General features: G+C 38.8%; 1 protein-coding gene across 4 annotated transcripts; it reads right to left on the bottom strand.

The window, feature by feature from the left end:
• Window positions 1-27,315: 27,315 nt before the first annotated feature.
• GPBP1 (GC-rich promoter binding protein 1) lies at window positions 27,316-98,670 on the bottom strand. Of its 4 annotated transcripts, XM_089908879.1 has the most exons (14): window positions 98,392-98,670; window positions 96,191-97,154; window positions 66,133-66,284; window positions 65,137-65,256; window positions 52,993-53,116; window positions 52,633-52,856; window positions 50,836-50,902; window positions 49,707-49,766; window positions 41,972-42,156; window positions 41,213-41,353; window positions 39,516-39,683; window positions 38,856-39,043; window positions 34,546-34,648; window positions 27,316-27,803 (listed from the first exon to the last, which is right to left on the bottom strand). In XM_089908879.1, exons 4-14 carry the CDS (start codon window positions 65,197-65,199, stop codon window positions 27,645-27,647), a joined length of 1,482 nt encoding a protein of 493 aa, XP_089765005.1. In that variant the 5' UTR covers window positions 65,200-65,256; window positions 66,133-66,284; window positions 96,191-97,154; window positions 98,392-98,670; the 3' UTR covers window positions 27,316-27,644. The 4 variants fall into 4 exon arrangements, with proteins under 4 accessions (XP_089765005.1, XP_022452918.1, XP_089765004.1 ...); XM_022597210.3 differs by lacking the exon at window positions 66,133-66,284 and having other exon boundaries at window positions 98,392-98,669; XM_089908878.1 differs by lacking the exons at window positions 66,133-66,284; window positions 98,392-98,670 and adding an exon at window positions 97,715-98,049.
• Between the last annotated feature and the right edge of the window lie 45,509 nt (window positions 98,671-144,179).

The raw sequence follows: 144,179 nt of genomic DNA, 5'->3' as shown, positions 1-144,179 counted from the left end.
AGATCTCCATCTCAACACCAACACCCAGCTTCACTCAACGACCAGCAAGCTACAGTGCTGGACATCCTATGTCAAACAACTACCAAGACAGGAACACAACCCTACCCATTAACAGAGAGGCTGCCTAAAATCATAATAAGTCCACACACACCCCAAAACACACCACCAGATGTGGACCTGCCCACCAGAAACACAAGATCCACCCTCATCCACCAGAACACAGGCACTAGTCCCCTCCACCAGGAAGCCTACACAACCCACTGAACCAACCTTAGCCACTGGGGACAGACACCAAAAACAACGGGAACTACGAACCTGCAGCCTGCAAAAAGGAGACCCCAAACACAGTAAGATAAGCAAAATGAGAAGACAGAAAAAACACACAGCAGATGAAAGAGCAAGATAAAAACCCACCAGACCTAACAAATGAAGACGAAATAGGCAGTCTACCTGAAGAAGAATTCAGAATAATGATAATAAAGATGATCCAAAATCTTGGAAATAGAATAGACACAATGCAAGAAACACTTAACAGGACCTAGAAGAACTAAAGATGAAGCAAACAACGATGAACAACACAATAAATGAAATTAAAAATACTCTAGATGGGATCAATAGCAGAATAACTGAAGCAGAAGAACAGATAAGTGGCCTGGAAGATAAAATAGTGGAAACAACTACTGAAGAGCAGAATAAAGAAAAAAGAATGAAAAGAACTGAGGACAATCTCAGAGACCTCTGGGACAACATTAAACAAACCAGCATTCAAATTATAGGGGTTCCAGAAGAAGAAGAGAAAACGAAAGGGACTGAGAAAATATTTGAAGAGATTATAGTTGGAAACTTCCCTAATATGGGAAAGGAAATAGTTAATAAAGTCCAGGAAGCACAGAGAGTCCCATACAAGATAAATCCAAGGAGAAATACACCAAGACACATATTAATCAAACTGTCAAAAATTAAATACAAAGAAAACATATTAAAAGCAGCAAGGGAAAAACAACAAATAACACACAAGGGAATCCTCATAAGGTTAACAGCTGATCTTTCAGCAGAAACTCTGCAAGCCAGAAGGGAGTGGCATGACATATTTAAAGTGATGAAGGAGAAAAACCTGCAACCAAGATTACTCTAACCAGCAAGGATCTCATTCAGATTTGATGGAGAAATTAAAACCTTTACAGACAAGCAAAAGCTGAGAGAGTTCAGCACCACCAAACCAGCTTTACAACAAATGCTAAAGGAACTTCTCTAGGCAAGAAACACAGGAGAAGGAAAAGACCTACAATAACGAACCCAAAACAATTAAGATAATGGGAATAGGAACATACATATCGATAATTACCTTAAATGTAAATGGACTAAATGCTCCCACCAAAAGACCCAGATTGGCTGAATGGATACAAAAACAAGACCCATATATTTCCTGTCTACAAGAGACCCACTTCAGACCTAGAGACACATACAGACTGAAAGTAAGGGGATGGAAAAAGATATTTCACACAAATGGACACCAAAACAAAGCTGGAGTAGCAATTCTCATATCAGACAAAATAGACTTTAAAATAAAGACTATTGGAAGAGACAAAGAAAGACACTACATAATGATCAAGGGATCGATCCAAGAAGAAGATATAACAATTGTAAATATTTATGCACCCAACATAGGATCACCTCAATACATAAGGCAAATACGAACAGCCATAAAAGGGGAAATCGACAGTAACACATTCATAGTAGCAGACTTTAACACCCCACTTTCACCAATGGACAGATCATCCAAAATGAAAATAAATAAGGAAACACAAGCTTTAAATGATACATTAAACAAGATGGACTTAATTGATATTTATAGGACATTCCATCCAAAAACAACAGAATACACATTTTTCTTAAGTGCTCATGGAACATTCTCCAGGATAGATCATATCTTGGGTCACAAATCAAGCCTTGGGAAATTTAAGAAAATTGAAATTGTATCAAGTATCTTTTCTGACCACAACACCATGAGACTAGATATCAATTACAGGAAAAGATCTGTAAAAAATACAAACACATGGAGGCTAAACAATATACTACTTAATAACGAAGTGATCACTGAAGAAATCAAAGAGGAAATCAAAAAATACCTAGAAACAAATGACAATGGAGACACGACGACTGAAAATCTATGGGATGCAGCAAAAGCAGTTTGAAGAGGGAAGTTTATAGCAATACAATCCTACCTTAAGAAACAGGAAACATCTCGAATAAACAACCTAACCTTGCACCTAAAGCAATTAGAGAAAGAAGAACAAAAAAACCCCAAAGTTAGCAGAAGGAAAGAAATCATAAAAATCAGATCAGAAATAAATGAAAAAGAAATGAAGGAAACGATAGCAAAGATCAGTAAAACTAAAAGCTGGTTCTTTGAAAGGATAAACAAAATTGATAAACCATTAGCCAGACTCATCAAGAAAAAAACGGAGAAGACTCAAATCAATAGAATTAGAAATGAAAAAGGAGAAGTAACAACTGACACTGCAGAAATACAAAAGATCATGAGACATTACTACAAGCAACTCTATGCCAATAAAATGGACAACCTGGAAGAAATGGACAAATTCTGAGAAATGCACAACCTGCCAAGACTGAATCAGGAAGAAATAGAAAATAGGAGCAGACCAATCACAAGCACTGAAATTGAAACTGTGATTAAAAATCTTCCAATAAACAAAAGCCCAGGACCAGATGGCTTCACAGGCGAATTCTATCAAACATTTACAGAAGAGCTAACACCTATTCTTCTCAAACTCTTCCAAAATATAGCAGAGGGAGGAACACTCCCAAACTCATTCTACGAGGCCACCATCACCCTGATACCAAAACCAGACAAGGATGTCACAAAGAAAGAAAACTACAGGCCAATATCACTGATGAACATAGATGCAAAAATCTTCAACAAAATACTACCAAACAGAATCCAACAGCACATTAAACGGATCATACACCATGATCAAGTGGGGTTTATTCCAGGAATGCAAGGATTCTTCAATATATCCAAATCGATCACCGTGATACACCATATTAACAAATTGAAGGAGAAAAACCATATGATAATCTCAATAGATGCTGAAAAAGCTTTTGACAAAATTCAACACCCGTTTATGATAAGAACCCTGCAGAAAGTAGGCATAGAGGGAACTTTCCTCAACATAATAAAGGCCATATATGACAAACCCACAGCCAACATCATCCTCAATGGTGAAAACCTGAAAGCATTTCCACTAAGATCAGGAACAAGACAAGGTTGCCCACTCTCACTACTCTTATTCAACATAGTTTTCGAAGTTTTAGCCACAGCAATCAGAGAAGAAAAGGATATAAAAGGAATCCAAATCGGAAAAGAAGAAGTAAAGCTGTCACTGTTTGCAGATGACATAATACTATACATAGAGAATCCTAATGATGCTACCAGAAAACTACTAGAGCTAATCAATGAATCTGGTAAAGTAGCAGGATACAAAATTAATGCACAGAAATCTCTGGCATTCCTATACACTAATGATGAAAAATCTGAAAGTGAAATCAAGAAAACACTGCCATTTACCATTGCAACAAAAAGAATAAAATATCTAGGAATAAACCTACCTAAGGAGACAAAAGACCTGCATGCAGAAAATTATAAGACACTGATGAAAGAAATTAAAGATGATACAAATAGATGGAGAGATATACCATGTTCTTGGATTGGAAGAATCAACATTGTAAAAATGACTCTACTACCCAAAGCAATCTACAGATTCAATGCAATCCCTATCAAACTACCATTGGCATTTTTCACAGAACTAGAACAAAAAATTTCACAATTTGTGTGGAAACACAAAAGACCCCGAATAGCCAAAGCTATTTTGAGAACGAAAAACGGAGCTGGAGGAATCAGGCTTCCTGACTTCAGACTATACTACAAAGCTACAGTAATCAAGACAGTATGGTACTGGCACAAAAACAGAAAGATAGATCAATGGAACAGGATAGAAGGCCCAGAGATAAACCCACGCACATATGGTCACCTTATCTTTGATAAAGGAGGCAGAATGTACAGTGGAGAAAGGACAGCGTCTTCAGTAAGTGGTGCTGGGAAAACTGGACAGGTACCTGTAAAAGTATGAGATTAGATCACTCCCTAACACCATACACAAAAATAAGCTCAAAATGGATTAAAGACCTAAATGTAAGGCCAGAAACTATCAAACTCTTAGAGGAAAAGAACAGAGGCAGAACACCCTATGACGTAAATCACAGCAAGATCCTTTTTGACCCACCTCCTAGAGAAATGGAAATAAAAACAAAAATAAACAAATGGGACCTAATGAAACTTCAAAGCTTTTGCACAGCAAAGGAAACCATAAACAAGACCAAAAGACAACCCTCAGAATGGGAGAAAATATTTGCAAATGAAGCAACTGACCAAGGATTAATCTCCAAAATTTATAAGCAGCTCATGCAGCTTAATAACAGAAAAACAACCCAATCCAAAAATGGGCAGAAGACCTAAATAGACATTTCTCCAAAGAAGATATACAGACTGCCAACAAACACATGAAAGAATGCTCAACATCACTAATCATTAGAGAAATGCAAATCAAAACTACAATGACATACCATCTCACACCAGTCAGAATGGCCATCATCAAAAAATGTAGAAACAATAAATGCTGGGGAGGGCGTGCAGAAAAGGGAACAGTCTTGCACTGCTGGTGGGAATGTCAATTGATACACCCACTGTGGAGAACAGTATGGAGGTTTCTTAAAAAACTACAAATAGAACTACCATATGACCCAGCAATCCCACTACTGGGCATATACCCTGAGAAAACCATAATTCAAAAAGAGTCATGTACCAAAATGTTCATTGCAGCTCTATTTACAATAGCTCTGAGATGGAAACAACCTAAGTGTCCATCATCGGATGAATGGATAAAGAAGATGTGGCACATATATACAACGGAATATTACTCAGCCATAAAAAGAAACGAAATTGAGCTATTTGTAATGAGGTGGATAGACCTAGAGTCTGTCATACAGAGTGAAGTAAGTCAGAAAGATAGAGACAAATACCGTACGCTAACACATATATATGGAATTTAAGGAAAAAAAATGTCATGAGGAACCTAGGGGTAAGACAGGAATAAAGACACAGACCTACTAGAGAATGGACTTGAGGATATGGGGAGGGGGAAGGGTAAGCTGTGACAAAGCGAGAGAGAGGCATGGACATATATACACTACCAAACGTAAGGTAGATAGCTATTGGGAAGCAGCCGCATAGCACAGGGAGATCAGCTGGGTGCTTTGTGACCGCTAGAGGGGTGGGATAGGGAGGGTGGGAGGGAGGGAGACGCAAGAGGGAAGAGATATGGGAACATATGTATATATATATATAACTGATTCATTTTGTTTTAAAGCAGAAACTAACACACCATTGTAAAGCAATTATACTCCAATAAAGGTGTTAAAAAATAATAAGAAATAAATAAATATAATATGGCAGCAAAAATACAGATGTATATATAGAAATATAAACTCATATGAAATAGAAAAAGAAAGAACCAGAACTATTTATCTCTGCACCCTGGCACTCACACACCCACCAGCAATACACGAGGGTTCCCATTTCCCCCACATATGCTCACCAGTTTAGATGTTATCAATCTACTACCAAATACAAGATTTGGAAGAGCATCTAAGCAAGATCATCTACTACAACCTCCTTGCTTTACAAGTGCAGAAGCTACGATCTAAAGCCATTAAATTATTTACCCAAATCACACAGCACCTAAATAAATGAACTGGAAACTAGATCCCAAGTCACTTGCCTGGCATCCACTCCCCCTTCACCTAGTAACAGCTCCCTGATCTGGCAGAGGGTGGTGGGCAGAATATTACCCACCCCGCCGCCACCAAAGATATTCATGTTCTAATACCCAAAACCATGAATGTGTTACCTCACATGGCAAAGGGACTTTTCTGGTGTGATTAAGTTAAGGATTTTGAGATGGGGAGATGATCCTGGATTTATCTGGGCTGGAGTGATATGAATGCTGCCTTTAAAGATAGAAAAGGGCCATGAGCCAAGGAATGCATGTGGCCTCTAGAAGCTGGAAAAGGCAAGAAATGGATTCTCCCCTAGAACCTCTGGAAGGAATGCAGCCCTGCTGATACCCTGATTTTAGCTCAGTGAAACCGATTTCATAATTCAGACCTCCAGAACTGTAAGATAATAAATTGGTGTTGTTTTAAGCCACTTCATTTACGCTCATTTGTTACAGCAGCAAAAGAAACTAGTATGGGGAAAGCACCGGCTTCCTACTCTGTAGTTTGGATGGAGAATACAGAAAAATCAGCCAAGGGCATATGACCCAGGCTTGGGTAGTCAGCATATGCCATGCCCCAGGCCTATGTGACCCATGGATCGGCAGGTCAACAATACTGGCCTATGAAAGTCAGACCCAAAATTTGTATTGGAACTGTTTGCTAAACAGAATTTCTATTTTTCACTGGACTTTACCTGAAAGCATAGAAGTCTGGCATTTCCCAGGGCTACCATGAGGGGAAAGCTAGCCTGAGAACAGAATAACACAGAGATGGACAGAGCTAAGATATGGAAATAAACAGCTCCCTCCTCAATGCTGTTTACACACTTGATCAATCTGAGTCTGAAGGCAATTTCAGTCTGTTTTTCATCATTCGTAGCCTAAAACAAATTCTGCCTAATTCACCAAATTCCCAGTCATATGCTTTTGTCATTATGGTTCTTTCTGAAGATAATTTTAAGTTATTTTTTAACGCAACTGATATACTAGAAAACTATACAAAACCATAGAGCTAATTAAAGCACAAGATTAATAATTACCTGATAAATCATTAGCCAAGATCCCAGGTTAGTGGGTTCCCTTCCTTAAGTACAATAAGGAGCAACACGTTTCAGTTAAAAGCAGAATGAATTTAAGTTTGACATGGAAATAAAAGACCTTATGGCCTTCATAGGTTGTAAGATATAAACATATTCTAAGGGACTTTCCTGGTGGTGCAGTGGTTGAGAGTCCCGCCTGCCAATGCAGGGGACACAGGTTTGATCCCTGGTCCGGGAAGATCCCACATGCCACGGAGCAACTAAGCCCATGCGCCACAACTACTGAGCCTGTGCTCTACAGCCCACGAGCCACAACTACTGAGCCTGTGCTCTACAGCCCGCAAGCCACAACTACTGAAGCCCACACGCCTAGAGCCCATGCTCCACAACAAGAGAAGCCACTGCAATGAGAAGCCCACGCACCACAATGAAGAGCAGCCCCCACTCGCCGCAACTAGAGAAAGCCCGTGCACAGCAATGAAGACCTAATGCAGCCAAAAATAAATAAAATAATTTTTTTTAAAAAGAGTATATTACTAATATTAAAATATATATATTCTAAAATTACAGTGTTTTCCAGAAATCTTTGGGAATATGCAAGCCACTTGGGGACAAATACCAGGAGGAATAGTAAGTACCTCTGGCCCTTTGCTCTGACCCTTGGAAAGAAAGTGCATGTTCTGTTGGTTGCAGATATAAGTCTAGTTGTCTAGAGCAAGGGAAGCCACTTGGTTTTGTAAATAAAATTTTACTGGAAAATATCCACACTCACTTGTTTACATATTGTCTATGGCTGCTTTCCCACTACAAAAGTAGAGTTGAGTAGCTGCCCACAAAGCCAAAAACATTTACATTTCTCTGGACCTGCAGAGAAAACATTTGCCAACCTTTGAACCAGAGAGTTGCCTTATTCTGGGTCAGGCTGGGGAATAATGGCTCCACGAGAAGCATGGTTAAAGGTATGAAAGCAACCTAAGTGTCCATCAAAAGATGAATGAATAAAGAAGCTGTGGTATGTATATACAATGGAATACTACTCAGCCAGAAAAAAGAATGGAATTTTGCTCTTTGCAACAGCACGGATGGACATGGAGGGTATTATGCTAAGTAAAATAAGTCAGAGAAAGACAAATACTGTATGCTATCACTTATATATGGAACCTAAATTATAAAACAAATTAATGAATATAACAAAATAAAAGAAGAAGAAGGATTAAACCAGTCTACCAGGAGGGTTAGATTTCACATCAAACCAAACACTCCCTAATGCAGTAGTGCCTGTTATGTGCAGGCACTGGGCTAGGTGCTGGGAGTATAAAGATGAGGCGCATCCAGGCCCTGACCTCTAGGAGCTTTCTGTCTCTGGAGAAACAGATACATAAACAGAGCACAGCACATATGGGATTTGTGCATTTAAACAAAGGTGCATTTAAACAAAACAATAAGCAGAGAATGCTTGGCACAGTGCCTAATACATAGTAAGCAATTAATAGATGTAGCTCTTAACTCTTAACAATTTTTATTATAATTCCCCAAGTGCTTTGAGAGCCACCTAACCCTAGCGGAGGTCAGAGGTATTTCACCAGATTAGGCACTGAAGCAATGGAGCAAGAAGGAACAGCATGACTCCAGGCATGCGGGATTAGGCTGTGAGTGTGAAAAATATTTATTTTGTCAGAGTGCAGTGAGTAATTTCGAAGTCTTGGGCTTAGCAACTGCAGAAGGGAAGAATCTCTTAAAGCATCTGAGACTCAATCATGAAAGATTCCTCATGTTACTAACATATAAATAGCAAAAAGAAGAAGAGAAAGACAGGTCAAGGAAGAGTTTGTTTTAGGATAAAGAAGCACTAAAAGGCTTGTAGGCACAGCGGAGGGAAAAGAAGGGAGGGAAAAGGAGACCAAAATCCCAGGCCTTGGGAAGTAGGTGTGTTCCTTGGAGAAAGCAAAGAAGAAGGGTGTTGCTTGGAAAACTAGCCCCGTACACTGAGGGTAAGGAGAGACGGGCCCCTCATTCCAGATGGGCAGGTGGCAGGTTTAATAAGCAGGGAACTTACATACTAGGCTTGTCTTGGGTGCCACAAGATGGAGCAGACCTCCACACAGGCCACCAGAACCTTAAAATGTATATAAAGACTTTAATGGGGTTCAGTCACATATACGGACCATCCAGATGGTCTCAGCCACCCGTCGTACTCTCAAGGCTGTGCCCTTGGGGCAGCTCCTAGTGTGGGGAAGGCAAGCGGATGCATATTCCAAGGACAGGGAGAACGGAGGGGCCTCCAGCTGCCCTGGTCCAGCGCAAGGGTCAACCTGCAGTCACATCCTCTCCATGACCTCCTCCAAAACTCCACCCCTCAGACAGGCTCTTACAACCTTACACCCGCCCTCTTCCATAACAATCGATCCTTCAGCAGGGGGTCCATCTGCATGGAGGCAGCTCTCAGGCTACACTGGAGGCAGATCCCACAGCAGCAATAGAGGCACATGCAAGAGAAAACAGATCAAGATAACGATTTTCAAATAAGTAATTTTTTCCACCAAGAGCTCCATGATCTGAACTACTGATCACTTAGTCCACAGGGCTGGGGGTCAGATCAACCAGGGCACTCACTTGTGTCCTCATGTGATTGAATAAAGATGATACATTAGCAGACTCATCAGGTATGAACACATAACACTTCATGTGGATAATGGCACAGGTGTCTCTTTGTGAGGCTGTCATAGTGTCCGAGGCCATTCTATTTTGAAGGACAGCTTTTCTCATTAGAGATATTTCAGCGTTCAGTAAAAACAGGCTTTGATAGCTATAATTTAAGACTTGCTGCGAGAGTTTAGTAAGAGCTTCTGTGTGTGCTTTCACGTCCTCCAGGCCAATGGAGCAGCCAAATGATGGAACCAGTGGAAAACAGACCACCTGGCCTTAAGGAGAGGGAGGCTGGAGGCGTTAGGGATCTGATCTGGTTGTGTGGATCATACGTGCTGGCCGAAGGAAGAGGCAGTGTCTGACGTGAGATATGCTGGGGGCGGGCTGGGTTAGGGTTCAAAGCAAAGCTTTCCCAACTCTAGTGTTAATTACCTTACCATTTCCCATAATGTTCTTCAAGTGGTTAGCAATCATCTCCGGCCTTTGACACTTTAACCCAAAACATGGTCTTCTCTCTTCGGCCACTTGCCAGCATTTGACGTCATCGTCCACCTCCCTCCCCAGCTCCAGTATACCCTTCTAGTCTTCTTGCCTTCCTGCCCTGCCTGTTCACTCGCTTCATGTCCCCTGCACCTGGCCTTCCTCTGCTGGGCTGCACCTCTGCACATGCTCCTCTCCCAGCTCAGTCCTGTCGACACAGATCCTTGTTAATTTCTTGCTGATTTTAAACGAAATACTGACTTAAAGAAAATATATAATTTACATGTCATTATGACAAGAAAAATGACAACAACCTGGTTTATAAGTGTCACCATTTTAAAGATTAAGATTAGCCACTGGGACTTCCCTGGCAGTCCAGTGGTTAAGACTCCACACTTCCACTGCAGAGGGCACAGGTTCGATCCCTGGTCAGGGAACTAAGATTCTGCATGCCAAGCAGTGCACCAAAAAAAAAAAAGATTAGGCACTGAACGAGAAAAATCGAAATGCCTAAAACCTAACAGTTCTCTGTGTGAAATGTGTGAAACACATTTGATAGAGGTTTTCTCCAATTAACAATTCTAAAAATGTGTAAGTTATGAAACTAAAAGAAACTTTTCTAAATGATCAATAATAAAAGATAAATTTCAGTTAATGACATTAGGGGGAAGAGTGGATTCTCTTTCTATTCCACTTTAAAAAATAAGAAAATTGGGGCTTCCCTGGTGGCGCAGCGGTTGGGGGTCCGCCTACCGATGCAGGGGACACAGGTTCGTGCCCCAGTCCAGGAGGATCCCACATGCCGCAGAGCGGCTGGGCCCGTGAGCCATGGTCGCTGGGCCTGTGTGTCCGGAGCCTGTGCTCCGCAGCGGGAGAGACCACAGCAGTGAGAGGCCTGCGTACCGCAAAAAAAAAAAAATAAGAAAATTGTGTCATATGAAAAAGAGATCAGAGAAAATGCATCCAAAAACTGTACTGGAAAAAAGTATTATAGAAGTACGTCTGTGAACTAACTTTATTTTATTTTTTAACGTTTTTATTGGAGTATAATTGCTTTACAATGGTGTGTTGGTTTCTGCTTTATAACGAAATGAATCAGTTATACATATACATATATCCCCATATCTCTTCCCTCTTGCGTCTCCCTCCCTCCCACCCTCCCAATCCCACCCTTCTAGTTGGTCACAAAGCACCGAGCTGATGTCCCTGTGCTATGCAACTGCTTCCCACTAGCAATCTATTTTACATTTGGTAGTGTATATATGTCCATATATATTCACTACCACTCTCTCACTTTGTTCCAGCTTACCCTTCCCCCTCCCCGTGTCCTCAAGTCCATTTTCTACTAGGTCTGCGTCTTTATTCCCGTCTTGCCCCTAGGTTCTTCATGACCATTTTTTTCTTTTTTTTCTTTTTTTTTTTAGATTCCATACATATGTGTTAGCATACAGTATTTGTTTTTCTCTTTCTAACTTACTTCACTCTGTATGACAGACTCTAGGTCCATCCACCTCACTACAAATAACTCAATTTCGTTCCTTTTTATGGCTGAGTAATATTCCATTGTATATATGTGCCACATCTTTTTTATCCATTAATCTGTCGATGGACACTAAGATTGCTTCCATGTCCTGGCTATTGTAAATAGAGCTGCAATGAACATTGTGGTACATGACTCTTTTTGAATTATGGTTTTCTCAGGGTATATGCCCAGTAGTGGGATTGCTGGGCTGTATGGTAGTTCTCTTTATACTTTTTTAAGGAACCTCCATACTGTTCTCCATAGTGGCTGTATCAATTTACATTCCCACCAACAGTGCAAGAGGGTTCCCTTTTTCCCACACCCTCTCTAGCATTTATTGTTTGTAGATTTTTTGATGATGGCCATTATGACTGGTATGAGGTGATACCTCATTGTAATTTTGGTTTGCATTTCTCTAATGATTAGTGATGTTGAGCATCCTTTTGTTTGTTGGCAATCTTTATATCTTCTTTGGAGAAATGTCTATTTAGGTCTTCTGCCCATTTTGGGATTGGGTTATTTGTTTTTTTGATATTGAGCTGCATGAACTGCTTGTAAATTTTGGAGATTAATCCTTTGTCAGTTGCTTCATCTGCAAATATTTTCTCCCAGTCTGAGGGTTGTCTTTTCGTCTTGTTTATAGTTTCCTTTGCTGTGCAAAAGCTTTTAAGTTTCATTAGGTACCATTTGTTTATTTTTGTTTTTATTTCCATTTCTCAAGGAGGTGGGTCAAAAAGGATCTTGCTGTGATCTATGTCATAGAGTGTTCTGCCTATGTTTTCCTCTAAGAGTTTTATAGTGTCTGGCCTTACATTTAGGTCTTTAATCCATTTTGAGTTTATTTTTGTGTATGGTGTTAGGGAGTGTTCTAATTTCATTCTTTTACATGTAGCTGTCCAGTTTTCCCAGCACCGCTTATTGAAGAGGTTGTCTCTTCTCCATTGTATATTCTTGCCTCCTTTGTCAAAGATGAGGTGACCATATGTGCGTGGGTTTATCTCTGGGCTTTCTATCCTGTTCCATTGATCTATATTTCTTCTTTTGTGCCAATACCATACTGCCTTGATTACTGTAGCTTTGTAGTATAGTCTGAAGTCAGGAAGCCTGATTCCTCCAGCTCCGTTTTTCTTTCTCAAGATTGCTTTGGCTACTCGGGGTCTTTTGTGTTTCCATACAAATTGTGAAATTTTTTGTTCTAGTTCTATGAAAAATGCCAGTGGTAGTTTGAAAGGGATTGCATTGAATCTGTAGATTGCTTTGGGTAGTATAGTCATTTTGTGAACTAATTTTAAAATGCTATTTTTCTGGATTTTGTGAGTTTGTAGCACTTGTTATCTTTTTAAAATTTATAATTTGTTGTGATTTGTTCTCATTCTAAATAGTCTCTTCTGTAGTTTTTAATTTTTCTTAAAGGAAGTCTCCCAAACTGCATAAGTTTTAGATTCCACAAAACCTGAATCACCCCAACTAAGCTGCGATGGTATATTAGTTTATACAGGCAAATTACCACACACTTAGAGGCTTAAACAACACAAATTTATTACCTTACAATTGTGTAGATCAGAAGTCCGACATGGGTCTCACTGGGCTAAAATCAGTAGCAGGGCTGTATTCCTTCTGGAGGCTCTAGGGGAGAATCTGTTTCCTTGCCTTTTCCAGCTTCTGAAGGCTGTCTGCCATGCTTGGCTTGTGAGCCCTTCCTCCATCTTGAAAGCCAGTAATGATGGTCAAGTCCTTCTCACGTCCCATCACTCTGACCTTCAGTATTCACAGCGCCCTGACTTACTCTCCTGCCTCCCTCTTCCACTTTTAAGGACCTCTGTGACTCTACTGGGCCAACCTGGATAATCCAAGACAGTCTCGCTATTTTAAGGTCAGTTGATTAACAATTGTAACTTCATTCACAGTCTTAATTCCTTGTTGGTATGTAAGGTAACAAATTCACAGGTTCCTGGTCTCAGGACATGGGCATCTTTGGGAGTTATTCTTCTGCCTTCCACAGAGGGTGTAAGCCTGGACCACTGTGAACCGGGCTTCTCCACACCCATACCCACACCCAAAGGCTGAAGCTATCAACAGAAGGGAGAATAAGGGTAAACCTCAGGAGACAGGCAAGGTGTGTACTGAAGAGAGGAAGGAGAGGAGATAGGGAGAGAAAGAGAGGGAGGGAACACTCACAAGCCCTGGTAACACCGAGTTCCTGACTCCACCCCCTGTTCTTCCTTGCCCTTCTGCTTGAGCAAGCTAGAGTTCAGTTTCTGTCACTTGCCACCAGCAGAATCCTGATTCTGTCGGTCATTTATTGAGAGTATACTATATGACAAGCACTGCAAAACACTTCACATGTACTTGGGCTTTTTTAATCCTCAGAACCACCCTGCAAAATATTAGTTTTTTTGCATTTTAAATATGAATAAGCTAAGGCTCTATGAGCTGAAGTTCCTTGCCCCAGGTCACACACCAAGGCTCAAACCTCAGTCTGTCCAAAGATTTAAACAGACTTTATAGATAGAATTTGGAGCTCCTCTTCTGTGGGTCTTTTCCTTCTGAAATTCCCCCCTAACTTTCTGTCCTGTGGTTATTCAGCCAGAAAAACTACAGGTTTTCTATTGGGGTTTTAGCTGTTCCCTAACTAGGGCCTGACTCAAGACAGAAGCCATGAAAACAGGAAACTCAGACAGTGCCATTCATTTCTCCAGAGTCAAACTCCCTCCAGATTTTGCTGGCTGGTCTCTCTCCAGTGCCCCTCTTCTGCCTTCCAAATCTGTATGACTAGACATTGCCATTTGAACATCTCAAATCCAGCATCCAAGGCTGAACTCTTATTCCCAAGGTACAATGTTCCTTCTGTATTTCTTATCTTAATGGCTGACACAACCTTCTAAGCCAAACACAAGGCAGGTATCTTTGACTTCTTCACTCCCTTACCTACCAAATCCTATTGACTCTCACTCCTTAACACTTCAATTTCATTCCCATTGAATTGAATTGCCTGGGCTCACTTCTTTTCCGTTCTTTGCCAGTATTATTGTAACATCCCAAACTCACTCCCTATTCTTCAGTTTACCCCCTTCCTGTCCTTTCTTTACACTGTGGCCAAAGTGATCTTTCTGAAATATATGTATCTGCTCATATGACTCCTCTGCTTAAAACCCTTTAGCAGTTCATTGCCTCCAGGAAAACATGCCAGACATTTAGGTGGATTGTCAAGATCTCTGCCTGCCACTTTAGCCTCCTTCACACGCAGTCCTCCGATACTGTCCACACACTAACCCCTCTGTTGAAACACCCTTTCCTCCACCATCCAGCTAACACCTAATTATTCCTCAAAAAAGGATCAGAATTTTACCTCTGCAGAGAATTTTCTGACACGCCTTTATGAAGAGCTTCATGAAGGATGAGACTCCCTTTTCAATATCTGTGTTCCCAGAGCCTAGGCCAATGGCTGATATGTATTCGATTCTCCATAAATATTTGTTGAACAAAAAATGAAACAAAATGTTTAAATAATAGAAGGTAGTCATATTGTAAATATACTTTGTGGATGCTTCTACCCTAGACTTTTCCCTGTCTAGATAAAGAATTTTAGTTCTTCCAACCTTTCCTTTTAACACTTTGGTGAACCTCCACCAAAAAAAAAAAAAAAATCTCCAGCTTCATCATACTGCATTCAACCTGAAGTGAACATCCCTAAAGCAAGTGTATTACTCTTGGTTCTTTCCACTACACTGACCATCAGTGTGATTGAGTGACCTATAAATTTTTTAATAATTTGGGTAGCAAAAGGAACTCAATACACCTAAGGCATGTCATCAGAATTGCCAAATTTCTTAATAATAACTGGGAAGAGCACCCACATTTTCCATTTACGTAAGAGCTCCCTGTGAATGTAGTCACCCTCGCTCTTTTGGTTAGAAGTATGCTAGTGAGAAACTATTCAGTAATGAATATTATCATTTCAACCTGTATCGACATGAAATGGCACGTAGGAATGGAATACATGCAAAGAATTTGTTTGACATTAGCAAGATAATTTGGAGTAGAAGAAAAGTCTTATTAATACAGAGAAGCAGCAACCCAAACACAAATTGGGCTCAAGATTAAAGAATAATGCATGCAGTATTTTTCCTAAGCTGCTTTGTAGTATTATGCCACTTGAGGGCACCAAAGATTTTTAAATATTTTCACGTTTTCTGATGAAATAAAAAGTTCTCAAATGTTTTCAATGAACATTTATTGAATTTACTGTTAATATATTTTATGGACAAGGAGCCGTAATAACAATACAAAGATAAACAAAACATGATCACTGGCCTTGGTGAGCGAGCTCAAGGTCTGGTGGGAGTGGCCTTAGCACTACAATGGAGAATGTAATTTTTTGAATTAATTATTGGCATTAGGTATAAGCATATCTAATCTATCCTTGACAGTGGTTCTCTAAGTAGGGTCCAGACTCCTGAGACTCATCTGAGTCTCTTTCGGGGTTTAGGGAGGTCAGAAATACTTTCATTATAATACTAAGATGTTTTTTCTTTTGTAATTTTCATTTTCTGGTGCATGTACGGTGGAGTTTTCCAGAAGCTAAGTGACATGTGATAATCTGCTAACTAATGGAATGTGTGTTCGTATATTGTAATTTTTTTTTTTTTTTTTTTTTTAGAAATCGCTAAGGTGTAGTTGGTTTAGGGTATGAATTCATGCATTTTCTGAGATTAAGTTTGTTCTCTATTCTCCTACTGGGCTCTTGCTAACTATCTTCAGTTATACTTGCTATGATCTCTGCAAACTCATTATCCAATAAATCATGGTTTTGAAGCCCACAAGTTTTTCTTGTACCTCTATGGAAACACTACTACTAAGTATACCTTGATATTTTTATATTCTTTAATATTGAATATAAAATTCAATATTTTTAAGTTCTTGAAACTTTTAGATTTTTTTTACCTAAAATATTATTTCATAACAATATTTTTATATGAAAATTAACTATATGTTATGTTTCTTATGTTTAAGAATAGATGGCTTAAAATAGGGAGATTGAAAGACTGGTTTTTTTCAGTGCACAGTTGTGCCAGGGAGGCTCAAGAGGGAGGGGATATGTGGATATATGCATGCATAAGGCTGATTCACTTTGTTGTACAACAGAAACTAACACAGTATTGTGAAGCAATTAGACTCCAATAAAGATCTATTCAAAAAAAAAAAAAAAAGATGTTGAAAGAGCTGAAACCGACACCCAAATGTTTTCTATCTCATTGAAGGGAGGAATCTACTTCAAAGAAACTGGGCAGGGATTTCCCTGGTGGCACAGTGGTTAAGAATCCGCCTCCCAATGCAGGGGACACGGGTTCAAGCCCTAGGCAGGGAAGATCCCACATGCTGCAGAGCAACTAAGCCCATGTGCCAGAACTACTGAGCCTGCGCTCTAGAGCCCGCGAGCCACAACTACTGAGCCCGTGTGCCACAACTACTGAAGCCCGTGCACCCTAGAGCCTGTGCTCTGCAACGAGAAGCCACCACAATGAGAAGCCCACGCACCACAACGAAAAGTAGCCCCCGTTCGCTGCAACTAGAGAAAGCCCATGTGCAGCAACGAAGACCCAACACAGCCAAAAATAAATAAGAAAGTATGAGGCAAATAAATTATACAGAACATCTAAGGGAGAAGCAGTTTAAGTTATTTATGACCTTGTAATAAGTCACAATGAAAGATAACACTTTAAAAAGCATGAGTTAACAAATTTCATCTATGTAAGAGCATACAATCTAAGTCAAAAGAGCCATTTCAGTTATCTAGGTCAAGATTTTCCCAAATACAAAAAGTCCTTCATAATATCTATCAAAATTGGTCACCCAGCTCCTGCTTGACTACTGCCACTGCTCACACCCTCTCAAGCAAACCACTTTGTAAGAACTCTAATCGCACGATTTTTCATTCAGTGAGCTGAAATCTCCATCGTTCCTCCAACATTCTTTGCTTGGCCCTTAAGGTAGCCTGACATAGTGGAAAGCACACTAAATTAGGAAATTAGAAGACCCCATTCATAATTTCCACTGTACCCACATGCTAGCAGGGTGACTTTGGGCAAATTACTAACCTCCTAGGATTTCAGCTTGTAAAAATAAAAAGTACTAATCCTTTCAACTACACTCCAGTCACACTGGTGCAAGGATCAGTGAATAATATATTTAAAACTACTTGGTAAACATAAAAATGTTTATTCATGTGACACATTTATTTAGAAAAATTCCTTGTTAGATTTCTCTCCACTATGCTGCACAGAAGAAAAATAATAACAAAAGCTAATATTTCTGATTGTTGACTACATGCCAAGCTCTCAAAATGGGCTTTACATGTTTTGGGGTTTTTATTGGTCTTCCCCAAAATTTTATGAGACAGCTCCAAATAGTATCCCATTTTATACCTAAGGAAATTGAGGCACACAAGTTAGGTAACTTAGCCAACATCACACAAAAACCACCTAATTAATCCCTCTTTTTCTAATAGTACTGCAAATACTTAAAGCCAGCTTCAGCTTTCCTACCTGCTCTCTAGTTGCCTTATCTTTGGGGGACCCTCGCACATACATTTATCTTTTGCTCAGAATAGCCTGGAGTCAAAGCAATTGATAGATGGACCTTCTGAGGCCCAAGAATGCCTGTGCTAATTAGATTCAACAAGACGAATACCCATGAAGAGCCACCCAGCCTGCATTGAGAGATAATGCTAGGAAAATCTAACCTCTCTTCATAATTATCTCCAAGTCAAAAAGAACAGCTTGAAACTTTGCCAAAGTGAGCAACTGCAATTTCAGCAAAATTCCTGTCTACCAAATCAATAGCTAAAACTCAAGGCAAACAACCAGTATTACTCTAGAAATTTTTCATTACATCTTATAAAACAAAGAAATGTGATTTTTATTTTTTAACACACTGGAACTGGAGCATCCAAATGACTATTGTCCTAGAGTAGTCACATTCGTAGGCTCTGTACTTCATAAGACTCATCAGAGTGCTGGGCACATAGAAACTGTTAAGTGTGTGAATAATTTTGGTGATGCTGCCATTACTTTACGGACAGGTTCGAGCCCTGGTCCGGGGAGATCCCACATGCCGCGGAGTAACTAAACCCGTGCACCACAACTACTGAGCCTGTGCTCTAGAGCCCATGTGCCACACCTACTGAAGCCCGCTAGCCTAGAGCCCGTGCTCCGCAACAAGAGAAGCCACCACAATGAGAAGCCCGCACGCTGCAATGAGAAGCCCGCGCACTGCAATGAGAAGCCCGCACACTGCAATGAAGAGTAGCCCCCGCTCGCTGCAACTAGAGAAAACCCACAGGCAGCAACAAAGACCCAACGCAGCCAAAAATAAATAAATTAAAATTTTAAAAGACGTGTTTATTTTAAATAATCTTTGATAGTAGCACTTCTTGGCCTTAGAGGACACTGCATAGCAAGTTGTGAAATGCTTCCTTCCTCTCAAATGTGAAACAAACCACGGAAAAGTACATACAACATATGAACAATTTGAACATGCTTTAAATGTAAATTCAATGTATTTTTGGAAATACCTAAAGCACCTATTCAAAGAGATTTTTTTTTAAACAAATTTTCAGGTACTAAGAATGGACCTAGGTATCTATACAAAGAGTCTAAGACTTACGTACCCTGGACTTAGTTATATATACAGATATTTAGGTAAAAAGGTCATGTCTCTTGAGGAAGGGTCACGTCTTTATATGCTGAGCCTCCTCATTCATTAACACTACATTTTGTTTATGGTAATTGCCAAATAATTATTCAATTACTTGCTTTTTAGTACGAGTTACTTTGGACAAGAGAAAAAAGGTTTATTTATTAAAAGAGAAAAATTACTTATTAGAACCTCATTTTTGTGGGGTCATTACCTAACAAGGTATTATTGATGGACTGCCTTGGGGAACTTCTCTTGTGCAGGCCAGATCCTTGTTCAACCTAACCCCCAACATGCCAGTTATAGTTTCCTCTTCTATTGCTAACATGTACCCCTCAACCTAGATGACTCTTTACCTACTCACACCTGCATGAGGCATTTGCAAGTCTTCCCTCCTACCTGTAAGAAATCATACATACGAACCTTGATGTTAAAGGATTTTTAAAGCTCCAGCTTATACTAAACCCCATAAGGTTTCCTGAACTCTTAGCCTACACAGGCTTAAATTTGCCTATAATTCCCTTCTGTCTTCTGTATGCCTTATTATTCGTTAAAACTGAGCTACGACATCCTCTGGAAAACCTCCCCTGAACCCTCTTACCCTGCCCTTAAGTAACCCTACACACTGCACATACTTGAAAACTCATTTGCAATATGTTTATCCTACAGAGCTGTGATCAATTTCAGCACAGGGGTTATCTTTATTCTTTGTATTTTCAGTACAGGGCCTGGCCTAGCAGGCCCTCATTTTACTGACTTTACTATTTGTTTTAACTTGGGAGGTTGCAGATGTAATAAATATTTACTACTAAAGAAGTCACTGATCAAATATAAATGCAAACTAACAGAGTTTGTACCTCCACACTTTTTCACTCTCCATTCTGGATCAGATCCCTTCTTATCTAGGTTGGATGACAGATCAGATTAACTGAACCTGGAGCCAGTAGACTGTTTAGCCCTGCCTCTAGTGAGGTATGGTAAGGTTCTCAGTCCTTGCTGCAGCAACTTATTCCTTATTCTTTTCTATGGATTTAGAGCCCATGTGGTACCTGTGGAATGGCTTAACTACATCGTTTTGCAGCTTCACTAGCTGAGGAAGTTTCCTATCTCTAGTTTCTGGGTTCAGATTCAATACACTAATTTTACTTTTTTCCCCCATCATGAGACCTTTCCTTCACTCCAACCTCAGGAATAATTTTGGTACTGTCCTCTGTGCCAAATTGTTGGCCTGAATATGCACTACTGAGAGATTATCTGAGCTATTATCTGGGCAGTCTTACAAGCATCCATCCACCAGACTTCAAATGCAGGCACCAAAAATCTGATGGGAACCTGATGTCTTGTAATAGTAACTTCCAATACCAAACACTGGACCCTGACTTGTTTCAAAGCTCTTGTCCCAATTTATTTCCTGTTGCTGGTACAGAGTTGCTTCTGATTCTTGACTCATGTTTAACAAAAAGGATAACATACTCTTCACCACAAACTCCCCCATCGCTTCAGAGAAAAGTTCTAGTTTCTACCAAAGGCTTTGCCTAAAGGCTCTTCCTTTAAAATAACTGAATCATATTACTGTTGACAAAATCAAGAATGGAAAAGACATTTTTTTATGTTTGTAAACACACGAAGTACAGAATGCTGGCAGAGTAACGAAGTCAAGAAAGAAATTACTGCACTTTTAGGGGATAAAAAAGTTTGTCCTAAAACTCTCCATGTTTTACTAAAGTTTTCCCATTTTCTCAGTAGAAGTCTCTATTTGTATTGCATTGATAAATCTGCATTTCTTTCAGTGTGATTCAGGATTCAATGTATTTTATCCTGGATAAATACTACAATCATCTTTACAAAAACAGGAAAAATATTTTCTTAAAAGTATTTTGCAAGACTGAAAAATCATCCAGGTAATGGTGCAAAGATCAAATACCACAACCCAACTTTTACTTGTTTCCAAAGTTCTGGTCCTTAAGACTTGGAAGAGGGATCAGCAAACTACTGTCCCTAGATAGCTAGTTTTATTGAAACAGAACACATCCAATCATTTACATATTGTCTACGGTTGCTTTCATGCTATAATGGCAGATTTGACTAGCTGCAACAGATTATATAGCCTTAATATTTACCATATGCCCTTTATAGAAAGTCTGCCAACACCCAATTTTAAAAAAATCTCCCAGAAGGAAATTACAGACATCTTAATAGGTGGCATGAAGCCTCTATGCCTCTCTTTGGGCATAAAGATTGGTCCCTATATGCCTTACTTCTCAGTACCCAAGTTTTATCCATTCTGCCAAATGACTCACTCTACAACTCACTTCACCAAAATAATAAATGCTAAACATTGTCAGGACATTAAGTTCAAATTTGAGGGGAAATACTAACTCCAAATAAAATACTTTTTCACCTCACCAAATTAACTTCTTATAAAGCAACTACTACTATTACAGTATCCAGACTAACCGAAGAAAAGTATCAGTTAATTGCTAGTTTGCCCATTTCTCCAGTCTTTAAAGAAAACCACATTAAAGATGCATTAAGGCTGAATTTGACAACAAATTCCTTACTGAAAAGGCACTCTCATATCTAAAATGTCATTACAAGGGAACCATCCTACACTGCTGGTGGGAATGTCAATCGGTACAACCACTATGGAGTACAGTATGGAGGTTCCTTAAAAAACTAGAGTTACCACATGATCCAGGAATCCCACTCCTGGGCATATATCCAAAGAATACCGTAATTCAAAAAGATACATGTACCCCAATGTTCATTGCAGCACTATTTACAATAGCCAGGACACAGAAGCAACCTAAAAGATGTGGTAGGGACTTCCCTGGTGGTGCAGCAGATAAGAATCCGCCTGCCAATGCAGGGAACATGGGTTCGATACCTGGTGCGGGAAGATCCCACACGCCGCAGAGCAACTAAGCCCGAGCGCCACAACTACTGAAGCCCACAAACCTAGAGCCTGTACTCCACAACGAGAAGCCACTGCATGGAGAAGTCCGCACACCGCAATGAAAAGTAGCCCCTGCTTGCCGCAACTAGAGAAAGCCCACGTGCAGCAACTAAGACCCAACACAGCCAAAAATAAATAAAAAATTAAATCTTAAAGAAAAAAAAAGATGTTGTATATATATACAATGGAATTATTACTCAGCCATAAAAAAGGATGAAATAATGCCATCTGCAGCAACATGGATGGACCTAGAGATTGTCATACTGAGTTAAGTAAAAAATATGATACTGCTTATATGTGGAATCTAAAAAAATGGTGCAAATGAACCCATTTGCAAAACAGAAATAGTCACAGATGTAGAAAACTTATGGTTACCAAGGGGGGGGGCTGTTGGGAGGGATAAACTGGGAGATTGGGATTGACATATACACACTATATATAAAATAGATAATAAAAACCTACTGTATATGTATAGCACAGGGAACTCTACTCAATACTCTGTAATAACCTATATTGGAATAGAATCTAAAGAACAGTAGATATACGTATAACTGATTCACTTTGCTATACAGCAGAAACACAACATTGTTAACAATACTCCAATAAAAATTAATTTAAAAAACAAAATGTCATTACAGAATCACAAACCTCTTAACACAAAAGTTGATACCTAAATCTAATTTTCTCAAGTCATCAATGTCACCCAGACCTAATGAGCTTATTCCATGATCTAGTGTCCATTTAAGAAGGGTAAACAGCTTTTAAAAAGTCATATTCCTCTCATCACGATCTCCAGCCCATTATCTGTTCATCTTTAGCATCCCAGAAAAAGGAAGAAACCTTAAGAGAAATGGAGTTAGCAAGTCAAACCCCAGCTTTGAATTATTTCCACAAATCACATGAAATGATGTCATTGTTGGAGGCAAATCTATTTTTAAAAGTTTGAAAGCACTGAAGCCCATCTTTATAATTAGTTCACAAGAATATGATTTACCACTAAAGTTTGATGATTACATTTCAGAAAACTGATTTTACTTTATCTATAAGGTGAGGTTTACCAAATTATCAAGCTTAGTTCGTAACTGAGCATAATGTCAAATAAATGAAGCGGAGATTAAACAGTTCAGTTATAGTTCACTGTGAGAACTCAACCAGATGTTTCACACCATACACAATCATTTAGAACAGTTTCTGCCTGTTTAATCTAACATAATTTTTTAAAATATGTACTACATGCTACTGGGAGTTCCTGTTGAATAACATGGTGTTAACAGTAGTGATTAAACAGCTAAAATTTATGGAACACCTACTATGTACTCAGGATATACACCAAGTGTTAGTGATTCTCTTCATCCTTACAGTAACTGTACGGAATAAACATCCCAAGAAGCTGACTCTCTGGATTAAGATCACAGCTCACATAAAAGGCAAAACCAGAATTCAAATCCAGGTGTAACTACTTTCACCACACTGCATGTCAATACATTAGAATCGGGCTTCCCTGCTGGCACAGTGGCTGAGAATCCGCCTGCCAATGCAGGGGACACAGGTTCGAGCCCTGGTCCGGGAAGATCCCACATGCCGCAGAGCAACTAAGCCCGTGCGCCACAACTACTAAGCCTGTGCTCTAGAGCCCATGAGCCACAACTACTGAGCCTGCGTGCTGCAACTACTGAAGCCCACGCGCCAAGAGCCCGTGCTCCGCAACAGTAAGTCACAGCAATGAGAAGCCCACGCACCACAACGAAGAGTAGCCGTCTCTCTCCACAACTAGCGAAAGCCCACGCGCAGCAACGAAGACCCAACACGGCCAAAAATAAATAAAATAAATAAATTTATAAAAAAATACATTAGAATCACCATTTTTTTAAGCTAATGACATCAATGTGCAAATTTGGAAACTACTACAACATAGAGTCTTATGTATACCAAGAGTTAGGACATTGCTGCATTAAACATGCTACAGTAATGTCCTAACACACCTAATGATTTGACACAAATTTCAATCACTGTTTCAGATTAGGTTTCTACAAAACAAATATTACAAATGGATAAGGTAGAGTGAAACGTACAGGATAAGTTAAATGTCAGCAAATGATTAACTGCACAAGTTATGCCTCACAAGTATACAAGAGAACTTCAATTACAAAACCTTTTAAAGTAGGTGATGACTCAATTACACATATTCTCAAGCCCTTAACTACTAACTTTTCAGGTCCATGTGTTAGATAGCACCCAGAATTATATATTAAAATAATTAAAGCTCTCTTGGGAGCGCCATCATTTTTCTAAATTCTAGCATTCAGCCCTAAGGCAGGAAATTAACATTAAATAACAAAGTAGGATCAAAACTTCTCTGCAGCACTTGGAGGTTTTAGGGATTTTACTATTGTTTGAAATGCCCTGCTCACTCATTCATCAACAGCGAAGGATTATAACCTCCAGAAACACGACTGTGCAAAAGAAAAGTCACAATATCCACCTCTCACAATTGGTGATACTCTATTATTTAAAAGCCTAGCAATATATCCCTAAGTTTATAAGCCAAAATAAAAATCTCACTTCGAAGAAAAATTTCACAAGTGCCTTTTCTAATCCAAGTATCTGAATTCTAATAAAAGCACATTTTAATAAAACATCTTTCACAAACTTTTGGAGTAAAAGATTATGGATCATCCCAGTAGAATCTGATGTCAGGTTAAGGTCAATTATATTTTGGGGAGGGTCAATAAGTTATTTAAGACATTATTATTATTTAAACTTATTCCTAAATAAGTTTAAAATGTTTATATAATCATGTTCTAACATCACTACATATAAACACTAGCAAAAGGAACTAAAAATGTTTAGATACCAAGCCCTTCAACATACTGAATTGTAATTAAGGTAAATCTAATATTATCAAGTCGATCTGATTATTTTTAGATTAACACTTCTACATTTTAACTTTAATAAAAATATATTTATGGAAATAAAAGTTATTCTAACCCTTAATATAAAACAAGATGCAATTTTGGAAATGCTATTTTAAACCCATTACCATAAGAATTTTGCTCATTAAAAAAAAAAAAAAAGGCTGGGAAGACAGGAGAGTAGTAAAAAGGAAGGATCACAAAGGAGGAAACACTAAAAAGCTTTTCAGCCTGACATATATTCACTACCCTTAATTGCAGCAATGGTTTCACAAGTCAAAGGTTATCAAATTATATGCTTTAAATATGTAGTTTATGCCAATTTATACCACAATAAAGTGGTTGTAAAAAAGAATTTGCTGCAGAGAAACTGAGTTTGAAGCAATTAAAAGTAGTAAATTTTTTTTTCAGGCCTCTATGTCCTGGGTTTGGCAATTTCACACTAGATGTACAATGTAACTAGTTTCTATACTACTTGTGGGCTCCCTTTCAAACAATACAGTTCAAACTCTACCAGCTGCCCGTATTTCAACAGCAACTTAAAATTATGCTAAGCTTTAACCATTCTATCAAAATACATTTGTATGCCTCCACCCACTCAGTAGCTAAACTAGTTAAGGCTATAATGTAACACATAATCACACTGTCGTGTCCTGCCACACTAAACACATTCAATGACAATGTGTGAATGCACAGTAAACAATAACTGCTGATAAAGAGTTAAGGCAAAAAAGAAAAATATTATCTGAATAGAAAGCAGAAAATGCCAAAAAATTAAAAATTCCAGAATCTTTTCTGAAAGCTATTTAGAAAACACATTAAATTAGATTTCAAATGTAAACCACTTTTCTCAGATCCCTTCTAGCTTGTGTTAGCAAATACAATTTGCATCTGATAGATTTTATTAACCCATAAACGAAACAGTGAAATCTAAGAGTCCCCAAAACATTCAATATATGATACTGACAGCGCTTTGTGAAAGCATACTTTCAGGTTCTCTTGTGGCTAATGCTACATTTTACTTTAAGTGACTGGACTGACTTGCAGCATATTATATAATAAAAGCTGATTTTAAATGATAACTTTAAGATATATTTAATACTTTGTTACCACTCTAAGCCACCCTCCATAAGTTTTGTGGGGTTGAAATTGTGTTTTATTTAAATTTCCCCAACACCACCAGTCTCAGTGTAAACCAAAAAAATCTGGCTTCTGGTGGAAGCTGGGAAACGTGGGTAGGATTACTGAAGGGGAAACAGCAAAAACACTGAAGCCTTCTGAGAAAACACAATTTAAAAATCTTGAGGATTACCTCAATCACACATAAAAGCGAAAACATTTTTGCTCTAAGATTATGCTCTTTACAATCAGAATATATTTAAACATGGGAGTGGGATGGAGGAAGCTAAAGTAAATGTGGATAAACAAAATCAGAAAAATCAAAAATACAAGAAAAAAAGCAAAATTACTCTTCCAGTGAGCAGTAAACAGAAATGATTCTAAAATTAATGTGCAAATGAAAAATAAAGTGGTTAACATTCATTTAATAAACTTATTAAGCAGTTGATAATAAAAAAGCTATTTTCCATAGCTTGCTTTCTCTGAACTCAAAAGGTAATCACCATCTTTAATAAAGTTTAACTTTGTTTTAATAAGTGAATAAACCACATTATGTTTACAGACCAATACCTTTAACACTACAGAGAACGACAATATTCTGAAAATCCAGTTTATTTTTCATGTTGTGGACAGATCCAGTCAGTGTGATCAGTTTTTCTGCATGTGTAATAATTTATCAAAATAAGTTTTCCCACAAGACTCTTTTCCATCAACTCTGAAAATCCTGGTCTGACAACATACCCAAATAAAGCTCTTGAAAATCACCTCTTAAAATTTGGAAGAAAATGTGGCAAGTCTTTGCTGTAACATTTACTGAACTACATATGGCTAAAGAGCAATTTATGTTTTAAAAGGTGACTAGTACAATAGTTGAGTTCAGGAAATTAATGTTTTAGTGCACTTTGCTCCAGTTTTAGCCAACATGCTACATTGTCCTTTTTTTGCAGGGGAGAGGGGTGAGGGTGGGGGGAGCCGCACAAAGTGGACTTGAGGATTTCCACTGTACGAAAAAGATATGACTCTGCAAGCAAAACAGTGTAAGCTGCCTTTTTTCTTAAGACCTGGACATTTTAAGACAGAAGCTTTGCAAAACATTACACAATTTTTTTATTATTAAATGAGAAAATCTCATTTGTTACATCGTCACATTGCTAGTCAGAGAAATGCTGCAGTGATGAAGAAAGTCAATGTTGGATCAACCAAAGTCCTCATTTCTACAACATTCATTTAACAAAGAAATAATGTTCAACACAGCCCAACACAACATTCTTGGTTTTCTTCATATTGAAGTTCCCCAAAAAAATCATCTTCTAATGGGGTATTTTACTACATAAATTATAGTTCTTCATTTTTACAATTCACCCCAAACTGTATGAGAGATGTATCACACTAAAATTTCTAAAGCTGTTAGGAAATCCTTCACACATCGTCGTCATCTGATGTGTCACTGCTACTTGTCTCTGTGTCATCATTCTCAATAGTGGGTTTGAAAGTGCTGTTTTTCCAGGGTCCAAACTTGAAGTCACAGATCAGGCCATTTTTCAAAATACCATTTTTCCTCAGACCGTTCTTCTGTAACTAAAATGTCAACAAAAATAAATGGAATAAATAAACTATCCTCCAAGAGTTACTACAAATTAAGAATGCTCTAATAATCAAATGTACCCATGAATGCAATAAAGGTAATAAAACTCCATAGATTATGATATCATTTTTGAAAAACTAGTTAGATATAGGTAATTGATCCAACCAATATAACAAAGTATTTCCTATGAATAAATCACTACCTTTGGGAGAACTGCATTTATAACTTACCAAACCACTATTAAAAATATATATATATATGTATGTGTATATGTATATATGTATATGGTATATAGTACTAGTCTAGTGAAAAGATTTTGGATCCAGACAGGGTAGGTGTGAATTCTAAGTCTGTCACTTGTTAAGGAATTAACCTTCCCAAATTTTCATTTCCTTAATGAGAACTGTAATAAGTATCTTCAGGTGCTGCCTACAATATAATCAGCAACCATTAAGCTACAGCTGTTATTTTTATTATTCTGACCTAACTAGGCTATTAACATACCCCACAATCCGCTTTACTCACACTCTGCAGAGTAACCAGAATACAAAGTACTCCAGTAAGTAAGGAGTATTCAAATAAGGTAAGTACAAGGTAACAAAATCAAACAGAGGCCTTTGCTTAACCACAGAGATTAAGATATTGAAAAAACTAATAAGTTATTTCTGAAAATCAGAACTGAAGGGTTAGTATTGTAAGTATGGTATAAGTAAGAAAAATGTCTGAGACTCTGGTAAGTTTTATCAAAATGAAAAATACAAATTTCTGTAAGACCAAATCCAGTTATATAATAAGTTAATATTTGGAACTATCTATAGGTATCATAGTCTAGAGGGCTTTTTTAAGTCATAAGGATTAGGGTAAGATCCAAACCCAAAGGGCAACTTACATCACAGCTAATTTTGCTACAGACCTTGATAACTAGAAATACCAAGTCTAGAGTCTTATTAGCTCTCAATTTTCCTTTTTCCCTCCCTATTTAGCTACCTCCCTTTACTTTGAACAAATGACCTCACCACCAACTTTACTAAGAAAAACAAAAGCCATGTTCTCAGTGTTCTCAGTCTCTGGCGTTCTCAGCCACTGTGATGGTTACAAATACGCCTCATCTCTCTTTTAAAGGTACACCTTTCTAATCCCTCAAAGTTCTATCCTTGCTTCACATGATTTATCACCCAGTGCCACCTAATCTTTCCACAGCTTAAAATCAACTGTGGACAATTATGATAAAAACCAAATCTGATCTTTATCTCTGATTTCTCTAAATGCCTGCACCCTGCCCCCACCCCCGGGGGGGGGTGCGTGGGGGGGGGAATACACACACACGTCTATTTTACATATACATGTATTTATGTAAAATGCATAGAATTACACATATACATAAATATGTGTGTATATATATACAGTCTCCTAAAACCAGCTCCTCCTCCTCCATTCCTGTCTATAATAATGATATAATTATCAGTTCATAGGTTGAAATTTCAAAATCCTGCTGATTCTATTTCAGATCTCAGTCTCATCAAGACCACGTTTTACTGTCATTTTTCTACTTCAGGCCCTCATTTACCCCTTCCCTAATTATTACAATATATTCCCAACTAACCATCCTGATCCTAGTCTTCACAATTACACTTCCAATATACACCTTACACTATACCTGTACTTCCACATGTACAAATGGTTTCACATACCTAAAAATACCTCAAAAGGTTTCCTATAATAAAACACAATCTATACTCCTGACATGGCATACAAAAACCTTAATATGACCACAATGTGTTTTTTCAACCTTATATCACAGTTATAGGCACAGGCTATGAAGTCAGCCAGACTTGGGCTCAACTTCCAACTCCACTAATGATATACACTGTACAGACCTAGAGAAAGTTACCCAACCACTATGAGCCAATTAAGTTTTGTCATCTACACAGCAGGACTAATGATATTACCAACTTCATACAAATACTACAAAAATGCACTCAGCACAATTACCTAGAGGGCATTAAGAGCTCACATGACGTTACTCACAATTAGGGAGGCCACGTTAATTTATCATTCAAACTAGGGCACTTTTGAGAATGAGTAAACATGTGCCATTAATAAATACAGTGGGATTAACATGCATAAACTGGGACCCTCCAAGGCAAACTAGGACTTAGACTCACCCTACTTATTACTGTTATCAAGATCTTTCATTAAAATCTTTCTACCCAATGCTCCAGCCACGCTGAACCCCAGCATACCCTGAACTCTTACTTTTGCCTTTGTTCACTCCCTACACCAGGCATGTCATTCCCTCATCTTACCTGACAAAGGCCAATTCAAACCCAACTCAATTATGCTTTTCCAGATCACTGCAACTGGCGTTGACCTCTATATTAATTAATTAATGTAAATTCTATGTGGGCAAAAATTTTTGTTTTCCCAGCACTCTAGAATAGGACCTCAAGAAACATTTGATGAATTTGCATGACACACTCACTCTCTCCTGTCACCTTAAATATTTTGAAAATTGCTACCACATTCTGCTTTATATGGGAATCTACCTATCTTCATTAAACTGCAGCACTATGAAGGAGCTCATCTCTATAAACTCTAAAATCTTGGGCATAGTGAACACTTAAATGTTTGCAGAATTTGAAGAGGAGTTTAAACTCAGATTCTCAACTGTTACCAGATACAATATGAATACTTTTATAAACAGCATCAGGCCCTAATGGTTTTTTAGGCATCTAAATGTCAAATGACATGTCATCATTAACATAAATATACCCATGTCTTTATCTTTAGTTTTTTAAAAAATGGACATTATACTTACAGGCCATTGCTCTCCAACCCACAGTATGCACAAATTTTTTATATCAGTTAATTATTTTATTATCAATAGGGTTTGGGTTTTATCTACCTGCCCCAGTCATAACAGGGTTTTAAAGCCAATTATCTTGGTCAGGCAATATTATGTTTTCCTTGACTACTACCTTATGGTAATGATATTAAGTGGTTTTTCTTGATGCCTTTCTTCAGATTCAAAACAAATCCTTCAAAGAGATACACAAAATGGCAAACCCACACAATGGACTACTACTCACCAAACATGGGTGAGTTTCAAAAGCATGAAAGCAACCAGATCCAGGACTATAACAATATATGGTTCAATTAGTAAAACACTGTGTAACTTGGGAGATTGGGATTGACATATACACACTACTATATATAAAATAGATAACTAATAATGACCTACTGTATAGCACAGGGAACTCTTCTCAATATTCTGTAATGACCTATATGGGAAAAGAATCTAAAAAAGAGTGGATATATGTGTATGTATAGCTGATTCACTTTGCTGTACAGCAGAAACTAACACAACATTGCAAATCAACTATACTCAAATAAAAATTAATGTAAAAAAAAAGGTATCCAGGAAAAAAAATTGTGGAAAGGCAAAACTATAGGGACAGAAAGCAAATAATCAGTGTCTGCCAGGGGCTGGAGCTGGGAGTGAAAGAACTAAATGCTAAGAGGGACAATGTGGAACTTTTGGGGATCATAGTCATACAGCTATATACATTTGTCAAAACTCACCCAACTGTACACCTAACGTGAATTTCTTGTTTGTAAATTGGACAATATAATAAACATAACAAAAAAAATCCTTCAGAAGTATTACCCATCATCAGCTTGTGAAAAATAACATGGTTCACTAACTTCTGAATAAAAAATTTACATTAACTGGGAAGGAAGAAATATGAAAGTGGAAAAGAAGTAAAATTATCTGTTTACAGACAACATGATCTTATATGTAAAAAACCTAAAAATTCTATTTAAAAACCTGTGAGAACTAACACACGTAGCAAAGTTGCAGGACATAAAACCAACACATAAAAATCAGCTGCATTTCTGTAACAATGAACAATCCAAAAAGTAAATTAAGAAAACAATTCTTAAAAAAAGAAAACAATTTTATTTATAATAGCATTAAAAAGAAAAAATACTTATCCTTAATTATAAGGAATGAACTTTAACCAAGGAGGTAAAAGACTTCTACACTGACAACTACAAAACACTGCTAAAAGAAATTTAAAATACATTAACAAACATCCCATACTCACGGATTAGAAGACTTAGCGTTGTTAAGATGCAAATATTACCACAAACAATCTACAGATTCAATGTAATCCCTATCAAATCTCACGGGTATTTTTTTGCGGAAACAGAAAAACCCATCCTAAAACTCTTCTAAAAGCTCAAGGGATTCAAGAATAGCCAAAACACTCTTTTGAAAAGAAGAGCAAAGTTGGAAGTTTCATACTTGCTGATTTCAAAACATATTACAGAACTTCCCTGGTGGCACAGTGGTTAAGAATCCGCCTGCCAATGCAGGGAACACGGGTTCGAGCCCTGGTCTGGGAAGATCCCACATGCCGCAAAGCAACTAAGCCCGTGCGCCACAACTACTGAGCCTGCGCTCTAGAGCCTGCAAGCCACAACTGCTGAACCCACACACCACAACTACTGAAGCCAGCACACCTAGAGCCCGTGCTCCACAACAAAAGAAGCCACCGCAGTGAGAAGCCAGCGCACCCCACCAAAGAGTAGCCCCCTCTAGCCACAACTAGAGAAAGCCCACGCACAGCAACAAGACCCAATGCAGGCAAAAATAAATAAATTTATTTTAAAAAAAAAAAAAGAAAAAGGTCCTGGCTTTCCCAGGGTCCTGAATTTAGCTGAACTCAACACTAAACATAGCCTCCTCCATCCTTTAAAACAAAAAACAAACCCAAAAAAACCATATTACAGAGCTGCAGCAATCCAAACAATGTGGCACTGGCATAAAAACAGAACTGAAGGGACTTCCCTGGTGGCACAGTGGTTGAGAATCTGCCTGCCAATGCAGGGGACACGGGTTCGAGCCCTGGTCAGGAAAGATCCCACGTGCCATGGAGCAACTAAACTTGTGCACCGCAACTACTGAGCCTGTGCTCTAGAGCCAGTGAGCCACAACTACTGAGCCCATGTGCTGCAACTACTGAAGTCCGCACGCCTAGAACCCGTGCTCCACAAGAGAAGCCACCGCAATGAGAAGCCCGTGTACCGCAACAAAGAGTAACCCCGCTCACTGAAACTAGAGAAAGCCCATGCGGAGCAACGAAGACCCAACACAGCCAAAATTAAAAATAAATAAATAAATTTATAGGAAAAAAAAAAAAACCCACAAAAACAGAACTGAAGACCAATGAATAGCAAGCCCAGAAACAAACCCCTGCATATACAAATGATTTTTAACAAGGGTGCCAAGACCATTCAATACAGAAAGCACAGTCTTTTTCAACAAATGGTGTTGGGAGAAAAATATGAGAAATGAGAGGGAAGAGAGCACCACTGGTGGGGATGTAAAATGGTGTGGCTACTACAGAAAAACAGTAGGACAGCTTTTCAAAAAGTTAATAATAGATAACCATATGATGCAGCAATTCTACTTCTGGGAAAATACCTGAAAGAATTAAAAAACAGGGACTCTACAGATATTGATAGAGTCTACAGCTATCTATAGACTATCTATCTATAGATATAAATGCTGCTGTGAACATGGGTGTATAGGTATCTATCTATAGATAGATAGATACAGATACCTATACACCCATGTTCACAGCAGCATTTATATGGTGGATGCAATCCAAATGTCCATCAATGAATGAATAAACAAAATGTGGTACATACACATATAATGGATTATTGTGTCTTAAAAAAAGGATATTCTGATTGACCCATGCTACAACATGGATGAATCTCAAAGACATTCTGCTAAGTGAAATAAGCCAATCACAAAAGGACAAATACGGCATGATTCCACTTATATGAGGAACCCAGACAAATTCACAGAGACAGAAAGTAGAGTGGTGGTTTCCCAGGGTTGGGGGAGCAGAGAATGAAGTTATGGTTTAATGGGTACAGAGTTTCAGTTTTACAAAATGAAAAGAGCTCTGGAGGTGAGTGGTGGTAATGGCTGCATAAAAATGTCAATGTACCTAATGCCACAAAACTGTACACTTAAAAATGGCTGAAATCGTAAATTTTACATTATGCGTATTTTGCCACAAATTTTTAATTAGGACGATGAAGTCTATTTTATTATGAAGTAAATGTAACTAATTTCCTCAAAGATTTCATTCAAAACATTTAAGAAGTGTTTTGAAGATTATAATATAAATTATAATATCTCCGTATAGAAAATCACTTCTGCATGACCAGAACTATTTTAAAAAACCATAATGGATTTGAAAAAAATCTCAACTCCCTGACACTCTACTGTACATTTTCTAAGGAATACTCTTTCAAAACGGCAACTATTAAGACATTAAAAAAAAGATGTTCTAGAATATAAAATATTCCTGTACGAAGAAAAGGATAAAAAAATGAAGCTACATTTGGCAAAGCTACTGCTGTTTTCTACTTCTTATCCCCAAGTCATTTTTTAAATACCTGAAAAGTGACAAATCAGACATATTCTTTACACTAATTCCTAAGCACTGCAGATCCATGGATTTAAAGAAGTCAGCATTGCAGACCTATTTAAAAGAAAGGCAAATCTGACCTACAGTGTGATGTTTAACAAATTCCTAAATAAAACTATAAAACTTTCTTTCTCCCCACCACCCAAAAATGCTTAGTTATATGCTGTTCTGATTAAGGAAGGGCAATTTTTAAAGTGAACTTATATGATTCAGCTCTTCTTACCTGTTCACTAATAACCTGGAATTCTCTCATTTCATCCTCAGTTAAGGGAGCACACGTTTCATCATTTTCACTGTCTTCTTGCCAGCCCATCTCCTTTAACAATCTGGAAAGGGGGGAAAGAATAAATTTAATTTAGAACTTAACCCAAGTAAGATAATTCCTTTTACACTGTGAGCAAGAAAACATGATCCATTTTATTGGGTTAGCCAAAAGGTTCGTTCAGTTTTCTTTCTGTAAGATGGCTCTAGTAGCGCTTAGTTGTCTTTAACTTCTTTTGAAACAATTTTGTTAAACTGTATTGTAACAGCTGTCATATTCAACATGCATTTTAAAAAAAGTTTATCAAAATTGGTGAATTTTTGTGTAGCCATTTTAACAGTGAAGATGGAACAAAGAACATGTTTGGCATATTATGCTGTATTATTTCACGAAAGATAAAAACGCAACTGAAAAGCACAAAAAGATTTGTGCAGTGTATGGAGAAGGTGCTGTGACTGATCAAACGTGTCAAAAGAGGTTTGTGAAGTGTCGTGCTGGAGATTTCTCGCTGGACGATGCTCCATGGTGAGGTAGACCAATTGAAGTCAATAGCGATCAAATCGACACACTGAGAACAATCAACGTTATACCATGCGGGAGATAGCCAACATACTCAAAATATCTAAATCAAGCGCTGGAAATCATTTGCACCAGCGTGGTTATGTTACTCGCTTTGATGTTTGGGTTCCACGTAAGTTAAGCAGAAGAAAAAAAACCCTCTTGACCATATTTCTGCATGCGATTCTCTACTTAATAATTAACAACGAAAACATTCCGTTTTTAAAACAAATTGTGACGGGCGATGAAAAGTAGATACCGTACAGCAATGTGTAATGGAAGAGATCGGACAAGCAAAATGAACCACCACCAACCACACCAAACGCCAGTCTTCATCCAAAGAAGGTGATGTGTATTTGGTGGGATCGGAAGGGCGTCCTCTATTATGAGCTCCTTCCGAAAAACAAACGATTAATTCCAACAAGTACTGCTCCCAATTAGACCAACTGAAAACGGCACTCGACAAAAAGCATCCAGAATTAGTCAACAGAAAATGCATAATCTTCCATCAGGATAACGTAAGACCACGTGTTTCTTTGCTGACCAGGCAAAAACTGTTACCGCTTGGCTGGGAAGTTCTGATTCATCAGCCATATTCACCAGACATTGCAGCTTCAGATTTCCATTTATTTTGGTCTTTACAAAATTCTCTTAACGGAAAAAACTTCAACTCCCTGGAAGACTATAAAAAGCACCTGAAACAGTTCTTCGCTCAAAAGATTAAAAGTTTTGCGAAGACGGACTTCCCTGGTGGCGCAGTGGTTAAGAATCCGCCTGCCAATGCAGGGGACACGGGTTCGAGCCCTGGTCCCGGGAGATCCAACATGCCGCGGAGCAACTAAGCTGGTGCACCACAACTACTGAGCCCACGCGCCGCAACTACTGAAGCCCGTGCACCTAGAGCCCGTGCTCCGCAACAAGAGAAGCCACCGCAATGAGAAGCCCACGCACCGCAATGAAGAGTAGCCCCCACTCGCCGCAACTAGAGAAAAGCCCGCATGCAGCAACAAAGACCCAATGCAGGCAAAAATTAATTAATTTTAAAAAAGAATAAACAACAAGGTCCTACTGTATAGCACAGGGAACTATATTCAGTATCCTCTAATAAACTGTAATGAAAAAGAATCTGCATCAGTTTGCTGTACACCAAAAACTAACACATTGTAAATCAACTATACTTCAGTTAAAAAAAAAAAGATTAACAGGGAATCAACCACTTTCTCTAGATGGGCAAACAAGAATACTGTAGCCATGACTGCTGCATTTGACTTAGAGCCTTTAAAGCTTCTGTTTCTTATATGGCCACATATCTTGTACTAGTCTGATTATACTGTTTGTTTTTTTTTTAAACATCTTTATTGGAGTATAATTGCTTTACATTGTTGTGTTAGCTTCTGCTGTATAACAAAGTGAAACAGCTGTACATATACATATATCTCCAAATCCCCTCCCTCTTGCGTCTCCCTCCCACCCTCCCTATCCCACCCCTCTAGGTGGTCACAAAGCACGAAGCTGGTCTCCCTGTGCTTTGCGGTTGCTTCCCACTAGCTATCTATTTCACATTTGGTAGTGTATATATGTCAGTGCCACTCTCTCACTTCGTCCCAGCTTATCCTTCTCCCTCCCTGTGTCCTCAAATCAATCCTCTACGTCTTCCTCTTTATTCCTGTCCTGCCCCTATGTTCTTCAGAACCATATTTTTTTTAAGATTCCATAATTACGTCCCTTAAACATACTCCTTTTTACACCTAACTCATCTTTCAAATTGAACCTGTCACACATTGGCTACTTTGTAGCCTTTGCACATTTTCAAACAATCTCATAAAAGTGCTCACAGACTGGAAATAAAATGTAACACTATACCCATATTTTACAGACGAAGAACCAGGATCTCTTAAGTAAAAACAATTTGCCTACTTGACAGCAAACAAAGGAGCAGAATTCTGGTTTTTTGCCTCCTAAGTTAGTATACATTGCACCAAACTCTGCTGCCTCTGGACTAAAATGTAGTCACCATCACTGTTAATTACTATTTCTCACATTTCTTTTAATCATTTAATGCTTTGTCTTCACTGTAACCTAGATGGCCTCCCTGTGGAATGGCACTTCCATTCTCAATGCCACCCAGTCCAGAGTCTACAGATCTAGACTGGTAAAAACAATCTCACACCTTTCACTAGATCCTTACTTTTACTTGTTTCACTTTTAAAAACTGAATCATAACTAAATAATAATGCAGATGGAACAAATTATTTCAAATTTTATGAAAAACAAGTATTCCTAACTGTCCATTCTCTCCTCTTTCCACTTCCCTCCAAGGGCTGTAACTGCTAACTGTTTCTAGAATAGCTTTCAAAACAAAAACTCTGTATTTCCCTATTCCCCACAATTAGGAATACACCACAACAGTGATCTGCACTTTGCCTTTTCATTAGCATTTCTTCCCATTCTCTTTCAAATTATTACCAAATCACCCTGATACCATTTTCACAATTACCACCCTCCACTAAATATTTTCAATGGCTTCCCACTTCCTAAAGAACAAACTCCTTAACCTTAACACCATGACCACAAATTCAAATTCCTTACATTAGAAAAAGCACAGGACTAGAAGTAGAAGACCTGGGTCACAAATCCTACTCTCCACAAACCAGGTATAAGACACAGGCTAATTTGTTCACTTCCCTGAGCTATTTCTTCATCTGAAGCATTGAAAGAGCTTGAATAGATCTCTAAGGCCCTGCCTTTTCAATTTATCTCTAATTCCATTAAGGACTCCACACTCCTGTCAAGATATTCTATTCACTAACCCTAAAACAAACTAGGTATGTGTTCAACTCTAAATATCCTTTCATGCCCCTTTTTATTCCAAAATGACTACCCAGTACCCTTGCCCGTACTGTCTCACCCTTTAAGATTTAATTTAGGTCCCAATTAAAACTCTGACTGGTACTCAAGCCATAATGCTATCTACCCCAAAACTCCCTTGAATTTCTCTGGCACTCATTTCTATTAATTCATTTGGTGCTTAGACAAGGTAACAACTACCCCTCTGATGTTGAAGCTATCCTCAATACCTTGACGACATACTGAAACTTGATAATAATAGTAATATATGTGCCTATTTCATATTTTATATTTTTTAACAAAAAAATTGTCATCCTTGAGAACTGTATCACTGATGCCTAAGTTGTTAAATCAAGCAATATGAGTACTTAAATGTGTATGTAACTTAAGAATCAAAGTTTACAGGGAGTTCACTGGTGGCCTAATGGTTAGGATTCAGGCTTTCACTACTGTGGCCCAGGTTCGATCCCTGGTTTGGGAACCGAGATCCCGCAATCAAAAAAAAAAAAAAAATTACAGAAAATTTGAAGCCATGGAAAAGAAATATCACTCAATTTTCAGAGAAACACATGCTATACCATGGATGAACCTTGATAAAGTATTACTGAAAGCAGACTGGTGGTTACCTAAGGACAGAGAGTAACTATGAGGAGTAACTGTAAATGAGCACAGGGTTTCTTTTTGGAGTGAAAGAAATGTTCTAAAATTAGACTGTGGTGACAGTTACACAAATACGCCAAAAATTAGTGAATTGAGTAAAAAATTTATAGTATATAAATTATATCTCAATGAAGCTGTTAAAAAATAAATCAACTTTCTATAATAAAATCAAAATTCTGGGTAGAGACAAACGCAAAAATACTAACCTGTGTTCTGCTTCAAGTGAACTAGAAAGAACATCAGTTTGTGGGAAGGTTGAAGACCGAATGATCTGTTGGGAAATTACCGAGGCATTGCCATTCTCTTGTGGAATTTCATTTTCATCAAAGTTTCGGTTTATATCCCTTTCTTGGTGAGTACTATTGCTGTTATGCAAATTAAATGAGTCGTCATCCTGATTTTTGAAGGGTTAAAAAAAATGAGTTAGAGAATAGAATTGTTTAAAAAAAAAACTTTAATAGATCCTGGTTAGATTTTCATTGATAAAACAACTGTAATGATTATATAATCATTTAGGAGACAGTTTCATAAGATGTAAAACTAAGTTGTGAAGGGTACCAACAGCTTTCTGACTCTATGTAGTCACATCTATTCAATAAAGACAAAACTAACAGGATAAATAAAGGTAGGTAAGATGGGGAAAACACAAACATGAACAGGAATTTTTTTTAATTTCATTTTTGCACAGGGACTACAGAGTAAGAAAAATCTATTTTAGAAATGAATTCATTATTTATGCAAATAGCTAGCTAGCCTTGCTTTCAGAAATATGAAAATATTCAAAGGTCCTAAATAAATAATATTGGCCCACCTATTCCAATGACATGCTAATGTCAAACCAAGAATTACACTGCAAGTTCAATTACCTTTTCTGAGCCCGCATGGCTTTCATCTTCATGTTCCTCTTCTACTCTGTCCCTTTTCAATGCTTTCAAAAATTCACTCTTCTTATCAGTGCGCATACGTGTCAGTTTGGTTAGACGAGGCTGCTGATTAAGTTTGTCAACAGGTGAAGAGGAATTTGAGCGATTACACTAAGAAAAAAATCAAAAATGTTGATAAATGTAGACAGAGAACTAATATCAATATAAAGTTTACAACTACCATGACTTTCTATTTCACCTTCTTCCCAATACAAAATTGATTTTAAATTCTATTTTAAACTCTGTTTTCCACTCTGACTCCCATTTTTATCTATCCCACTGAATGAGTAAACATAAAAATTTTATCCCCAAAACAATTAAGGTCTGATAATACCAAGAACTATGATTCTAAATTAGGACTTTAAATACTATTTTATAAAATGAATCCTGAAATTGCTTAAACATTTCTATAATTCAAAAAAAAAGCAGTTTTTAAAATTGTGCTCCACAGAGTTCTAAGGTTCTAAGGTTCGTAACAGCTTCCCATACGACTATTATAATTCTTTACACACAGGTACACATTGAGTTTATCAGATAGGGTTTTACGAGGGAAAATTTTTGTGGAAGAGCAGGAGGGGACAGTAACAGAACATGTACTGGAGTCCATTTTGACAGTGGAGTACAAAAGAAAAGAGAATGTTAGAATTCTGTGTCACAGGTATTTTAAGCCATGGGAATAAACCAAAATGCTTAACTGTTGGCAATAACGTCTACAGAATTTAAGCCACAACCGACCAGCTGAGAATGCTTGTCCTTCCATCAGAGCTCTAAAATTCTATGATTGAGAACTAGTATGTGAGGGGTTATAATGTTCCACTATAGTACCCAGACCAATCTCAGTTATAACAATACAGTCACAAGTGTCTTTTGACCCTGAACTGGGCAGGGAAGTCCCTGATCTAGAAGTTTCAGAAAGCTGGCCAAATGAGAAAGAAACACGTAAGCTACTTCAAGGTCAGTAAAATAATAATATGCACCTTTCCCTCTTCTTCCTCCTCTCTGCCCTCTCTTAGTGTCCATCGTCCCCAAAAGATTATATAATAAAAATCCTTATTTTTAGTCAAGGTTCAATCAGACAGCATAGCATAACTCTGTGGCAAAAGTCAAAATACCCGTTTTCATAATTCTTCTCTTAAAAATTACTCTTTCTGGTTGATAAGTATATGGGTGTTTCACTGTATGATTTTCTCTACATTTCAGAATATTTGGAAATTTTGTTAGAAATTTTAAAAATTATCCCTACTTAAACTGCAAAAAAAGTTAGCAAACGGAGGGAAGTATCTGAATCAAGTTTTCTGAAAGAACTAAAATATCTCATTTTAATGCATTCATTTAATGCATCTATGCCTTTTGTTCACTGTTAATTAAATTACCATGATTAAGATACATTTAGCTCCTCGGGAGTAATTTTTTTTTTTTTGCGGTACGCGGGCCTCTCACTGTTGTGGCCTCTCCCGTTGCGGAGCACAAGCTCCGGACGCGCAGGCCCAGCGGCCATGGCTCACGGGCCCAGGCGCTCCGCGGCATGTGGGATCTTCCCGGACCGGGGCACGAACCCGTGTCCCCTGCATCGGCAGGCGGACTCTCAATCACTGCGCCACCAGGGAAGCCCGACTCAGGAGTAATTTTAAATGCCATACCTCTTTCACTGAAGTTGTTGATGGACTAAAATTCTTGGCAGTTGATTTAAAAGTATTAAAGTTTCCGACACCATATGTAGACTCATGAGGGAAAGAAGTCCCAACTTTATTTTCTTTAGTTTGGCTTTTCCACTGTGTAGGCTAAAGAAAAACACACAAACGTTAACGTGTATCTAAAACAGAGTATACAGAAGAGAGAGAAAACAAACTGAACACATAAAAAACAAACTGAACACTAAATGTGGCTCATAAAAACAATTATTTTTGTATTATACCTTAATCATTTCTACATGGTTCTCTTCCATCTTTTTTTTACAAATAAAATCAAAACCTGGTATTCAGATAAAACATCTAACTACATTGCTGTTTTTTCAAAATTTTATAAACCTTAAGTTAGGTTTCTTTTGCCTAATACCAAGAAAACACAAGTGACCGAGTTTCAAAAACCTAAAACTGAACACAAAGGACAGAGCATTTTATACATTATTAAGCAAATATATCACAGATACATCTTGCAAAACAAGTATTTATAGATTTCATTTACTACTGACTACTAAAATAATAAAACATACATGGACAAGCACACAAGCCACTTATAAGACAATTAAAATCAATGACACACAGTGGGCCAACAACGCTTTCCACTTAGAAATCAGCAGCCCGCCAATACCCCCACACTTCAACGTGAAATTTTTTTTGTCAAAGTAATTTAATTGATAATCAACTTAAAACTTGCATGTTTAACAACTTAGAACTTACTTTTGTAGGTGGAGCAGCAGGTTTAGGGACTAAGCCTTTATAAACACTTGGACCAGTCCCATTCTTAACTGGCTGTGACTGAAGATTTCCTACTACTGGGAATCCAGATAGCTGTAAGTCTTTTGTATTACCTTTCTTAATGACCAGCATCCTTTGAGTTCTAGATTTAGGATTCGGGGGATATTCTGCATAAATAAAGCACGAGCAATAGTTACACAGTTTAAATTTTAGCATAAAATTAAACCACCAAAAGAATCGTATATTCCAAACTTGATTATATTTAAAAATAACAGCTGCTTCCTGACTAAAATAATTATGAACTATATTCCTGCTTGAGAAATAAAGCTAAAACAATCAAACAAATCATAGCAAGAATTGAGCAATGTCAAGTAACAAAGATGAATTCAGCTAGTTTCCTAGAATGGTTAACTATGACCCAGCCAAAATTAACTACGTTCTAGCATACTTTTCATTAATTTTTTTAAATTACAAATTTCATCCTAATGGCTCTTAAGACTTGAAATATAAAATATATTTTCCTCTTCTCCATTTTGAAAAGAGAATTTTCCTAATTCCTTCATTCTTTTTATCTCACTCATAAAGTTATTACTAATTAGAAAGAAACTTCAGTCCCTCTATTTCTAAATTCCTACTTAAGTTATGACTAATGAAAAGGGGAATTGTTTTCACAATACCAATTCATTCAAGTATTTACTGGCCATCCAAACTACACAGAGGGCATTGTGCAAGTCGCAGGGGATCCAACTCAGTCCTGGCTTCTGAAGATAGTACTAGAAATAATATTTGCTAACTGAAAGCTTTTCTCAGTACACCCACAGTTGCTAAAATATGAAAAATTACTCCTAGAGTTTAATCAGTCAATGTGTAATCAAACAGATGTTACAGTGAGCATATTCACAATTATGGCAGAGACGTATGTCTTTCTTCCCTTAGAAAAACTCTGAAAGCATCAGTTTCACAGTTGGAGAGTTTAGAAGAAAAGAATTAACTCAAAGAAAGAAATCGCAGAAAAACTAAATTAAAATTAGCTTAAGATACGACTCTGTTAGATGGTGAGTAGCACAGATATATATGATGATGCCCTGTGTCAAACAAACCAAACTTCCTACTGCATTATCTCAAAAACTAAACTAAACAAGGACTCCTAGGGACATGGAGGGACTCTCAAAGTCCATCTGGAACTTTGAACTCTTCAAACTATCGACCTTATATGGTATGTCATTTACTGTAATGCTAAAGGATTAAAGAACAAGGACCTGGCAATTCCTTGGCAGTCCAGTGGTTAGGACTCAGCACTTTCACTGCCAAGGCCCAAGTTCAATCCCTGGTCAGGGAACTAAGATACCGCAAGCCGTGTGGTACGGCCAAAAAAAACAAACCAACACAACAAGAACCTAAAGCAAACTGAGAAAAGATTCATCTTTCTGAAAGTTAAACACTGAATGTTTATCTACTAGGGCAAACATTCCAACTGCTCAGCTGCCTACAAAGGCCCAAGATATTAAGGCTAAGAAAGATATTTTCAGGCACATAAGGACACAAATTACATCACCAATATATAGTTTTTCTGAAAAACAAAATGAAGTCAAAATGAAAATGTAGAATAATGATCTCAAACAGAGGCCAATGAAGAACGCTAGAAATAGTGCTAAACAGTTTAAGTTACAATTACTTCTGCTAAATAGATGGTTACAGCATAACTAAAATTCTTGAAATTAGCAATTCTTTAAATTAAAATATAAGATAAAATCTTAACAGTCTGGTACTCAAAATCTAAATTAAATGAAGCTCAGGAATCTGAAGAATGATTGACTCATGCTGGGAAATGCAAAAGGTAGTAAGAGCCTGCAAGGTCTGATCTCAGAGGAATTCAAGTATTAAAGCAGGGGGTGTTTCTTTCAGTACAGCACAATTAAGTAAGTTCAAACATGACTGATGAAGACTTCTATTCCCAATATTACGAACTAAGCACACAAGTTTATCTTCTTTCTCTTCTAGATCCTTATGTTAGAATTACTATAAGGGAGGAAAACAAATACAACAGTAAAGAAGAGGAGAAGGGGACTTCCCTGGTGGTGCAGTGGTTAAGAAGCCACCTGCCAATGCAGGGGACACAGGTTCGATCCCTGTTCCGGGAAGATCCCACATGCCTCGGAGCAACTAAGCTCATGTGCTGCAACTACTGAAGCCCACACGCCTAGAGCCCATGCTCTGCAACGAGAAGCCACCACAATGAGAAACCCGTGCACCGCAACGAAGAGTAGCCCCCGCTCGCCGCAACTAGAGAAAGCCCGTGCACAGCAACGAAGACCCAACGCAACCAAAAATAAATAAATAAATTTATTTAAAAAAGAAGAAAGAACAGGAGAAGGTTCATCAGCAATGGATGACCTCAACACATATTTCCAGAGAGTGAAGTAAAGGAAAAAACTTCAGCTTAGAGTGTGTGCACAAAGGAACCCAACAGCTGAGGAGGGGATTAATCTGCCCTGTAGAATCCTAGATTGTAGAACTGGGACTTAGAAGTGCCATATAAGGCAAAAGACAGAAATGAAATCTTTTCAGACAAAAATCAATCTCAATCACCAAGAAAAGATCTTTACTAAAGTAAATCCTAAACAACGTAGTGATACTTTAGGCAGAAGTAAAATGATCCCACACTGAAGGCAGAAGGTACAAGAAGAAAAAAATATTTTTATACGTAAATCATCATTGATCAAAACTAGAAGACAGAAGAGGAGAACAGATAAGCAAGCAGGCATTGTTTAAGCTTCAATATAATTCCTGACTACAAAGTTCACCTTTCCTAAAACAGGTTTTCTAGACACCTAAGAGCAAGAAATATTCTGACAGTTTCCTCAAAGAGGTCTTCAGTGCAAAGAATGAGAGAATATCCTATAAAGAAGAGGGTGAAGCTGAAGAAATCAGTCATAGAAGAGAGGTAGTAAAGTAAAAGATGATAAAGGTACCTAAAAGATGATGACAGGGATTGGGAGGAAAGAGAAGCAGACATAGTGCTGATGTACTTACGAAGTATTCACAGTCAAATAGTACAGAGGTTAAGACCATGTGTTTTTGTGCCAGATTTACAGAATTTTAATACTTGCTCTAACCTCACTAGTTAATCTCTCATCTGTAAAATGAAAAACAGTTCCTGTCTCAGAGTCGCAGTAAAATGTTTTCTTTAAACCAAATACTAGAAAAAATGTCCAGAAGTCATATACAATCTCCACCATAATAGGTTTCCAATTGTATTTCAAATTAAAGGTGTCCTTTTTCAAGAATTTTAAACCTAAAATTGAAACCTAAAATCCACGAGAGTATGGAAGATGAGAAAAATTATAAAAGAAATAAACACCTTTAATAAAGACTAACCTATATCCTATATAACTATGCTGAACATACTACATAAACCTGCCTGTTTAAGAACAAGAAAAGTGTTCTTAGTCTAATGGGCCAGAATGGCGGCCACCAGCAGTGGTGTTCACGCGGTAGAGTGTTCCCAAGTGTGTGTGCCACCAGTGTGTCTATGTCCCCAGGGTAAGCTGCAGCCTCTCCAGAGAGACTCTCCAAGACCAGCAGCTGCTGGTTATTGAAGTGCTGGTATCATGAGACTGACTGACCAAAATCGAGGACTTGGACTACAGAGACCCTGCTTTTGATCGGGAGACACCCTGAGAGCCTGAATTAATAAGAATGTGTTAAATATCAATACAAGAACAAACAAGCCAAGAAGAACGAATGGGGGCAGAGGGAGGAGGGGAGGAAGGAGGGGAGGGAGGGAAAGTTAGTTCTTGATGGTAATTATCACATATAAGTAATGGAAAAGGTGATAGCAGCACTAGTAACTTAAATTTGCCTCATTTATATTACTTATAAACTGGCTCATCTATTCATAGATTATCTCTACAAATTCTCCTCACACAAACCTTCTGAGTTAAAGTGTTGAATCTGTTGGATTCAAACAGTATCCAATGACGACTCCTACACTTTCTCCATTTACTTTATCAACTGGTAAACTACATGAAAAAGACCCAAATTGTTCATTTTTTTAAAGAGAAAATTTACGTACTGATGAAAGACTTTAACACTTATAAACAAGAATTAGAAAGTAAGTGACTTTGGTGACTTCCTTCTATAAGTCGTATGTGCTTATTATCAAGCTCATATAAACAGTTACTATTATTCAAATTGCCTTCAAAATATCTAAAGGCAAATGTTTTGGATTTTCATATCATTATTTCCCTCTATCCTCACACACAACTGTGATCTGATAATAACTGACTTTAAATATCCTTTTATTATCTTGTTATTTCATGCTCTCCCAGTATCTTTGAATGTTATAATTAGTTTTGTTCCTTTATATCCAAAGCCAATGGTGGAGGGGAAAGGCTCAAGCCTTTGAAGAAAGATTAGAATTAAAATACTGCCATGTATAATATTGATACAAAGTAAGCTGGGCAGACATAAGTCAGAGCTGACATCTCAATTCCTCATGCTCTTTTCTGTCTTTAACTATACTCTCCATATAGTTGCCTTATACATACATATATACATTCTGATTCAATCAGTTTTTACTTTTGTTTTTCAATCTATCACTTAGGACACTCTTTTTTGCCTTTTATTAAATGTACCAGAATCTCCCTCACTTATTGGATTTCAACATAATTAACATGTATTAAACACCTGTGACATGACCAAGGATGTGACACAGTAGACAATTTAATATTAACAGTGCCTTTTTTCCATTAGTGTTAGTTCAGTGATCCTCCTCATTTCACAGACAAGAAAATTCACTCAGAGATTAAGTAGTCTTCCCAAAGCCTAAATAATAAATAAGTAAAAGACCTAACATTAGGGTCCAGACCTATCTGATTCCAAAACCAATGCAGTTAACCACTATATTATACTACTGGAGAAAATGGAAATTAAAGTATTGCTAGGTCAGATACTTCAAAATGTATACTATCTCCAACTAAAATACTAATAACAAGTCTGTACCGAATGGTCAAAATTAAGAGGCTTGTGTTTACTACTAAGTCAGAGGTCCGCCCTTTCCCTCACCATCACAGTGATGCCAGTTAATAATTTAATTTGCTCATCTTGACATAAGAGGCAACTTTAATGTGTGAATAAAAGCATACAGCCAAGGGAAGGATAAACAGTATTTTAATTAAATTTTCACACTAATCTGAAGAGGAAACTTAACCACGTAAGATACAATAACATACAAATATCAAAAGCAAACAATCAGTACCACAGCAATTAAATCCAGTTGAACACTAATTTTAAAACAGAAAAATATTTTAAGATTTTTATACAGATTGATGTTGTTTGAATTTTGCTGGCTTTGAATTTTTAATTTAATGTACAAATCTTTTGTTTTATAGTAATATGAGAGTTTTAATCAAGTGAGTTTCACTAACATAATTTATGTCAAAGCAGGAGTATGCTATTCTTTCCTTTAACAAGGTCCCCATGTTACTCGTATGAAAAAAGAGTGGGCTTAAGTAAATATATTTCTAAAACGAAAACTTAAATGATGAACGCTACGTGTAACTCTGACCAAATAAAATTTACTTGTGTCAAGTTGTCTAATCAAACTATTAATTTTTCCTTCTCAACCTTGAACATGTGTTGCATTACCTTTTTCTTCTTGTTATAATGTTAACAATTGTTTTCATATAAGAAAGACATTGAAGGAAAGTGTAGTCATATCAATATATAAACAATCTACTAACAGAATGCTTTCATACAAAGAAATTTGATAAAGATTACTCCCTTCTCTTAATCCTTTTACAAGGTCACTTTAAAAACTTCACTTGTTTTCATGACCTAAACGCATTTAGTGCAATCATGTCACTCAACCTGTATGCTAGTGGTTAATACCATTAGAATTCTCTAGAAAACAGCTCACCTTTAAGAACTGGTCACCAGGGACTTCCCTGGTAGCACAGTGGTTAAGAATCCGCCTGCCAATGCAGGGGACACGAGTTCGATCCCTGGTCAGGGAAGATCCCACATGCCACGGAGCAACTAAGCCCGTGCACCACAACTACTGAGCCTGAGCTTTAGACTCCATGAGCCACAACTACTGAGCCTGTGCACCACAACTACTGGAGCCAGTGCGCCTAGAGCCCGTACAAGAGAAGCCACCGCAATGAGAAGCCCACTCACCACAATGAAGAATAGCTCCCGCTTGACGCAACTAGAGAAAACTAGTGTGCAGCAACAAAGACCCAACACAGCCAAAAAAAAAAAAAAAAGAGCTGGTCACCAATTTGCTTTGATTTAGAACTTTGATTTAGAAGGCTAAAAAAATGAATACTGTTCTTAAAGATGAGCCTTGATGCTCTTAAGTACTGTACCAAATATGAGAAAAACTCAGGAATAAATTCATCAAATTCTCAAGGAATAAACACAAATATATACGCTGAGCTGAAACAAGACTATGCTTAAGTTAATTACTAGTGACTGAAGTTTTTCATTATTTAGTATCTTAAGCACAAAATGTTAGGCTCTGCTAGTGGTATGTTCCTGACATATTACACCAACACAAATAGCCAGCAGGACTTCTAAAAACACACAAATCAATTTGATAGTCACTAATGTCTCAAATTGCATACAGACACACAAACACATCATTTTCTCTCTCTCTTTCTCACTACCCAAATCAGTCACCCAGGTAAATTATTTTAAAATTCTCACAGGCACACTGAAGTGCCTTAAATTTTTGTTTAGTTTTAAATTATTAGGTATATGAGATAAATTAATTAGTAAATATTAATCTTACGGATCAAGCAACAGTGATCCTGGTTAAGATCAAAACACTACAGAAGTTACAGATATAAACTGTAGGGTGTTTCCAATAAAGCTAATTAAGATCTAAATAGAATTAAACTTATATTTAACTATAGTTTAAATAGCTTGACTACTTTCACTCAAAGTATTTTTTATTTGGGATATTATGTTTAGACTCTTGCAATTTTTGATCTACAAAAGGACAGTTTCAGGGACAAACTGCTGGTGGTTGCTTTTTAATACATATTACATTTCCGTTATTAAATTTTGACTTACCTGGAAGGAAGTAGCACTAGAAAAGTTCTACTGAAGTCCTTCCTAAAATTCTCTCATGTCTTCCTCAGGAACATAGCTATTTTAAATGTTGCAATGGGGAAAACAATATTTGGGAACCCAGGGGGTAAAGTAAGAAAGGAATAGTGAAGTGTGATACAATGAAAGTTTCATTGTATTCCTATGGGAAGTACTGGGAATTTAACAATCAAGCCACAATTAACCATTTTCTTTTTTCTAATGCAGACACACTTTTTAGTTTACCTAAGACACAGTAAAGAGTACATCCTCCTTTTAAACATCTTTTCAACTAGTGCCCAAAATCCTTTGACCAACCCTGAAACAGGAGAACCAAAATCTTTATATTAATACATTTTATTCTCAATATTTTCAAAGATGTATTTGCCTTTAAATCATTTCTAAAATTATTATATTAACCAAGGATCAGTACCAATAGTATCGATAGGTAGTTTTATATGACAAATGCTCACTAACATTCTTGATTTTTTATTTACTTTCATTTTAATCAAATCCAAATTATTCCTAATTTCTTAGAGATTTTATTTAACACCTTCCAGGTGGTTCTATATTCTTATGCAATCAGCTGTTCCCAGAAAAACTGAATAATAAGGAAACATACCTAAGAGAGGAGCTTGGGAGATTTTTTTGGTTGGGTATGTGTGTGTCTGGGCGTGTAGGCCTGGGGAGAGTGGCAGAAATACTAATTTGCAATACAGAAAAAACAATGCCATTCACATGGTTCTAACAAAAGTGTCTGACCACCCCCACCCCCACCCGCAAGAAGCCCTTAAATTGGGAGATCAAAAGAAACAAAATAATTCCCCCAGCGTATCACCCCATAAATACAATAAAGAACAGCACAGGAAGTGGCAAAGTTTAAAATAATGCCTTTACTGTTAGGACTAGTATGCTGTCATAAGCCACAATCCTTTTGTTTTGTTAAGTTGTTGATTTTCAATAGAAAACACAAATGAACATGTGTACAAGTTCCAAAGTGGACACATCACCTCTGAATTTGGTATCAAATAATTAAATTTATTTTTCAGATATCAAATCTTCATATTTTAAGTTTTTTCCATTATTTTAAACTTCACTTGAATCTCTAAAAAGCTAACTAAGTTGTACTATATGTGCAGTTTAATCTTCTGTAAGATGCTATCAAATTAAACTCTCAGCAGTTTTAAAGAAAAGGGAGTTATTACCAGAAAAACTCATTAAGATCTGACAATCAAAAAGGCAAATAATTTCAAACAGACTAGTTCGGTAGACAAAATTTATACAATTATTTTTTAATACTGTCTATGTATAACCATTTTCATAAGTAAAAAAATTAATTTTTTATATCATACTATGATTGATTAAAAGTACTTATCTTTCCAGTTAAGTTTTCAACTTTGAAAAACTACAAATTAAGTTAAACTAAATTTTTTTGTTTCGTTAGATTATCAGGCTGCTCTCAAAATGACTTTAATTCATTACATTAACTTAGGACCATTTTTTTCAAAATGCATATTTGAGTGTACTTAATGGTACTAACGTGTAAATCAACTATCCAAATCAAGATCTTCTCCTATCTGCAATATCTTGGTTTTTAAAAGCTAAGTGCTACCTTTTTTGTAGCTTAGCACATCAAAAACAGGTATTTAAAAGAGAAAGTTTAATTCTAGCTTATTTATTTTAAACAACACAAAAGTGAAACCTAAAAATAACATTTTATATCCCTCAAAGATAGATCAAGAATTACTTACCCCATACACCTGCAGCTAAAGATTTATTCTGATTTGGTTCTCTCTCATACTCAGGATTTAAAGATGGCTGAAAAAAAGTTGGAATAAAAAGAATACAATAAATGTTTAAACTGCTCACGTTTAAGAAAAAAATCCTTTTAAAAGTAATCTCAGGGACTTCCCTGGTGGTCCAGTGGCTAAGACTCCATGCTCCCAACGCAGGGGCCCAGGGTTTGATCCCTGGTCAGGGAACTAGATCCCACATGCTGCAACTAAAGATTCCGTGTGCCACCACTAAGACACGGCGCAGCGAAATAAATAAATATTTTTAAACTAAATAAATAAAGGTAATCTCAAAACTACACGGAAAAATATGACATAATATAATGAACTCTTAACTACTAAACACTAATTATTCATGAATCTTACGTTCTGCTTATTCTGCTAACAATTAAAATGGTTACTATCTACACTCACTCCAAGTCGAAGAAAACAAAGGAAGGGTCTTTAAATATTCTCCTCATCCCCAACTACGTGAGGAAAAAGTATGAATTTTTTTTTAAAAAAAGCAAATGTTAAGAGAATGTAGTCTTTGCATCAATATGAGAAATCATCCTTTCTTAGCATAAGGTCAAGAGCAGGGAAGAGGAAAATCAGACAATTAATTCCTCAACTCTTCTGTTAGGTTTGCATCACTGAATGTTTAAACATTCTCATTTTCAAAGCAAAGTACAAATTTATATTTCAAAAAGTGATGCTCAGGGTATTAAAAAGAAAACTGAGGTGAAACGCAATTGAGCTATTTGTAATGAGGTGGATAGACCTAGAGTCTGTAATACAGAGTGAAGTAAGTCAGAAAGAGAAAGACAAATACCGTATGCTAACACATATATATGGAATTTAAGAGAAAAAAAATGTCATGAAGAACCTAGGGGTAAGACAGGAATAAAGACACAGACCTACTGGAGAACGGACTTGAGGATATGGGGAGTGGGAAGGGTAAGCTGTGACAAAGCGAGAGAGAGGCGTGGACATATATACACTACCAAACGTAAGGTAGATAGCTAGTGGGAAGCAGCCGCATAGCACAGGGAGATCAGCTCGGTTCTTTGTGACCGCCTGGAGGGGTGAGATAGGGAGGGTGGGAGGGAGGGAGACGCAAGAGGGAAGAGATATGGGAACATATGTATATGTATAACTGATTCACTTTGTTATAAAGCAGAAATTAACACACCATTGTAAAGCAATTATACCCCAATAAAGATGTTAAAAAAAAAAAAGTGAGGTGAGCCCTGAATGTGTACTCTAAAGCTAATCTTATTAGATGTTTACTCTCTAGAAAAGGGAAATTGTTTAAACTGCTATGAAGAATAAAATGACATAAATTTATCCAAAGTTTTAAAAAACCACACGGTGAGACACAGGAATATAAGTAGGAGGGAAGAAGGAAGAAGACTGGGGAAGGGGAGAGTTATGTACAAAAAGCCTCACAAAATGTAAGGATTAAAAATAATTGAGGGACTTCCCTAGCGGTCCAGTGATTAGGACTCCGAGCTCCCAATGCAGGGGGCCTGGGTTTGATCCCTGGTCAGGGAACTAGAGCCTGCATGCCGCAACTAAAGATCTCATGTGCTGCAACTTAGACCCAGTGCAGCCAAATAAATAAATAAATATTTTATAAATAAATAAGTAAATAATTGAACCTGTCAAGTGTGATCTCTGTAGAAAATGAGCTGTGCTGATAAAATCTGAGAGAGACTTGATGCTTACATAGCACTTACAGAAACCTCATTTGTATTAAAATTATAAGAAACTTACAAAATCCTCAGCCTCAAACTGTTTGCGTTCTCTCTTGTCTTCTTTCCTCCCCGTTTCACTGTCAGGTATGCTGTTTTCATGTAGGCCCTGGCTTTTTCCAGAATGAAAAATACTGCTACGAGAACGGGAACTTCCACCATGGTATCCCCCTCGATGATTTATGTTTTCAGTACCATTTCTTCCATGTGTACGCCATCCATTTTTTTCTTTCCTTCCAAAGTTACCTTTATTTAATAATGGTAAAGTATTATAAATTCAAAGAAGATGGTTATGCTTAAAGATTTAATCACCATCAAAACATTCTTATAAGAATGTGAAGAAAATTATTCTTAAACTCTACTGTTCCTTAGCAAATTTTACCTCCATTAGGACGTCCAATTCCAGAATCAAAGCCATCTGAAGAGTTGTGTCGTCGACGATTCACATCATAACGATTTTCTGTCCATGAAAAGTTTTCAGAATGCTTTTCAAAATTCAGTGACGACTGAAACAGATTATAAGCATACAGGTAAACATACATATACAACTTAACTATAACTTGAAAAACTAGTAATACTCCGGTTTAATTTATTTCCAAGAATTTTAAATGGTTAAGAAGAACATTTTATAGTTATTTTCAATGTGTTTGGTAACTGGTAACTTATGAGTTCCATTGTTCATCTATTTTTTTCTACCTAACATAAACAACAGCACCACTCTGAGCTCAACAACTATATTCATCCAAAAACTTTAAAGGTAAAAGACCACTGTAAGGAAATCAAAGCAAATATAGTACCCTTCTTTTATAACAAAATGTAATATTGTGTATCACACACTATTTGATTTAAATAGCGCAAGGTTTTCTTCAACATCAGAAAATTATGGCAAATGAAGCTAGTTCTATTTTAAGTTCTGTAGATTTATTTCCAAACTCCTCTTCTCCAAAGCAAATGTTTTAAGAAAAAGTTATCAAAGGAAGAATGCGTAAAAATGATTTTAAAGAATTAGAAATGTATAAAAACATAAAAACTCACAACGATTCATAAAGGTTGCTGTTTTTCCCCAGTATTAATCCACTAATCTGGTAAAATCACAATCAGAACTCCAGAACTTTTTTGTTTTAATGCCCTGACCATTCCTCTGGATTGTACTAGTATTACAATTCTCTCCAGAACAAAGAGTAGGGTTCCTGTTACAATACAAACCCACTGCACATACCCATTTCATCCAACATGGCTGCTGTGGGACTTAACTGATGCAAGTTCCCCTACTGCCCCTGGCTTCATCCTCATGCTGCTTCTGTGCATGGCAGGTAAAGCCTTTGATTATCTGTCTTCTGCCAGCATCCATGAAACAACAGAAACAGGCTAGCTTGCTAAGCTTTTAAGTAGGGTAAAAACCCAAGCCCTTCACAGACCCTAACAATTTTGGTGATGAGGATGTCACGCTCTCAGAGTTAAAACCTTCTGGAAAAAGAAAAACAAGGGTATGGTCTCTTGGGCCAGACTGGGGCATAGGAGAAGACTCTCCAGGATCTGGCAGCAATTGCTCTCACCCAAGTGATGGGTGGAAGTAAGGGTTCCTCACTGTTTAGCAACCAAGTGGCAAGGGGCAGGACTGAAATAAGGTGTCCATACAGTGCTCTGATAGTTGCAAATCTCCTCTGAGTAGAAGGAAGGGATGTATTGTCATGAGATGGGGTCCCACCTGAAAGGCAACATGGCTGGGGCAGCCGAAGTCAAGAGGTCTCCAAAGCAGAACAGCAATGAATATAGAGAGTTTTGGAAAGACTAAAAACATTAGAAGTAAGTTTTTTAAGGCTGAACTGCTGCTAGTACTGGAAACAAAGAAAAGGCAGAGTGGAAGTATTCTGTGCTCTTCGTACTCCCTGATCCCTTCCTTCCCCACATCAAACTCGGCTGCTTTAACAAGAAAGTCAACTGTGCAAGAACTTAAGGAAAGAAAGAGACAAGCTCTTTTAGTTCTGTTGCACACAGGTACCCAAGACACCATCCTAACCACTCCCATGGAGGGGAGACAGTACTAAGCATAAGAGTGGCTGAAAGTTTTTAGTATGGGGCAAGCCATGGCAGTATGGCACATGGGGGCATGAAAGGTCCCAGCCTGAGTGTTTGCTGGGGCCAGGAGGTACACAAGAGAGAAGGCAACACCAATCCTGGCTTCAGAAGCCAGAATAGCAAAAGCCTCCAAGCCACCCATGCAATTTCCCAAAGGGGTAGTAGTCTTTCTCTCCACCCTGTACTTTCCCACATTCCAAGCTAAGGAAATCATGTAATCTCCTGAAAGCTTAGACTGTAACTCTGATATGCATGTACTAAACTCCTTAGTCTGTGTCCCCATAGTGGGAAAAGGCACCCCAGTGCCCCAACGTGGCCAATAGTCTGGAAAAAACTCAGCAGTAGGAGAGAGAAATTAAAAGCAATCTTGCAGGGCTTCCCTGGTGGCGCAGTGGTTGAGAGTCCACCTGCCGATGCAGGGGACACGGGTTCATGCCCTGGTCCGGGAAGATCCCACATGCCACGGAGCGGCTGGGCCCGTGAGCCATGGCTGCTGAGCCTGTGCGTCCAGAGCCTGGGCTCTGCAACGGGAGAGGCCACAACAGTGAGAGGCCTGCGTACCGAAAAAAAAAAAAAAAGGCAATCTTGCAGGTGGGGCTATTAGGCCAACTCAATGTACTGTTGTGTTTTACAGTTAGTGCTAATGTTACATGCTTGTACTGAAAATGCTCAAGATTCTCCCATTCAGGAAATGTCACAGGTTGACAGGTGATTCCCATCCCCTTCCAAGTGGTCTAATAAAAAGCACAGCTCCCAGAAGGAAAGAAAAGAACATCAGATTATGTGGCTGAAGACTTGACGGCTCTGGAGTATTCAGAGAGGCTATTTCCCAGTACCACAGTGCCATCTGCCTGACACATGCACCAAGTACACTCCTTTTTAAAATGGAATGCAGGGACTTTCCTGGTGGTCTAGTGGTTAGGATTCCAGGCTTTCACTGCTGTGGCCCAGGTTCAATGTTCAACCCCTGGTCGGAGAACTAAGATCCCAGAAGCTGCACAGCCAAAAGAAAAAAAAGAAAAAGTGGCTCTTGCCCGAATGCTGAGCTCATATTGAAAGCAAACAACTCAAACTAAAGACTCACCAATAAAGTCGTACACCAATAAAGAGCCCAAGAGGGCTCCTGACAAAATGGAAATCGTGTGTTCAACAGCACAGCTGGCCTAGCCCTAGAAGTGGCAACTACACTTTGGAGTAAACTTTATTCCTCCGCCTGTCACCTGTAACAAGCCACTATTTCAATAAGGCTCTCAAATCAGAAAAGTTCCCTTAAACGCCTGAACCTGGCTCACTGATGCTTCAACCAAGTTAAAAGATGATGGTGCACACAGCAGCCATCCAGCCCCAACAACTCTGGAAAACCAAATGGGTTAAGTGCTAATCAGCTACACAGAATAAAATAAAAGCTACGACCCTCGCCTTAGATAATATTCTTAAGGACAAGACTTTTATATTTTTCTAACTCTTGGACTGTTGCCAATGGCCTAGTCATCTCGTCTGTCACCTGAAAAACTATAGACTAGCAGATTAAAAACATCTCTTTGGGGTCACACACTGTGGGAAATTGCAGCTGTTGCTGAAGCAATCTGAGTCACTCATGTTGATTCAGTAAGGCTTGCTGTCTGATGAGAGTGAATGGCACTGAGAACGACTGAAATTACAATGCTGATCAAGTCTTTGGCATACCACCTAGATCCATCATCACACCAGACATGAAACACACCCACTATCATAGACTGGCTACAAAATAAAGGACTTTATCTTTCTGATGCAGAAGCCACCACTGCATGCCAACTTGTGACTCCTGCCAAAAGTTGGTCCGTTTGTATCACTGTGAAGAAGACCGTATCACATGAGAACTACATCAAACCTTTGAATACTTCATGGAGCTCTCAATGAAGAGAGCTCTCACTACCAGTGAAACTTTTTCAGGCTACACTGTTACTGCTGCAGTCTGATGGGCTAACTCTGGTCACACTACTGTGGCTCTTGAAATTAATTCATGTAATGTTTTTGGCATATTCCAGACCACTAACAGTCCACTAACAGTACATCTTCTGTCAAAAAGGTCATCCCTGCAATGAGCCAATATTCAAAGTACTCAATGAACATTCTATATTCCCCATCCACAAGTACTGACAAGCATTTTAACACATCCCTCATCTCTTCTCACATCTTAGTAGGACAGTCTGGTCAATGAATGCAGCATAGCCAAAAAAGGATCATCTCCTCTTAGCCACTTCCCGGGTAATAATCAGGATGAAATAAGTGGTGAGTTATGAGATTATACAGACCTATATTAAAAATTCAAGATTCTGCCCGGATTATCTTGACATGATGTTTCTTTCTTTCCCCTAAGAACAACTGCAGGCCAAGCCACCCCTCAGGCTGATGGCCAACCAAAAAGGAATTCAAACAATCTGGTTTGGCCACCTGGATTCTCTTGTTGAACTGGCATGGTCCTACACATACAATGACCATTTGCTTGTGTACACTTCTCACCAAGTCCCCACTACAATGTCCAATGTAGACCAAGGTGAGGGTGAGACACCTTTATAATGGGTCTCTGAAAATCATTTTAAAATGCCCCTCTCCCAGTCACGTCCAGTTCCTCTAGATAAAAAAATCTGGGTGCAGGCTTTCCTGGTGGCGCAGTGGTTGAGAGTCCGCCTGCCGATGCAGGGGACGCGGGTTCGTGCCCCGGTCCGGGAAGATCCCACATGCCGTGGAGCGGCTGGGCCCGTGAGCCATGGCCACTGAGCCTGGGCGTCCGGAGCCTGTGCTCCGCAGCGGGAGAGGCCACAACAGTGAGAGGCCCGCGTACTGCAAAAAAAAAAAAAAAAAAAAAAAAAAGATAACCTTGCCATGGGCCAAATATTCAAAGTACTCAATGGACATTCCATATTCCCTACCTGTACAACCTGTTTCATTCTAATAAAAATTCATATGATTCTCTTAACACTTAAGTGGTCTTAGGTTATGCCATGTATGGCAACTGAGGTTGCAACTAATGATGACACTGTCCATGTTTCTTAACCAAACCAGTGAAATAGTAATCCAAATCAAGTTTAACAACAAATTGGAGTGATCTGTGTCCCTTTGGACAAAATGGAGTGATCTGTGTCCCTTTGGGTGGTATGTTTGTAAAAGGGGCGGGGGGGGAGGATAAGCCACAGAATGTCTTCTATTGAGGATAAGTGTTGCTTTTTGGCCCATCTTATTGCCCCTATAACTGTAGGTAATAACACCAAACCTAAGGTCAGTTTCCCTTGAGTGGATTTGGGGGGTGTGGGGGGCGCATGCTGCACAGCATGCAGGATCTTAGTTCCCTGACTGGGGATGGAACCTGCACCCCCTGCAGTGGAAGCGTGGAGTCTTACCTTAACCACTGGACTGCCAGGGAAGTCTCTCCCTTGAATGGATTTTAATGGATATAACAGAGTGGTCTTAGACCATATACTGGTTGGCTGAAATAAATCATTTACTGGTTCCCCCCCCCCGCAAGTTATTCACAGTTGGCTAAATCCTGGTCTCACTCACTGTGCTGTTTGGGACACTGGTAGTAGCCTTCATTAAATGCTGTGTAAAACAAATTAAATGGATTTGGTTCTAGCCTCTGTTTGTCAGATTAATCAGAGTAGCTGAGTGAGTGGTACAACCATGTGAAAATTCAAGTTTGGCCAAAAACATGTATGGCTGATGGGTGGACTATTGGGACAGGCAACCCATCATAGGCCCTGAGCATCCCTGCATGTTCTTATTGTATGCCAAGAATGCAATGCCTTGACAGCTCTTTGTATGGCTCATTTCTCAGGGTTATGTTCTCAGAGAACATGGAGGAACAGGTAACGTCCTACTCTGAGACAAAGAGCAGGCTTATTATAAATGCGGTAGATTTCCCTCAGTGCAAGAACAGCATCCACCTGGGCCCCCTCCATGTCAACTCCCAGAGGTTTTAAGGGACATGAAGAACCAGTGCCACAATCATGCTGTACTGCTTGTTGTGCTAAGAGTAATAAGGCTCTCTGGGACTTCCCTGTAGCGCAGTGGTTAAGAATACACCTACCGAGCTTCCCTGGTGGCGCAGTGGTTGAGAGTCCGCCTGCCGATGCAGGGGACACGCGTTCGTGCCCTGGTCCGGGAAGATCCCACATGCCGCAGAGCGGCTGGGCCCGTGAGCCATGGCTGCTGAGCCTGCGCGTCCGGAGCCTGTACTCCGCAACAGGAGAGGCCACAACAGTGAGAGGCCCGTGTACCGCAAAAAAAAAAAAAAAAAAAAAAGAATACGCCTACCAATGCAGGGAACATGGGTTCGAGCCCTGGTCCAGGAAGACCCCACACGCCACGGAGCAACTAAGCCTGTGTGCCACAACTACTGAGCCTGCACTCTAGAGTCTGCGAGCCATAACTACTGAGCCTGCACTCTAGAGCCCACGAGCCACAACTACTGAGCCCGTGTGCCACAACTATTAAAGTTGTGGCACTATACACACCCTAGAGCCCATACTCTGCAACAAGAGAAGCCACCGCAACAAGAAGCCCGCACACCACAACGAAGAGTAGGCCCCACTCGCCACAACTACAGAAAGCCCACACGCGGCAACGAAAACCCAATGCAACCAAAAATAAATAAATAAATATAAATAAATTAAAAATAAAGCTCTTTGTCTCTGACCCGGAAGTCTCATGTCTTTTGCCAGCATCCATGAAACAGTAACAGGCTACCTTGTTATAGTTACCTTGAAAGTAGGATAAAATTTCAGACCCTTCACAGACTCTGACATATAGCCAGCACAATAAAATATGAATAAGAAACACAAGTAAGAGGACTGAAAATGCAGAGAAAACTGATATTATTTGTGAATGAACGTTTTTCCACATTAAAAAATCCAAAAGACATTAGAGTAAAAACTACTGAAGTTTGCTAGAAACAATACTGACACAAGAGACAATATATCTGCAACAAAGACAATATGAAAGCTTTTTAAAACAGCATTTAAAATAGCAACAAGTACTATAAAGTACTTGAACATATATCTAGTGAAATACATGGGAGACAAAACAAGAACTATGTGACTTTACTTAAAACATTAAAGATCACACACACACACACACACACACTTCCAAAACCAATCCCCCCCGCAAAAGGCAACCCAAAAGTAAACAAAGGATGTGAACAAGCAATTCAAAGAAATATAAGCCAATATCCAAGAAACAGTGAAAATACATTTCACAACAAAGACTGGCAAAAATGTTAACTGATAATCTGACAAAGTTTTGGCAAGAGTACAAAGTAAAGACAATAGTTATGCACAGCATACAGGGGTATATATCTGCATACCACATGGAAGAGGAATTTAGCAATATAGAACTAAATTCCGGCAATTTTTCTTTTAACTATAGGTTAGAGCCTTGCTATTCAAAGTGTGGTCCACAGACGAGCAGAATCAACAGCATTTTAAGACTGTTAGGACTAGGACCCCATTAGAGACCTACCGAAATTAGAATCTGCATTTTAACAAAATTCCCAGGTTATTTTCATAGGCATTAATGTTTGAGAAGCAGAGGCCAAAAGAATTCTTATCCAGGACTTCCCTGGTGGCACAGTGGTTAAGAATCCACCTGCCAATGCAGGGGACACGGGTTCAAGCCCTGGTCCAGGAAGATCCCACATGCTGTGGAGCAACTAAGCCCGTGCACCGCAACTACTGAGCCTGCGAGTCACAACTACTGAAGCCCGCGTGCCTAGAGCCCATGCTCCGCAACAAGAGAAGCCACCGGAGAAGCCCGTGCACTGAAACAGAGTAGCCCTCGCTCGACAACTAGGGAAAGCCCGTGCACAGCAATGAAGAGCCAATGCAACAAACAAACAAACAAATAAAAGAATTCTCATCCATGTATACAAGGAGACAGTACATGAATAGTCAATACAGTTCTCTCTAAAGTAGCCAAAAAATATAAACAATCTCAAATTAATGAGACAAATGAAATGTGATACAGAGGCACAAAACAGAATACTGTACAGAGTTTTAAGATAATTACAGCATATCTGCAGATATCAACAGGGGAAAAAAATCTCAGATATAATGAATAGAAAAACAAGGTGTAGACATAAATGATAATCATTTATATAAATGTTTTTAAACATACAGAATAATACTATTTATTGATATTCACATACTTAGTAATAATATAAGAACATGCATCGAGAATACCTCTGGGGAAAAAATGAAGACAGAAAAAGGACTGTGATGAAGCATACAGCAGACTTCAATTGTTTATTTCTAGAAGAGATACAGAACTAACATGACAAAATGTTAAGATGTGACTCTTGGATGGTTAAGAGTTCGTTTAATTATTCTTTATGCTTCTTTGCATGTTTAAATATTTTATTAGAACCATCCACGTGGTTCTTTTAGAATTATCAAGACAAACACACTGGAGGGAAATATCTGCAGAATATATAGCAAACAAACCCCTCAATATGAAAAGAGCTATCACAAATAAGTCACTAAGAAATAAATTACATGAATAAGCAAGTTCTTAGAAACAGTTCCTAACACAAAAATATGCTCAACCATAATAATGCAAATCAAAACAATGAAGTGCCATTTTTCATCCAATTTCACAAAGATGAGAAAAATGGAATAACATCCAGTGTTGCCAAAACTGAAAAAACTGCCCCCCCCTTATAAAATTTTTATAGGATTATAAGTTGGTACAACCTTTTTGGAGAGCAATTAGGCACTATCTACCAAGATGTATAAATCTTCCAATTTGCTGATTCTGCTGCTAGGAATTTCCCCTACAAATATATAATCAAGAGATGTCCAGGCATTCCTGCAGCTTAATCCATTAATAAGTAACCAATTAATCTCTGTAAATTCACCCAATAGAAGATTACAGTTGACAGCTGAACAATACAGGGGGTTGGGGTACCGACCCTCTGTGCAGTCAAAAATCCATGTATAACTTTACAGTCGGCCCTCTGTATCCACAGATCACACAGTACTACAGTACATATTTATTGGAAAAAAATCCACATACATGAACACAAATAAGTCAAACCCATATTGTTCAAGGGTCAACTGTACATAGCCACTGAAGAGTTAGATACCCATGTACTAAGTATAGAAATATAGTGGAGATGCTATCCTTGAAGGAAAAAAAAAAAAGCAATTTCATTTGTTTATCCAAACCAGGATAAAAATATATTCTGGTGTATGCATAAAAATGTCCTGGTATTTCACTTCTAAAAATTGGTCTACTTAATAATCAAGAAAAGAAAGTTATTAAGCTGATTAATCCTTAAAGTCAGGCACACATGGGCTCCTATCCTAATTCTAGCATTTTGGGTCAGGTTACTTATCTCGCTCAACCTCAGTTTCCTCATATGTAAGTCAGTGGAAGAAAACAGTACTTTACCTCTTACGATTTTTGTTAGCCTTCTTATAAAGTGTTTTACACAGTGATTGGTATGCAGTAATGACTCAAGAAAACACTAGTTATTACATTTTAAATCTTTTTCTGAATTCTTTTTCAAAATATAGCACAATTTTCTGATTCTCAGAATACCTAAATCAAAAGTTAACAGAAACTACATAGTAAACAAGAAGTTTCAATGAACTCAACTACAAGTCTGACTACATTTTCTCATCCTCTCTTAGCCTAAAGCACACATTTTCAAGACAAACCAACACTGCTTACATTATTGAAGGAAAGTAATTACAATGCTACTTTTCAAACTGCAGGTCAGGGCCCATTATAAAGGACATGAAATTAGTAGCAATTTGCATTTTTTATTGGAATAAAAAAGACCAAAAGAGAAAGAAGAACACAGGTAAATGACTTTTGTTTTAGTTATATCAATGTGCATTTAAAAACATTATGTAAAATTTCTTACTGGGTCCCAATCAACTGTTCAAAAGCCAATGCCCCACTTCATAGACATAAACAACCACATGCAGTTTAAAATTTCACCACATGATGGGGCTAAACTTCTGCATACCTCAGAAAACTGCTCAGGTGCAGTGCTGAAAACACTGCTACCCTTAACTCAAGTGCTCCTATCATTCCTTCAAATAACAAAGAAAAGACTTAACACTGAATTGAGGTGGGGCGGTGGTGGGATGAATTGGGAGATTGGGATTGACATATATACACTAATATGTATAAAATAGATAAGTAATAAGAACCTGCTGTATAAAAAAAATAAAATAAAATTCAGAAAAAAACCCCGCTAAGTTGAAATAGAGAACCCAACAGTAATTTAAGTCTATTCTATTTATTCAAGATAAGATTAAAAGGGCTCTGGCAGAAAACAAGAGGTTAATTATAACTGAGAATCCATGAATAGTGATTTTGAGCGATACAAACAGTATAAGAAGTCATTACTAAAAGTGTATACTTGTTTATGTTCGTCAAAACCACTTTGGGTAAGGTCTAAGGAGATAGTTTCAAATACTGCTAGTTAAGAGTTCAAACTGATACTACTTTCTGTAGGCAATTTAAAATAAATTAGAATAATTGATCATTTAGAACAGGCAATCCCAAGTCTCAAAATCATCACCTTCATTCATGATCTATATAGCCAGATCAAGAGTCTGGTTCTAGAAAGCAAGAAGGATTCAAGAGTCTAGTTCTAGGGCTTCTCTGGTGGCACAGTGGTTAAGAATCCGCCTGCCAACGCAGGGGACACGGGTTCAAGCCCTGGTCTGGGAAGATCCCACATGCCGCGGAGCAACTAAGCCCATGCACCACAACTACTGAGCATGCACTCTAGAGCCCCTGAGCCACAACTACTGAGCCCATGTGCCACAACCACTGAGCCCACGCGCCTGGAGCCCCTGCTCTGAAACAAGAGAAGCCACCACAATGAGAAGCCCACGCACCACAATGGAGTAGCTCCCGCTCGCCACAACTAGAGAAAGCCCGCGTGCAGCAACTAAGACCCAACGCAGCCATAAATAAATAAATAAATAGATAAATAAATAAATCAGGCAAAGTACATAAATAGACAAAAAAATGAAAACAAGTCTTATACTCATTTCAGAGAAAATGAACTAAAGAGAATAAGGAAACAAAGGGAGGAGCAAGAAACTCATATGTATCCAGGCTCTGAAGTAGGCCTGGAAAAAAAATGAACCCAGGAAAAGCATAACTGAGAGCAGCCTGGGGGGTGGGGGGTGGGGGGTGGACACAAACAACAGCAGCAACAGCGAAGCAAATTCCAGAGACCTAAACAGAAGAGGAAAGGGGGCAGAGTCTGTAACTAAGAAGTGATCTCAGTTACTTCTCAGTAATAGTCTACATCTCCTAACAACTATGATCCATTTTATGTCTATGAAATGAAATGTTTAATCATTTTACGAAATTCCAAAATGAGTCCTATGGAAATATTACAGAATAGAAAATGCATCCTAGATTCTAGTCTAGGCTCACACTAATTACATGAAAACAGGCCAATTAACCTTCCAGAGAACCATCTGTATAAAATAAAGTCAGTTCACATGATCATTAAAAGCCATCTTCAAACTTTAAAATTCCCCTGTCTAGGAGAATTTTCTCTCTCCAATGCAGCTTCTTCAATATATTATGATCTGACAAGTCCTTACTGGGGAACAACTTTCCAAATTGTAAAACTGTTCCTATAAGAGCTGTTTCAGTAAACTCTTCTATAAGAACTGCCTGTACCCCCAAAAGGTCCTAGATGAATGCCTTAGCATGGCAGAGCTTGATTAACAGGCAAGCAGATGATCAAGACCCCCTCTTGATTCCTTTGCACTATGGAAAAAACAAAGTGGAAGACAGCTTTTGAGCCAGACAGATTGATTCTAATCAATTTCAAGGTCCCTCTTAGCATGCCTTGTAAGTGGATGACAATTTCAATGTCAAGCAAGTCTTATACAAACTATGTTCTGTTTTGGTTATGTAAAATGAACATTTTTAAATTAGTGAGTCACCTTATACGTAACAACACTGCAAAGTTCTCAGAACCCCTAAAATTTGAGTAATATGCCATTCACAGTCTCATTTATTTGAAAAAGAAGTCTTCCGGTTATAAGAAAAGACTTCAAAAACTTCTGATTTTTTAAAAAAACATTATCTATAAGAAAGTAAGTAAAGCCAGTTATCAGAAGAATAGTATAGGAAAAGGTAAGATGCAAAAGTAATGTGCAATGTACTTACCTGGTTTGAATTTTAAAATGCAGAGCTTTCAAAAGACAACTTTTGAAGTAAATGGTTTAGTATGTTGATGGTATATTGAAAATTGACTTCTTAAATAATAAAAACCAACAGATTAAATATAAAATAACTTAGAAAATAATATAAAAAGTATTTTACGACAAAAACATTAAGCTTTAGTTTAACTACATCTGTGTAGAACATGAACTAAACAGAGGCAGACAGAAAGACAAAAAGAAAAGAGAGATGCAAGAAAAAACACCTTTGTTGATGATGGTGGGGTAGGAAAATTAAGCCAGGCTGGAGCAAAGTCATGCTGCGCCATTTAGGTCCAGTCTCTCCAACTCAGCGAAACAAGGCTTCAACACCTCATGGCAAGTCCCTGTCGTATAAAAATAGAAGGTATTAGATCTATACAGCTCCTGGCCAAAATTATCTTCTTATACGTCCTTTAAATTACAATGATTTGACTACTACAAGATTTCAATTATAATGAAATTCTAGAAAAGGCAAAAATATAGTGACAGAAACTAGATCAGCAGAGTGCAGGTGAAGGGCCTGGGGAGGACGGCAATGACTACAAAGGGAAGGAAGAAGTTTTCAAGGGTAATTGAGTATTTATCCTAATTGTGGTGATGATTGTACAAACTATACACTTGTTAAAACTCATCAAATTGTGCATTTAAAACTGGAAAATTTTATTATAAACTATCTCAATGATGCTTATTTTTTTTAATTACAATAGTCTTATCACAAATAGATGAGTTATCAAGTGTCTCCTGATGTGACACAGCAGGATGTATGCAGCACTATCTATGTACACAGCACAAGTTATTCTTGCCGCCAACCCTTACAGAATCTGAAATCTGATTTAACTAACAATTTGCAGGAAATTCAACATAGAGAAACAAATTAAAGGACAAATGAAGGAAGTAATCCACCAAACGCAGATCACACGATGAGTCAAATGATCTGGTTTCTTCAACAAATAAATCGCTTTCATAGGCAGAGCAATCAAATACAACATGTGGCCCTTATATAAATCCTTACTCAACCAAGTTTAAAAAGTGAAAATTATGAGTCAAAAATCTGAACATGAGCTGAATATAAATGACTTTAAGAAATTACTAATCACTTTAGATGTGATGACTGTTAGTGCAATGCTGGTACAGTAGACCCTTAAAGAACAAGGTTTAGAACTGTGAGGGTCCACTTATACATGGATTTTTCTTTTTTTTTTTTTCCACTAAATACATACTGTAGCACTTCACGACCTGAGGTTGGTTGGATCCAAGGATGTGGAGCATCGGGTGTGGAGGGCCAACTGTAAAGATTTTCTGACTTTTCAAGTCAGACTTTTCAACTGCATGGATGGACGGCACCCCAACCCCCACCCTGCTCAAGGGTCATCTGTAATAAAAGGACATATACAGAAGTCTTCGCAATTAAATCAATAAATCTGGAATTTGCTTCTTTAAAAAAAAAGGGAACGCTGAATACAGGTGTCACTGAAACAAGGTTGTCCATATGTTTATAAATGTTAGTAGAAGTAGGTGTATAGTCTCTCTACTTACACGTTTGAAAATTTCCATAATTAAAAGGTTTTTTAAAATTACAGTCATCACAATGGGTATCCACTGCTCTTGCATTCTAAACTTAACTTTTTGGAAGCCTCTCTCAATTGCATCAATAAAAATTTCAAGTTGCCAGCCCAATCTAAACACAGTAAACTCAGTTTTTTAAAATGAGGGAGAAGCCAACTGGGCAACTGTACTCATTTCAATATAGAGCTTACATATTAGTCAATGAAGAAATCAAATTTTCTGAACATTAATGTCTAAGTTTACTAATAGATGTTTCATATTTACAACTACATAATAATCTCAAAAGTGGAACTTTAAAAAGCAAAATGATCAATACCATTGTTAGTCTTCCTTTTTCAAAATTCTTTCAAATATAAGTAAGTGCCATGGCAGAATTTGTCATACCAATTTCTTAAAATACTTTAAAAATTGTCAAGATACTACAGAAACATTCTACTTCTACCCCAAACTGTACTGGTTCATTACAAGAAAGGTTAAGGAAAAAAAAAAACAAAAAAAACCCTGATACAATTTACCAATACCAATAAAACACTTAAGAAACAAATGCAATATTTTAAGACTGTACCTAAATCAAAATGAACTACACAAAAATTTGGACATTTTAAGCTCTAATTCTACCACCACCATACATTATATTTTAAAGTCTTCTGAAATAAAAATTAAAACTCAAGTGTTTTAGGATATATAAAAATTTTTATTATCTATTTTGACATGAAGCTAAATACTGTTTTGAGGTGTCTGTGATAGGATGTTACTTTTCCAACAACATTTTAGAAAATTTTTGTTGGAAACTCTTAAAATTATAAGTCCAATAACTCAATGAGAATGAAAAATTATTTTTATAGCTTGTTCCAAATAAAAATTCACAAAGACTCCAAAGGACCTAAATAAAACAAACAATAATTTAAAGCTTTTTCATTTTATACAGGGTCTCATCCCAAATGATGGTTAAATAAGAAGTTATATTCTAAAACTTATCCCTAGGAGGCAAACTACTACTACTGTCTCTATTTCTGCAATGTCTTTATGAATTCTAATTTAAATCGAGTTCTTACAGAATAAAGCATGGATAGCTAATGGCATAGGTTTTCCTGTTCTGAAAAAAGGTAAAGAGCAATACTAGCTAATACTAGGACATTTATACAAGTGTGTGAAAGGATCAGGATATGCTATCCCCAAAATATGCCACTTTGACATAAGAAAAATTTTGAGCTGAAGGCATGTGAGTTCCTGAAATCCCTTACCTACCTCAAAGCAGAGCCTCCCAAAAGAATTTATTAATCCCGTCCCCTGGAGTAACTCTAATCTTCTCCTTTTGGGAAACAAACAAACAAAATCCAGCACCACCACACGCAGACATTGCCACAAACCCCTAAGGACCCAGTTATCTATCTCTTCTCAAAAGTCATGTGCTTTTTCTGTTAAGTATCCTTTTTCCCTGTGAAGTTAGGTATAGAGATCCCAAATTCTACTCATCTCTTTGAGTTACTCATCTCTAAGTACTGCCAGGTGTGAGGACACGCTAATAAACTTCTGTTTGTTTTCTCTTGTTAATCTGTCTTTCCTCAGTCTAATTTACAGGGCCCCAGCCAGAGAACCTAGAAGGTAGAGAAGAAATTTTACCCCCTACACATATAAAAGCAAATTAACGTTTAAAAGCTCCACCCTATCCATTTTCTTTTTTTTCCTTTGAATTTTATTTTTTATACAGCAGGTTCTTATCAGTTATCTATTTTATACACATTACTGTATATATGTCAATCCCAATCTCCCAATTCATCCCACCACCACCATCCCCGCCTCTTTCCCCCTCCATTTTCTTTTAACTGTGCTTTATGCCATCTGATTTCATTCCATCTTCCTCTCCCTGTATGTTATAGGCTGAACTGTGTCCATTCCCCAGCCCCCCTGCCCAAAATTTCATCATATTGAAACCTAACGTACCTCAGAATGTAGAAAGAAAGGAGGAAAGAGAGAGAAAGAGGGAGGGAGGGAAAAATGCTGCCAGTATGAAAATCCTAATTTCTCATCTCACCCAATTTACAACTTGTTCACCACTGATAATAAAAATCCACCAGGGGAACACTGGTTCTGAAATAACCCAAATCGAAACTCTATACGTTCTAAGTGTACATGCCTGACTTTAAAAAAAAAAAAATAAAAGACCACTAACTACTTAGAAGTCCCAAATATAGTTCTTTGAATTGAAAACTAATATACTTTGGCAAGAAATACACAAATAGATGGGACTTTCCTATTTCTGGTAATGTTTTACTTCTGAATCCACAAAATTTGTGCCAAAGAATGAGCATCAAACTTACATCTTTATAATGGTTTATATTTCAGATAAATAAGCTTTAAAAGTCACGAAGCCTATCAAAAACACCCCAAATCAACCAATGGCTAAAGCATTCTAACTAGAGGCAGAATACAGATTACTGTTAAAAAAAGAACATGGGGGGACTTCCCTGGTGGTCCAGTGGTTAAGAATCTGCCTTCCAATGCAGGGGGACTCGGGTTTGATCCCTGGTCGTGGAACTAAGATCCCACATGCTGCGGGGCAACTAAGCCCGCACACCGCAACTACTGAGCCTGTACCAGAACCAGAGAGCCCACATATCACAACAAAAGATCCCACATGCCACAATTAAGACCTGACGCAGCCAAAAATAAATATTTTTTAAAAAAAGAAAAATAGAACATGGGCTTCAGAGTCCAACAGGCCTGGATTCAAATCAGCTCAACCAGTTACTAGGCTGAGTCTCAGTTTCCTCTCTTCATTAAAATTAAGATAACTACTACTTACTTAACTTATAAAATTCATCCAGAAACATTTAAAGTTATTTAAAAAAAGAAAAAAGAAAAAAAACTAGTACCCTTCACCACCATAATGGTTTTATAACAATCCTTGAGTAAGGTTAAGTTTTTCCATCATTAAACAGCTAACATTCCTTCATTAGGAAGGCAAGAACCAGAAGACCACTATTCATAGTCATCTTTAGTTCTCTTATTGGTAAACCTGTGGAATACTCCTTTAGTAAGCTTAGTTTAATACATTAACAGATTTCCTTTAAAAAGTAGTCTTCTTCCCAATTCAGGCCTAAAGCCATTATACAGGGCAGAGCAAAGGAGCCAAGGGTCTAAAACTAAGTGTTAGAGCCAGAGTAGGGATGAGAGGGTATCAACACATGGAACTGGCCCAGCACAGGACGTCAGCATCAAAGCAGAGCAACAAAGGACATCCATGAAAGGACAACCAGGGATGGGGCAATGAGCCCAAAAAGAGTGAGGAAGGCATCCATGCAGTAGAAAGGAAGCAGCTAGAATAAGGAGTTATAAGACTAAGCAGGGAGAGAAGGGTATCCACATGGAAGTGGCAGCTGGGGCTACAATAAAAAATTGGTTATACACAAGGAAAACCATCAAATAAATATATTTAGAATGATGAAAGCTAATAAGTTTCATACTGTTAAAGACGGTAACTAATAATGGAAAGGATGAAAACTAGAGTGAATGATGTGTTGTTGTATGATTAACACAAGTCACATATTAATAAATACTAATATTCATATATATCATAAAGATAAATATTTCTGGTTTTGTGTGTGTGTGTGTGTATGTGTGTGTGTGTGTGTGTGTATCCTTCCTCTCCCCCAGCTCTGCCCACTGAACAGGCCAGGCCTGAGCATAGTGACACTCCAATAGCAACAAGCATACTTAACATCCAGGTCTTGTCTTCTAAAAACCATTTTCCAATAAAAGAAACCAGGGCTTTTTTGAGAAATGAACAGCTGATTCCAGGGCTAGGAAAAGATGACAAAGTAAGTCTGGAATATTTTGTTGTGGCAAAAACCAAGGAAGTGTCCAAATAATGACTGGGAAATATCAAAAGGACACAGAAACCAGCTTGAGTGAGCTCCCACTGGTCAAATCAGAGACAATTTGAGCATTAAAAATGAGAAAATATATGGGAAGGACATCAACACAAATGGTGAAATACAGAACTCCAAGAGCCTACCCCTCCACACAAACACCAAAAAATCAAGCAAAATCTGTCAGAACCAACTTTATCAGAACTCTGAAAAAGTCAAAGGTTTACAACAATTAGGGCAGCACTGAATCAAGAAAATGGAAACTTTAAAATGATAGTAAAGCTTTATGGCATTTTCACTTGCCCTTGACTCACATCTTCTCCGGGGCACAATGGAGGTTTTGAAGACCCAGTGTAGGGCTCTGGTCTCTGGTTCCAGAGTGAGCAGAGTAGACCTTATTCTCACAGAATTACGTTTGTCTGTGTAAACCTGTCTGGGGGCTACGTGAGGACCGAGAGGCACTTGCCTTTGTTTTGCCTAACAGGGAAGGAAAATTGTCAAGCAGAGAGCAATCCTCCAAAACACTGTAAGGCAAATGCAGAGCCCCCTACCAAGGACAGAGGTTTACAATTCAGTGAACAATAGCACACCCAAAGCCTGGGAGAAAAGGCTGAGAGGGAATTGGGTGGAGGGTGGGGGAGAGTTATGGCATTGCAACAAACTCCCTCATGCCCTATAAGGGAAATGAGAAAACCACACCAACGCTCAGAGCAAGATGCATGCTCAGAAAAAAAAACACCTGAGAAGGTCCTAAGCTTTCACCCCTGGCTGATCATTAGGTTCAGCAAAACCAGTACATGAAGGCTAAGACAGTTATAAACAGTGTGTAAAGAAATGCCCTAACACAGATCCAATAAGAAAAAAGTGGAAGAGTTCTTATTTTTTTCCTTTCCCTTTATTTTTATTCCCTTTTGGCTCCAGGCATGCATCTGCAACAAAACACTAGCTGACAAGGTAAAGATGGCTCTTGTTTGAAGAGCTCGGAGAACAGCAGTATCCATGGACAGCTGAAATAAAACTGCTATTGTATTGCACTGAAACTACTTTTTGTAACCACTGAACCTTTAGAAAAGCCTTACTAAAGGCTGCAACCTGTCTCAGATGTGTTGTGAGCACCAAGATGGTTTCTGGCTTGGTCCATATGTGAAGGATTTGCAACCTTGAGACAAGATACTATACTGACCCTGATAACTTTTATATTTTGTTCATCATGGATTTTTTGCATTAATTTAAATTTCACTAAAATGTTATTTATCTCAAACAACAACAAAACACTAGGTGATCGCAATCTAAGAGACAGAGACTTCAGAAACTAACCAACACAAAGAATACAGACTTTCAGAAATAGTTTAGAAAAGTCACTAAATGAACACAAAACCAAACCCACAGCAAGCAACCCCCAAGGATGGGGAGAAAAAACATTTGATTCCTAAAGTCTCCAAATTACAATATTCAAACTGTTCGATTTTCTAACAAAAATTACAAAGCATGCAAAGAAACAATAAAGTATGGCCCACTGTGGGGGGGGGGACGTGGAGGGGAGGTTGTGATATTAGCAGACACTGTCCCTGATGATGAACAGACATCAATTGTCTTAAATACAAAGAGCTAAAGGAAACCAGGAGAACAATGTCTCAACAAATAGAATATCAATAAAGAGACAGGAATTACAGCAAAGAACCAAACAAATTCTGGAGCCAAAAAGTACAATAACTGAAATGAAAATTTCACTAGACAGTTTCAACAGCAGATCTGAGCTGGCAGAAAGAAGAATCAGAGAACTTGAAGGGGTCAATTAAAATAATCAGTCTAAGGAGCTGGAAGAAAAAAAAGAAAACTGAACAAAGCCAAAAAGACCTGTGGGACACCATCAGGCATACCAACATACAGATAATGAAAGTTTCAGAAGCAGAGAAAAGGAGGGGGGTAGAAAGAGTCTCTGAAGAAATAATGCCTAAACACTTATCAAATTAACTAAAGACACAGAATATACATATCCAAGAAGCTAACCAAACTCCAAGAAAGATAAACACAAAAAGATTCACACCAAGACACATAACCAAACTGTCAAAAGCAGAGAATCTGCAAAGCAGGGAGCCAAAGGCCAAAGCCAACTGGTGGCATAAAAGGGATCCTCGGGTTTCCCTGGTGGCGCAGTGGTTGAGAGTCCGCCTGCCGATACAAGGGACACGGGTTCGTGCCCCGGTCCGGGAAGATCCCACATGCCACGGAGCGGCTGGGCCCCTGAGCCAAGGCCGCTGAGCCTGCGCGTCCAGAGCCTGTGCTCCGCAATGGGAGAGGGCACAACAGTGAGAGGCCCGCGTATCGCAAAAAAAAAAAAAAAAGGGATCCTCAATCAATAATAGGCCACATTGTAATGAACAAAGACCTACTATATAGCACAGGGAACTATACTCAATATTTTGTAATAACCTATAAGGGAAAGAATCTGAAAAGGGATATTTATATGTATGTATACTGAATCACTATGCTGTACACCTGAAACTAACATGACACTATATCAACTGTACTTCCATTTTTTAAAATTTTTAAATAATAATAATATGCCACATTAACAAAATGAAGGAAAAATACCATATGATCATCTCAGCTGCTGCAGACAGGCACTGGACACAATCTAACAACCTTTCATTATAAAAACACTCAACCTGATAAAGAACATCTATGAAAAAACCAGAGCTAACATACTCAACACAACTTGTGTATGTATTCAATGGAAAAAGACACATTCTGTTAGGATTAACCATGAAAACATGCTAAGAAAAAGAAGCCAGACACATCCAGAAGCCAGATCACGTGTTGCAAAATCCCAGTTTTTATGAACTATCCAGGATAGACAAATCCATAGAGACAAGAAGCAGAGACAACCAGGGACTGTTGGGAGGGAGGAACGAACGGGTACTGGTTGCTAAATGGATACAGATTTTTCTTTTGGGGTGATGAAAATGTTCTGGAACTTGGTGAAGCTGGTGGTTTCACATCATTGTGAATGTACTAAATGTCAGTGAATTATACGTTTTAAAATGGTCAATTTCATGTAATGTGACTTTTGCCTCAATAAAAATAAATAAAAGTGCTGTATTACAACCCCTTGAATAAAACATATGAATCCAGAGAGATGAATACATACACTGAAAAATTTTAGGAGGAAGAGGTTATTTATACAATTTCTAAGAACCTCAAAAAAGAAAAGTTACTACAGTTTTGCAGTGAAATGGCCTGGCAAATAGCCTGGGAAATCCTTAATCAACAGATCAAAGTGAATCATCAGTAACAGAACAAACAGAAATTGCGTGCCAATGAGCAAAACAGAGCACCACTTCACTTTTATAATATCCTAACCAAAGATAAAGCAGCACAGCCTGTCTCAACAGGAGAAAAGCTAACCTGAGAGACATTACATGTACTAAAACAACTGGCCCATAATCTTCAAGAATCAGGTTATACAAGTCAAGAAAAATCATTTTTTATAAATGATGACGCTGTAACATGTTTATAATTTTATGAGTCATGTTTTTAACTTTTGAAAAGTATACTTAGACATTTTATTCCATTCAGTTTTGTTTGCTTCACTACTGCAATACCATTAATAAAGTTTTATTAATATTTAGTAAGCACTAGGTAATTTCCAGACTTCGCTAATAAAAAGTAAGAGGCCCCTCCCCTATGGAGTCTGATTCAACAGGTCTTAAGCAAGGCCTAGAATTCTGTCCTTAAACAAGCACTTAAAGTAATGATAATCAGGAAAAGATGGTAAATACTGTAATAAATATTTACCAAGAAGAAAAAAAATCCTTGCCTATGGAACATGACCTCTAAAGGAAGCAAAATAATCTATTACTTTACTATTTTTTTGCAGTTTTGGTCATGACACAGTGTCCAACATCTTCTGTTATCAAACTCAAAATTACAGATTACACACTCAAATATAAAACAGCATGAGCAAATTTCACAACAAATCTAGACTACTAGAAATTTCCATCCTTTAAGAAGTTTCATATTATTAATGCTTGCTTTAACCTGGAATTTTGTTAGACCCCCTATCCCCCTCAGCTTACCTCATTAAGTTGTTCAGAAACTTTCTATGCTTTACTTACATGAAAAAAAAAATCATAAAAAAAAGAAGAGGAATGTTATGAGAATTGTTATTACTTGTTAAATTGCTACATATGAAAATTGCTACTTTCACCCCTACAAAAAAGAATTTTATTTAAGGAGAAAAACACATTACTGGAAACAGCATGCTTTCAATTCTCAAGTTTTTAGGTATAATACACAAAATGTAACTGAAGTACTCCAAAACTTATAATGAGCTGACCTAATTTTCATATAAAATGCACCACTACAAAAAAATAAGCCTTACTCTATAAACAAATTTTTACTCACTGAGCTTCTCTTTCCCTCACAAAACTAAACAGTTTAAGTCATCCCTGAATAAGATTTTTTTTAAAGGTTGGTAAAGGTAAACTTTAATTCAGAATTATACTGCAAACAATATGGACTAAATGTCATAAAATTTAATTCGAATCAACTCATTTACTAAACAGCCAATGTAAGCAAAAGCAAGTACTAAACACTGAATATCAAGGGCAGTTTTCCTTCTAACAGCTAACAAGTTAACAACTGGAAAACAAGGTTGCTGCCTCAACTCCTTTATCAGAAAAGGTATAAGCAAATTATTTATCTGAAGTATTTAACCATAAGAAAAGTGCCATTATCAGGGTTCAAACAGAGTAAACATATACACTTAAAAAAATATATATGCTGGGATCAGCTTAGATATGTTCTCTGAAAAGTGGGCAGAATCAGGAGAGATAAATAATTTACCACTAAGCTACACAGCCAGTAATATGAACTCAGATTCTTCTGCCTCAAAAGCCATGTTCTTTGTTCACTACCAGTATATTTCTCAAACTTTCCCACAGAAATTACTTAAAGCTAATAATAAATCCATTCTCCTGCCCCACAAAAATGTATTTTCAGAAATCAAAATAACTCATCCTCAAGTCCTATTTTTTTACAAACTCATGAAATTTCTGCATTATACTACAAAATATCCATGTATGTTTTAATATAAAAAATTTTAAGTTACTTACTATCAAGTAAAATAACCTTGCAGCAAGAGATGACTGGTTTACCCTATGTGTTTCTTAAACCATGTGTTTGAGAAAACACTGCTGTAACAATGTAAAATCCCAGTGATGACTTAGTTCAGCTGGGATATCAACATGAACAAAAAAGAATGTAAGTACATATGACTATGGTTAAAAAAAAATATATCGGGGCTTCCCTGGTGGCGCAGTGGTTGAGAGTCCGCCTGCCGATGCAGGGGACATGGGTTCGTGCCCCGGCCCGGGAAGATCCCACATGCCGCGGAGCAGCTGGGCCCGAGAGCCACGGCCGCTGGGCCTGTGTGTCCGGAGCCTGTGCTCCGCAATGGGAGAGGCCACAACAGTGAGAGGCCCGTGTACCACAAAAAAAAAAACAAAACAAAAAAAAACAAAAAAAATATATATCTTGGATACAACTGACAATGTCTCATATAATGTAGAATTGGATTTTTTTAAAAACCAGGATATTATATACTACAATCAAGAAACTTCTAAATTACCATCCCTTAAGAGTCAAAGATAGTCCTTCTTATTTAATATGTTCAAACTTATTTTATTTAGCCCAAGACACAAAACCATAATGCTTAATGTTTTATTTCAATTAAGCAGAAAACAAAACTACCCTCTCCGGCACTGATGCAGGAAGGAAATGGAATTTATCACTGTTTCTCCCCACCTGCCCCTGCACCTTGGCCAGTAACATAATTCTAAAAAATAAAAAATCTGAAGCAATCAGTCACTCTGTGTGAAGAATTTAGAGTAAGCATGGAATATCTCTAAACAGGTCTCTTAAAACTACTGGGGGCTTCCTTTCTAAATGGTACTAAACCATTCTGCTACAAATATATCTGAACTAATGAATCGAGTCACTATACTCTCAACACATCAAGCCAGTAATGAACAGGTCAACCAAACACCACTTAATACGCCAGGTATATCTAAAACTGAGTAGAGAAAATACTCTGGGGACAGTAAGCAGCGTGCTTTGAACAGCACACAGGAATAAGAAGTCTGAACTACATTTAGCAGGCAAGGGAAGTACTCAGAAGTTTTAAAGTTGCAATTACATGTCTGGAAATGTGCTTTCAGAAAATAAACCTGGTAGCTTGTTGTAAAATAAAGGGGGGGGGTAGGATTCAGTAAATCACTTGGAGAGGAAAATATTAAAATCTAGAACTTTAGTTCCCATTACCACCCATTCATAACAAATGTTTTCAAAAGTTTCATTAATTTTTTTAAAGGACTATTCATGAGTTCAATTCCAATGGAAAAGAGCTTCCCTCAACTTTCTAAAAACTACAATATAAAAGCCAAACTCAAAAGCTCTCTTATAAAAAATGGAAGTAAAGAGAGCAAGAGTAAGGGAGTAGTACAGGCAATTCAATAAAGTTGTAACACTCCCTCACACCATACACAAAAATAAACTCAAAATGGCTTACAGACTTAAATATAAGACATAACACCATAAAACTCCTAGAAGAGAACATCAGCAAAACATTCTGAGATAAATTGTACCAATATTTTCTTAGATCAGTCTCCCAAGGCAATAGAAATAAAAGCAAAAATAAACAAATGGGACCTAATCAAACTTATAAGCTTCTGCGCAGCAAAGGAAACCATAAAGACAACCTACGGACTGGGAGAAAATATTTGCAAACAATGTGACCAACAAGAGCTTAATTTCCAAAATATACAAACAGCTCACACAACTCAATAACAAAAAAAGAAAACAAACAACCCAAACAAAAAATGGGCAGAAGACCTAAATAGGTTTTTCTCCAAAGAAGACATACGGACAGCCAACAGGCACATGAAAAGATGCTCAACATCATTAAGTGTTAGGAGAAATGCAAATGAAAGCTACAATGAGGTATCACCTCACCTGATCAGAATGGCCATCATCAGAGAGAGTGTCTACAAATAATAAATGCTGGAGAGGGTATGGAGAAAAGTGAACCCTCCGACACTGATGCTGGGAATGTAAATTGGTGCAGCCACTGTGGAAACAGTATGGAGGTTCCTTTAAAAACTAAAAAGAGTTATCATATGATCCAGCAATCCCTCTCCTGGGCATATATCCAGAAAACACGAACACTCTAATTCGAAAAGGTACATGCACCCCAATGTTCATAGGAGCACTATTCACAATAGTCAGGACATGGAAGCAACCTAAATGTCCATCAACAGATGAAAGGATAAAGGAGATGCGCGCGCACGCGCACACGCACGCGCGCACACACACACACACAATGGAATATTATTCAGCCATAAGAAAGAATGAAATAATGCCATTTGCAGCAACATGGTTGGACCTGGAGATTATCATACTAAGTGATATAAGTCAGAGAATGACAAATATGATCTTATATCACTTATATGCAGAATCTAAAAAAACAGTACAAATGAACTTATTACATAACAGAAACAGACTCACATAGAAAACAAACTTACGGTTACCAAAGGCAGGTGGGGAGGGATAAATTGGGAGTATGGGATTAACAGATGCACAACACCATATATAAAATAGATAAACAACAAGGATGTAAACAACTACACTTCAATTAAACAAAAAATTCAAAAAAATAAAAATATAAATAAGGGGGTAGTAACAATGGATATGGAGTGGGGAAAAAATGGCAGAGAGAGGAAGACTGCAGAAACAATCTACAGGTGGCTGAGAGTAGATGACTGGATGTGGAGAGCTAAGAAGGCTGAGAAACCAAAAATGAAAAACATTTCAAAGTTAGGAAATAAGGGGGACACAAAGAAGATTTGGGGATGCTAGTAAATGGTGTTAACATTGTGTGTTCATTTTGTGAGAATTTATCAAGCTGTATACTTAAAATTTGTGCACATTACTGCATGTGCGTTACAATTAATGAAACATTCAATGCAAACTTTTTTTGAACAGAAAACCGGGAACAAAGTTCCCAAGAACTATTTGGTAACTTGGAGTGAATCACTGAAGGTCAGTGATTTAACCATTCATGCCTAGGTACTAGAACCTCTGTAAAAAACCCAAAAGGAAGGGGTACAGAGAGCTTCCAGGTTGTGGTACACCCCAAACTCCACAGGGACCCTTCCAGACCTCACCCTATGTACCTCTTCATTTGGCTGTTCAGTCGTGCCCTCTAGCATATCCTTTAGAATAAACCAGTAACAGTGGTGTTTCCTTGCATTCTGTAAACCATTACAGCAAAACATGGAACCTAAGCATGGAGGAGGGTTTTGCATGCATGGGAATCTCCAATTTGCAGCCAGATCAGACAGAAGTGTGGGTAACCTGGGAATCTACTACTTGAGGTTGGTATCTGAATTGGGGGCAGAAGGGCAGTCCTATGGGACTGAGCCCTTAATCTAAAGGGTCTATAGTAACTCCAGGTAATTGGTGTCAGAAAATCCTAACTGAATTCAACTGTACAACACCCAGTTAAGTGTGTCCACAAAAAATTGGAGAACTGCTTGCTGCCTGGTATATGAATGCACACAAGAGTATCTAACTATCATTCAAAAAAAAAAATAAGGAGTCGGGGTAGATTCTCCAAATAAAGAGCTAACATGAGCGCTGACGCCACGAAGATATTTGGCTTTTCAGAGTCTTTCAACATAACGGTCATTCAATAAACAATGCTCACATACACAAAAGTCCCAAACAGCTTTTTATCACCTCATTCTTGAATATGAAATAATAATCAAACATTTTAAGGAAAGTGGCAATAGGAAAGGGACCACTAAAAACCACGAACACAAGGGAAACAAATAATTAAAGAAATAACTAGCAAAATGGAATTTTCAGAACCCCAAAGATAAAGAGCAACTTCGGGAGAGATAAAGAGAACACTCCTGTAAAGGAAGGAAAAAAATCAGAATGCATCAAAATTCTTAAAGATCTCCTGCTATAACACAACAAAACAGCAATCAAAGTGCTGAGGGAAAAAGTATTTTGAATCACGAAAGCTATACCCAAAATATCAAGTGTGAGGCAGATAAATACATTCTCAAACAGTTCCTAATAGCCAGGAGGAAAGAGAAAGACCAGTGGGACTTCCCTGGCGGCCCAGCTGTTAAGACTCCACGCTTCCACTGCAGGGATTGTAGGTTCAACCCCTGGTCAGGGAACTAAGATCCCACATGCTGCATGGTGTGGCCAAAAGAAAAAAGAAAGAAAGAAAAAGACCAGTGACCAACATTTTCTGTGAGTCTATAAAAAAATTAACTATTAAACAGGAAAAGATGCCCTGCTATTCTCATAACAAGAGAATTACAAATTAAAATACTGGAACTACTCACCTACCAAACTTGCAAAAATCTTTGTTAGGGTGGGTCCAGAAAAGCTTGTAGTCTAGAGTTAATTTTTGTCCCACTAATTGGAGCTAATCCTTTTGAAGACTTTGCCTATACTCCATTTACTGCCAGTGCTCCATCTATTAGGTGGTCTTTCCACTGAGGCTGATGGAAACAAAGACTTTTCCTGGTCCTATGTAAATCTTTGGAATTGTTTCACCTACTCCTTTCTGGTGGTTCTATTCCCTGGCTTCAGTCACTTACAAACGCGCGTGCAGGTCAGTCCTAAGTCAAAGCCTTGAGTGGACCCTTTTGAGTTATCTCTCCTGCCAAGTCTCCTATTACAATACTTTGCCCCACAAATTCTACCTACTTTGACCTTTTCACATTTTCAGTTGTCTCCTTAACTTTTAGTTAAGACCACCAGACTATGTTTGAATTCACCCTCCCTGTGCTGTAACCTATTAATTTTCTTCAAGCAATGAGCTGGGGCATTTATAACACTGACCACCTCCTGTCAACCAATATCTAAAAGCCTGTTTCATACATTTTAGATTTCTCAGATGAGTGGGTAAATCTGGTTATCTGGTTGCCTGTTAGTCCATCACAGCCAGAAGTAAAAGTCTGCATGCCAATTCAATTTTTAAAAAATTTTTTTACCAGAAACGTGTCTATTTTATTTTATTTTTAATATTTATTTATTTGGCTGCGCCGGGTCTTCGTTGCGGCATGCGGGATCTAGTTCCCTGATCAGGGATCAAAACCCGGGCCCCCTGCATTAGGAGCACAGAGTCTTAACCACTGGACCACCAGAGAAGTCCCTGCCAACTCAATTTTAACACTACAGGATTTTCACTAAATTGAATGTTTTACTTGTATAAATTTTCTCATGGAATTTTTCTTGAAAGGATTCAACTAATTCCAATTTAACTGTTTCCCAAAGCAAAGTCCAACAACAAAATCTAGCACTCAACAAAATGAAATTCATAATTTTCAGCATTCAATCAAAAAGCATCAGTCATGCAAAAAAGGCAGGGGGCTGCAGGAAAATGCTACCAATAACAAGAAAAAGAATCTATCTTTATAGAAAGATATCCAGAAATGATGGATATGATGGAATTAGCAGACAAGGGCATTAAACCAACTATATGTTTAAGGAAAGGGAAAATAGGAACACAAAGGAAAAACAGAAGATATAGAAGATACTTCTAAAGATTAAAAAAAAGTAATATCTGAAATGAAAAACATTGAATAGGATTAACAGCAGATTAGACAATGCAGAAGAAAATGATCAGTAAGTGTACTGCTATGGTAGCGTTCAAACTAAAAAGCATTAAAGGAGACAGACACTTTATAACTGAAATGTATGTTTAGCAAGATAATTCTAATATTTATGCACCCAATAACAATGAAACACTTTTATAAACCAGAAAATACAGGTGATACAAGAAAAACATAGAAGACTTGAACACACCTTGCTCAGTCCAATAAAAATCTAATGGATAAAAAATTAGTAAGAGAAAAAAAAAAAAAATTAGTAAGAGTATAGAATATTTAAGCCATACTCATTTAGGTGTTCACAGATTTTATATATCAAATACTAAACCCCCAAATACAGAAAGTATATCTTCTTCAAGCACCCATCTTAGGCCACCAAAAAATCTTTAATAAATTTCAAACATACCTACAAACAGCATTATCTGACCACAATTCAATGAAACTAAAAATAACAAAATCAAAACAACAAAAAGACTCTTCTACACGTAATTTTAAAACAAAGTAAGTGAAAAGAAGCAAATTCACAAAACCAATAGTTAACAAACTGGAAAAGCTGAAGAACTACAAATAAATCCCAAAACTGTTTTGGGTGGGGGGGCGGGAAGATCAATAGAGAAGCTACTAGAATATAAAATCAAAAATGACAAAAAATCATCAGAAATCATCTGAACGACTCTATGTAAAGTTGAAAATATAGAAATGGACAATTTTTAGAAAAATACAATTTACTAAAATTATCCCCAGTAAAGAGAAAACCTAAACAAATTACCATGAAAGCGTTCCATTACCAAAAAAAAAAAACCAAACTCACAGAAAGAGATCAGATTTGTGGTTACAGAGGTGGACTGAGGAGGCCAATGGATAAGCGTGGCCAAAAGGTACAAACTTCCAGTTACAAGATTCCAAGGGTGGAATGTACAGCATGAGATAATGGATGGTAACTAAACTTACTGTGGTAATCATTTCAGGATATATGTGAAGTCAAAACATTATGTTGTAAACAAACTTACACAATCATATATGTCAATTATACCTCAATAAAACTGAAAAAAGATTCAAGGCATAAAAAAATTTTTAAAGAAAAACTTTAACCATTTCACTACAAGTTACTTATCAAAACATTCAGCATATATATATATGCTATTCCATTAAACACAATTAAGCTCCCCATAAAAAAATATTTGACATATTTGTTTTCTGAATAACACAATTCATCAACGAAAATGACATTTATGGAGCAGATACTCCAAAACACCACTTTAAACAACTTTCTCCACAAGAACACATACTAGTATGGAATGAATGAAGAACTGAATGAAGAACAGGAGGGAGGCAGGGAGGGAGGGAGGCAGGGAAGGAGGGAGATCAGCTCATTCTTCCCAGGTATCAGGAACGGCAATTACACGTAAAAAAACAGAGGCGCGATACTGGTAATGATTATCCACAAACTACCAAAACGTGAAATCCACCACACTAAATTACAATGAATGTGGTATCAATTTAATTCCATAATTGGTTACTTTGTGCTGAAACTCCACATAAGTAGATTTATTAGCAAAGAACAGTAAAAATCTTTAAGAAGGGAAGCAGGTAGAGAGAGAAAATTACTGACAAAAGTAAACATTACAGAAAAGGGAAAGAGAATACTTACTGAGCATCTACATGCAGATACCATGTTAACACTTTACATCTCAATCTTCTTAATAAGAAAAAGTATTTTAATCCCCATTTTACAAATTAAAAAAAAAAACAAAAACTTGTACCCATGGTGTCACAGCTAGTTCCAAACTAGCTGTTTGGAGTTACAAACACAAAAATCTTACTCAGTCTTTTCATCTAAATTATGGCACAGAATTCATTTTTTAAAACACAACTGTCCTATTTACAGAATAATGGGCTTGATAATTTGCATTTCAAATCAATTTTCTAGAATTAGGAAACCATGAATTTAAGAATACAGTTTCCTTAATTCCAGATTAAATAGTTCTTTAACTCCTTTTTATCTAACGAGTCCACTTTAAAAGCCACAATTTCACCATAACATTAATATGTGAATTGAAAGAAACATCATTGGTAGACAAAATACACCTGACACATACAGAAATTTAGTATGTGAGTAAAGTTGGGACAACCCTACCTCAAAGCTTACTCAAAATAATCATCAAATGGATCAAAGACTTAAAGGAGAAAAAAGCAGTCATTATATAAAAAGTAGAGGAAATTTTTATTATCTCAGAAAGGGGAAGGAAGGCCTTTCTAAGTATGACACACAAAAACAGAAGTAATAAAAATATATTTACATATAAACTCAAAAAGCATTCTATATGATAAAATTCACAACCAAGATCAAAGAAAACATCATACTGCAGGGGGGGGCGCATACTTGTCACATAAAGCACATATAAAGGGGCTTTTCCCTTCCTACATAAAATGTTGCTATAAATCAACAGAAAAAGAACTCAATAGAAAAATGAGGAAAGAATATAAAGAGTTCACAGAAAAAGATCTTATATATAAAATTTTCATTCTCGGGAGTTCCCTGGTGGTCTAGTGGTGTTAATATGGAATAAACTTCTAAGATAGTTCCTTAGTAAAAAAGGTTACAGAGCAAAGTGGACATCATGCTACTACTTGTATAAGAAAGAAAAATATAATGTGCTTATATATACATAAGGTCTCCCTAGAAAAATTCATAAAAAACAGTTTCTTCAGACAAGAACTATTGCTGGACAAAAGGACAGAGAGGGTGACTTTTCCATTAAAAACCCTTGTACCATTTGTAATTTGCACGAGGTGCATGTATCCAAAATAATTTTAAATCCTCTTTAGTCTGACTCAGCTTTACCACTTCTTGAATCCTCAAACTCTTTAACATAATCCACCTTTTTCTGAAGCCAAGTTAGGCTGAAGAGCAGGATCCCAAGAGCAGCAAACAAGTTTCAACAAATGAATTTATAAAGCCTAGCCCTATGAATAAGTTCACCAAGGGCTAAGAGATACAGGACCCTTGATATGAAATGAAAAGATTTGGGGAATTCCCTGGCGGTCCAGTGGTTAGGACTCTGCACGTCCACTGCAGGGGGCATGGGTTCAACCCCTGGTCTCAGGGAACTAAGATCCCACATGCCTCGTGGTGTGGCTAAAAACAAATTTTTAGAAAATGAAAAAGACTTGGAAATTCAGGTACCTTAACTTAAGGACATAAATGGTTATGAAGACAAAAATATACACTGAATATATATATTCTCTCACACACACGCACACACAGACGCACACACAATCTGCTAAGCGATCTGCTTTAGGGCTTTACAAGTACTATCTCATTTAGTCCTCACTACATCCCCAGGAAGTTGATATTGTCTTTTCTACAAAACAAGAAAAACTGGTTTTTATAGATGTGAAGCACATTTTTAAGTTCCCAAGGTCACAGTACAGTCAGTGGCAGCTCAAATTCTTAACCACTCTACACACCCTACACATGCTGTAAATAACCCAGGATACATTAGGTAGAGACCATGCGTTATATAAAATATTAGCTTTAAGTTTAACAAGCACCTAGGTCAGTCTCTAAGTTCTGAGTTTAAGTTTTAATCTTACCTGTCAGGCACTGTCTTCAGCTATAGCTTTATATCAAACCATACAAAATACAGATCTCAATCTGCTAGACAAAAAGTCTCTTACGTGGCAAAAAAAAAACAAAAAAAAAAAGACGAGGAGTAATTTGAACTACCGCAGCAGTCACAACTTGCTTTCCACTAACTTAGCCAACTTTGTCTCCAAATAAGACTCTTGTCCTCTCATCGAATTCTGTCCTTGGAAGGCCCTAATTTTAAGGACTAAGGTGACAACATTTTTACTCACTTTTCCCCATTTCCACAATGTGCATATAAAAAGTACTCATTTTAAATGAAGAAAGACCAGAGACTACAAATCTAAAACTATCAGTTGAGTTAAAAAAACATGAGGCAACTAAGCTTGCACAGGAAAAGTCCTTAAGACATCTTGATTATCAGGTAGTTTTCAACCTAGCTAGCACGCATGAAGCAATGATTTCATTATTCACCTAATGATACTTGCTGCAGTAGCCTCAAGTTTAGCATCCTGCTAGAGCTTTAGTAAATAAGGCCCCCTGCAAGGGATCTGTAAGATCCAAAGCTGGACCAAACTGAGAAAATTTGTAATAATACCAAAAATAATTAAAGCTCTACGGACATAAATCTGCATTTCCATCTTTGAGGAGACAATGTAAAAGGATTATGTTTTCTCAAATAAAGACATTAGTTAATATAAATGAACTATTATGGCCTTCCTGATTTCCAAAAATGAGGAGCCTGAATTAGCCACCCACATATTTTAAAGTCACTCCTTGAACTCTAAAATGTGTTTTATCTTTTTAAACCTGAGAGGGCAATTTCACTAGATTTCAATCCCTCTGACTCAACACTTCAAAACTGGGGACATTTTTTGAAAGGCCAGGGTCATAATAAAGAAGTCTTTATCAGGCAGTCCCCTCAGAAAGGCAACAGCAAATCCAAAGCCAGCCTTGAATCTAGCAAACAGACTAGAAGCTCATGTAACAATTTAAGTCTAGGCAGATAAAACTGCTTCTAAATGATCAGACAGCAAAGAAACTCGGCTGTAAATAATCTCCTAACAAATTTTACCTAGTCCCCACGCAGTTAAACAGCAGTTCTATAATAAAAATAACAATTATATATACTCAATTTGCGGGGAAGAAGAGTTAAGTTACATTATCTAAGATGTTAACAATTATTTTGCTGTTAACAATTCTTTTGCTCTGCAAGTAACTGCTCTGCAAATAACTGCACTGAGCATATAACAATAAACAAATGAGACAAGGTACCTGCCCTCATAAGTTTATGCAATAAACATGGGTGAGAGTAAATAAGATAACTAAGAGACTGATCTGAATGAAATAAACAGGATAATATAGAGTAACAAGAAAAATCAAAGGATACAGGAAGGGGGTTGACCACTTTACATAGATAGAATGGTTAGAGAAAGTCACTCAGAATGTAACATGAGTCAAAACTGAGCTAACAAGGAAAAAAAAGAGGCAGAACATAAAGGCCCAAAGACAGGAAGGAAAATGCTTAGTATAGTCAAGGAAGAGAAAGAAGGCCAAAGGTCAATGGTCTAGGAAGACAGTAAACAAGGCTGCAGAGAAAGGAAGGGGACAAACAATGAAGACGCTGGTAGGCTATAGAGTCTGCATGTTATTCTTAGGGTCCAATAGAAAGACACTCCTGCTCTGCGAATCATAAACTACAGGAGTGTAAGAATAGCACAGTAACAAAGTTACAAGGCTATACAGCAAATAAGAGACAGATGGCAGCTTGTATAAGCCCAGTGACAGTGGAACAGAAATGGACATATTTGGGAGAGCAAATAGATTTGCTAATTGATTAGATGGGAGGAAAAGAAGGAATCAAAAGTGAGCCCTGGTTATTTAGCTTGAGTAGGTGGATACTGTATCCATTTATTGAGCTAGGGAAGAATGGAGAAAGTATGGGGCTGTGAAACACTCAAAAAAGTTCAGTTTTGGATATGTTAAATTTGTAAACTAAATGGAGAAGTCAAGGTTAGTTAAATTACAATAGTAGAATACGGGGAAGATCTTTTGCACAAAGATCCCATTTAAAGCTATGGTACCATACTGCAGGTTAAACAATTACCTCAGAAGAGTGTAATGTATTATGCTTCAACACTTTTAAACTGGTCATAAATGCAACCTAAACATACCTGGTTTCTGCTCAGTTCTGTCCCTTCAACTTACATTTATCTATTTTCCCTTATCCACAATCTTCCTCCTGGTTGATCATATGATCCACAAACACTACTATCTATCTGACCCAGCCATAACAATACTACTACTACTACTGTTGGTTATCATCTTACAATTTCAAAGCATTTAGCATTCATTATTTCACTTGATTCTAACGATAACTTTGTGAAACAGGAAAAGAACCAGTTTTACTACGGCAGGAAATAAAAGTCTTACAAAGGCTGGCCAGGCCAACAACAAATAGCTATTATTTACTAGATGGGATGAAATCAGTGTTCATATTTAAGGACTCTGTTTACTCTGTATTCACAGAACTTCAGAGCAGACAAACTACATGAGTTCAAGAACCTTACATTTTTGCCTTGTTTGTTACTAAACAAGAACCAGTGAAAGTACAGGCACATAGTAGACACTCAAATATCTACAGGCAATGAACATCTCTAGCACAGACTAGTACTCAAGAAATAAAAATCCCGGATCCACTGTTGAGCCAATGTTTTACAGTAAATAAGGTGGTATGTTTGTATCCTACTTTCTCATTTCCAATACAGAAATGTTGTCATTTATTTTCCAAGTATGCTCAAGTATAAATTAGATAGTATCTAACATTTCAAGCTACTCAAAAGAAGATTGCTCTATGAATTCAGGATGGCATTATTTTGCAACCAGTCTTATTTCACATATCCATAAAAAAAAATTCCCCTTTTATTCCGAATTTCCTATAAAAGATTTTAGGAAAGAAAAGATGTCAAACAGGCTTTACAATAGAGCAGAAAAAAAGATCAAAAACTACCATTTGTATTTATCGACTACTATTTTGTGGAACTGACATAATACATACATATCAAGGAAGAGGCCAAATAGTTCCACATACTTAAGGTCAATTGACATTCAACAGAGGTATTCCAACATGATTCAATGGGAAACGAAGTCTTTTCAACAAATTGAACTGGGACAGTAGAACATCTAAATTAAAAAAAATAATAATAGAGAAATGAACCGAAACCCTTTCACAGGCCAAAAAATCATTCAAAATGGATCACAGACATAAAAATATAAACTAAACTACAAAACTTTTAGAAGAAAGCTAAAAAGCAGGAGAAAATCCTGTGACTTGGGGTTAGGCAGAGATTTCTTATGACACAGAAAAGCACAAATCAGGGACTACCCTGGTGGTCCAGTGGGTAAAACTCTGCGCTCACAATGCAGGGGGCCCATATTCGATCCCTGGTCGGGGAACTAGATCCCACATGCATGCCGCAACTAAGAAGCCACGTGCCGCAAATAAAGATGCCACATGCTGCAACTAAGACCTGGCACAGCATGCATACATGCATATATTTTTTTAAAAAGCACATATCACGAAGAAAAAATTTTACTACAAATTTTGAACTGCCTGATCTTCGAAACACAGTTAAGAAAATGAAGACAAACCATAGATGGGAGAAATTTGCAAAACGTGTATCTAATACACTTGTAGCCAAAATATATAAAGAATTCTTACTATTTAATAAAACAAGCCAATTTTTTTAAATGGACCAAAGACTTTAATAGACACTTCACCAAAGCACATAAAAAGATGCTCATCACATCACTACACCATATGATAGCTTTAATGTTTGCTAACTACCCACTCAACTACCCTGGCAGTAAATACTATAAAAATAAAGGAAATGTACTCCAATTAATCACTGTATTATTAATCAACTTGAGGTACTTTTCTTCCTTAAAGGACAAGAATACTTAAGAACAATAGATCTGCTTCTTTTAAGAAGGGCAAATAACCTGTACACGGTGTTTTGGAAATTGGAGGGCAGGGAGGTGGGTGTCTGATCACAGCTGTGCTATTACATATTGCAATACATTATTATAAATGTCTTTTTTTATAGCTGTATATCATTGTGATCTTATTATATGCATAGGATATTTTATTTCAGGATAGTATACACACTTTAAAAAGTGCACTTTAAAAACGTTAGGGATCTGACTGGATTCTGTACCACTGCTCTAGAGCTGTGCTTTCCAATACGGCAGCTAGTAGCCATATATTGTAATTTAAATTTAAACTAACATTAAATAAATCTTAAAATTCAGATCCACGTCTGCACTAGACACATTTCAAAACTCCATAATGACATACAGCTAGTGACTATTATACTGAACAGTATAGACAAAAAAATGCTTCCATCTTTTCACAAAGTTCTATTGGACAGAACTGCTCTTACAATACAACCTATTACTTAGAACACTAAGGAAGTTAACTGTAACACAAAAATGAAGATAAACAGAATTCAAATTATGGTTCTGTCACCTACTGTGAAGCCTGGGTAAACTAATTTCAAACTGAGTTTCTTAAACCATTGAATGGAAATAGCATTTCTTCTATATGATAACTGGGAAAAGCACTTTCTAAATTAAAATATTATATAACATTATTTATGAAGTGTTCCTAAAGGAGAATATTCCTGAAAAAGAACTCATGTGAACATTTTATTATAAACAAGTCACAACTGTATCACATTAAGAAAAATAAAATTTAGTTGCTGGCTAAGAATAAAATATCTTCTAAGTTCCTGAAACAAAACAGTATTTGACTTTCTTTATATTGTCACCCTACAACTCTAACTATGAGCCTTAATGGGTGGGAGTCTAAGTTCTGGATACAGAATGTATGGATTCAGAAATACCACTCGCTTACTGGCTGTGTAACCTTAGCAAGCAATTTAAAATCTGTGACTTCATTTTCTCATCTATAAAATTAGGACAATAGAACCTTCCCACACACTGTGTCTATGAAGATTAAATTAGTTAATACAGTTAAAAAGCTTAGAACACTGCCTGCAACATGGTAAGCATTAATATTAGTTATTAAAATCCACTCATTATGGTAAATGTTGGTATCAAGAATAAAGAACTATAACTCAACAACAAAAACAATCTGGTTTGGGGCTTCCCTGGTGGCGCAGTGGTTGGGAATCCGCCTGCCGGTGCAGGGGACACGGGTTCACGCCCCGGTCCGGGAGGATCCCGCATGCCTCGGAGCGGCTGGGCCCATGAGCCACAGCCGCTGGGCCTGCGCGTCCGGAGCCTGTGCTCCGCAGCGGGAGAGGCCAGGGCAGTGAGAGGCCCGCGTACTGCAAGAAAAAAATCTGGTTTAAAAATGGGCAGAAGACTTGAATAAATATTTCTCCGAAGACATACAAATGGCCAATAAGCACATCAGACATCACTAATCATTAGTGAAATTCAAATCAAAACCATAATGATACCACTTCACACCCATTAGAACACAAAACATGGAAAACAACAAATGTTGGGAAAAAACAGGGAGAAATTGGGACCCCTGTGAACTGCTGATAGGAATAAGAAATGGTGCAGCCACTATGGAAAACAATATGGTGGTTCCTCAAACAATTAAAAATAGAATTACCATATGATCCAACAATTCCACTTCTAGGTATCTATCCAAAAGAATTAAAAGCAAATCTTCAAACATATATTTGTACACCCATGTTCACAGCAACATTATTTAAATAACCAAAAGGTAAAGGCAACCCATGTGTCCATCAATGGATGAATGGATAAGCAAAATGTGGTACACACACATATAATGGATTACTGTGTCTTAAAAAAAGGATATTCTGATTGACCCATGCTACAACATGGATGAACCTCGAAGACATTCTGCTAAGTGAAATAAGCCAGTCACAAAAAGACAAATACTTCATGATTCCACTTATATGAGGTACCTAGTCAAATTCATAAAGACAAAAAGTAGAGTGGTGGTTTCCAAGGGTTGAGGGGAGCAGGGAATGAAGAGTTATGGTTTAATGGGTACAGAGTTTCACTTTTACAAAATGAAAAGAGCTCTGGAGCTGAGTGGTGGTAATGGCTGCATAACAATGTCAATGTACCTAATGCCACAGAACTGTACACTTAAAAACGGTTGAATTGGTAAATTTTATTGTTGTAATTATGCATAATATGTCATGCATATTCTGCCACAAATTTTTAATTAGGACAATGAAGTCTATTTTACTATGAAGTAAACATAACTAATTTCCTCAAAGATTTCACTCAAAACATTTAAGAAGTGTTTTGAAGAGTACAATATCAATAGGTATGAGGTACCTAGAATAGTCAAACTCATAGAAAGTCAAATGGTGATTGCCAGGGGCTGGGGAGAAAGGGAAATGGGGAGTTAATGTTTAATAGGTACACAAAGTTTCAATTTGAGAAGATAAAAATGGTTCTGGAGATGGATGGTGATGATAATTGCACAATAATGGAAATGTACTCAAGGTCACTGAACTGCACACTCAAAAATGGCTAAAACGGTAAACTTTATGTTTATTTTACCATAATAAAAAAGTTCCCTCATTACACAGATTGGGAGATTAGTGAGTGCAAGGAGTGGAAAACCTTACTTACATATCTCACACAGTGGTTCAAAAGGTAGAAAGACTTAAATCTTCTAAGGTGATACAAATTTAGAATACACTTTCTCCTCTAAACTTATAACAACTCAAACCTCCTATTTGTGGGGCGAAGACTTTTAGCTAGTTATACTGACACAACTACTGGTTGTAAAGAATTACCCCTATTGTGCTTTTTAACTATGTCCACAAATTCTTTTGACAAAAGGTGGAGCCTAACTCCTCACCCCTTGATTGTGGGTTAGACTTAACGACTTGCTTCTCATGAAGTGAGTGTGGCTGAAGTGACTTCTGAGAATATGTCATAAAAGGCATCACGCTTCTACCTACCTCTCTTTTCAGATCACTTCCTCTGGGAGATGCAGCTGCCATGTAAAGAAACTCAAACAGCTACAGGTCTGTATATGGTAAGGCATATGGTAAGGAAATTGAGTTCTCCAGACAACAACCAGCATCAACCTGCCAGCCCAATGAGTACACCTTCTTGGAAGGAGATCCTCCAGCCCCAATCAAGCCTTCAAATGAGTGCAACCCTTGAGATTTTCATGAAAAGACATGGAGGGAGCCAGAACCACTCAGCTAAACTGCTACCAAACTTCTGACCCACAGAAAATCCACGTGCGATACTATTTTTCTTTAAACTCATTCGTTAAAAGAATATACAGTTGACGCTTAAACAACACAGGTTAGAACTGTGCAGGCCAACTTCTATGTGGATTTTTATCAACAGTAAATACTACGCTATCCACAACTGATTGAATTCGTGGATGCAGAACTACAGATACTGAGAAACCTCAGAAATGGAAGGTCGACTATAAGTTATGTGTGAATTTTCCACTTCAAGGGTAGGTGCCCATAATCCCCACGTCATTCAAAAGTCAACTGCGTAATTTATGTTCACTGAAAAGCTAACTTGTTTTTACTAGTATATATATGTAAAGACAAAAATGACACTTTTTCAGTTGAAGAATGTTTTTTAACATATCTGCAAGTTGAGTTTCAACAGAAAAAAACCTATATAACTAGAATTTTTTTAATTCTTATTCTTGCTTAAAAAAATTGTTTTAAGTATGGAAAAAACTTTTAAATATAGTTTTAAAAATATATAACCTGAAAACTGGATTAAAGGGTAGAAAATGAAGATCAGAAACACTGCACTCCTCAAGCTGTGAACAGAAAGATGACTAAAGAACAAGAAACTCAGTAGGATATCTTGTATAAAATGATGCAGAAACCAACAACTACTTGAAAAGGTACAAAGCAAAAGCCTATAACTACTCTGCTAGGTGGGGCAGCTAACAAAAAGGGAAAAAACAAGCAGGTAAAACTGAAAAAGACAGACCCAACCACAAAGGGTCTTCAACAATTTTAACATTTTGTTTTTCACAATGCTACTGTTGAAAGAAATGAACCTGCTCTCCAAGAAAATACATGGAAGCACCACCAAAATTATCAATTTCGGAGACTTCTCGAACCACACAGCCAAAAAGAATTCATGTTAGGAGCCCCTCACACATACATCATTAAAAGCAGGGAGAGCAGGGAATACATTTCTTTCCAACCTACTCTTCCCTAAATATTCCAAATACATGACCCTAAAGGCTGCTAAAGCAACAATAACAAGAACTATAATTTAGGTAGATTTCTCTGGCCACAGGACTTTGTGGAGAACTGAATGTAACTAAAGGCTAACACATGAGTTAGGAGGTTATTTCCTTAGCCAAGGACCAAGCCAGCACAATAAATGGAACTGGAAATGAGTAGGCAGGGCATGACTGGCATGCAGGTAATGCCATTAACAGAAACAAGAGAATAACTTCAGAAACTAAAATACTGGTTTGACATGTAAAATACATTAAGCAAAATTTTAAAATGTTACAATTAGAATAAAACTTTACCTCTATATTACACCTCACAATTAACAAAGCCATCAGTTTTATGAAGAAACTAAGGCCAGGAGAGGTTAAGTAAATATACAAGGTCATACAGGCCCTTTTCTAGATATTCCAAATCCAAGACCAAAAATCTCCTTTCTAACTCCCAGAAATTACCCTTTTTCTACATCACTACCCTTACCTGGAACTAAATTGTTATCAAAACATTTTCATCAAAAATTAAGCAAAAAAGTGATTGACTCAAAGATAATCTGGCCTGGGTTTAGGTTCTATCCTCACTTGTAATTCTACTTTCAGATTAGAGGTTCCCATCCTTATTCCCTTCTCTTGCTAACTTTAAATTTTATTTTCTCTATGTTCACTCCATAACCTGAAACAACATTTTAATTTTTAGCTAACCAGAGTTATCCCTCAAATAGCTACTAACAAATAGCACAACTAACAGTAGTTTATCTTCTTTCAGCTGGTCTCCAAGCTCCACTAGTAATCAATATTAACCAAAGAGAAGCAGTAAATAAGAAAAACAAAAACATCAGTGTTTATGCTCAAAAAGAATGAGTTAATCAAGTAAAATCCACATGAAGGCAGTATTAAATATGACTAGTGATTAAGCATTTGGGACTCGGGAGTCAGACTTGGAAATTTGGTCAAGACTCCAACCTAACCTTGGTCATAACCAAGTAACTCTCTCCCAGTCTCAGTCTCCCTAAAATCTTAAATTTCTCACCTATACCACTGTAACAATAGTACTCTCCTCTAAGATATACTATGTACACAGCAAAATACATGACACTATCATCATCTATAAATGTTAGTCATTATAATTGTTATTTTAGACCTATATATTTTTCAGGCACAGGAGGGGAAAAAAAGGGGGAAAAAATGGGAGTAGAGGAGACAGAGGTACTTAAGGGGAGGAAAAGAAGCAACCCAGCAATTGTTCCAGTTACTACTGGTACTGTATATTTCAATGCAAAGAAAATAATTAAATATTTATCAAAAACTCAAATTGAGTGAATCTGTCCTTGAACAACTACTGTAAGCAAATTTCACGAATGTCAGACTATCCAAGGATTAGAGCTAACTGAACCTGGTCGGGCTTCCCTGGTCGCACAGTGGTTAAGAATCTGCCTGCCAATGCAGGGGACACAGATTCCATTCCTGGTCCGGGAAGATCCCACATGCCGCGGAACAGCTAAGCCCCTGCGCCGCAACTACTGAGGCTGAGCTCTGAAGCCTGCAAGCCACAACTACTGAGCCCACGTGCCACAACTACTGAAGCCTGTGCGCCTAGAGCCCATGCTCTGCAACAAGAGAAGCCACAATGAGAAGCCCACACACCGCAACGAGGAGTAGCCCCTGCTCACCGTAACTAGAGAACGCCCGCACACAGCAACGAAGACCCAACATAGCCATAAATAAAGAGATAGATAGATAAATAAATTTATATTAAAAAAAAAACCCTGGTCACTGAATAATCGTTATCCTGATACTACTGCTTGGAGTAACATCATCAATAGGAGAAATTTAAAGAAAAATAATCACAGATAGTAAATGTTATGTGGTTCTTTTCTATAAATAAAGGCTATTCACTTCCAGTTCAACTTCTCAATCACGTTTAAAATGAATGTTCTTAGACAAGTAACTTGAAAAGCCACTAAGTTAAGGAATACATAAAATACAAGCCCTCTGAAGCTTAAAAAAATAAGGGGGGGGAAGAGGGGTTGTTCTCATCATAATTTTACATAAATCAAGGTGGAAACTCAATTAGCAGTACTACACACAGCTCTGACCCAGAAAACAGAAATATCTTATTCTCTTCTAACAGAGAGATTTATTGAACTCTAATCTCAATTTTACATCAGAAAGTAAATACCATATATGTATATCTAAATACCTACAATCTTTCAGACTCGCCTACCTCTTCTGCTCTAAGTGAGCTAACAAGATACAACAGTATAACAACAACAACAAAAAGTTCTGTGTTCAAAATAAATGAGCAACTGACCAGTTATTAGGCCATCTTGGCAAAGTGTTCAAAAATTACAATTTTTTTAATCTCAGAAAAATAATTAAATGAAATAAACTCTAATTTTAGCTACATTGATCTGTTAATATAAATTGTTTAAAAATAAACTTTTTAAAAACAAACACTTCTACTCAATGCCTATGATTCAGTAAAAAACTAAATGCAATAACAAATCATAACACCACTCAATCCTCAAATATACAAATATTATTAAAAGATACTCCTATTTGTCAAAAGATTTCTATTACAGCAATTAACATTCACAACTTTTTTAACAAACTTTGTTTATAAACTTAAGGCAGCATAACCTTCCAAGGGAGAAAACATACTCGTTTTTTGTTGTTGTTGTTGTTTTTTTAAGTTATTTGAAAGGTTCTTAGTGCACCTTGCTCACTTCCTCTTAGTTTCTGTTCCTAGTAATGAACTGACTTTTTGGAAGTCAGATCTTAAGGAATAATTTGAGATACAAAACCACTTCAAACATTGTTTCAATAAATTTCTAAATGGATTAAAAAGTTAGGAACTGTTACCCCTTAAAACAATTTACTTCATGAAATACCAGATTAAAAGTCAAGCCCTATAATTTGTTTTAAACAACTACCTAACTCTAAATTGGAACACTAAACTGCATTTAGAACACAATTTACACTCATATTTAGAAAAGTAAACTGGCTATTTGTTGTGTTTTTTTCCTACCTTTCTACCAATCCATAAAGCCATACTGACCATATGGATTTTGTCTTTTACTTTAGAAGCACAAAAACTTCAAATTTGGACTGTTCCATCTGAAATATTCTTAACTTTTAATTCTTTCTGCATTTCAATTTACTTAATAGTTGTTTTCAGACTGCTCAGGAAACTGAAGCCAAGCAATCTTATTGCAAGAAACTGAAAGGCTTCCAAGAATAACACAGGGATAAAGTTGACTCTCATTACAGTTTACAAACGGACATTTGATTTGCTCACCATACGGTACTTACAAATTCCAACAGGACTGCACAGGAAGGTGTTGGGTTTTTCTCTGTAATCTTTATGTTTTCCAGTTTGTTTTTTTATTTTGTATCCTCTGAAATAAAATCCAAGTTCTTTGAAGATACTTAACCTATGGCTACTTGACATAGAGTTACTTCAGTCAGCTACCCATACTTCTGTTTTAAAGTTTTCATATGGTTATCTCCAGAATTAGCCAAGTTCCTTGGATTTAAGATTTTAAAGTCTTCTTTATTATTCCATGTACTTGTCACTGTTGTACTTATCCACTCCAGATGAAATATCCAATTTACGAGCCAAAAAGCAAAAACAAAAAGAAAATTTCACATCTGAAGAGCATTCCTAAACATCAGCATAAACAGAGACACACAGCTATCTCAATACTACCGTGCTGCTGGGAAACTGCAACATCTTAAATTTCCATGTAAATAAAAGATAAAAGCAAAAAAACTGTATTCGTTCAATGTCTTCATTTAGAAAAGCTGTCCCATTGTGACATGAAAAGGGCTGAGGTCAAAAATTCCTAAAACTTTAAATAAAGGTAAAAATAAACTGCCATGAAACTTCAGCAATATTTAAACAGTAATTTGAAACTGCAGAGAAATTACTCAGTACACAAATCAAACATATCTTACAGTTCTGGCTGAAGAACACCAACAAGAGGGGAGGGATTGGGGGGCGGGGGGGGGGCAAAAATACCACCAGCTGAAATACTTTAACCAGTTATATAATCCGTTTGAACCAAAATACTGAAGAAATGCCTGGGTCTCTTTAAAGCTTGTAGAATTGTTCACTACTACCAATTCACTTCAGAGATGATTCTTGCCAATTTTAATAAACTTCTGGGGCAAAATTATCCAGAAACATTGTAATTCCAAAATGGCCACTTGAAATATCCGGGGCCTTTTACACAAAACCTAGAAGATGATCTTCATATCTGAGTAATTCAATCACCTGTAAAAGTTATAAAAAACAATTTAAATTACACAGTGAGCTTTAATTTTGAGCTAAAAATTAATCCCCATCCTAAACAGTCAACCTCTGGAGAGAAATGCACTTCTATACCAAGCAAGCACCCAAAAAAAGTCAAGAGTATGAAAAGGACTTCAGGATATGTAGAGACAAGGGAAAAACGATGGGAGATGGTATTATGGAGGGCAAGCGCTGATTTCAAGTGGGAAGGGGGTGCGGATATAAGCTAACAGGATTATATAAGCAAACCTCCTTATACGTTGAGTAAATATTACAAACTATGAAACGAGCAAACAATCTTACAAAAGACCTTCTGTATTTTCTATTCAATCTACCAAAGGAAAACGAATAGACAGGTGTGTTGCCACCGAGCATTATTACTAAATGCAACTTAGAGAATGAGAGATATAAAGAGAAAGACGCTCCCTCCAAATCAGAATGTCCAAAAGAAGAGGCATGTTTTCCCCGCTCAGAGTAGGAAGGTTAGTGCCTGAGAAGTGGGGCGAGAACATTCCTTAAATTCGCCCGAACGTGAGACTTACCCGGCTTCTAAGGGCAGCAAGGAGATGTGAGGGTTCCCAATTTCCTCGAATTAAGGAAACAGGTTTCTTTCTCACAGCACTGAGGGGGTGGAAGAACCTAGCCCTTCTCGTAAACCGCGTTCAGAGTGGTTCTCTCTCCCAAACAGACCAGTCCCCTCAGACCCCACGGGACTCAGAGGGACTAGACAGCGCTCGCCTCAGTCCACAGCTCGGGCCACGGACCTCGAGAGGCGGGCTGACCGGGCGCGCTGAGAAACCTCCGAAGGCCACAACTCGGCCTCGACTCCCTCAGCCCTCCGAGAGCGGCAGCGGTGCGGAAGGAGGCGGGCGCGTGCGAGAGGCCGGAGCGGGGAAGACCAAGCACGGACGGCGCCGGACTCGTTCCCAGCCTCCGCCAAACAACCCCCCCCCACACCAGCCGCCCAGGCTAAGCCACCCACCCCCTCCCCACAACTGCCACCTCCGCTCCACCAGGGCCAACACCTAGAGGGGCCTCCCCGCGCTGTCCTTCCCTCTCTCTCCTTGCTCTCCCGCCACCTCCCCCCCGCCGCCGCCCGCGGACAGCCTCACACCTCGCGCAGCCAACGCCGCTCCCGACCCCTCAAACCTTAACGCCGACACGGGCACCCCCCCTCCCCTCCCCAGACCCCGGCGCCGAGCCCAGAGGACGCTGTTACCTTCTGCGACACCAGAGGTGCCCCTGGCCTGGGGGTGCCGCTGCGCTCGATCCCGGGAGGAGGTTTTCGGTACTTTGAATAATCCCCTTTTGCCGCTTTTCCCTCCCCCACAACCAGTCTCAGTCCCAAAATGGCGCCGACCCGATCCGCAATGTTCTGGGCCAAGTCTCGCGAGATCGTGGAAGGTGGCGAGGCGGGGAAGGAACTAGAGGAGCTGAGGAGACGGGAGGGGAAAGGCGGGGCGAGGAGAAGGAGGAGGGAGATAGGGTGTGGAAGAATCGGTGCGAACGAACCTACTGGGCGGGGCAGCAGGAGGAGCGCCTCCACCAAAGAACCTTCTGGCCCAAGCAACCGCTCACGCCCCGGCCAAAGAAGCTCCGTCCTCTACGTCGGGCGGCTGGGGGGAGGGGAGGAGGGAGTGGTTATGCCTAGGGGCGGGGCTTCGAGGAGGTCCCGGAGGCAGGGGCGCGCAGGGGGCGGTGGCTCCGCACGGTGACGTCAGGAGCAGCTGGAGTTGGGGATTACCCCCTGCTGCTGACGTGAGGACGGTGAACAATCGGGAAGGTTCGGTGGAAGGGGGAATTCCCCGCTGCTCCCTGAGGAGCCCCTCCTCCCTCCCTTCCCCCAATCCGGGGCCAGCCCGGAGCCCGGGATGGTGGGGCCGCCGGGGGTGGGGGCCAGAGGGGAACGCTGCTTCGGGAGGCGGCCGAGCGCGCTCGAGTGGCGCGCGCCGCGGCGTCTTCCACTGCTAGATGTTCGGAGGTGCCGCGGCGCGCGCGATGCGCGGAGTACCGCGCTGGGGCCTGGGCGGCTGCGAGATCACATGCTCGCCTGTACACTGCCCCTCCGCGGGTGGAGCGCCGGCAGGGTTGGCGCAGGGCTAATTGGGCGCCCTGAAGCAGTGGATCCACTACCGTGTGCAAATATTAGAGGGTGTCGGACATAAATAATATACGTATGGGAGGCTGGTGACTGAAGAGGCGAGACTCGCTCTTTGGAAACGAAGCCCAGCTTCTCAAGGGATAAAAATGGCTACTGGATATAGTCGTGCTAATTATCGTTTCTGTCTTTATTAAATCTACAGCAGGGGAGAATTATTTCAAGTGTCTCGGTCCCACACAGCTCAGACGATTTTGTGTAGAATTCTGTGGGCGTCACCATTTTCTAGTTGCGATACCTTTTCGCGTTGTAACTGAAGGCTCACTTTGAAACCTGTGAAATTAGCCTTCCAAGAGGAAGAAAAGTAACAATGTTTGTTTACGGATTATGTGGGGGGAAGGTGTCTTAACGACGGAAAATCCAGAGAATATAAAGTACTTGGCTCTTCGCCCTCCTCCAAGCCACAAAGACTTCATACACGGAAACTTTATGGTTCTTTTATATGCATTATGGAGTTTGTAGTTTAATGGACTGCTTCTAAAAGCTCCCAGAAAGAATATTTGAATGTAAACTCACCAAAAATTACACCTCCCAATCTTTTGGTCTTCGTAGGGGAGGTGGACACTTGGCAATTAATAATGCCTCGCTGAGTGCAAAGAAATTAACACTTGCTAGATTCCTTGTCTGTGCCAAGCACTTAATCCTTATTCCAGTCTCTGAAGTGGGTGTTACTTTCCCCATTTTGTAGATGAGGAAACTGGTTCAGGTTACACGACATGGAAGTTGGGTGCCACAACTTGCCTGTACCAGACTTTATCGCAAGTCCGTTTAGGTCTTAATTCACCTTCTTTCCACCACACCACATTGCTTCTGTAGAAGTAACTTATGTATTGAGACAAGACCTGCTTCTCCTTCTGTTTCTAAGCATGATGTCAATTCAATAAACAAAGGAAAAGTATTGATAATTTAAAAACACTAATTGTGCCTTTCCTATGGCGAAAGACATTGTAAAGTTGAAAACCAAATAATGAAGTAGAGAAACAGTTGTAACATGGATGACAAAAAGGTTAATATTTAATTATAGACACTTGGCTGCTATCCTTAATATCTAATAATGTTTAATTTACATAGTAAATATATCAAGAGCTCTTAGAAATTAAGGAACAGATAACCATACTGACTCTTAAAAAGTCAAAGGACATGAACAAGCTAATCATGTATGTGTCAGTAATTATATGGAAAGATGCTCTACCTCACTAAAATCAGAAAAAACGAAAATAAAACTAATAATGACGTACTACTTTCTCCTAGCAGATCGGCAAAGATTTAAGAGTAAGACCTAGATGAAGGTATAAGGAATAGGCATTTGCATTGACCCGTATCAGCTGCTCTTCTACATCTTAGAATTTTTATTTGTAAAAAATAGGAAAGGTGTCCAATAATTTATAAAGATACTCATTGATAAATTGCTTAAAAGTACAAAAAAAAAATTGAAACAACCCAAATGCATATAAATACAGTGAGTAAATAATGGTACATCCATAGATGGAATATGAAGCCGTTAAAAATGAGGATATAGGGCTTCCCTGGTGGCGCAGTGGTTGAGAGTCCACCTGCTGATACAGGGGACACGGGTTCGTGCCCCGGTCCGGGAAGATCCCACATTGCGCGGAGTGGCTGGGCCCGTGAGCCATGGCCGCTGAGCCTGCACGTCCAGAGCCTGTGTTCCGCAACGGGAGAGGCCACAACAGTGAGAGGCCCACGTACAGCAAAAAATAAAAAATAAAAATAAGAGGCAGATTACAGGACTGTCCATTTTTTGTCATCTAAAAAAAGTATATATCAAAGGATAAAGTCTGACTGAATAGATACCAAGATGTTATAAATGCTTATTTCCAGGTAGCAGAATAATAGAGGATCTTTATTCTTCATACCTGTTAAGGGCCTATGTTACTTTTCTAATCATTAGGAAAAAGCTAACTAAAAAATTAAATACAAGAACTTGTCTCCAACCAGTAACATGTTCTCCATTATTTTATTCATTTAATGAAATCTAAACAAAGGATTTATCACATAGTAGAGTATTTTAATTTATTAAAGAACATACATTATAGTAGTTTGAAAGAACACTTTTTTAACCAAGCCCTATATAAGAAATATTGAATAAGTTTGGTAATTTTTTCAATGATTTTATAAATATTAGTCACAAAGAGATTAAGTAGCTTGCTCCAAAATAATGTTAGCCCAAGTATATATGATGTGTAAATGAAGGTATTCATTTCCAACTTATTTGTAGTAGTGAAAACCAGAGAACCTAAATGTCTACCAACCGAGTACTGGTTAAAAAACTAAAGTACATCCATATAGTAGAATGCTGTACAGCTCTTAAGAATAAGGTAGGCCAACATATGCAAAGATGTTCAATATGTTAAGAGATAAATGTGGAAAAACAGTATATATAGCATCAGAATCTATTATTTTTTCAAAGTAGGTATATTTATATAGAAGTAACTAAAGAATAACTTTAATATCATTAAATCAGGATTTTTTTGTTTTCTTCACTGCTGTACTATTTGAATATACTATTTTATAATAATTTAATATTTAAAACTTTATTGCCCCCAAATCTGCAGCAACTGGGGAGCAAAATAAAATATTTCTGTAGGAAACCATGTAACTATATCCAGTGTTCCTTTTCTGTGTTCCCATTGTACAACCCTGTCCTTACCTCTATGATTATCTACCCATTTTTACCTCTACCTTTATCCTGGAAAGTGTCCAGGAGCTTCCTTATCATCCCGCACACTTATTATACTAGATTATAGTTGCTGATTTTCTTACTTGTCTCTACCATGGAACTCAAAGATCCCTGAAAGCAACAACTATGTCTTATTCATACTTATTCATAGCAACTAGTATAGTTTCAGCCACAGCATAAATATTTGTTAAATGCATGCCTTCCCTACCTTTAGTCTTTGTTTTAGCCACACACTACTTGCAGTTCTCAGAATTCCCCTTGTTCTTGAACATTCTGTGCAGATATTATTCCCTTTTACTAGATTACCATTCTCCTCTCCACTCTCTACTTTGCAAATTCTTATTTCTTATCCCTAGAGATGCTGTTCAAATGGCACTGAGGTAAATAACAATCAGATAAAGGTTGGAACGTCCTTCTCTGGACTCTCACATGGATTTACACTCACTATTATCACTTTGTGTCCCCCCCTTTCTAGACAGTGAGACTGTGGTCAGGGACAGTGTTCTATTCATCCTCTGCCCCTAAATCAATGCTCAGCCCATAGAACATCCCCAGTGAATATGACTGGCTGGGTGGTTGAATGAAGGGTCCAGAACCCACTCAGCTCCGTTCCTATGCACCAGGACAACACTGACCAGTCTCTGAGGTCACTGCCGAGGTACAGAGGTCCTCTCATATTCTCTGTTTACTGCCGATTGTGGTCCTACTATTGCACTCTGGTGGTTCACAGACAATCTGAGTTAAGGCTCAAATATCTCGCTTGAAGAAAATCAGAGACTCACACAGGTTTTCTCCTTGCTATCATCAAAAATATTTGCATGCATCTCTTTTTTCTTGGCAAGTTTCAAAACTTTGTGCTGATCTGATTAATGGGTCCCTCTCCTCAATGAGTTTGATAAGTAGAGAGCCCATTCCCGTTTTGTTCATTGCTGTGTCCCCAGCACCTGGCACGATGCTGGGCACAGAGTAGGCACGCCATAAATATTTCCTGGATGAATGAAGGATTGGTTAATGAAAATAAAAACATTTTGAAGAGAAATGTTTCAGGAACAACCCTGCTCTACAAGAAATAAAAAGGTTTTTTTTCAAGTTATGTAACAAATGAAAAAATGATAGAGTATAATTCTAACTTTGAAAAGATCTGCTTTGTCCTTAATCTTGATGACATTTAAATATAAATTTGATTGATAAATTTGGGGTTCATTAATAAAAATTTTTAAGTACAGAAGTTGTACATGTAGAAAGTTTGACAGACACAGAAGAGTATAAACAAATGAAAATTACCTATAATCCACCACCCAGAAATAACGGCTCTTAAATATTAATGTATTCCTTTTAAGTATTTGTTCTTTGTATATCTTTGTATCATAGTGTATACAAAGCTTTATATCCAGGACTTCCCTGGTGATCCAGTGGTAAAGAATCCGCCTCCCAATGCAGGGGACGTGGGTTAGATCCCTGGTCAGGGAACTGAGCCCTGTGCACCACAGCTACTGAGCTCGCGCACCTCAACTAGAGAGCCTGTGTGCCGCAAATGATAGAGCCCCGTGCCCCGGAGCCTGCAGACCACAACTAGAGAAGAGAAAACCTGCACGCCACAACTAGAGAGAAGTCCGCGCACCACAACAAAGATCCCGCGTGCCGCAACTAAGACCCAGTGCAACTAAAAATAAAATAAAATAAATCTTAAAAAAAAGAAAACACATTTATTTAAAAAATTTTTTAATAAACCTTTATATCCATTTTTTAATCCATGTGTTCAAATTTTCCCATATTTAAAAAATTATTCCTTTTGTCTATGTTCCATTTTAAGGATTAACATAACATTTGATTTCTAAATTTAAAAATTTTGTACTAGTCTTTATGATCTCTTTATTTTAACACAGTAAGGACGGTTACTATTTTTGAGCCACTTTTCTAACCTGCCTTCCACTAGAAAAGGTTCCTGATCCTATTGTTTCACTCAATTTAATTCATGATTATAAATTTAAATTTACCAAGCATTTTCTCCTTTTGATGAGTTTTTCAATTGTACATAGAATTAATTACTGGAGAATTGACCACTTACTCCTTAATCAAAGCCGATAAGTGGGTTGACAATTATTCCTCCCAGGTCCAGTTATGGGTGGCCCAGTTTTCCTAATTGGCACTTCCACGTCTGTATTTCTCCCTCTGTCCTAGAAGGTATGGAGGAACACTATTAGCATGAACACAATTATCAACAAAATTTTTAAATGTTCTTTCCAATATGTAACTTCCAAAACACAGACTCTTCTTGCATGGCATCTATAATTTTAAAGCTACAGCAGGAATAAATGCATGTAAATCGTTGTACATAAAGTGAAGAAAACGTTTTGTAGAATTTTTAAAAGATTTGTGATCTATTTCAATATGTTGTTTCCTCTGTCATCTCTAGAAATGGAATACGAGGAACCCTGGAGGTGTAATTGCCACCACCCCCTGCACCTTGTTACTGACCGAGTGACATGAGAGAAATTCAGTCAAGAGCTGGGCGACTCTGCTACCTCTTGATTCTAGGTACAATAAATATGGGGGACACTGCTTAGGAATATTCTCTGTGATGGCATTTCCCTGGTGTTTATCCTCTTAGCTTTCCAAATTCATTTTGGGGTAGCACCCTCCAAAACTTTTGGTTCGGAATACCCATTTTGTGAAAGGAAATCATGTACTTTAGAAACTTTATTGAATCAATAGCTTCCCAGTGCAACTCAGTGGAAACCCCTGCCCCTCCAATACTACTCCAATACTACTTAAATGCATTAATGCCTCTTGTAACACTGAGTCTAATTGCCTAAAGAGCCTATAGGGATACAGACTGGAGGCTAAATGGCATGATCAAAAGCCAGTCAAAGGATATCAGATATGGAAGTAAAACTAAAGATTTCTCATTTTGATACCTAGTATTAAGCCTTTAAGTTTCAGAATTAAACAATCATAGATCACTTCAACTTTACTAAGACCAGAAGCTGTGTTCACACTAACTGGCTTTTAAAAAATTCATAGGAATTAATATGGTAATAGTTTATGTTATCAGAGCATCTTTTAAATTTTCACCTTTTTCTTCCTTTTTAATTATGAAAGTGATACAAGTTTATTATAAAATCAAATAATACAAAAGTTTATAAATTAAACAACAGGGTCCTACTGTATAGCTCAGGGAACTATATTCGATATCTTGTAATAAACTATAATGAAAAAGAATCTGAAAAAGACCATATATCTTTTTCAGTTGTATACAAATATACAACTGAATAACTTTGCTGTATACCAGAAACTAACACAACATTGTAAATCAACTATACTTCCATAAAACATTTAAACATTAAAAAAAAAAACCTATTGGAGATAAATAACATTCATTGAGGACATCCTAAGCATCAGTACTCTGCATAGATGGCTCAATTTATTTTAGGTCAAGGATCATTGTGAGAATCTAATGGTAATGATGTACACCATCCCCAGGGGGAAAAAAAGTACATTTCTACATACATACAAAAGGTACATGCTCTGTCAGAGGGTGCACAGACCCCTGTAGCCCATCTGACAATGATCCAGGAGAGTCAGGGTTGTCTCTAAATTAAGAACCACTGTCCGACTCACAGACATAGAAAACAAACTTGTTACCAAAAGGGAAAGGAGCGGGGAGGGATGAATTAGGAGTTTGGAATTAACATATACACACTACTATATATAAAATAGAAGATAAGCAAAAAAAAAAAAAGATAAGCAATAAGGGCCTACTTGGCACAGGGATGGCAAGTTCCCTGTATGGCACAGGGAACTATATTCAATATCTTGTAATAACCTATAATGGAAAAGAATCTGAAAGAGAACAGATATATAACTATGCATAACGGAATCACTTTGCTGTACCCCTGAAACTAACACAACATTGTAAATCAGCTATACTTTACTAAAAAGTTTTTTGTTTTGAAAAAAAAGACTATATAAATTAGAAGTGGGCTTCCCTGGTGGCACAGTGGTTAAGAATCTGCCTGCCAATGCAAGGGACATGGGTTCGAGCCCTGCTCCGGGAAGATCCCACATGCCGCGGAGCAACTAAGCCCATGCACCACAACTACTGAGCCTACGCTCTAGAGCCCACGAGCCACAACTACTGAAGCCCGTGCACTCTAGAGCCCGTGCTCCGCAACAAGAGAAGCCTGCGCACCGCAATGAAGAGTAGACCCCGCTCGCTGCAACTAGAGAAAGCCTGCGCACAGCAACGAAGACCCAACACAGCCAAAAATAATAAATAAATAAAAATAAATTAATAAAAAATAAAAGCAATCCTTTATGAGTGGACATCTGGTTTAAAAAAATAAATTAAAAAAATAATAAATTAGAAGTAAAATCCTACTATACCTCCAGAGTTAAGCTTTTGTGAACGGTTTGTTGTGATCCTTGTAGATTTTTTCCTATGCATACGTGTTGTACATATATATATTTTAACAAATTGGTCTATACATACTATTCTGCAATTTGTTTTTTCAACTTAGTAATGTATGGACATCTTTCTATGTCAGTACACTTAGTGCTAACTTATTTTTAAGAACTGTGTAATAATCCATTGGAAGAATTCACCTTATTTAACCAGTGTCTTATGGAAGAACATTTAGATTGTATCTGATTTTTTCTTCTATAAACTGTAGAGTAATAAATGTTTCTGAATTTAGAGAGTGTGTTTGGAGAGGAAGGAGAGGGAAGTGGTGGAAAAATTATGGTAATATGCCAGAGGGTGACCCATTGAGCCAAGGATGGTAGTTTAAAAGGAAGATTTGGCAAAATAACATTATTTATTGAGCATTTATGATGAACCAGGTCCTAGATAGATGCGATCCATGCTGCCAGTTTTCATTAATAGTGTTACTACTTTTACTTTAATAGACTCAGATTCACCTGGATTCCACATAGTAATGGAAAGATCATGGGGCTTTGGAGTTAGGCAGACCTTGGCTTGAATATTAGCTCAATTCAATTCAGATTTAATTATGTGAGGCACTGTTGTTGTGCTGTTGAGGATACAGAAATAATTAAAACACAATCTGTCCTCCAGATTCTTACAATCTGAGGGATGAAGCTGACATAATATCTGTTTTGTTCACTGCTTATCCTCCAGTGCCTAGAACAGTGCTAGCAATAGTAACCACTCAACATTTGTCAAGTGTATGGATCTCAAGACTTTATCCCAAGTGCTATGTTAGAGGTATGCAGAGTGCTGTGAGGTGGCTTCTAAAGAAGCCTTTAAAAAATTGAGTCTGATGAGTTGAACAGAATTCTGGGAGGCAAGGGCCTTCCAGTTAAAATCTGTTGCAGAGCCAGAGGTGCAAAGATGAAAATAAACCAGAGCAAGGCATTTCCAAAGATGTGAAAGAAGTGACTGCCACCACAGACTGCTAGGAGCCATGAGGGAGGACCAGAGAACAACACAGAGAACACATCCCAAGAGCCTTGACCCTGTGCTAGGGAGATTAGGTATTTATCTTGAAGGCTTTGGAGAATCTTTATTTTAAGTAAGAAAGAGACATGTTGGATTCATGTTTTACAAAGAGCCTCCTTGTAATCCTCTGAAGAAGAGATTAGGAAAATGAAACTCTACAAAGGGAAAAGCTAAAATGCTATGGCAGTAATCCAGGTGAAAGATGATGATGCCTTAAGACTGCTGTGGCCATCTTTCAGTTTCTCCTACACACCATAATTCTCCTCCACGATTCTTCTAACACACCACGATTGTGTAAAGGGTCATCACACAAACTGTTCCTTTTGGCTGGAACACACGTGATCTCCCACTTTCTGCCACCAGTTCTTACGAGCTTTCAAGTTTCAGCCTAAATGTCACTTCCTTAGGTAGTCGTCCCTGACCCCCTAGTTCCCCTTGTACTCTCCCTTATAGCACCGATCGTAACTATAAGTTCAACAGTTACTTTTATGGTTATTTGTTTGATATATGCCTCACCCACTTGACTCTGGATTTCATGAGGAACTGAGTGAGTGAATAGGTGAATGGACAGAGAAAGATATGAAAAGATTCAAGAGTGGATACAGAAAATGTTATGTTTAAATGTTTGTGAAGGTAAGGCAAGAAAAAACTAGTTTCTAATTTGGTCACCTGTGTTGATGCTGGTGGCATTTTCTGAGCTATGAAATCAAAGCAGAGAAACAAATTAGGTGGAAGATGGAAATCACAATTCAGATTGGGACATGTAGTGAGTATGAATCTCAGATCACAAACTCAAGTGGGCAAGAAATAGAACTCAGCTGGGTTTCCATAAGCCCTATATCTCAGTGTTAATTTCAGTGACCTCCAGCGCTGACTCCAATGATAGCTAAGGCTACTGATTGTCTCAGTCATAACTATCCTGCTTCACTCTTGGAGTTATTTTGCATCTATTTTATTTGTGTCTTTTCCTCCTTTTTTTTTCTTTTTCTTCCTAATTTTCTCTCTTTCCAAGCCATTAAGTCATTAAAGCAAAGTTGTCACAGTTGTTTGACATCTCTGTCAAAATTCCAACAAAAGTATGTGTGCTTATAAATTAGAGCATGAGTGATCTTGATTGGAAATAAAGAGATGATTTCTGGTAGAAATTTACTATTAGAATGGATAACAGAGTAGTTTGAAGAATTGCCATCTTTTAAGTTTCAGACTTGAAAGAAGTTTAAAGTGCAGACTTTTAAAAAAAAAATGGTGGGGGAGGACTTCACTGGTGGTGCAGTGGTTAAGAATCTGCCTGCCAATGCAGGGGACACAGGTTCAAGTCCTGGTCCAGGAAGATCCCACATGCTGCAGAGCAACTAAGCCCGTGAGCCACAACTACTGAGCCCACGTGTCACAACTACTGAAGCCCGCGGGCCTAGAGCCCATGCTCTGCACCAAAAGAAGCCACCGCAACGAGAAGCCCACGCCCCGCAACGAAGAGTAGCCCCCGCTCGCTGCAACTAGAGAAAGCCTGCGTGCAGCAACTAAGACCCAGCCAAAAATAAGTAAATAAATAAATTTTTAAAAAAATGGTGGTGGAGCACCTAGCCAGCACTCCTTCCATTTGAAAACACCAGTTTCTTAAGAGAAAATGCCAGTTTCTTAAGAGAACCCATTCTGTGTAGTATGAGTGGGACTGATCCCACCCCATTAGCCATTTCCCTCCCTACTCCTCAGTTCCAAGTGTGGATCTGTGTCCTATTCCTGCCTAATTGGAATACTATCTCCATGGCTACAGTGTTGATTTGGAGCACCTGACTCAAGCTAGATCCATCAGAACCTTCTCTGAGACTTTTCTACAGATTCTATCAGGAAAGCATTCTCTTTCTACTGGGGTTACTAAAAATTGACGGGGTGTAAATCTGGGATTTCCAGTGGAGAAACTCTGGAATTTCCATCCTGCCTACCATGTAGCTCTCAGAGGCAAACATAATCAGAGCCCTAACATCATTTTAGTCCTTGGATCTAGTCCTTCCTGAAGTAATGACCATCTCTGGACTTCATAGTAATGCAAGCAAATAAATTTCCTTTATTGCTTTACTAGTTTGTGTTACGTTTCTGTCACTTTCAGTCTAGGAGTGTCTATGAATTCAGGGTCTTTGTCCTTTAGGCTGGCTGATACTATGCAATGTTTTCTTTCATCCATGATATCCAGAGTCAATTGTGAAAGACCTTTGGTTTCTGGTAAAGGAACTGACCATCTGAAACAACCAATGGGATAAATGTAACAATTCTGGTGTTTTTCTCCCTTCTTGTGTCAACACTGCGGCTAGCCCAAAGAAAAATCAACTTCACTTATTCTATCTATAAATAAGTTTCCCTTTAAAGGAGGATTTCTTTTGTGGAAAATAAATTGACAGAGAAGCAATTTATCCTATCCAATTGTCCTCCATCATCCAGGGCAGAAGCTCTTTTCACTTCAACAGAATGAAAAGGGAATGTGAGGAAGACTCTGGGAAGTCGCCCTACAGTTAGCATTCTTTTCTACTGCAAAGGATGAATTCAACCAGACTTCCAGAGTGTAAAATGTAGGTGAAGTGTAAAGTGTAAAGTTTCCAAGTGTAAAATGAATAGGTGAAGGAAGGCAATCACTTTGAGGGGAAAATTTGGTGACTCAAAGAGTGAGAGAAAAGCAGAATTGGAATGAGAAAATAAATTGGATAAGAGAGAAAGAAAACTGAAACAGAAAAATAACCCGATTTAGAATTTTCTTTGTTGTTCTTTGCTTTGACTTACATGCAAAAAATTTATTTATTGATGCCATAATCATTCATCCATTAAAAAAAACAAAGTCACATAAAGCCTACTCTGACCTAGGCACAGGCTAAATGCTGAGGGTGCAACAAGGAATAAGATACCCATGACCCCATCTATATTTATAAAAATCAAAGTTTGATTGTAGGCAAGATTGAGAAGAGAGAAATAGTTGAGGGAGATTAAGAGGTACAAATTTCCAGTTACAAAATAAGTCATGGGTATGAAATACAGTTGATAAGTATGTAATATCTGTGTATTGTAACAGATAGCTAACTAAATTTAACATGGTGATCATTTTTTAGCATATTATATGTAATATATATGTAACATATATTACATAAAACATGCGTTGTATAATAATGTAATCTAGTATAATGATACATAATTATGTGATCTATTATATATAATAGATTATATGTGTATGAATCTTTATATATAATTTTGTACCAAAAAAAAGCAGTATTACACATTCCTGCATATAATGAACATCACTAAAATCATCAAGTATCATCAAGTAAAAATTATCAAGGAAATTTTCAACAAATTACAAAAAAACTGAAATCCCGGTCTTAAGTTTGTTTGGGTCATTATAACAAAATACCATAAACTGGGTGGTCTATGAACAACAGAAATTTATTTCTCAAATTCTAGAGGCTGAAAAATCCAAGATCAAGGCACCAGCAGATTCAGTGTCTGGTTAGAGCCTGCTTCCTGGTTCACTGTGTCCTCACATTGTAGAAGGGTCATTGTGATCATTTTGAAATGTATAGAAATATAGAATCACTATGTTGTGTACCAGGGACTAACATAGTGTTGTAGGTCAATTATATTTCAAAAACAAACCAAACAAACAGATCAGATTTGTGGTTGCCAGAGGCCGGAGGTGGGGAAGGTAGGGGGAGGGGTACTTGGATGAAGGTGGTTAAAGGGAGCAAACTTCTAGTTATAAGGTAAGTAAATCCTAGGAATGTAACGTACAACATGATAAACATAATTAACACTGCTGTATTGTCATCCATACCAGCCCCTGAGAGCTAAAGGATCCTTGCCTTAATTTATCCCTGTGTTTGTTTCTAAAGCACCTGGTATTTGACAGAGATGTTTTGCAGCTGTGCTTTAAGAGAAATGCCGTGGTCAACTGCTCTGAACCGGCCAGCTCTGACCTGACCACAGGAACATGCCTGAGCAGATGAGACCTGGAGGTGTCCAAAAGTTACCTTTTTTTTTTTTTTTTTTCGGTATGCGGGCCTCTCACTGTTGTGGCCTCTCCCATTGCGGAGCACAGGCTCCGGACACACAGGCTCAGCGGCCATGGCTCACGGGCCCAGCCGCTCCGTGGCATGTGGGATCTTCCCGGACTGGGGCACGAACCCATGTACCCTGCATTGGCAGGCGGACTCTCAACCACTGCGCCACCAGGGAAGCCCCAAAAGTTACCTTTGCTTCATTACCATGCTAAGGTCTCCGCCCAAGGGGGGATGTGTACCCTGCTAGGCACAATTTGTGCCACATGCAAAGAATCGTGGAAGACTGCGCAAACCCCAGCTGCCTCTGGCTGCTCCAGGAAATCTCTGCCCCTTTCCTAGAGCCCTGATGACAAGTCTGCCTCCTACCCCTTAAGATTCCCTTAGTCCCCTCCCCTGGGGGAGAAGGGAGAGCTCATGCTCTAAAAACATGCCCTAAAAACCCATTCCTTGGTCAATGAATAAAGTTTCTACTCTGCTATGTCAAATCTTCGATTGGCATTTGCAACTCCGGGCAAAGGACCCATCGACGGTCATTGATCCATTGGGGGTCAGTAACAGTATGTTATATATGAAAGCTGTTAAGAGAGTAAATCCTGAGAGTTCTCATCCCAAGGAAAAAAATATATCTACGTATCTATACATATCTGTATTTTTTTCTATTTCTTTAATTTTGTATCTATATGAGATGATGGACGTCCACTAAACTTATTGTGGTAATCATTTCATGATGTATGTAAGTCAAATCATTATGCTGTACACCTTAAACTTACACAGCACCGTGTATCAATTACATATCAATAAAACTGGAAGAAAAAAGTTTAAATAAAGACAGGATGAGTAAAAAAAATTGTAGGAAGAAAAGAGAAATGAATAGCAAGAATCTACTATATTATTGCGGTGATATTCTCCCTCCCCCCAAATGCTCTGGGTACTGGGCAAAGGGAGGAGGGTGCTTAGGCCATCCTCAAACCAATGAAGAGGGAAGCTTGGAAGACAGGACACCTGACTCAGGCCTGAAAGTCTCAAAGTTGTGGTGACCTGCTTTTCCGACAACAGAGCTAAGCAGAGAACGGTGTTGGGAATGGCCTGCACCTGAAGCTTGGTGGGGTAGGGGATGCATGAATGACCCACAAACCAGATGTGGACTCAGAGAAGGGAGCTGGACTTGACCCAAGATGACCACCTGAAAGGGTGTGGTGACTTCAGCAGAGAGGTGGGTCACTGGAAATCCCTGAAAACGATCAAAGTAAAGCAAAGCCGGACTCTAAAGTGGTAAGGACAAATTTTAATCAGTACTATACTACTGCAATAGGAAAAAGAGTCCAGTGTGAACTGAACTCAACTTTGAGTTGAGTTTGTTCAGAGGTGGCTGGGCAGTTTAAAAGAATAGTGGAAGAGGGGAGAGCAGAGGTTCAATAGAGTCAGGGAGGTGAAAAATTATAAAAAGCTGGGAGAGCAAGTTGGTGCCTGTGAAACCCATCTGTGTTTGTTAACTGGCCCTTATCAAAGCTAGACGTCTATGTTTCCGCAGAGACTAGGAGGCAAGGCTCTATCTGCAGGTGTTGGCTGGAACAGTCAATTCTTTTGGCAGCCTTGAGGTTTCTAGGGAGGCACTTTAAGGGAGTGAGGCTCATCCTAGGGATGCGGCCTTGAGCTGTTAGAAACTATGTTTGCATTTGTTCTAATCTTTATAGGCCAAGGTTGAGCCCTTCTGGAGAGAGGGCTCAGAGGTGCCTCGCTAGAATGCAGTTAAGGAGAGAATCTTTGTCAAAACCAGGGGCCAAGGGAGGATCACACATGGCCTGTAGAGGAGCCAGTAGGAGCCTACGAATATAGTTTTTAAGGTTAGATATTCTCAAAGTAGGAAGGGTTTACTAAGTTTTTAGAAAAGCACTCTGTGGGAGAGAATCAGCATTTGGAATCTGTCCAATCCACAAGGCACCAACACCAGATTACAACTGTGTAACACCTTTCAGCCCCTTGTCCCAGTTTCCTCTTCCCATTCCCCTCTCAATAAAACAAGAGGCAATGCAACCTTGACATTGGGGGTAGGGGAGTAGAAAACAGGGAAGAAACTGACCACACCCCTCCCCCCACTAAAGGTTTAAAATCTGAAAAGATTAGAGCCTAAGGAGGGAGCTTGACTTGGTGGGAGCTTGAAATATAGATTATTGGACCGAATTGGCCTATTTATTATCTGAAAGTGACAGTGAAAATACTATGCAACATGCCCAAGATTTTGTGCTGAGACAGACAAGAACCATTCTAGACAGTTTAAACACAAGGCTGCAAAAGAATAAAGGTTGTTTTCTGTTTACACCCTAGCAAGTCTACCTTATTTATGAAACTATTCACACACCCTCCTCCAGTACCTCATCTTCCAAATATCCCTTAAAAATGACTCTATTTGCATATACAAAGCATAGGGTGCTTATGCAAATGTTTATGCTTATATATAGAACTTATAAGAAGTCTCCTGGTTTTCATGATGTTCTGAAAGGTTCTATTGATCCCAAAGTAAAAAGGTCTTACACTAGGCCCAGTGGGTCTTAGCTCTACGAATCTACTCCCTCCTCCCTCCCTTTTTTAATAATAAATGTTTTGTGTTGCCCCCGTTACTCTAATAAACTGGAAGTCATTTATCATAAAACACAGTTCAGTGTGTAAATGCTTAGTCACAGTTTTACTAAAAGGAATGAATAATGGGCTACTCATATGTTTGTAGTGTTAAAAAATAAGATAACAGGCCCCAAATGAATCACTTATGCTAAGGCCCATGTTGCCAAACCAAGACTTAGTTACAGTTTCTGTTCTCGCAGAAATGGAATCTTAAACCAGTTAATCAGGAATCATCTGATCAGCACTAGTTAGGTACTAGTGCTGCCTGATAGATTCCTGCCACCCCCTGAAGGAAAGTAACTTTGCAATAACAAAAGGCTTTTTTGCCTCCTGTAACTTCCTTGTTCCTACACCCTTCTACAGATAAGTGTTTCATGTTGTACAGCTCCTCAGAGCTCCTTTCTACCTGCTAGATTGGATGCTGCCCAATTCTAATCAATTTTTGCCTAAACTCTTAAAATTTTTAATATGCCTCTGTTTATCTCCTAACAGTTCCCATATGTGGAATTATTGACTGCGAAAGCTACAAGTGCAGACTAAAACAAGTGTATTATATTGATTTAAATAACATTAGCTGACATGTTACTAGTGGTATTATTTGGAAAGATCTGAATGCTTCTTGGTAAAGTTCTCCATAAAAGGAGGTACAGTTTTCCTTCAGTTTATTCAGTAGTTGCCTTCCTAGAAAATTCAGCGTACCTTAAAGCCAAGCAAGAGAAGTGAGGTTGATTAGATTTAGCTTTACTAAATGCTATCTTTGTAACAATCAAGAAAACACCCTCACAAATTCCCAGCTCACCCTCAGGGGCTATCCTGCCCTTGGCTGTTGTGGTACTGGGAGGGTCTGTGAAGGGCAACTACTCCCACTTCTCCCTCAGCTAAAGGAGAATTTCTGGATTAAAGAGAAACCTCTTTGTAGTATTTTTCTTTTAGAAAAATTGAGATCTGCTAGATCTCATTATCTAATAAAGCTAAATCTTGATTGTATTTTGGATGCTCTAAAACTCCCCAAATCACTCATGTTCTCAACCCTTCCTTTGCAGTGATTTTGTTTTCAGAGGGTTCTCTGTCTGTATTTGGGGACTCTCCTGCCGAAAATCCCAGAACCATGCTGACTGACCCTATTACAAATTTACAAGTCTCCATTTCAGGTCTTCTGGAGCTGCGTGATCAGCTTCTCCCATTTCCCTCAGCACTGATTCCCCAGCCCTTACCCCTTTCTTCAAGCCTTCTAACCAATCCATCACTCCAGCTGAACCTTAGTTCCTGCCTCACTGAGATAAAGTTATACAACCCTTCCATTTCCTTGCTTCTCTCACAGCAACTTTCCAAAGTTGCCAAAACGACAACTTTCTACAGCAGCATGCATCCTGGCACCCTGTTATGGAGGAATGCTGAAGAAAGTTTTTACTGCCAACAGGAGGGTCCCAATCCAGTTGAGTCTGGTCTCTAGGGGATGAGGTTTAGGGAGAGAGAAATGGTGTGATATTTTAAAGCCAAAACCCACAAACTGCCTCTATCCTGTATTAGGACAGTTTTGCTGTGAGCAAGCACTGGGTGGGGCTGGAGGACATCCTCTGCATTTGTGGGGTTCCTGTCTCAGGAGCAGAGCTTTCAGCTGCCTCTGCTTCAAGCTAGGTGGCCAAATCACGATTTGAAACCACCTTCCTTTTGGTGCAATCTCCATGCCATCGCCTCCATCTAGAAGGAACCAGGAGTATAATTTTAATCACCCAAGAGGTCCACTTGGGTCAGAGGAAACCAACTGGCAGAAATTCCTATAGAGATAACTTTATCATTCATAAATTGGGTGAAGAAATAAATATGCAAAAAGCATTTTGCTACTTACAGAACCAAAGGAAAATTGTTTTATGAGAGTGTTTTTTTAATATATATAATTTTTAATTTTTAGAGAGAGGATTTTTTTTTTTTTTTTATGCTGTACGCGAGCCTCTCACCGTTGGGGCCTCTCCCGTTGCGGAGCACAGGCTCCGGACGCGCATGCTCAGCGGCCATGGCTCACGGGCCCAGCCGCTCCGGGGCACGTGGGATCTTCCCAGACTGGTGCGCGAATCCGTGTCCCCTGCATCGGCAGGCGGACTCTCAACCACTGCGCCACCAGGGAAGCCTGAGAGAGGATTTTTTAAAATTGAAGTATAGTTGGTTTACAATGTTGTGTTAGTTTCAGGTATATAGCAAGGTGATTCAGCCATATATATATTCTTTTTCAGGTTCTTTTCCCTTATAGCTTATTACAAAATATTGAGTATAGTTCCCTGTGCTACACAGTAGGTCCTTGATGGTTATTAGAGAGTGGATATTTTTTGGAGTAAATGGTTTTGTGAATTAGAATGGCAAAGTTCTGAAACGTGTTCATATGGAATTAAAAGTGTTGCATAAATTATTACCATTGTGTTGTAATGTTCTGATTGTCTTAAAATTTTACTGTTCTTCATCTGCGTCAAGTACGCCTTTACGGCCCCTGACTTATTTTTAAGGATCTGCTATCACTTGTTTTCAAGTGCAGTACTTTCCTCTGCTTTCAGATGCCACCTCCCTAACCTTCATAAAACTCTTAGATGGTTGGTCCATTTTCCCTTCACTAAGAAATGGGTACTGACATTTAACAGTAACCTCCAGGTGGTTAAATTATGAGTAATTATTTTACTATTTTGTATTTTCCAGATTTTAAATAATAAACATGTATTGTGTTTTTTCTTTTTTAACTTTGAGAAATGTTAAAATACAGAAAAGTGCAGAGAAAAACATAACTAATACCTGTGTTCCCATAATCCAGAGCTCATCTATAACGTTTATAATCAAGAAAGTAATACAAAATTAGTAGAGGTTACAGAATGGAGGCATGAGATGATGTGCTTACCTGAAAGCCTGAAATCCACCAGGTGGGCTTTCAGCATGAACTCACTCCATCCCTATCACCTTTGTGCTGATTTTTTTTTCTAAATATAAATAAAACATTATCTTGTAAAACGTAAAAAGGCAGACTGAAAGGGACTTCCCTGGTGGTCCAGTGGTAAAGAATCCACCTTCCAATTCAGGGGACACAGGTTCGATCCCTGGTAGGGGAACTAAGATCCCACATGCCCCAGGGCAACTAAGCCGCAACTACTGAGCCTGTGCACCTCAACTAGAGAGCCCACGTGCTGCAAACTACAGAGCCCACGCTTTCTGGTACCCGCACGCCACAATTACAGAGCCTGTGCACCACAACTACAGAGCCTGCGTGCCACCAACTAGAGAGAAGGCCGCACACCGCAACGAAGATCCAGTGTGCAGCAACTAAGACCCAATGCAGCCAAAAAGAAAAAGAAATAGAACAAATGTGTATACTTAAAAATAAATAAATAAATAAAAGCAGACTGACAGTGGAATCTGAATAAAGAGGTCATTACTAAATGTGTAAAAAGTTAAATTGTATTTTCTCAAGCTCAGCTACTCTAAAGAGTGAAATCACAGGTAAGGAATAATTTAAAAAGATTATGAAGCTGCCTTTGCTCTGAAAATAATGATATAAAGCTTACTATGTGCCAGATACTGTTTAAGTACTCATTTAACCTTGACAACAATGTGGTAGGTTTATCATTGTTATCATTATTGTCCTATTTTATGGGTGAGGAAACTGAGGTATAGAGAGTATAAGAGACTTGCCTACAGGCACACAACTGGTAAATGGCAGAACTGGGAATTTTAACCAAGAAGTTCTAACTCCAGGGACTATATGATTAACCTCTATACTCTGCAGACTTCTCATAGGTGGAAATGTTAGAACTTCAGACCTAAACCAAGTCCACCTTTCTCCCAGTAGAACCCAAGTTGTATACCAGTTATCCATTGCCTCACAAAAAGCCATGCCAAAACTCAGTAGTTTTAAGCAACAACAATCTTATTTAGCTCACAAGTCTGCAATTTGAGTAGGGTTTAACAAGGAAGGCTTGTCTCTGCTCCATGCAGTGTCAACTGGAGCAGGTCATTTGGAACCTGGAAGATTCACTTCCAAGATGGCTCACCCTCACATCTGGTTAGTTGATGCTGACGATGCTGAGAATCCGCCAGTGATGACAACTGGGGGACATGATTCCTTCCCATGTAAACCTCTCCACAAGCTGTTTCAACTTCCTCATGGCATAATGAATGGGTTCCTAGGGCCAGTATCCCAAAGAGATGGGAAGTGGAGTCTGCCTGGAGCTGGAAACTATCATAGCATCAATTCTGCCATATTCCATTGGTCAAGCAAACACAGAGCTACCTCTCAATGGGAGGAGAGCCAAAGCATTTGGGGCCATGTTTTAAAACCTCCACAGTCCCTGTTAGAGTTCATCTCCAAGTTTGTATAGCTGGGATTCCTCAGCTTTTATTGACCCTTTGGCTCCCAATGAGCTGAACCGACTTCAGGCTCTGTTGTAGCCTCCATACCAAAGTTACTCCTCTCATCCACACCCCAGAAGACCTAATAAGTAACACCCCACTCTAGGAAGGAGAAAGATCCACCAGCCCCCATGCTCCACCAGTGTTGACAGTGGTATTAGTCCTCAAACCTTAAACCAAGCCTCCTGCCACTTACAACAGTTCTCTTGTTGTAGGACTTCTCTGAAGTGCTCTGTTAGTTTCTCACAATATCCCACCTGGAGCCATCATCTTGTAAGCCTGGGTCAGAAGACACTGGAAGACAAGGACCTACTGTAGAGCACAGGAAACTCTGCTCAATGTTATGTGGCAGCCTGGATGCGAAGGGAGTTTGGGGGAGAATGGATACACGTATATGTACGGCTGAGTCCCGTTGCTGTGCACCTGACAGTATCACAGCGTTGTTAATCAGCTGTACTCCAATATAAAATAAAAAGTTAAAAAAAAGAAAAAGACACTGGAAGAAACAGCACACAATACTACTCTCGAAATCAGACTGCTTTCTATTACCAGTCTTCCCTGTCTCTGCCTGTGTTCTCTGACTGTCCTACTTCAGGATGAATTCCTTCTGCAGCCCAGGTACTGAGTCTATGAGGTTAAGAGGGGCCCCTAGGTGTCCGCCCCACTCATCTCCCTATTATTCTCACTGTTCCCATCTTTACCCAATACACATCTTGTTTGAGAGCTTCAGCTCCAGGCAACACAGGCTGCATAATTTTCTTTTTTTGTTGTTGTTGGGTTTGTTTGTTTGTTTTTTAACGTTTTTATTGGAGTATAATTGCTTTACAATGGTGTGTTAGTTTCTGCTTTATAACAAAGTGAATCAGTTATACATATACATATGTTCCCATATCTCTTCCCTCTTGCGTCTCCCTCCCTCCCATCCTCCCTATCCCACCCTTCTGGCTGGCCACAAAGCACCAAGCTGATCTCCTTGTGCTAAGGCTGCATAATTTTCGAGGCCCAGTGCAAAATGAAAAGATGGGACATCTTGATCAAAAAGCAAAAACAAAAATGCCCTTAAAGGCACCAAAATATAAAGATTTTTCTTTTCTTCTTTCGTCTCTCCTGACTTGTAATGGTGTTTTATTGTTCTAAGTAAAGAAAAATTAAAACAAAAAATTATTGGCATGAATTTTACCATTCATGTATGCAATGCAATGTTAGTTTTAAATGCAAATATCAGAGCATTTACTTGCATGCAGAGTCACCGAAATTACACAATTCATATTTCATAATTTGTATTTGCATTTTGTATTTTTCTCTCACCAGACAGCGAGAAGAGCGAGACAGTGAAACCCTGAACAAAACTAACTCAACTGTTTTTATTTTACTTTTTTTTTTAATGCTATAATTGAAACCCAGATTCTTTTAATCATTTCCAAAGAGAAATTAGAAGGTAAATGTGAAAAGAGTTTCAAATGACTACTACTCTGGGTACAGGGGTTCTTTTGGAGTGATAGAAATATCTTGGAACTAGATAGAGGTGATGGCTGAACAGTTATTTCACTTCTTGATATGCATACATTCTACTAACACATTCTACCTTCAGCTTTCTGATGAATAAGGAATGACGAAAAAGGAAAGAAAAAAGAAAAAATGAGTTGCCTTATATTATATTTCCCTTTCCTTTTACGTCATCATTTTCACTTGGTTAATACAAGGGATTAACATAGGTAAGAAAGGATATGATAAAGTTCCTTGGTGATTGTTGTTTCTTAGGACACCACTGCCTTTTCCCTCCCCCTGTTTTGGAAACAAGTTCTGGTTCTAGCAGATAACATAGCCTCTGGGGGCTGTCAGGGCCTTAATCTTTACTCAGTCATAGATGCAGTATTCTACCTTGCAATTGCTTTGAGTCTTATAGAGCTCCCACACATTGTTAATCCACAGAAATTCTGTGCCCATGGGCCTCACGAATGGTATGTGGCAAATAGAACAGCAACAAGTAGTAGACACATATATTGTGCATATCTCCTCTCTTGATGCATGGGCTTCATTGTCCTAACAAACTTCACTTGCAAAACGTAAGTTCAAAGATAAAATTTTTAAGAATTTTAAGACTCCGACAGCAGAGCATTAAACCCTTTCTGAGCTCAGAGTCCTGTGCTACTGCATAGGCTGTATGTCAGTGAAGCACACTATGGTTTCAGGGCACAAATTCAGCCTTCTCAGGATGTTTACCAGGTCCTTAGCAAAAGGCAGAGCCTGGGAAACTACTGCGATATTTGGTGACCTCATTTGGAATCAAAATAGATTTTAAAAAATTATTTTATTTGAAAATGGGATGGAGAATTTAATAACATTATGGGTTGAGAACTTAGACATTCTCTAACTTGCAGCTCTCTTCTCTAGCCCTGTCATGGTTTGATTTTTCTAATTTCCTTTCCTTTATCTATTCTATCTCTCTAGTTTAAATTGAAATATAATCGACATTTAGTACAAGGCACAGATTTTAAACATATAGCTCACTGACATTTTACCTATGTATACACCTATGTAACTACTTCCTAGGCATGATGTGGAATATTTCCATCACCCCAGAAAGTCCTCTTGTGCCCATTGCGAGGGAGTAATCACCAATCACTCGCTAAAGTTTGCCACTATTCTGATTTCTAGCACCCTAGAATAGTTTTGCCTATTTGTCTCTTCTAAAACTTTATAAAAACGGAAGAAACAAAAAATAATTTAAAAAACATAAAACAGAAGAATTAAAAAAAAAAACAACGGAGCCCAATATTCTTTTGTGTCTGTTCTGCATGTTTTTTGAGATTCATCTGTGCTGTTGCTGGTAGAATTTGTTTATCCATTCCAGTGTTAATGGACATTTGGGTTGTTTCTAGGTTGGGGCTACTGTAAATTAAGCTGCTATGAACATTTGTGTAAAAATCTTTATGTGGACATTTGTTTTCATTTGTTTTGGGTAAGTATTTATGAGCGAAAACACTGGATCATAAGAGTGGCATATATTTTACTTGAGTAGAAACTGCCACAGAGTTTGCCTAAGTAGTTATATAATTTTACACTTTCACCAGCAATGTATGAGAATTCTCTTTTCTATTACTTCCTCCTTTTTCTTTTTGTTTTGCCTCCTTGCTTCTCCAACCTCATATTCGTTTCCATATAATTGAGAGGAGAGCTCTTAATTTAGGAGCAAACTATGTTCATGGCTAAAGAAGAGAAGGAATTGAAAGTCTGAGGGTCCTTAGCAATTTAATTCTTAGTAATATCTCAAAGAAAACTTGTGTGTGTACATCGTGTGTGTGTGTGTGCACACGCGCGTGTGCGTGTAGGGAATGTATGTTCTTCATGTATTCTTAGATAATCCATGGGCCAGCCAAATTTAGGAACCAATGTTCCTGAAGTTCCCACCCAGCTGGGAACTTTAGGAACATTGAACATATTCCCCTACTCTTCATATTTCAATTTAATCTTAAAAAATTCGCCATCCAAGAATAATGTAAGAAATTACTTTATTAAAAACTTGCGGATATTTATTAATGGTGATGATGTGCAAAACCTACATGTGATATTTTTAGAAGAGATAACAGATAGTACCAGGAGGATGTTATCTGTTTTTACTGAATTCACTTAATGGTTTATTATTTGAGAGGCCTCAGCATCTCTTCTTTTTTTTTCCTTCCACAAAATCTTCCTTGTTGATAAAATAACTACAATATTTGAGAGATGAAAAAAGAGATATCTATAGGTAAAATAACATTGCTAAGATCCTATGGCAGCAGTAGGGTCCAAATATACATCTGTCATTACCCCACCAGTCCCAGTTCAAAAAGAAGCTGGGCTTGCTGGTCCACAGCAGTGGCTGAGGGACCTGATCCCAGAAGAGGGCAGCCAAGAGCTGAGGAGAGACTCGGCTGAGACCAAGGGTGACTGTAAACGCGATTCTTGTCCATTGTAGGAATTCCCAAAGAGATATAAGACCAGTTTGGGGCCTGATGAGCTCCAGCTTGACTAGACTAGGAAAAAAAGTAGAGGAAGCTAGGAACCAGCTCCGGTAACCCAGGGTGAGATTAAGAAAAAGCAGAAAATTGCTGGCATGTGTCAAAGTCAGGGACAAGAGAGAGATGATACAAGATCAAGATCCACAAAAAGAACAGATTGACCTACAAGCTTTTTCTATTTTTTAAAAAATATTTTTCCTAAAAAAAAAAAATATTTTTCCTTTAAAAACATTCATGATCATTATGATACACTGGAAATTACAACAAAGGTTCGTTCTAATGATGAGTTTGGGGACACTTCTAGGGCTAGAAGCTAGAAGAAAATTGTGATATACCATTGTACCGGGCCTTCAGCCTCCCTTGGAGTAGTTTTGGGATTAAGGGCTAATGCTTAATTAAAAGCCATCCAGATGTTAACTGAGGCCTCCTATGTTATGAGACCTAGATAGTATTGTCCTGAATGTTCATTGCTTACTGTGGGAAGTCCAAAGCCCTCTCTGAGATTGCTGGGAATCTCTGGGAAGCAGGAGGCAGGTGTTGGGTGTTACATTCTCATGGTCACCCTTATGTGTGAAAAGCAAAAGCAAACCCTGGATTACTTTACAAATAATTGTTATTTCCCCCTCTTCATTCTTCTTTCTCCTTCTTTTCTGCTTCCTCCTCCTTCCCCTTGTTACTGTGATGGCCTCTGGCTCTGAGTTCCTGTTTCCATTGGACACTGGTCAGTTAACAGATTGTCTATTTCTTACCCAGGATGTCACATTCTGCACCATGTGAATCCATTTGTGAATCCCATTCCCTTTCTCAGCTGATACATACTCATTAACACCACCACTTCCCGTTCCCCCTCAATACACACAGATGTGTTTATCTGTTAATGTGAGATATTTTTGCTTTGATCAGAATTTAGTGCAAATTTAGGGTGACCAATGGGGTATGAATATTTACAGCTCAACAATGAACTCCTACCACTTGAAAACTAGGCAATTCTTAAAAGTCTTTTTCCCAGGAATTTTTCTGTTGGCTTCCCACCCATATATGGGCTCAGCAACACACTAGCTAGCTTGTTTCTCTTCCTTTCTCTTGGGTCCTATTTCCTCAGCACTCTCTCCTTCCTGGATTGCAGCCCCCAATGCAAATTCTTATGGTTTATGCAGAGCACACAGTTCTGGTTGGTGTCTACTTCCAGGCTAAGGACCAGACCCACTTTTGCATATCCAAACCCATCCAAATATTCAGCAGAACAAAAAGGCTTTTATTTATCACGCTCTATTCTCCTTCTAAGAACATTGTGGTTGTAAATTTCATTTTCTACTTCTCTGCCTTGAGCAAGTAGAGTGAAGGAGATTTAGCAGGAAGCTGCTGGGAAGAAGACACACTGGTAGAGAAGTGGACCATCCTAAGGAAGAGATTAACATTGGAGAACAAGTATCTGCACTAACATGGCAGTTTCAGTCTGCAACCCAAAACTTAGACGAATTCAGTTTGTAGGGAATAATGCATGCTAAGAATTCTACCCAAAACAAATCAAAGGAGAGTAGAGACAAGACCCCCAAAATGGGGCTAACAGGTAAGGTGATCAACAAGTTCCAGTGCAATTACAGTCTTCCCTTGGTATCCATGGGGTATTGGCTCCAGGACCCCCTGTGGATACTGAAATCCGGGGATGCTCAAGTCCCTTACATAAAACGGTATAATAGTTGGCCCTCGGTATCCTCAGATACAAAAGGCTGATTTTACTAGGAGACCCGATAAAGCTCACCCATATTCCTAGCACCTGTGTCGTGGGACCTGAAGAAAGGATATGGAAGAAACCCCAAACTTGAAAAATCCATGTGAAAAGGACTTAAGCAAACATCCTAGCTGCTTTATATGGATCTGAAGACTCTCTGACATCCATGATGTAATTAATATTTTTTCCATTTTGGGGGGAAACAAGTATCATTAAATAAAACTTGTTGCTGTCTACCACTCTTAAATAAGTCACAGTAATCACTATGCAATTCCCCTTCCTATAAGATAAATTGTACCTATTACAACAAGGGTAAAGAAAATGTATTGATAGTATAATTTCACTGAAAATCTATGATAACGATAGCATAGAGCTCATGTAGGAAGACAAACAGACCACTGGAACAGAATAGATGGCTCAGACATATAAACTTGATATTTGATAAAGATAGCACCAAAAAACAATGGGGAAAGGACAGTTGGCTTCTTAGGTAGCATGAAAAAATTGGATCATTATACAAAGAAGAATTGAGCTTGATCCTGCATTTTTACTACATGCTAAGGAAATTCAAAATGGATTTTACAACCTACTAAGGTAAAAATATGTGAGGACTATCTTTATGAACCAGGGGGAAAACTTTTTAAGCAATACCCAAAAATACAAACATGAGATAAAGAAACAATTCTTGTGACTGCATAAAATTTAAGGATTTCCGTTCAATGAAGTACAAACTTGGGAGACAGATGACTAAGAGAAGATATTAGCAATGACTAAATTCTACAGGGCATTAAAACTAGAATATACAACAAGGACCTACTGTATAGCACAGGGAAATATACTCAATATTTTGTAATAACCTATAAGGGAAAAGAATCTGAAAAAGAATATATATATGTGGCTGAATCACTTTGCTGTACACCTGAAACTAATACAACATTGTAAATCAACTATACTTCAATTTAAAAAAAAACCTAGAATATACAAAGAGTTCCTGCAAATCAGTGGGAATAAAATTGGAAACTGAATATAAACATAGATAAAAGATATGATTAGGCAATTTGAAGCAAAGGAAGCCCAAAGGGCTAACAAATAATGAAAATATACTCAGCCTCACTAGTAAGCAGATAAACAAAAATTAAGCAAAAACGATACACCATTTTACACCCATCAAATTGGCAAAAATTTAAAAGGATGATACATATCAGTTTGGCAAGGATACGGGGAAGTACTGTAAACTGGTACAGGTATTCTGGAAAGCGTTCTGGCAGAATTCAGTGAAAATAAGTTAGTGCATGCCTCAGACTCAATTATCTCGGGGAATATACGTACCAGAGAAATTCTTGCATGAATCTGAAGGAGAGTTATACAAGGATATTCATTGCGGTGTTTATCGTGGTGGTGAGCCAGAGATATGTTAGGGGACAGGTAAATAAAATGTAGTGAATGTGAAATGCTATGCAGGTAGAAGCAAGATGTATATACAGCAATATGGGTAGATCATAAATCTTAGGGCTGAGGAGGAAAGAAATAAGAAACAGAACAGAATACATAGCATATATCATTTATGTAAATTAAAACCACAGAGGTATGCAATATAAAACTATATATTTTACAAGAACATATGCATATTTTACAACTTGTATCAAGCACACTAGAGTGAGGAGAGGAAAATGGGATTTGGATTGAGGTTAAAAGAAACTAAAATAGGGCTTCCCTGGTGGCGCAGTGATTGAGAGTCCGCCTGCCGATGCAGGGGACATGGGTTCGTGCCCCGGTCCGGGAAGATCCCACATGCCGCGGAGCGGCTGGGCTCGTGAGCCATGGCCACTGAGGCTGCGCATCCGGAGCCTGTGCTCCGCAACGGGAGAGGCCACAACAGTGAGAGGCCTGCGTATCGCAAAAAAAAAAAAAAAAGAAAAAAGAAACTAAAATAAACCAGTAATAAGCATAACATAGGTGGTCTTAATATTAAGCAACGAATTGAGAGGTAGGATTAACTAAATTTTCCATAACTGAGGTCTAATATAAAAGGTAAAAGATAAATAAATGATGAAAACATATGCTTATTGAGCATTAACCACCTTGAAAATATTATAAGTAACAGATAATTACAATAAACATGGTAAAAATACATTTAGGAACAACTGCATTACTGGATATTTAAAGATGACATGAACTACAGGATTTTGGAAGGGGGAAAAGAAAACAAAACAAATACCATAAATATGTTATTGTTTCCAAGTCACTTTATAACTTAACATCATTCTAGTCAAAACACCAATAGGATGTTTCTTAGCACTAGATAAAGCTGATGGAAAGTTCACTAAATATAAAGAGTACTAAACAGGTGAAGGTATCAAAGAATAGCTTCAAAAAGAAGAGCAAAGAGGAGACAGTAGCTTTCAAGATGGTAAATCATATTATGATGAAACAGTAATTAATACAATGGCACAAAATAGACCCATGTAACTGAATAGAAACTTCAGAAATAGAGCATTATTACATACCATAATTAAATATAGAATTAAAAATACACTATGAGAGGCTTCCCTGGTGGCGCAGTGATTAGGAATCCGCCTGCCAATGCAGGGGACACGGGTTCGAGTCCTGGTCCAGGAAGATCCCACATGCCGCGGAGCAACTAAGCCTGTGCGCCACAACTACTGAGCCTGCGCTCTAGAGCCCGCAAGCCACAACTACTGAGCCCACATTCCACAATTACTGAAGCCTGAGCGCCTAGAGCCCGTGCTCCGCAACAAGAGAAGCCACTGCAACGAGAAGCCCGCGCGCTGCAACAAAGAGTAGCCCCCGCTCGCCACAACTAGAGAAAGCCTGCGGGCAGCAACCAAAAATAAATAAATTAATTAATTAAAAACAAATACACTACGAAACAAAGGTAGAGGAAAGGATGATTTCTTAAAACAACTAGATGATAATCTAGAGAAAATTAACTTAGAACTATAACTTATATATGTACCAAAATAAGTCTGAAGAATATTTTCTTTTTTTAAATCAACTCTTCTAAGCATTTTACATGTAGTATTCCATTTACTCTTTATGATAACCGTGTAAATAGGTATAATTATTATAAAAATTTTATACATGAAAAACTAAGGCAAAGAAAACAAAATTTTTTTTTTTGGCCACACCGTGTGGCTTGCGGGATCTTAGTTCCCCAGCCAGGAATCGAACCCTGGTCCCGGCAGTGAAAGCTCCGAGTCCTAACGGCTGGACCATCAGGGAATTCCCCAAAGAAAATTTAAAAAACCTATTCACCATCAAACCATTAGTATGTGCAGAGTCAGGATTTGAACCCAAGCAATATAATACCAGAAATACGTTTTGTTTTTCAGAAATCTGCTTTTATCCAATGCATTATGAAGAGCCAACTGTTTGCCAGGCACTGTGCTCAGTGCTATATATACATTGTCTCAAGTAATCCTTGTGGTGGATTGTTTGCGAAGAGAGCAGCCAAATTTCCTCCCATGGCTGTAGGCACTTACCATTCCTCCTATCAAGAGGTGGAGCCTATTTCCCCCGCCTTGAACTTGCACTGGCTTTATGACCTGCTTTGACTAACAGAATGTAGCAAAAGTAATATTGTATGAGTTCCAGACATCAAGTCTCAAAAGGTCCCGCAGCTTCTGTTTTTATTCACTTGGAGCCCTGAGCTGCCATGTAAGAAGTCTAGCCACCCTGCAGGAGAAACTAGATGGAGAGGCCCAACCAGCCCCCAGGTGTTCTGGCCATCCCAGCGGTGAATGATTTTGGATCATTCAGCCCCAGCTGAGCCTAGGCAAGATGAGCAGAAAAACTACTCAGCTGAGCTCAACCCAGAATGCAGAATCGTGAGCAAATAAATTGTTGTTTTGAGCCACTAAGTTTTGGTGCAATTTGTCACACAGCCATAGATGAAAAAAATTTTCCTTTTAATTCTATTAAGTAGGAATCATTATTGTTCCAAGTCTGCAAAGAAGGAGCCAAGGTTCAGGCTGGCTAAGTAACGTGTCCAACTTGTGACCAGTCAATAACTTGAGCTGGAATTTGAAACCAGGTGTGTCTGATTGCAGAGTGCCAGGCCTCAAACTCGGGTCATTCTGTCTCTGAAAAGAGAACTCACACCCCTGAGTCATTCTGTTTCCCACACAGAATTTATTATTCTGTAGAGACGCATTCCATGCTGCTTCTTGGGGGTCAGATCCCTAAATGAATCTTCAGGAATATAGAGAAATCTGTGGATTAATAATGGTCAACAGAATCTGAAAGAGGAGGAATGCACACATTGAGGGAGGAGTATTTCAATCTTAGGTATAAGTTATCCCACTTCTGCATTTTCAACATAGACAGGTCATCACCTGGAAAGGACAACTCAGGCATCTCCAGTGCAGAAATATGTCCCCCATGGAATGCTGGGTGAGGCTTTGGTTTCCTGTCTGTGAGTATCACTAGCCAGCCTAATACAAACGTCACAAAAGTGTCTTTATCCCTTTTGTTGGTTGGAATTAAAGTCATTCTCTTCCAGACATTTTCTTCCTTCTGTGCCCAACCTGTGAAGAAATCAATTTCTGCTTTCAATCCAGGCACTAATAGTGACTGTATAAATTGGCCGTACCTTGCAGGAGAATTTACTGGAGACCTAAGTAAGATGTTTGGGAACTCCAAGACCTTCATTCTGATCCAATCTTGAATACAAGCATTGCGATGGTATCCAGAGTGTTTCTTAGAACCTTTTCCAAAGGAAAAAAATATGTCTACTCTCAAGGTCCTACTAATGGAATTTAGTTCCAAAGACTGATTTTGGCAACTGAAGAAGTTTGTATGCCTTTGTTATGACAGTTAAAAGATCCAGGGCTTCCCTGGTGGCGCAGTGGTTGACAGTCCACCTGCAGATGCAGGGGACGCGGGTTCGTCCTCTAGTCCGGGAAGATCCCGCATGCCGCGGAGCGGCTGGGCCTATGAGCCATGGCTGCTGAGCCTGCGCGTCCGGAGCCTGTCCCCGCAACGGGAGAGGCCACAACAGTGAGAAGCCCGCATACTGCAAAAAAAAAAAAAAGATCCAACTCTATCGTCTCTCATGAGATCCAAAATCAATGTTCCTTAAATCCTGTTGCTTTGATTATTCTAGTAAATTGTTTTTGGCCTTCTTGGACTTTAAATCTATATCTTTTTGGCTAGGCACTATGTGAGTTGTATTTGTCTGTGCTTTCCACAGGACAGACACCACAGAAACATTTTTTTTGGGTTTTGTTTGTTTGTTTGTTTTTTTGCGGTACGCGGGCCTCTCACTGCTGTGGCCTCTCCTGTTGCGGAGCACAGGCTCCGGACGCACAGGCTCAGTGGCCATGGCTCACGGGCCCAGACGCTCCGCGGCACGTGGGATCTTCCCAGACCGGGGCACGAACCTGCGTCCCCTGCATCGGCAGGCAGACTCTCAACCACTGCGCCACCAGGGAAGCCCTTTTCTGTTTTTTTAAATTAATTAATTAACTTTTTTTGGCAGCGTTGGGTCTTCGTTTCTACGCAACGGCTTTCTCTAGTTGCGGCGAGGGGGGCTACTCTTCATCGCGGTGCGCGGGCCTCTCACTGTCGCGGCCTCTCTTGTTGCGGAGCATAGGCTCCAGACGCGCAGGCTCAGTAGTTGTGGCTCACGGGCCCAGTTGCTCTGCGGCATGTGGGATCTTCCCAGACCAGGGCTCGAATCCATGTCCCCTGCATTGGCAGGCAGATTCTCAACCACTGCGCCACCAGGGAAGCCCAGAAACATTTTTTCAAAGGAGAAATGACAGCATCAAAAGCACATCACAGGGCTTCCCTGGTGGCGCAGTGGTTGAGGGTCCGCCTGCCGATGCGGGGGACGCGGGTTCGCCCCCCGGTCCGGGAGGATCCCGCGTGCCGCGGAGCGGCTGGGCCAGTGAGCCGTGGCCGCTGGGCCTGTGCGTCCGGAGCCTGTGCTCCGCGGCGGGAGGGGCCACAGCAGCAAGAGGCAAAAAAAAAAAAAAAGCACATCACAGTTCTGTTAGCTCATGGCCTCAGCTTCCCATTGTGCACGTACCTTTGCTTCCAGAAGAATTAGCTGCTTATAATTTAAGAATATAGAAAAATAATAAATTTAACCAAGCAGTTATCAGGTATCACTGAAATTGCAGGTTTGAAAATTCTCTCTCTCTCTCTTTCTTTTGGGGAGAAAGATTAAAATGAAAATATTGTGGTTAAAAACTAGAACAAAATTAAAAGAACTGGTAGAGTAAGATCAATGGAGCTAAAATATCACATGCATGGGGATTACAGCAAGGTACTTCCCAAATTAAAGTTAATGAGAAATGAAATTAGGTAGATTCAAAATGTAATGGATGAGTTCAGCCACCTGTACAAATGATATAACAAAGAAATTGTCTTTAACATTAACTGAAGAATTTGGAAAATATCCAAAATCTAATCAAGGAGGCTTGCATTTCGGGGAGGCATGTCAAATGTTGTGACCAAGAAAATATCAGCTAGTGGTCAGAAATTCAAATGCCCAAAGGGACCATGCAGGTAATATAAATATATAAATCAAGATGAACTTTGAAAAAAATAGCAACCTATGGATTGGGATATTTGCAAATCATAGATCTTATAAGAGGCTAATATCTAGAATATATATATATATATAATATATATATATATATGTATTTTTTTTTCTTTTTTTGCGGTACACGGGCCTCTCACTGTTGTGGCCTCTCCCGCTGCGGAGCACGGGCTCCGGACGCACAGGCTCAGCGGTCATGGCTCACGGGCCCAGCCACTCTGCGGCATGTGGGATCTTCCTGGACCGGGGCACGAACCCGTGTCCCCTGCATCGGCAGGCAGGCTCTCAACCACTGCGCCACCAGGGAAGCCCCCTAGAATATATTTTTTTAAATTTCTGGGAATTCCCTGGCGGTCCAGTGGTTAGGACTCCTTGCTCTCACTGCCAGGGACCCAGGTTCAATCCCACAAGTCACGCACCATGGCCAAATAAAAAGTTAAAGAAGAATGCTCATGTTGGCCAAATAAAATATGTCAGCTGGCCACGGGCTATAAATTATAATCATAGTGCTCAGCACTAAGAATACAACTCCTGTGAGGGCAGGGATTTCTCCTCAGTGACTAGAATGGTGCTGGGGACATAGTAGACAGTCAATTAGTGTTTGTGGAATTAATGAATGAAGGAAGGAAAACACATGTTTTAGTAGTACTTGTGCAGTCATTGTGCTGGGCACTTAACACTATTGCTGTATAATTGTGCTTTATCTTTTTCTAGAGAAAGATTTAACTTACACAGAATGGTTTTCATTGCCTGTATAAAAGATGAGTTTAGAGAGACTGTGTTTGTTTTCTATTGCTGCTGTAGCAAATTACCATAAACATAGTGGCTTAAAACAACACATATTTATTCTTAAAGTTTTGGAAGTCAGAAATCCCAAATGGGTCTCGCCGGGCTAAAGTCAAGATGTTTAGCAGGGCTGCATTCCCTCTGGAGGCTCCATGGGAGAAACTATTTCCTTGTCTTTTCCAGTTTCTATAAGCTACCTGCAGTCCTTGGCTTGTGGCTCCTTCCTTTTTTTAAAAAAAAATTTTATTTATTTATTAATTTTATTTGGCTGCATCTGTCTTAGTTGCAGCACGTGGGATCTTTGTTGCAGTATGCAGGATCTTTCGTTGCGGCACACAGGCTTCTCTCTAGTGTGGGCTCTTCTCTCTAGAGTGCTTGGGCTCAGTAGTTGCGGCGTGTGGACTTAGTTGCCCCGCAGCATGTGGGATCTTAGCTCCCCCACCAGGGATCAAACCTGGGTTCCTTGCATTAGAAGGTGGATTCTTAACCACTGGACCACCAGGGAAGTCCCTCCTTCCTTTATTTTCAAAACCAGCAATGACAGATCCCAGTCTTTCTCACCTTGCATCACTCTGACTGTGACACTTCTACCTGCCTCTTCCACAGTTAAGGGCACTGTGACTACATTGGCCCACCCAGATAATCCAGAATAATCTCTCTCTCTCTTTTTTTTAAAGGTCAGCTTATTAGCAAACTTAATTCCATCTGTTATCTTTAATTTCCTTTTTACATAGAACCCAACATATTTACAGGTTCCAGGGGTTAGGATATAGACATCTTTGGGGAGGGCATTTATTCTGCCTTCCCAGGGACTAAAGTTGGTACCATGTCTCCATATCTGAGCAGCAAAGAGGGCACACTAGCCACTGATAGTATCCCCATAGTGCAGACAGGTGGACCTATCTTTCATACACAGGTGTGTCTGTCTTTCATACATATGTGTATCTTTCTTTCATAGATAGGCATATCTGTCTTTTTACAGCTTGACCACAGTAGATATTAAAATCATATAATTTCCCTTGCTCTAATACATATTCAACCAGTTAACTTATGATTTTACCCATGTACATATTTTTTCAAGATAGAGAATATTCTGACCAGGCAATATTAATACCTTCTCCATTTGGCAGGTACACCTCTGAGATGCTGGTTTTAGCCTTTTCTACGTTTCCTGGACAATTAGAAGCTGATTCTCTGGGTATACAAAAAAAGGTGGACTTTTTGAACTTGAGGACCCACCTCTAGATTGTGGTGAACCCAGAAAAGTTCTGCCATTACATGTGGCTGTTCTCCAGTCACTACCTGTCTGTCTCACCGGACATTTCTTATAAACAAAGCAAGGACCATCTGTCATCATTAATGGAAGTTTAAATGAGTTCTGACTTTTATACAAAGATGACATTACAGACAAAGAAGGAGAACTCTGACTCTCATGATATGAAAGCAAGAGCAAAGACTTTTAAGGCCAAGAAGGCAAGTGGAAAGGCAGCCACAGCCTCCAGAAGGCCCAATAGTTACTTGTCTTCCTAGAGTATAACACGCTGCAACTCCAAAGGAAGCTTGAGGGCCAAGGAACACACTAGGTCACAAAGAAGATGGAGAACAACACTGGTTTTTCCTGTGGCTTCCAAGGCCAGCAAGCCTTAGATCAAGCACTCTTTGAACAATCCTCATGACATTGATGTGGATGAAATTGATACCTTGATTAGGCCTGATGGAGCATACGTTCAAACAGGCCTTGACTCTGGTGATTTAGTGCTGCCAACAAAATTGGGATCGTCTAAACATTTCTAAACATTTTTATTATTCAAAATAACATTGGGGGTGCACATTATGAGTAGAAACAGTTATTCCTGACAAAAAACTGTTTAATATGTGCAAACTCTTTAATATGTGCAACTCAGAATATTTTGAGATATTAGTTTCATATTTCTCCCCACATTTTCCACTTGCTCTTCCCTCATTCAAGCAAATAGCTGGTTCTTTGCTTCTTTAACAGTGCAGAAAACACAAGCCTGTCAGACACCTGGTCTGTATCTGCGAAATCTCAATCCCACAAGGGAACTGAGAGTTTTCCAGAAGTAGGAAGGAACGGGTGTGTGGGACAAAGGGCTTGGATGAAGCCGTTGAGAGGTGAGAAGGTCCTTCATCCAGACTGCAGAGAGATTCCCAGGCTGCAGGGCAGAGAGGGAAGTCTCTGGGGTTTTTTGAGCAGCTGAGAGCCCCATGGTGCTCCTAGACAGTGTCCTCCAGAGGATGCAGCAAGATTTCCAAGAGAAAAGACCACATGGGACACATAAGGCAGGGACTGCAAGCTCAAATAACTGCAGGGCCAGGTAGGTTCCACTAATCAGTGAAGGGGCTTTCAAGGATGAAGCCACTACTTAGATCCAGCCTAGTGTCGTCAGGTGAGAATGTGGAACTCAAGTAACCATATCTCCCAATTAAAAAAATTAATAAATCTGGATGTTGTAAAACAAATCTCGTGATTGTTACATGTTGCAGTTAATTCACGTCTAAATTTTTAGCCACTATGTGGACCAGAATAAAATCGTCTACAGAGTCCCATGTGTCAAGTGTGACAGGACCACACAGAGCCACCGGACTGGTATGGGCTATTTGCACAGGAACTAGGGCCAGCTCCACCGTGGCCTGTGTACAGAGATAACCAATGACCAGAGGACCCTACTCTACCCCTGCTGCTTTGACTCTATTAGAGCTTTCTTGGTTGGCATATATCTAGGTGAAATGCCAAGAGTGACTGAGGTTCATTTCTCATCAGCCCAGCAGGATAGATCTTGAAGAAATAATTAAATTCATTCATAAAAAGTAATGGATTGTGACATATCTTTCAGGCGTGAGTTTATGGGCTGAGATTCATGCCTGTTACACAATTAAAGACATCTAAACCCCTGTAATTAGGCCCACGTCCTACCTTATAACCTTTTCTCCACTTCAGTCCATCCTCATGCTAACTGAACTCACACCATAGTCTTCGATGACAAAGCCAGAAGGGCCATTCCCTTTATGTGCTCTCTCATTCGCCCCAGGGCTTTGCTTGCTCTGTTCCTTCTCCTGGAATGCCCTTCCCCACCCTCATTTCTGCCTACCAAACACCATCACGCTCTGAAGAAGGCCAGAATTCTATTCAGGATCCATCTTTACCTTTTACCGGTCTGTTCTCAGCAAGTTGCCTTGCCTGTACTGTGACTCTTCAGGAAGTGGCCTTGTGTTACACTTAGTCATAAATGTTTCCCTTTGCTTTATGAATGAGCCTTGTCTTATGGTCTTTGCTGCTGCCATGGTCTCAATAGGCCTGAAAAGTGATAGCTGACTGGACTTGAATGAAGAAATGTGTGGCTTGGGAGACGCAGCCATGTGACTTTTCTTAGAGTTTGGAAACCAGTGAGTTATACTGTTTCTGTGGTGGACACTGTCGTGTACCACCTAGAGCCCTTTCAGAAATGAAGGATTTGTTCCCCCAGCTGCTAGGAGTGTTGGGAGGAGTCAGGCCTCAGTTGTCAGCCCTCTTTGGTGATTGCCTGGCTTCAACGAAACTGTCTCGCTTAAGATCACCTGTCCTTTCAGGGCTGGCCTGCAGCCAGTGACTAATAAATGTGCAGCATAAAGGCTGACTCTCTTTCCCCAACTCTGGACAGCTTTGAAGGGCCATCAGTCTGCAGGATAACTTTGTGGGGCTAGCTGATGTCTTTGCTGGGCCTGCACCTCGGCGAGATTTCCTAATCCTGCTTTCCACCTTCCCTTCCTCAGGTGTTGATCCTGAGAGCATTCCCTAGTAAGGAAATTACATGCTAACTTCTGTCACAGAGTCAATTTCTGGGAAACCCAACCTGAAAAAGGTTTCATGTCAACTAGCTACTATTTTCTTGTAAATTTACTGCTGTTCGTACAGACAACAGAAATGTCAAATCCACATTAATTATGTTTATTTTGTAATAGAAATTCAGTGAAAGAGAAAGGGAGGAAAGATGAAGGCGTAGGGTAGGAAAATAGGTAGTAATTGCTGAATTGTAAAAGCACATAAATTAGTGTCATGAATTTAAAATTGAGTTTATTACTATTTCAGTTCCATGAAATAACTTGGTGTGTTAGCGATCATTTCAATAAAATTAACATTGTGCCCAGCAAAATTTACAGAGCATTCTAGCTTTTGTGCTGCTTGCTTTATGTCTGTCTCCTCAATTTTCTTCAATCAACAGCTCTTTGCCATGAAAGTTTGTGTTTTGGTTTGTTACCAGGAGCATCCAGGCCAAACATCTTCTGTGGGGAAAAAGAAGTTAAGTGAATTCCCTTGCAGTAGCTTCATCTCTAAATGTGTTCGACAAAGATAAGGAAGAAGACTCATCTATGTCAAGCAAGTGGGCAGCAAAGACGCTGGCAAGATCCTTTCACCTTGTTTTGCTCTTAACGGTGAGCAGTAAGTAAGAGCAGAGATAACATGAAGGTGGCCCCGTAGGCTAAGGGTGAGCAGGGAAGTGCTGAAGGCCAGGAAGGAGAGGCCACAGAGCTGCAAGAGGTGGAGGGCACAGAAAAGGTCAGGGTGCCAACCGCAAAACTGTAAGTTCTTCATTATTATTTTTTTTTTTTTGCAGTATGCGGGCCTCTCTCTGTTGTGGCCTCTCCCGTTGTGGAGCACAGGCTCCAGACGCGCAGGCTCAGTGGCCCTGTCTCACGGGCCCAGCCGCTCCGCAGCATGTGGGATCTTCCCGGACTGGGGCACGAGCCCGTGTCCCCTGCATCGGCAGGTGGACCCTCAACAACTGCACCACCAGGGAAGCCATAGTTCTTCATTATTAACATTTAAGGGTACAGGGTCTGGATCAGACTGCTTGGATTCAAAATCCTCTAGCTGTGTGACCTTGAACAAGCTCACTTAACTCTTCTGAACTTCCGTTTCCTGAAACTTAAAATAAGGATAAGGATAATCCTTACTCTATAGATTTGTCAAGATGATTAAATGAGTTATTACCTATAAAGCACCTGGAGCAATGCCTGGCCAGGAAATTGCTTAATGAATGTTAAGCCTGGCCCTTCTAGATGGGAGTTGGAGGCCGACCTCCCCAGGCCTCCAGGAATGACCAAAGTGCATTGGAAACAGCATCAGCAAGAGCAGGGGAAGACGGCCTACCTTTTATTATATTATTTAATTCAGCAGACATTAATTAGCACCCAATAAATGGGGTGACCTGTGGGGACACAAAAATAATTCAGAGACCCAATGCCCCCAAAGCCTATTGGCAGGTAAGGAGCATATGGTCACCTGGCTTCTGGTGAGCAGAGACCCATCCTTTGAGATTCACAATAGAGTGAGGGTTGAGGTGACACCCCACTGGCCAGCAGTCATTCTATGCAGAAAGCCTTCCTTGCATGAGGCCACCAGTGTAGGGCAAAGAACACAGGTGTTGGAGTAAGACAGGCCTGACTTTGAATCCCTGGTCTGCTTTGGGCATTGCTGAGCATTGCTGAGCCTCAAGTAGCTTCATCTGTAAAATGGGGATCACATTTACCTTATAGGATTGCTGTAATAATTGAGATGATGCAGATTAAATGCCTGCACAGATACTCAGTGAGCATTAATTCACTGAATAAACATTTATTCCGTACCTATTCTTTCAGGTGCTGTGCTCGATGGTGGTGATATCAACCAAAACAAAACATAACAAAACAAAAAGAAAAAAGACCTGGTTCCTGGTGTATTTGGGAAGAAAAAAGAAATATTCAGAAAGAGAGAATATGCCCAGAAGGATTTGCTGATAATGTGTTAGAGTGCTTACTGTTCCCAAGAGCTATGGCAAGTTGAATGCTTTACACAGGTTAACTGGTTTGCTTCTCGTATGATTATCGGTTATGAATTGGACACTGTTATCCCCTATTATCCCCATTTTACAGGCAAGAGGCTAGAGAAGAAGCAAGAGAGGTAGGTGGTCCTCAAATCGCAGTGAACCTCAGAGCACAGGTCATACAAAGGGTTTGAGGCCTGTGCCAGACCCTGTGTTTGCCCCTCTCAGTCCTCTCTCCACCCGGTCCTGCCTGGCTCAAGGCCCAGGAGGCAGAACTGTGAGGCCTGAACCATGGGCTCTGTGCCTGTCTTCCACTGGGCTTCAGCCACTGGTTATCCCCAAAGAGGACACAGGGATGAGCTGAAGTCAGGGCACTGATTCCCCTGGCTCTCTCCCCGTGAGCTGGACTTAGCTGGCTGTGCTCCTCACCAAAGGCCACTTCTTTTCTAAGGGAGACCAACTTCACATGACTCTTCCCCTCTCCGTTCCAGCTAATGCTCCCTCCCCTCAAATCTCTACACTTAAAAAAAAAAAAAAAACTCTACACTTGAGGGACCTGCATCCAGGCTGCCACCAGCAGTGATCACGGAACTATCCTTTGTGGGTTTCCCCACAACCACAACTTTGTAAACAGTACTGTTGATGAAAAAATTAATCAGTCTAAGAAATGGAAAATTGTATTTAAGCCAAACTGAGGATTATAACCCGGGACAGCCTCTCAGAAACCTCCAAGAATTGTTCCTCCTGTTAGAGGTCAAAGCACAGTTGTATAAGTTTTTGAGACAGAGGGCTGTACCTTAAACGACGTATTACTGACAGTTTATACAATCCAGGTCTACAGTACAAAGCGGGTAGTGGATCATGGGTCATCGTGGCCCCTTAGAAGATTAAGAAGGAAGGTTATCTCTTAAGGAGTTGTGACCCTTGATGAGATTAAGAAGGAATGTTATCTCCTAGGGAGCTCTGGTTAATGCAGATGCACACTAAAGGGGAGGGAGGAGGCCCAAACAGGCAAAGAAAAATTTTATGTTTAAATTTTTCTCATCTTGCCATAAAATATGAAATCTATTACACCAGTCCCTTTTAAAATTAACCCATATGTTTTCCATCTCCACTGCCACTTCCCAAGTCCAGGCTGCCCCTTTAGACCACAATAGTATTCTAGTTTGTTTTACTGTATCTACCCTTTTTTGAGGGGTGGGGGGAGGATTGAGGGAAGGGCATAAAAGTGAAATGATACCTTCACTCTTCAGTCTGCTCTTGATACTCTGCAATCTAGTCTCCAGATAACATCCGAGTGATTTTTAAAAATATATAAATCAGATAATATCACCACTACCCTACCCCCATGATGCTTAAAAACCCTCACTTGTGTCCTCTGGCTCTAAATCCAAAGATTAAAATCCTTAACATGGTACAAGAAACTGCTTTTCCAATTTCATCCATTTTCATTTCATTACATTTACCGTATTCCACCCATGCTGGCCTTCTCTCCATCTCTCTCAATCACAGGCTCCTTCCTTACTCAAGGCTCCAGAGCTTGGTATTTCCTTTGATGGGGACATTCTTCCCTCCTCTCTTTGCCTAATGAACTCCTTTTTCTCTTTCAGATCTCAGATCACCTTAGCTCCTCAGTGAAGCCATCCCTGACTGCCCAGTTAGGATTCTTTACTCTTTCAGTTCCAAGTGACAAGAAAGAAAGAAAGAAAAAGAAAGAAAAAAGAAAGAAAGAAAGGAGAAAAAAGAAAGAAAGAAATGAGAAAGAAAGAAGAAAGAAAGAAAGAAAGAAAGAAAAAGAAAGAAAGAAAGAAAGGAAGGAAGGGGGAAAGAAAGGAGGGAAGGGAAAGGAAGATACCAATCACTCAAGGAAACTGGCTTAAGGGCTTCCCTGGTGGCACAGTGGTTAAGAATCCGCCTGCCAATGCAGGGGACGCGTGTTCGAGCCCTGGTCCAGGAAGATCCCACATGCCACGGAGCAACTAAGCCCGTGCGCCACAACTACTGAGCCTCTGCTCTACAGCCCGCGAGCCACAACTTCTGAAGCCCGCGCGCCTACAGCCCATGCTCTGCAATGAGAAGCCGGAGCAACACAAGGAAGAGTAGCCCCTGCTCGGCCACAACTAGAGAGGGCCTGTGCACAGCAACGAAGACCCAACGCAGCCAAAAAAAAAAAAGTCGGGGTGTTTACATGACCTTTGCTTCTAAAAGAAAAAAAAAATGATACTGGCTTAAGCAGGAAGAGGGGAGTGAGCTGGCTCACACCACTAGAATGTTTATTGGTTTATTGGTAGTTGATACGAGGCTGGGTCCATGTGTTTAATATCTTTGGAATGTCAGTTTCTTGGCTCTGCCCTCCTCTGTTAGCTTCATCCTCAGGTTGCGGCCTCATGTCTCAGGTTGCTCTCCTCATGTTATGGCCACCGGCATCCCCAAGTGTCTTGTTTTAGCCCTGCTGGTCAATTGAAGAAGTGCATCTCATTCTCAATGGCTCCAGGAAAAGTCCCAGAGCTCTCACTGATCTGGCCTGAGGCACATGAAGCATTCTTGAACCAATCACTGTGGTCATGGCGGTGCAGTACAGGCATACCTCAAAGATATTGTGGGTTCAATTCCACACCTCCACAATAAAGTGAATATTGCAATAAAGCAAGTCATGAATTTTTTGGTTTCTTACTGCATATAAAAATTATGTTTACACCATACTGTAGTCTATTAAGTGTACAATAGCATTATGTCTAAAAAACTGTACATACCTTAATTTAAAAATACTTTATTGCTGAAAAATGCTAACAATTGCTTGATAATGCCGGGTTGCCACAAGCCTTCAATTTGTAAAAAATGCAATATCTGGAAGCGCCGCCAAGTGACATGCAATAAAATGAGATATGCCTGTACTTTTGTTAGTCAGTACTGGGTTATGTGACCTTCAGTGAGGTCAGTGGTGGGGTCAGCCTCGCCTGAACTACACAGTCAGAGGATAGGGAAGGGGTAGTCCTCCAGAGGAAAACTAAAGGGCAGTTTCTAGGAGAAGAGGGAATGTTGGCCGGGTGAAGAGAGGTGTCTACTCTGTTAGGTTAGATTCTTTTTTTTTTTTTTTTTTTTTAATTAATTTATTTATTTATGGCTGTGTTGGGTCTTCGTTTCTGTGCATGGGCTTTCTCTAGTTGTGGCAAGCGGGGGCCACTCTTCATCGCGGTGCGCGGGCCTCTCACTATTGCGGCCTCTCGTTGCGGAGCACAGGCTCCAGACACGCAGGCTCAGTAATTGTGGCTCACGGGCCCAGTTGCTCCGTGGCACGTGGGATCTTCCCAGACCAGGGCTCGAACCCGTGTCCCCTGCATTGGCAGGCAGATTCTCAACCACTGCGCCACCAGGGAAGCCCAGGTTAGATTCTTATTACACACTCTTATGGCGCCATGGATTTTTCCCCCATAGTACTATTCACAAATGTAATTTTACATTTATTTGTGTGACGATTTGATTAATATGTATTCTTCTACTAGGCTGTAAGCTTCATCTGCACGCGCATGTTTTTGTTGTTTTACCTTATTATTAAATCCCCAGTGTGTGCCTGCCTCCAGTGGGAGCACAATAAATATCTTTTGAATAAATAAATGAACTGTGTTTTGGATATGTGTCTGGGGGTATTAGGTCATGGTGATTTTGGAATTAGATGAATCAGAATTTCAATGTTGACTCTGTCACTAATTTGCTTTTAGACTAATTAATAAATTGACCTAAGATTTACTTTCCACATCTGTGAAATCATAATAATACATGGTTCATTGGACTGTTTGGAGGATTCAATCAGACCATGAATGCAAAAGCTTAGTATACTGTAAGAATTGATTATTCTTTTACTCCATCTGTTGCCAGGAAAACTGGCTATCCATATACCCATGGCAGAATGGCTGTACAGTTTACTCCCCCATCCAGACACTCCTTTAACTGTAACCATGGCATATATCCCAGTATTTTCCACTCCGTAAGGCTCCACCCTTTCATCTATTACTGGAGAAAACTCAAGCTGCATAAGGTTCATGGACCACCCTCCAAGTGACTGCAAGAGAGAGAGAGAGAGAGGGACAAGGCTAGTCCAATGAGCAACATGCAGCAGGTGGGGGCCTGGTGTGGCTTTTGTCTCTTCCAGTCACTCATTGCTTTGTACATACTCAGCAATCAAACCAATTAACACAATGGCCTTTTATCTCCGGTTTCCACTTCTATTTGCATCCCTGCCCTTGTTTATAGCTTCATCTAACAGAGGGGGTCCATCCCACACCGAAAGTATCTGATCTGCTCTAATAATACCAGCCTGGATGCTAAGTACCACAGACACCTGGTGCAATAGTCAGTGAACCGGAAGAACTGTCAGACTGAGTGACGCTAAAGGAAAGTGTACCACGCCAAGGAGGCTCCTGGCTACCTGCCAGCATTCTGCCCTGGGGTGATGGAGTTAGTCTTACTCCTCCCTCACTCTAAGTGTATGGAGGTCAGTAACTAGCAAAGCACAAGACCTGGATAGGAAGGGAACAAACTCCCTGGAAAGGGCTGGTGTGGGTGTTGGGAAGTGGGCAGAACAAGACACTGGAAGGCTGGCATTGTATAAGGACAAAGCTATGAGGGGTTAAAGGTGCCTACAGGAGAGGAATGGAAATGACCCAAACAATTGATATGACCTAGTTTTGGCATTGAAGGAGTTACCAAAGGAGACAGACATGAAAACTAACAATCATACAAAATAAAAATTATAACAAAAGTCTGTGTAAAGTTCTGCGTGAGAGAGTCAACCTCTGCTTGGAAGAATGAGAAAAGAGTTTAGTAAAGATTTCAAAGAGCAGAAGACATTTGGGATAAATTTCAAGCAAGGTGAGGTTTCTTGCATACCTGGTGGATAAGGGTGATCCGAGTAGAAGCAACACATGAGCAAAGGTATGGAGGCATAAAAGGGCAGTAGGAGGTAACTGTTGAGCAGGTGATTTAGATATAGCTAAAAATTAAGCTATGTTTGCAGGAATAGCAGGAATAGACGTTGGACATAGGACAGAGTTCAGGGCCAGGTTGTTCAGAGCCTAGATGTGGCAGCAGAACATTTAAACTAAGAAGTTGGACTTTAGAGAAACTCAAATGCAGTGTCAGGACAATACATTGTCATTCCAGTCCCACACGTTGGGAAGTGACTCTGCGCAGGAAGTTGTTGGAGGCCTCAAATTCACAAAACAGGCACTTTTCTCATGGGTCAGCCCCATTGCCTGAATGTTACCTGGTCTCTAGTCACAGGTTCAATGACTTGGGGGTGATATATTATTAGCAATGTCAGGTTCCATCTGGTTTCTTTAAGACATAAAGCCAGTTGACCCTATACTATAGATTTACCCTCTCAAGACTTCACTTCTTAATGTCAGAGATGCAAAAAAATTCAGAAAACAAGGGGGCTGGCTTGCAATAGACAATGATTGCAATAGAAAGCGGAAGGCTGTGTTGCAACAAACCACATCTGGTGCTTCTGTCTTTATTGGATTCCCGCTAAGCTTTATTTTGGTAAGCACTTGGTTGGCAAACCTCTTTGTTCTCCCACAGAACTTTGACTCATGGGACCCCCAACTTCCTCATTTAGGCTAGAAAGAGTCTTCTGGAATGCCTTTGACTTTACAACTTATGTCGACCCGGCACTAGACCTCAGATCTTCATTGCATTTGCCATGAATAGGACTTTTGAACACACTGCCTGACACGAGACATTTGGGCACTGAGTAGTTTGTGATTAGTTAATGTTCCACCAATGTTGCCAAGTATTTACACACACCTAAGATGCCTTTTTAATTTTATTCCTTTCTTATTCTAATTAAAAAAAATTTTTTTTGCTGAAAATATGAAAGTTGGTGAGATCATGACCTGTCACCTAGATAGTAAATTTTTTTTAACGTTTATTGAAATATTGTTGATTTACAATGTTCTGTTAGTTTCAGGTATACAGCAAAGTGATCCAGATATATCTATCTATATATACTTTTTTAGATTCTTTCCCATTATAGATTATTACAAGATATTGATATAGTTCCCTGTGCTATACAGTAGGTCCTTGTTGGTTATCTACTCCATGTAGTAGTGTGTATATTTTAATCCCAAACTCCTAATTTATCCCCCCCTCCCACAGATAGTGAATCTTAAGAACAAGAATATTCAGATGTAAAACTGCAGAGTGATGATCTAACTCAAGAAATTTAATATTGATAAAATACTATTATCTAATATTGTTTCATATTTGCTTTTCACTGATTGTCCCAATATCATCCTTAATAGCAACTCCCCCTCCCCCCAATCTAGGATTCTGACATGTCTCCTTACTCTGGAACACTTCTTCAACCTTTCATTGAAATTAAGATATATTAATAATTTTTATTAATAAACACAGAGTACAAAGAACACAAGTAATGAGACACATGCTGGGGGGGAATATTTTAACTATCATTTCATTTCATAACAGGAGGTCTTTGCAAGAGTCCATGCAAGAGATGATGAAGTTAAACCAACTAAAAAGACATAGTTTTCAAAAGAGCCATACAGAGGACTCAACTGATTTGGTGTGAGAGGTAAATGAGAAGGATTTGTGATGACTCCAAGGTTTCTAACATGGCAGTCAGCGTAGACAGTGGTGCTGCCCATTGCTAGAAAGAATACTGGGAGGAATCATGTAGAAGATGAAGATGGTCAATGAATATTGGATATGTTGAGTATAAGGTGCCTCAGAGGTGACT

This window comes from Delphinapterus leucas, chromosome 3 (genome assembly GCF_059928025.1).
Source record: "Delphinapterus leucas isolate spDelLeu-1000000601 "Yukka" chromosome 3, BTC_Dleu_Yukka2, whole genome shotgun sequence".
NCBI lineage: Eukaryota > Metazoa > Chordata > Mammalia > Artiodactyla > Monodontidae > Delphinapterus > Delphinapterus leucas.
This window is presented reverse-complemented; position numbering and strand designations above follow the sequence as displayed.

What these genes read in the sequence shown, in the direction of transcription:
- GPBP1 (XM_089908879.1), bottom strand. Translation starts at nt 65,199, where the DNA reads ATGGCGCAGCATGACTTTGCTCCAGCCTGGCTTAATTTTCCTACCCCA. An exon ending in AGTTTGAGGCTGAGGATTTT is followed by an intron (nt 50,903 to 52,632) that starts GTAAGTTTCTTA and finishes ACTTTTTTTCAG; the next exon opens with CCATCTTTAAATCCTGAGTA. An exon ending in TCACTTGAAGCAGAACACAG is followed by an intron (nt 34,649 to 38,855) that starts GTTAGTATTTTT and finishes CCCCCTTTCCAG; the next exon opens with ATTGTTAAAGGAGATGGGCT.